The sequence below is a fragment of the Artemia franciscana genome, chromosome 5 (assembly GCF_032884065.1).
Source record: "Artemia franciscana chromosome 5, ASM3288406v1, whole genome shotgun sequence".
NCBI classification, from domain to species: domain Eukaryota; kingdom Metazoa; phylum Arthropoda; class Branchiopoda; order Anostraca; family Artemiidae; genus Artemia; species Artemia franciscana.
This window is the reverse complement of record NC_088867.1, coordinates 44,862,687-44,977,694: the sequence shown is the minus strand read 5'-3', so window position 1 is coordinate 44,977,694 and position 115,008 is coordinate 44,862,687. Positions and strand designations below refer to the sequence as shown.

Here is a 115,008-nt window from a genome sequence, read left to right as displayed (position 1 = left end):
GAAGAGGAGAAGAAAATATTGCATTTCGATGTATATGGTTTTACACATATTTATATGAATTGTTATACATATAAAAAGAATCAAAGAATTTGCGGAAGCTGCTCGTCGAGACATCACAGTTTTTACAAGACGAGCAACAGCTATACTACTTCAAACATTTTATTGGCATTTCATATCAATAAACAAAATAGCATCCGTTCAATCTGTCTCTCCATGCTTTGTTAGATTTTAAATTTGAGATAATTCGACCTTGATTAAGTTAATTAGTAGTTTCAGCATTTTTGAAGAAGTTCTATATTTCTTTTTCTCAGTTACAGATATAGCCGGAATTTGGAGCTTTTGTTATCGAAATAGTATTTTGTCTTATCTTGACGACCTTCGTAGTCCAAATAACTGCTCGTTAGTCAATTTTTTCCCTCTTGTACAATACCAAATAAAAAGAAATCCCAACGGGAAATTCTTCTCTTCAAAAATCCCTCTTCAGAAAATTCCCCCTTCCGTAAAATGTATGGATACTTCCCAATAACAAGTACTATATTTGAACAATAGGCAAATTCCATAATTTGAGCCCTTTCCTCAGGGACTTTGGGGGATCATGTCATCCCCAAAGACATGGTTATTGGACCTTTTGACTTTACTGAACAAAATGGCTATCTCAAAATACTGATAGGTCGCGAAAGGGGTGTTTGATCGGCTGAGTTTGGGGAAAACGGGGTGTTGTAAGGAAACTAGTTGCCCTCCAATTATTTTGGGGACTTAAAAACTGCACTAGAACTTTTAATTTCCTTCAAGAGAGCCCTATCCCAATATTCTAGAAACATTTGTTCGATAGGATCACCCATGGGGAGACAAAAAAAACTAATAAACATGCATCCGTGATCTTTCTTCTGGCAAAAAATACTACATTTCTCATTTTTGCAGACAGAAACTTGATACATCTACAATTCGGTTTTCTGATAAGCTGAATCTGATAAAGCGATTTTCAATAAGATTCTGCGACTTTTGAGGGAGATTTCCACTTTTTTCGAAAATGAAGAAAACATTCTCAGACTCGTAACTTTTTGTGAGTAACATTAAACTTAATGCATCTTATATACTTGGAATCAGCATAAAAAGCTAATTCCTTTGATATATCTAACGTTATCAAATTTACTTTTTTTTAGTTTTGGTTACTATTGAGACGAGTCGCTCCTTACTTACTGTTCGTTACCACGAAATAATTGGATAGGCATTACAAAACTAAGTGTGACGGCTTTTAAAGACCATTCAAATAATTAGTTAGCTACTGATAAGTTTTAATGTGTATTCTACCATGCTGGAAAAAATACACAATTGTGTAAAATGTTCTATTGTCCAATCAAACAGTTCGTGGTAACGAACTGTAGTAAGGAGTGACCCGGCTCAATAGTAACCGAAACTCTAAAAGACGAAATTTTGATACCGATAGTTACATCAAAAGAACCGTATTTTTATGCTGATTTTAAATATATAAGTTTCATCAAGATTGGTCTTACTTGTCAAAAGTTACGAGCCTGAGAATGTTTGCCTTTTTTAGAAAATAGGAGAAAAACATCCCCTAAAAGTCATAGAATCTTAACGAAAATCACACCATCAGATTCAGCACATCAGAGAACCCTACTGTAGAAGCTTTAATCCCCTATCTACAAATATGCGGAATTTTGTATTTTTTGCCAGAAGACAGATCACACATGCGTGTTTATTTGTTGTTTTTTTTCCCCAGGGGTGATCGGATCAGATGGGTTGTCCCCTCCTCATAGCCCCTCTCTTTTCGCTAAAGTTCGACTCTTTGTCACAACTCTACTTTTCAAAACAATAAGAAAACTTTAGCGTATAGAGCGAGGCGTTCAGGAGGGGACAACCCCTTTCATATACGGAATAATTTCTGTTCGTTTTAAGTTTTAATTAAGTATTTACTTTCATTAAAAAAAATTATTTTTAATTTAATTTCTGAATGTTTTTGAATTAATGCATGGTTTGATTTTGGCTTAGTGCACATAAATAATTAAACCAAAATTTGTATATTAATTTTTTTTTGCTAAATGACTTTCTAGTAGTTTTGATCGGATGATTTTGATGAAAAAGGGGTGGGGGAGGAGGCCTAGTTGCTCTCCAATTTTTGGTTACTTAAAAATCCAACTAGATTTTTTTTACGAATGTTTTTGTTAGTAATAAACATACGTGCCTTCTATATTACGAATTAACTTACGTAACGAACTCCTATATTTATTTATTTTTATTACGTATATGAGGGGGTTCGCTCTCTCGTCAATACCTCGCTCTTTACACTAAAGTTTGAATTTGTACCAAATCTTTAAGAATGGCCCCTGAATCACAAAGGCAGTAGAATAGATAGTTGAAATTACTAAAAATACTTTAGCATAAAGAGCAAGGTTTTGTGGAGGAGACGAACTCGCTTATATACGTAATATTTTCTGTTCGTTTTAAGTTTTAATGCTGCTCAATACTTCCAGTTGAAAAAAAAATTATTTATTTTCTCATTGTTTTTTTTTAATAATGCTAGAAATCCTGCGCCCCCTTCATGGAAATTCTCTTCCCTCATGATAAATTCATCCGTGGGAAGAACCTCCCATGTAACCCCCTCCCCACGACCTACCCACACCCAAACGCGAAAAAGCCCCCCTGAAAATATCTCTACACTTCATAATAACCATTACTATGTGTAAACAATGGTCAAAGTTTGTAATTTGCAGCCCCTCTCCCGGGGACTGTGGGAGATTAAGTCGTCCCCAAAGCCATAAGTTATTATGTTTTCGACTAAGCTGAACAGAACGGCTATTTCAAAATTTTGATTCGGTGACTTTAGGGGGAAATGTGCGTGGGAGGGGCCCTATGTGCCCTCCAAATTTTTTGGTCACTTAAAAAGGAAATTAGAACCTTTAATTCCGTTAGAATGAGCCTTCTCGCGACATTCCAGTACCACTGGGTCGATACGATCATCCCTGGAAAAAGCAAAAAAAAACAAAAAAAACAACAAATAAACACGCATCCGTGATCTGTCTTCTGGCAAAAAATGCGAAATTCCACATTTTTGTAGATAGGAGCTTGAAACTACTACAATAAGGTTCTCTAATACGCTGAATCTGATGGCGTAATTTTCGTTAAGATTGTATGAATTTTGAGGGTGTTTCCCCCTATTTTCTAAAACAAGGCAAATTTTCTCAGGCTCGTAACTTTTGATAAATATAACTGATCTTGATGAAACTTATATATATAAAATCAGCATCAAAATGCGATTCGTTTGTTACAACTATTGGTATCAAAATTCCATTTTTTAGAGTTTCGGTTACTATTGAGCCGAATCGCTCCTTACTCCAGTTTGTTACCACGAACTGTTTGATTAATATAATTTTAGCTAACACATTTTGAATACAGACATTTTGAATTCTTATTTCCGAAAATTTTGACATAGCAATGATAGATAAATGCAATAGCAGGTAAAAAGGCGGCGCTATATGGTTTCTATTTTTGACATACGCTTAAGGAACAACGTAATTTGCTAAAAAAAAATCCAATAACGTTTGCCGTTACAAAGATAAACCAATAGAAATAAAGCACATTTTTGACTCAGAAGTATAGGGCAATAGCCTATTATCTCTTTTACTATTCTGCAATTTTAAACGTTAAATAGACAGCATTGGTATTTTCTGTTCTGGAATCCAAGTTCTTTTATTTCTAGGTTATTTGATAATTTTCGTGATATCCGTCAGAATAAAGGTGGAATTCTTAAGGCGTCTGTGGAATACATTCGAAGACTCAGGCAGGATCAAGACAAATTGAGGCAATCTGAACTACGGCAGAAGCAGTTGGAAGCTCAAAATCAAAAACTTTTGCTTAGAATTCAAGTAAGTAAAATTAAAAATAAAATTTAATTTAATTTAATAAATTATTATTTATTAATTATTTATTAATTAATTAATTAAATATTAATTAAATTAAATTAAAATGGACCAGATTAGTCTCATCAAACTTCTCAAAAAAGATTTTTTTCAATTTTCGGAGGCCTATTATGTTTAATTGTAATCTGCTTAAAATCCACTTATGTCACTACTTATTAATGTCACTTAATTAATGTCACTTGGAAATTATGTCACTTAATGTTACCAAAAATGCACAAGCCACTGGTGATTATCTCCATGGAAGTTTGCAATATATTTTTTTGAACCAAATTGTCAAAATCTATCATATTTTACAATATTTGGATTTTCTTTTGTTTGGAGTCGAGTCATCGCCTAAGCAAAAAAATCCAAGTACAAATTTCCCCTTGATTTATATACATCTTCCCTCTTCAAAAAGAAAATTTTTAGCAATCTGAGACTTGAGAATAGAGAATTATGCTATGATTTATCACCTATTCGCTTTTTTTCCTGTCTTTGTTCCAGACTCTAATATTTGTCTTTTTGGATTCCGACGCTGTCTCGAAAGGCAGAGATAACGAGAAAATATTCAACTTGTCAAAAATATGCCAAACAGATTGCTGTGTTATATTGAAATTAAATAAAAAAGAAATTTCTAACTGCAAGTAAGGAACGACATTAAAACTTAAAACGAACAGAAATTATTCCGTATATGAAAGGAGTTGTCCCTTCCTCAACGCTTCGCTCTTTACGCTAAAGTTTGACTCTTTCTCACAACTCTACTTTTTAAAACAATAAAAAAAAATTATTTATTTATTTTCTCATTGTTCTTTGTTCCAGACTCTAATATTTATCTTTTTGGATTCCGACGCTGTCTCGAAAGGCAGAGATACCGAGAAAATATTCAAGTTGTCAAAAATATGCCAAACAGATTGCAGTCCTATATTGTAATTAAATAAAAAACAAGTTTTTCTAACTGCAAGTAAGGAACGACATTAAAACTTAAAACGAACAGAAATTATTCCGTATATGAAAGGGGTTTTCCCCTCCTCAACGCCTTGCTTTTTAAAACAATAAAAAAAATTACATTTATTTATTTTCTCATTGTTCTTTGTTCCAGACTCTAATATTTGTCTTTTTGAATTCCGAAGCTGTCTCGAAAGGCAGAGATAACGTGAAAATATTCAAGTTTATTATAAAATATTTCAACTTTAGCGTAAAGAGCGAGGCGTTGAGGAGGGGACAACCCCTTTCATGTACGGAACAATTTCTGTTCGTTTTAAGTTTTAATGTCGTTCCTTACTTGCAGTTAAAAAAACTTGTTTTTTATTTAATTTCTGAACGTTTTTGAATTAATGCATGTTTTGATTTTGGCTCACCTTACATGATAAATTAAAACGAAATTTGCATATTAATTTTTTTTGCTAAATGACTTTCTCATAGTTTTGATTGGACGATTTTGATAAAAAAAAATGGGGTGGGGGAGGAGGCCTAGTTACCCTCCAATTTTTAGTTACTTAAAAGTGCAACTAGTTTTTTTTACGAACATTTTTGTTTGTAATAAACATGCGGACCCTACGAATTAAACTATGTAACGAACTTCTATATTTGTGTGTTTTTATTACGTATATGAGGGTTTTCGCCTCCTCGTCAATACCTCGCTCTTTACACTATAGCTTTAATTTTGTCCCAAACCCTAAAGAATGACCCCTGAATCACAAAGGCCGTAAAATAAATAGTTGAAATTACTAAAAATGCTTTAGTGTAAAGAGCAATGTATTGTGGAGGAGACGAACCCCCTTATATACGTAATATTTTATGTTCGTTTTAAGTTTTAATGCTGCTCACTACTTCCAGTTGAAAAAAAAATTATTTATTTTCTTGTCATTTTTTTTAAACAATGCTAGAAAATCATGCGCCCCCTTCATGGAAATTCTCTTCCCTCGTGATAAATTCCTTCATGGAAAGATCCTCCCACGTAACCCCCTCTAAAAGAATATTAGGCTTCAGAGAGATTGGCTATAGTTATTCAGAAGGCAGTATGTATACTATTTCAAGGATAATACAAAACAAAGGAATCTAGATTTGTTTACCCACCTTTTCACCATAAAATTTCAGCTATTATTCAAAATATCAGTAATAGTTTTCCTGTAGAGCCTTTCACCAAGATTATTCCTAGTACAGTCAAGAGAAAGATTTTAAAATATTAAAACAAATTGAAATATGGTCTTAGGTTCCATTTTAATAATTTATTTCATTAATTTATTAAGCTAAATTCCTATTCTACCTAAAGCGTATTCGGATTAAAAATAGAGCACAAGGTAGTAAGTGATACAGGGATTTTATTTGTCCATCTAATAAGTGAAATTTTTTGCCGAGAAGGAAAAATACATATTTGAGAAAGATTTAGTCTTCAAGGTCGTTTTACCCTCCCCCTCCCCCTATCTTCCTTCTTTAAAACATGGATAGCTACAAAATAATGCTTTTGAAAGTCTGTACCACAATTGGATTACAATCAGGCTATTTGGGAAAACTCAGCTTTACTGTACTATCCAGTAATATAATTATAAAGTAATATAATATAATATAAATATAATATAATATAATATATTATAAAAATAATATAAATCCAGTAATAAAATTATTGTCAAAATGAAGTTCGGCCTTGTTTCTCTGACACTGTTTATATTTGTTTTTGATTCTTCAATTGTACTTAAGTGGTAGTATTAAAACTATAAGACACTTGGATGTTCACGTTATTCTAGGGTCATATTAGTAATGTCTATTTGAAGTCTTTGTTATTTCTTAAAACTCGATCGGCTTCTAATTTTTGAATCTGCTGCTACTTCTCTGTAATATGGTATATATTTATTTTGTTTAGCAACTAGAACGACAAGATGTACTGTAGGGTCTCCCTGTAACAGGGCGCTTGCCTGACGTGAAGTGGTGGCATAATTAAACATCCTCTAATGTAAACTGAGTTCTGCTTCTAATTTTGGAATCTACGGTAATTTCTCGGTAATCTACTATGTTTTTATTTCATTAAGCAGCTAGAACGACAATCTCTATTGTAAGGTCAACTTGAGACTGGGTGCTTGAATGACATTAATTAAACATACTCTAATGGAAACTGACATCTACTTCTAATTTTTTTATCTCCCGCAATTTCTCCGTAATCTAGTATATTTTTTATTTCATAAAGGGACTAGAACGGCAAGCTCGCCTGCATGGTCTGCCTGTGATAGGGATGACCAGCCACTACTCCAGTCCATGCCATCAGAAGATGTTAAAAATGAACAAGACGAGGACTTTATTACAAAAACGGTAAGATGATATATTACTTATTCTTTGTTTGCTTCTTGAAAAAAAAATGGAAAAGGGATGATAACTGCATTTTTGAGTGTTGAAGCCAAAATTCCAAAAGGGTCCTAGCTATAATTGAAACTACAAGCCCCACATACATGTGGGCTACCCAGTTGAATTTGAAAATTAAAAAGGCATGCCCGAGATAATTTCACACCTGGCCAAAGGTCTCAAGTACTATCTAACACAAAAAAAGAAGCTAAAAGTTTAAATTAAATGTTTCGTTGAAAAATATTAAACATTATGCAATGCACTCTTAACTTTAAGACTGTGGCTGGATGTCCCTTAAAACTAAGGATTAATATCGAGATTGGGTCTTTACTTTCTTCTAAGGACTGAAAATCCAATTCCACATATTTCCAGGCTTTTGAAGCATTAACTTCTCCGGGGTTGGTCTAGCCTACGAATAGGGAACAAGTAGAGATTACTGGAATGTGTATTTGGCAACACAACCGTACAGAATAAAACTGAAAAAATTATGCATTAGTTTAGAATATTTTTTTAGGTAATGTTAGATGTCACCTATGAAGCCTGTGTTTTAAAATGCAGTATTTGCATAATTTCTTGGCCCTTGCCTCTAGGGCTACAAGTAATAATCATATTACTCTTGGATATATATAGGATGCCCAGGGACTCAGAGCGCAGAAATAGAAGCTGGATGCCCTATGATCCTTTTTTCATTAAAAAAAAGCACCAGAACCTAGAATTTGTGATTGTATGAGCCCCCAACTTTCCACTGCCATACATTCTATATAATACAATGAAAAAGAAATAATGCATAAAGGACACATTGTTCTTTACTTAACGTACGGTAAAGTTTCTGTAAAGATGTTTCTAAAAGTTGGCAGGTGATAAACTCTGTCCTTAGGCCCTCCTTCCAGTCTCCTTCAGTCCATTCATGCGTGGCTGGTGATGGTAAACATATTAAGGGTAAACTCGATGTTTAAGCATTTACTTCATATTTTGCGAATATCATAGGCAGCGCAATAGTGTTGCCTAAGTAAAGAACGATATTGGCACAATGTAATATATTTTTTTTTGTTTTGACCAGGGCACCGTATTGAAGGAGTTGTCGTACAAACTTCAAAAAGGGCCTATTCGATTGGAAATTGAAAGGGCTAATGCACTTTTTAATTGCCACACGTAATTGCTGGGAAACTTATCCCCCTCCCACGCTAACCATTTCCCCAAACACATTCTATCAAAATTTTGAGATAGCCATTTTGTCCAGCATAGTTGAAAGATCCGGAAATCCGGACCCCCCCCCCCAACTCTCTCAGCGCAAGGGTTGTAAGCTATGCCCTAAGGGAATATAAGGTTTTTATAGAAGGTGCTGTTGTAGAAACTTCAAAAGGGCTCATTATACTGGAAATTGAGAGTTCTAGTGCCTTTTTTAATAGTCGAAAGTGATTTGAGGGTAATTAACCCCCTCCCACGCCCATTATTTCCCCAAAACACATCCAGTCAAAATTTTGCCATTTTTTAAAACGTATTTGAAAGGTTTAGAAATTATTTCTCTGAGTATGACCCCCCCCCCCACAGTCCTCATGGGCAAAGGTTGTAATCTATGCCCTGGGGACATATAAGGTTCTTCTAGAAAGTGTTGGCGTAGATATTTCAAAAGGGCTTATTTGATTGGAATTTGAGAGAGCTAGTGCCCTTATTAATAGTCGAAGGTGGTGAATGCCCCCTCCCTCCTCCCTCCTCACGTCCATTATATCCCCAAACACTTCTGATTAACATTTTGATATAGCCATTTTGTTTAACGTAGTTGAAAGGTCTGGAAATTATGTCTTTGAGGATCAATCCCTCAACAGCTCTCAGGAAAAGGGTTGTAAGTTATGCCCTCAGGACCTATAAGGTTTTTATAGAAAGTACTGTCATAGAAACTTCAAAAAGGACTCATTCGTCTGGAAATTGAAAAGGCTAGTGTCCTTTTCAATAGTCGGAAAGTGATTGGAGAGCAACATTTCCCCCTCCCACGCCAAAAATTTCCCCTAACACATCAAATCAAAACTTCGAGATTAAAATTATGTCTTTATGTCTTATGAGATCAAATATAATCAAAAATTATAACTTTGAGGATGACATCCCTCAGAGTCATCAAGGGCAAAGGTTGTAATTTGTGCCCGGGTGCATATAAGGCTTTTATAGAAAATGTTGTCGTAGAAATTACAAAAAGGGCTTATTTGATTATAAATTGAGAGTTCTAGTGCCCTTATTAATAGTCGAAGGTAATCAGAGGGCTAATGCCCCCCTCCCCACACTTATTATTTCCCCAAACACTTTCGATCAAAATTTTGTAATAGCCATTTTGTTTAACGTAGTTAAAAGGTCTAGAAATTATGTCTTTGAGGATGACATTCCCCCTCCCCACAGCCCTCAGGACAAGGACTGTAAATTATGCCCATAGTTATATAAACCTTATAAGGTTTTTATTGAAAACGTTGTCGTAGAAACTTCAAAAAGGGCTCGTTCGATTGGAAATTGAAAGCGCTAGTGGCCTTTTCAATAATCGAAATTAATTAAAAAACTTGAGTTTTTTTTAATTAATTCATGAAAAGACCACTTCATCTACTAATTATTCTCTGTTGCTAGCTGATTTCAGGTCTTATTATGGGCCAGCTTGTGTTAAGTCAAGCAAAACTCGTTAATATACAATTTTTTTCAACAAAGCGATTAAATATTAAGTCGTGTGAACAGAGGTTAAATTTCAAATGGGAAACGTATACATCAACTCTGGTTCCCTCTCTCTCTCTCTCTCTATTTCCATTTTTCTCTCTTTCTCTCTCTGTCTCTCTTTCAATTTCTCTCCGTAGCTTGAAATCATAAAAAAAAACTTATTGTGAAATTTTCGGCTATTCTGTTGCTATACTACTATACGTTTTGTTGCTTAATCTACAACGAATGTTTAACATCCTTCCAAAATATTACTCCAGGACTCGTTCCAAAAGCCAATTATTGCCGAAAAATGAACCCTTTATTTCCATAATTTTGCTTCAGAACTAATCCAGCAACAGATTTTCATCCACATTTAGTATGATAACTACAAAAGGGGAGTAACCGGACAAATAGCTGCTGAATACTCCAGATGGAACTTTGGTTGTTTGAATAGCATTCTTCTTTAACTTTGATAACCCTGCCATTTCTCTGAACTGTTTCTTTAAATAAAAAAATTCTAAGCAATTTTTCTTTTAATTCATGCAATTCTTCTAATTCTATTCAATTTTTGACAGTTTAGTTTGTTTTCAGCTTTTCGACCCTTCGTCTGGATTGGGGGATTTCATATCAACGTTTGGTGCCTTAGATGCGTTAATAGATGGTGACATAGCCACATCAGGTGATCCGATGCTGTGCTCCCACTCACCGTCCACTGTGCCTCACCCCCTAACAAGCCCTTCTTCCCACGCTAGTCATACTGAAGTACTAAGCCCCGATATTATGGATTTGAACTCGTGACGGACCTTAGTGTTTTAATGTATCTAGGTGAAGTTATTGTTTTACACGAGGCTTTCTAGTGTTTTTCTTTTTTTGGACTCAAGTCAAGCGGTTTAGTCAATTTTACATTTTAAATTGGATGTTTCGTTCTTTTGTGCTTATGCTAGATAAATTCACATCCATGTCACAGGAGTTTGAAGTCACAAATATTTTCGCATCAATTTTGCCAGTATTTGTAACTCATGTCGTCCACTTGCGAAAAATTCTGCAGCACATGTCGAAATGCAGTTGCAAATTTTGTTTTGGATTCAACCTGTTCCTTTCTACTTCTAAAAAGATTTTGTTGCCCCTTCTACCTCCCCGTAGTCATGTGATATTCCCTTTAACAAACATTTATGTCCCGTGCCCCTCTGGCAGGGCCCACGGACCTATATCTCCATTCCAACTCCATTAGATAAAGTAGCAAACACTGCCATTACCATCAAATCAATCGTGTCATTTCAGAATAAGCATTCTTAAATACTAATGACTGCTATGACAATTTACCATTATAAACTGTATATTTTGGCTGCCTGCCACCATTAGGATTTATTTTCTACCGAAAATTACAAGTTTCTATAGGCACATAAATCAGGTGAACCTGTAATTTACCCCCCCCCCCCCTTGACACAAATCAGTTAAAGTAGGATAATTTTTCATTTCGAAAAAGAAAATTACTCGATATTGGTGACTCGTAATATAGTCAGATAAGTCACGAATAAGAGTTTTCATAAACTAATTCACTGGTAAATTTCTGTTTAATTTTCAAAATTGTATATTTGGGTACCTTGCGGTTTTCAGAAAGAAATTGTGATAAATCTTAATGTATCTTTGTACTTTCATTGTGATACACATTACTAACTACTAATGCATTATTATTTAAATAGCGACGAAGACCACACTGCCTTTCCATAACAAACAAATACAACGTAGAAACAATAGGGAAAGTTTTTTCAAGACAATGGAAATTATTTATGTAGATATTTCGGCCCTATGTCCAAGGGCCGTCTTCAGCACAATACAATACTATATATATATATAAAAGAACTTACATCAAATTGTGAGAATTAAAACTGAATATAAAAACACTTATTAAAACAATTTTTTTTTTTAAAAATATAGCCCTAGCATCCTTACTTCAGCGAAGTTCAACCAGGACTGGCGAAAAGAATGAAATGAAGAAATATAAGCTCATTCAAACTAAAGAGAATAAAATGATTAGATGCAATTTCTTAAAGCTAATCTTGCTTGTTTAGCAGCCTGTCTCAAAGGCCTTTTCGTAGTTGGTTCAGTACTATTATAAATTGGTTTAGTAAAATATTTTGTTAGATCATTTTTAATTAAATTTGAGTATAAAGAATTTAATGAGTATTCCCCCAAGTCCCTGTTCAAAGAAATATTTTTATTTATTTTGAGATTAATTTCAATTGATTCTCGAACCACCTGTTTTATTCCCAAATCATTACTAATGAGTGAAGAGTTTTCAAAAAGTATCATGTGGGACGGATTATTAAATATATGCCAACCTAGAGCAGAATCAAAGGAATTGTTGGAACCATTTGAAATTAAGGCCTTGTCTATGTCATTTTTATGCTGTTGTAACCTTTTGTCTAGATTCTGATGGGTCCTGCCGACATAGTATTTTCCGCAATCACAGGGTATTTGATAGACCCCTCTTTGGCGAGTAACTGGGGTCTTATCTTTACCCGAATTTAAGAAATTGATGATTTTAAAATTATTAGTAAAAACTACGTACAGATTATTTTTTTGTGCAAATATTTTTTAATTTTGTTGTAATCTTTGGGATATACGGAAGATAGACAATATTTGAGGGCTTATCAATAGCCTCACATTGTGAAGTATCTTCTTCGATTTTACAAGAATGTCTTTTTATTCTACGGCTAATTATTTTATTTACAAAAGGAATGGGGTATCCATTACCAAAAAGAATATCTCTGATAAAATTTATTTCTGCATTTATATATGAATGGGAGCAAATATTTAGGGCACGATCAATGAGGGAAATTACAACTGCTCTTTTAACTTGTGGGGGGTGATTTGAATTAAAGTGAAGATATCTATTGTTTTGTGTTGGCTTTCGATATATAGTAAAATCCAGTTCATCAGCTTTACGAATAATTAATACATCTAAAAACGGTAGTTTATTTTCAATTTCAACTTCAAGGGTGAACTGCAAATTTCGGTCATAAGTGTTAAGATGATCTAAGAAGCCCCGAAGTTCAGCTTCCCCATAATTCCAAAGTGAAATTACGTCATCCATATAACGACCCCAATAGACATGTTTTAGAAAATAAGAATTCAATGCCCAATTCTCAAGATTCTCGACGTAAATATTTGCTAGTAGCCCGGATAAAGGTGCCCCCATGGGTAATCCATTTTTTTGCTGATAAAAAGAATCGCGAAATTGAAAATACATAGAAAACTTATTACAAATTTTAACAAGAGTCATTAAAACTTCACAATCAATTCCTGTCGCTGAAGTCTCGATCAAGTGGTAATTTTCTTCTATTTTGTTTTTTAATAATTCCTCTGAAATAGTTACATCTATATTTGTATACATGGAAACAATGTCGAAACTACTAACTATTGTGTTTTCTGAAATACTTGTGTTGCTAAGTTTTTTAATCAAATCTGCCGAGTTATGAATATAGGAATTTTGAGAATACAATAAAGGTTTGAAAGCTGCACAAAGCCATTTTCCAATATTGGCAGCGGGAGCTTTAGTACAAGCTACAATAGGTCTTAAGGGAATACCCTGTTTATGTATTTTTGGTAAACCGTAGAGTTTAGGACAGAAACTACCACGGGGAAAAAATTTATTGTATAGTTGTGGGGTGATTTTACCATTTTGTTTTAACTGCTTTAATTCATTTATAATATTATTAGTGAACTGATCAGTAGGATCATGAGTTATTGTTTGATATGTAATTGTGTCATTTAAATGCGAAAAAATTTTGTTGTCATAGTCTGTTGTATTCATGACAACAAGTGAATTGCTTTTGTCTGCTTTAGTTATTATAATAGAAGGATCTTTTCGGAGATTAGATAGTATTTTTATGTCATGCAAATTTTCCGGTGTGGAATTAGTAGGAGGCTTAAACTTTTTTTGGCTATTATAAAGGATATTTATTAGACCAGATCTAACTTCATCCGAGTTAGAGACAGAAGGATAGTGTTTATGCAAAGCGGACTCTAGAGAGGAAACTATATCTGCCACAGGAACCTGTTTCGGTAGAAAAGAAAATTTTGGACCTTTTTCTAGTGTTTCGATTTCCTGGGGTTCCAATGTTTTAGAAGAGAGGTTAACGATAGCAGGCCCAGGAGTGAATCTTGGAGAATAAATACGGTTTCTCATCGAAGATTCATTTCGTAAGCCCTCTAATTTTTTATAGAGGCGTTCCTTGGACAAGCGAAAATCGTGGCTAAACAAATTCCTTTCTAATCTAACAACTTGAGCAAAATCAACAGTGGACAAGTTTTCCAGCAAAAAAGTTTCCAACGATTTTCTCTCTGAAGAAATAATATGTCGTTTCTGTTTTTTGTCCTTAATAATATGGACTAGGGTTTTTAACTGTAGTGTATGGGCAAATTGCGCTTCTTTTCGGGTATTTAAATGTAATTTATATCTTAAAGACTTGGGAATAAGGTTTTCCTTTCTACAGGATTCTAAAAATTTTTGTTGATTGATAATATTAGCATGTTTTTTTTTCTTATACATGGCACCCAATATACAAAAAATCATACACACTGTTAAAAATTATGAAAAATTGGAACTTTTTTGTATATTTTTTTTTAGAAATTTTTTTTTTGAATATTTTTTTGGAATATTATTTTGAGCATACAATAGGCATGTTTTATACATATATATTTCACAACCAGACGAAAAAAAATGATAGAAATTTTACACATTGAAGTCACGTTTTTTGTATTTCTGTTATTGATTTATTTTTCAAGTTTTAATGTGAACAAACTACATGCAATTCTTTGGAATTCAAATCGCTTATTTTTTTCATATTGAATTTTGATTTTTTCTTCTTCTTCTTGTTTGTGTTGCAACCCAAGAAAAAGATAGACATCACACACATCGAAATTGCATGCTTTTGTTCATTTTTCTGTTTTAAGTTATAACCTGATAAACATATAGACGATTCTCGGACATACAAAATTGCACCGTCTGTTCGCTTTTCAACCTTGAGATTGTTTATTTTATTTTTTTATTTTTTTGTTATTCTTCACCATAAGTATCCATGAGCCATCATGATCGTAAGAGATGTTTCTCAGATTTTTTTTTCTTTTCCAATCTTAGACGGTTCGAGAATCCAATCAACACAATTTTCTAATAAAAACTGTTGGGGGTCCACGTGAAATATTGATTCGTATTCCTGATCAGGGATCTATTTTGGAGAAGCGCTGATCACCAGATATCTTGTCAAAACTTTATTGTTTTTTTTTATAGTTAATTTTTTAAAAGTGATCTTTTGAAAAGTGATTTAAAAGATGATTTTTTAAAACTGATTTTTTAAAAGTGATCAACTTTTAAAAGTTGATTTTAGGAAGTGGATTTTAAATTTAAAAAAGCCCAACCCGGGTACAGATGCACTGACTTTGCTTTTACCGAATTAGTTTTAGTAAGTTATATCAATAATGGGAAGTTTTTTTGGAACTGAAACTTTTGGAATTTTTTTTTTTTTTTACTTGGAAAAGAATCGGAACTCTTTCAAGATTCCTAATTTTCAATCCATTCTCAAAGCTTTTAAATCCGAAATTAATAATATGCTTTTCACTTTCTACTCTGAAGAGTTTTTTGTTTTTGTTTTAACTCAATTTTTGTTTTTCAAAACGTTCAAGGAAAATTTCAATTTCCAAATTTCACTCTTGCCATTGATATTACATGTGCTATATCAACATCTGCTGAAACGGGTTTGGAAAGTAGTTACATTAATATGAAAATTAATGAAAGCTCAGATACCAAATCGATTAAGTTTAAAAAAAGACGAAAAAAATAAATAAAAGCAGACTACTTGGGTTTAAATGTATTTCTAGTTAAAAGAAAATCTGTCCTTTTAGTTAAATTTTTTTATGTGTTCGAATATCAAGGATATATCTGCGCAATTAAATTATATATTATAGCGTATTGCAAACGAGGGGTTTCCCACTTCACGCCACCTGATGTACATCCCGGACTGCCACATTTGCCTCACAGTTCCGGCACGCTTGGCACAGTTCAGATTTAAAGGAAATTTCCTAACATTCTTGAATTGGGAAGGATTTTGTTGACAAAAAAAGAAATTAAAATTGTAGAATTCGTTCCACTACCCTTGGCACAGTTTCGCCACGCTTAGAATGTGCTACCTGGTGTGCATGATTTCTGAGAGTAGGTCACCCCTCGCTTACAAAGCCTTACTTTATTTTACTTCTATTAAATTATTGCGTCCAAAAGCTTTTGACTATTTGACTTTATCAATCCTTTTTATTTAGTTTTTCTTTGTATATAAAGATAAAACTCAGTCAAGTGTGCTGACGCTTGGATAATAAAACTTTCAAAAAGAAACTTAATCGATATGGTCTCTATACGGCTCAAATGTTGAAAAGACATTGAATGTTTTCAAATTGTGTTTGGTTATGCGTTTTTTTTTTTTAGTTGTAATTGTTAGATTATACGCTGTTAATGTATAAAAAAGTTTCTATTATTTTACTGTTTATAATCTAGTTCACATATAACGTCATGATATCATGCAAAATTCTCGTCCTTTTCAGGGTTTTGGAGTTATAAAAATAGCATAAATCAGGGTAACTTAGGTGAAAATTTAAAAGATTTTTTTGCTGTCGGTCGGTAGGAATTAATCTTATAAACCTTCAATCAACTAACAAAAAAGGAAAAAAGTGTCATCCTTGTATTCAGTTTCGAACTGTCACTGCGAAATATCTTTAAATGTGGGCATACTTTTAACATACACACAAATCACATGGACAAATTTTCGAACTTGTAGGCGTCAACTTCCTTAAAGCCAGTTCTTAATCACAGCACGTTGTACGTAGTGACGTTTAACACGGGTTTACCCGTGTTAAACATCAAAATAGCTTGAAAGTTCTGCTATCACTTGAAAATGAACCCTGGACTTGTATGTTGTGTGGTTCAGGCTCATTTATTTTTCAATCATAACATATTAAATATGCAAATATCATACTAAATACATAACATATAAAATACATAACATAAAATATAACATAATATATAAATACATAACATAAAATAAGATACTAAATATGCAAATATCTGGCAGAGATACAAGCTCGTTTTGCACAGATAAGAAATAAAGAATTGATTAAAGGAATTAATAAAATAAGGAATTAATAAAATAAGGAAATAAATGAATGAATAGTCAGTCAAGATGAAATACATGACATTAATTACTCACTACGCCACAGCACCCGACGACACAAAAAAGAAATCCACAACAAGAAGGAAATCAAGAGCCGAGGGAATCACCCAATGAATAAATAGATAAATAAAATAACTAATAACTATCAAAAAGGAATGATTTTAACTCATTTGGAAAAATTCCAAACGATACATCAAAATCGGAAGCAGACTCACATATTAAGAGACAAAAGAGACCCATCTGAAATCATCTGTGGCTGACGTATTTTATGTGTATTGTGAACTAATGTGAAGATGGCGCAGCAACTGGGAACAAATAAAAAGAAGAGAAATAACTAGGCACTGTGAGAAGATTTTGCTTAACCTGGAATAATAACAAGTTAAAAATAACTGCCAGTTTGACAAGAAGAACATTCAATAGACAATATAAACTCTTTGTAGAGGACTTTCTAAGAAAGACGTTGGGGAAGGAAGAAAACTTCTTTAAAATAAGAAGCGCCGTGACACAAAAGACATAATCAACTTCAAATATGGAAGGGCCCGTGGTGTACGCTTATATACCATAAATTTAATTTTTAAAGTAATCAAAGCTAGTCTATTTGTACGTAAACGATGCTACAAGTCTGTCGAACGCAAGAGTCAAATTATGTTTGACACGGTATTCATCAATTCCAGAAATAATTCAAGCTGTTTCATCTACAGAGAGAACGTTCATCCCTAGTTCCACAGTTCAATTACTAAAATTATTAACGTAAATTAAAAACAGTAGAGGACCTAGAGTTGAACCTTGGGGCACTCCAATTTATCTGACTGGTTCAAAGATTTCGCTGTAACATCAACCTCATTAAAACGATGAAGTCTAGCGAATAAACATACCACGTATTCCACAATTTGGAAACTTTTTATTTAAAATTATATGACTAAAAGTGTCGAACGCTTACCGTATTCGTTGATACGAATATAGAAGCTTGAACTTTCTCCTTATCCAAGGCATCATGTATAAACTGGATTACTTCTAAAATAGCATGCTCTGTAGAAAGGTCTTTCTGAAACCCAAGTTACTGAAAAACGGTTCTTCTCTAGAAAATTAATAATTCTTACGTACTAACAAACTTCAATAACCTTCCTAAAAGCAGACAGGTTACATATAGGCCTCTTCAGCAGATAGTTTGCCGGGTCCTTCACAGCCTCTTTTTTGTGTAGTGCAATAGCACAAATCATTTTTATGAAAATCACAGGCTGAGCAATTTTCAAATGACTTAAATGAATGATAGAAAAGATCTTTAAAAGATATACGTACTAATATACGTTTTTTTTTAAGTTTTAAGGTTATTCCTTACTTTCAGTTGGAAAAACACTTTTTTTCTATTTAATAGCAACCACAAGCCGAAGACATACAATATCTTTGGTTTATTATCACATAAAAATCATATTTATGAAGCTGCTTAAGGTAAACCTAAATGCTAAGATTGGCTGGAAAATAACACAAACAAATTATTGTTTATATCGGCCATTATTTAAAAAAAATCGAGCTTTAGCGTAAAGATGAAGGTATCGAGGAGATGGCAAACTCCCTCATATACATAATATGAGACGGTTTTCCCCCTCGTCAATACCTCGCTCTTTACGCCAAAATTCGATTTTTGTTCCAATTGTTTAAGAATGACCCCCGAATCACAATGGCCATTTAACTATAATAAATAGCTCTTTAGAAATTGCAAAAAATTATTTTAGTTTCAAAAACGAGGCATTGACGAGGTGAAGAATCCCCTCATATACGTAAAAACTTCTGTTCATTTTAAGTTTTAATATTACTCATTAATTTCAGTTGAAAAAACTTGTTTTTTTTATTTAATTTCTTATTGTTTTTTAAATAATGCTGGGAAACCCAGCACCCCCTTCATAGAAATTCTCTTCTCCCCATGAAATTTTCTCCGTGGAAAGATCCTCCCACATAACCCTCTCCCCCGAAGCCCCTATCAGAAAGAATCCCCCCTGAAAACGTATGTATACTTCCCAATAACCAATACTAGGCTACATGTAAACAATGGGCAAAGTTCATTAGTTCCAGCCCTTCCCCAAGGGACTGTGGAGGATTAAGTCTCCTCAAAGACATAGTTATTAGATAATTCGACTATGCTGAACAAAATGGCTATCTCAAAATTTGGAGCCGATGACTTTGGGGGTCTAGTTGCCCTCGAATTTTTTGGTCCCTTAAAAAGGCCACTAGAACTTTGGATTTCTGTTCGAGTGAGCCCTCTCGCAAAATTCTAGGACCACTGGGTCAACACGATCATCCCTTGGAAAACAACAACAAATTAATACGCAGCTGTGATCTTTCTTCTGGCAAAAAGTACAAAATTCCACATTTGTGCAGATAGGAGCTTGAAACCTCTACAGTAGGGTCCTCTGATACATCGAATCTGATGGTATGATTTTCATTAAGATTCTATGTCTTTTAGGGGGTGTTTCTTAAGGAATTGGGACAAAAAGACAAACTTTAGCGTAAAGAGCAAGGGTTAATGAGGGGACTCCTATATGGAATATTTTTTGTTCCGTTGAATGTTAATATTACTGCTTATTCTCAGCTGAAATAACTTGTTTTTGTGTTAATTTCTGGCTATATTTTAAATTATACTAGGAAAGACTCCCCCTCCCCTTGTAATATTACCTCTGAAAAATTCACCCGAAAACTTTAAAAATAATTCCATTAAATAAAGACAATATCAAACAGTCGGGGGCTACGAATTGTAAATAGGAGTTATGCGGATCAATAGTAACCCAAACTCTAAAAAACAGAGTTTTGATAACAATAGAACATCAAAAGAATTTAATTCGTATACTGATTCAAAATATATAAAGTTCATTAAGTTTAGTGTTACCCATCAAAAGTTACAAGCCAGAGAAAATTTGCCCAATTTTTGAAAAAGGGGAGAAACACCCCCCCCCCAAACGTCAAGTGATCTTAATAACAAATAACACCATCAGATTAAGCATATCCAAGAACCCTATTGTAGAGGTTTCAAGCTCCTATATACAACAAAAAAATGGAATTTCGCAGTTTTTGCCAGAAGTAAGATCACGGATGAGCGTTTATTTGATTTGAATGATTTGTTTTTTTTTAGTGGGGGTTGTGTTCATCAGGGGTGATTGTATTTAACCAGTGATCAGTGAAGTTTTCCGATCAAAAATTTAAGATGGCAATCTCCAATGACTCTGCCTTTGCCGATAACATTAGCCCCACAGCTGGCCACAGACCTGGGGGCTGAAAGTTACGTAATTTACCCATTCTTTGCATATGGTGTATGTTATTGGAAAGCATACAGACACATAACGGGGGAGGGGGGATTTTCTGCTGGGGGGATTCCCTATCGTGATAATTTTTCGTAGGGAGGGAAGTTTCCAGGGGTAAGCTTTCCAGGGGAAATTTTACACTGGGAAACTTCGTCAGGACTCCCACATGAAAATCTTTTTATTTATCTTACTTGTCTTACTTTTCCAACTAAATTTAACACGTCGAGATGTTCTCGAGGAAATTTTCAGCGGGGCTGGGATTATCTGGTGAATTGTTTCCTTGGGGGGGGGATTATCCCTAGAAGAAATTCTCCATGAGGGAATTTTCCGGGGGGGAGGGGGGAACTTTCCACTGGGGATGGGGGATTTAGGGGGAAATTTCAACAGAGGGTGGATTTTTGACATGATTTAAAAATAGGCCAGAAAACAAATTGTCTTTCAAATGAAGGTATACCAAGGAAAATTTTTGCAGATGAAATTGTTCATCACAGTTTTCCTAGGGGATTTTCAGCGAGGATGAATTTGTCGGGGGGAAATTTTCCGTGGGTGGGTATTTTACATGAGAGTAACTTTATTTTGAGAAATTTCCTGTAGAGGGAGGGTTTTTTCTATGGAGGGGATTTCTCGGGCATTAAATGAAAAAAGATTATAAATTTAATTAAAAAATAGGTTTTTTCAGCTAAAAGTAAGGAGTAACATTAAAACTTAAGACCAGCAAAAATTATTTTGTATATTAAGGGGTTTGCCTCCTCCTTAATACCTCGCTCTTTGCGGTCAAGTTTGATTTTTTTTTTTATTTTGTAAGAGCTACTCTTGACACGCTAGGGCCGTTTAATTACAATAAAAAGCTTTTTTAAAAGTTCTAAAGTACTTCAGCGTGAAGAGCTGGTATGGAGGAGAGGTTAACCCCCCTCATTTATGGAATAATTACTACTCGTTTGAAGTTTCAATGTTGTTCCTTACTTTCAGTTGAATTTTTTTCTGTTTAATGCGAACAAAGGGAAAATTTTGTAACTTGCAGCCCTTTCTCTACGGGGGGGGGGCTATTTTATCCCCAAATACGCAGTTATTGGACTTTTCAACTATGCTGAATTGAATGGCTATCTCAAGAATTCGATCAGATGTCTTCGGGAAAAAGGAGCGTGGGAAGGGGCTCCAATCTTTTTGGTCACTTGAAAAGGGCGCTAGAACTTTTGATTTTCGTCCAAGTCAACCCTCTCTCGATCTTTTAGGACCATTTGTTTGATACAATAACCCCTGGGAAAAATAAATAAATAAATTCCACATTTTTACAGATAGGAGCTTGGAACCTCTACAGTCGATTTCTATGATATGCTAAATCTGGCAGCGTAATTTTCGCTACGATCTTTTGATCCTTTGTAGGGTGTTTTCCCCTTTTTAGAGAATCAGGTAAAATTTCTAATGCTCCTAGCTTCTGAAGGGCAACCTTAAACTTAATAAGTTTTGTATATTTAGGAAGAGCACGAAAAGCCAATTCTTTGTATACATCTTTTGCTATCAAAATTCCGTCTTTTAGAGTTACTATTGGGTTGCTATTGCGCCGAGTCCCTACTTACTATTCGTTACCATGAACTAATTGGCTATGGTTCTTTTAGCTTATAATTAAATAGAAAATGAAAGTTTTACTAAAGTCTTAAAGTTCTTTAAAAATACTTCTTTTAAATACTATTTTAAATTGAATTTTAGTCAAAATCAAAAGGGCATCGTGGCGTACATCTTGGTAACTATTGATGGTTGACATTGCTGTCTGCAATGTCAACCACCTGGTCATTATTGCATTCATCAGTTCCAAAATGATGCAGTAACACTGATAGGAAATGCCTTGCACCAATATATGCACAGTCTGTGATGATCCGAATTGACATCGTGTGAAGCAAAGAACTACTGAACAAAATCACCACGGTCTTTTTTCTCTCATTTTTACGCGTAAGGAAGAAGGTGTTAGCTGTTGTAAATAGTTCATCAGAAGAACTTCATCAGAAAGTTTGCTGAGTTATAAGGCACTTGCACTGATTTCTGGGGCATACGTGGCACTCCAAACACAAATAAGTGATAACGAGTGGAGCAATTAAGTAAAAACACATCCGATTTCCTGGCTTTACGCAATATCCAGGAGTCAAAATCTCCCAAATAAAAAGCCAGAGCTTGAAGCAAAAAGATTCCAGCCATCTGCATTCGCCTCAAATAGTTTCTTCAAATTTAACAATCCGTAAATACAGGATCATGTATGCCTTGTGAACTTCTGTAATTTGAGATAAGAGACCATTTCAGGACCGAGACGAGCCAACGTTACATGAAAAAGACGCCACTGCTCAACGTTTTATCTGCCTTCGATTTCTCAGGTTCCGATTTTCTTGAATTTTCGAAAGTGGAAAGGGTTGTGTGTTATTATCAAAGTATTCTCGGGTTGCTGATTATGTCTTAGAATCCAAGCTTTTGCTTGCAAAGTTGCATCTTTCGAAAAGTGATATTTCAAAAATGCATCTTCTCTGTGCTATCGAAATTTTATCCGATCTCCCAATTGAACACTCTGCAGTCTAAACTAATGAACCTAATTGGCACTTTGCCTATTACCGCTGCCAGCAGTGAACGATTATTCTCGGTATTAGGGCGTGTGAAGGATTATCAGGGATGTAATACTCAATGATAAAATAACAGACTCAGTGATATCCTGATCATGACCGTCAAAAAAGTGGAGATGAAGAAACTGGATTTAGATAAATTAGTCAACGATTTCTTCAAAAAGCAAAGTCGTCGCTACCACTTATTTTATGTATATTCGCTCCATGTTTTTCTTGTATCTCCATTACAAAGGCGACCCCCTTCCCAACATTTGCGTAAATTTGAACACTGACCTCTTCTTACAACAAAGTTCCTTCCAGACTTGAAGTAGGAAACAGCTTCGGATAGCCCCGGCGCTCACTCTCAGCTATCCCCTCTGGCTTATCAACCATTGCTTATTGGGTCTAGGTAAGATTATGGGGCTTCGGAAATAGATATGAGAGAGTTTTCTCTCCTTTGCCTTTTCCCCCTATCCTCATCCAGATCTTCACCGCAGCAATAAACCTCTTATTAGCCTACCTCAACCTTAGTTATCCTGAGATAGCCAATCAGCTAGAACTATCTAAAAGTATTATAGATATGTGCCCATCTTCAGGGATTATACTACCATATGGGTTCACAACTGTACTTAGGCAGATTTGCAGTCCATACAGAATAAATGGCTATTATCCAAACAGTATATACAGTGTTACTCAGAGGGGCTTTTAGGGGGAATGGAGGGGGCACTTGCCCTGGGCACAGACATTGTAGGGGTGCAAAATTTCAAATAAATAATCTAACATTTATAATAATTTCGTAATTATTGAAATTTTATTTTATTGAAATAAAGTAGAGGCCGCAGTCAGCAGTAAGTATAAGCAAACTGAATCCAAAATTATCTTTTTTCGCACATCTTTTCCCATATAAAGTAAGGGAATTCAGGTTTATATAAATGAAGAATTTGGTTAATAAATAAATATTTTGTTAATGAAGGAATTTTTTTTTATTTGGCCTACAACTATCTTCAAATTAAATAGAGATTGATTGACCGCATTTTAAAATGCAAAAAAAATGCAAATAATAAACTCTTCCATTTTAGAGACATTGCAAAAAATATTAGCCTTTTTAAAACGCAGTTCTTGTGTGATAGTGTTCTTTTTGAAGCACAAAACTTCTACTATAGCACTATGTCATCACAATCACATGTAGCACTGTAGCGCGTGATACATTTAATGTAGTACTTTTTCTCATATATGACCAAATTGAAAGTATAGACGCATAAAATGCAATTGCAGGATTTGTATCACATTGAGATATATGTCTGGACACTTTTTTTCCCTTCGTTGTCAAACACCTTTGGTCCTCAGTTTCATCGATTATGAGCAAGCTTTCGAATCTGTTGATAGAACAGCGTTAGCAAAGGTCTTGTCGTTATATGGTATACCTTAGAAATACATTAAAGTGATTTGCGCTATGTACGAGAATAATACTGCTGCCGTTAAGGTAGGAAATGAGGTTAGCAACTGCTTTTGTATTAAATCAGGAATTAAGCAGGATTGTGTTCTATCCCCCTTTATATGAATCATTTTGACGGACTTCGTCTTAAGGATCACAGGAAAGGCAATTGGAGACCATGGAATCAAATGTGGAGGAAGAACGCTCCTGGACTTATGCTGATGATTTAAGCATATTAGATGAAAGTGTGAGCAAAATGAACGAATTTTTAGAGGATTTACGAGTTCAGGGTGCTAAAATAGGCTTGAAAATTAATGTTAAGAAGACTAAGTCACTAAGGCTAGGAATAAGTGAAGATGAACAGGTGACATTAGGTAACGAAAAGATTGATCAGGTTGGGAGCTTCAGTTACCTTGATAGTATTATTAGTAAAGATGGTGGGAGCAGTGAAGATGTTAAAAGTAGAATAGCTAAGGCCCAGGGTCTTTTTTCACAGTTAAAAAAGTTTTGAAGAATAGAAAGATAAGTCTACAAACCAAGATTAGAATATTGGAAGCTACAGTGATGACAGTGGTCAAATATGGCTCTGAAGCATGGGCACTCCGAAAACTAGATGAAAATTTATTAGATGTTTTCCAGAGAAATTGCCTACGAATTGTTTTGGGAACCCGGCTGACTGACCGTATTTCAAACAGTAGGCTCTACGAAAAGTGTGGTCCAATCCCACCTTTTGGGGCTATAATGAAAGAAAGGCTGAGATGGCTAGGCCACGTTCTACGGATGAAGGATGACAGATTACCGAAGATTGTCCTTTTTGGCCAATTGTCTGGGGCTACACGGAAAGCAGGTCGTCCTTGTCTGGGTTAGGAGGATGTCATAAATAAAGATTTAAAGGAAATGGGAACTTCCTGGAAGGGTGTAAAGAGGGAGGCTTTAAATAGATTAGGTTGGAGGAAAAGCGTGCGTAGCTGTGTTGGCCTCAGGCGGCTTGGTACTGCAGTGAGTTATTAGTAGTAGTAGTAGTTAGTATAATCAAAATGTATTTAGATCTGGGATATGCATGTGCTCGCACACAATTCCTATTCAGCGCTCCGATCAGCTCAGGATACATTTCTATTTCTTTACATTAAAAAAAATTAAAATTGACTTTAAAGTAATTTAAGTACTCTTAGAGAAAACATACGCGTTCACGTGAAAACGTGACACACACAAAAAAAAATTCGACTGTAGCACTGAAAATCGCTGTGTAACAGGCGAATTTTCGCAATTGTAGCACTAAAGGAAGTAAAAGCGGCGGCAACTCTGCTGCTGAAATTCAAAAATAACTGTTCCTATTCCGGGAAAATTCATCAATCTCAAACTAAATTGAGTTTTTTTTTGCATCTATCAGTCTGGACTTTCACTTTCCATGTATCCTTCAGATTACTCATAAGATAAAACTTTGTCTTATGTTTTAAGAACTAGCCTTGCGTAGCTGTGTTGGCCTTCAGGTGGCTTGGTGCTCTGGTAAGCTGTTAGTAGTTTGTAGTAATGTTTTTTTCATAGGCTATTTCTAAGATATTGATCAAACAGGATATTATAGCCTAATTCCAAACTAGCCTGTTGATCTTGGGATTCCAAATGTAGCATCAAAAATAGCCTAAGAAAAGTATTTAGTAGCCTAGTTTTACTCCCCATAAGTAAACATGGTATTAATGCTGTATTCAGTAAGATTCTAGGGTAAAATTATTGTTAATTGACTTCTTGCTATCTCGGAAAAGGTTTAGGCTAGGAAAACGAAACTTTCAGTGATAGGTCTACGGGCTAAAGTATGTCCTTGGAAGGTATTATAAAGTACCCACCTCCACTCCTACTCTCTCTAGAGGCCCAGAAATTTGCCAACATGACAGGTTTACACCTACTGAAATTTTGATAAAACAACATTTTACCTAAATTTTCAGTTACTAGTTGCTTTTTCTTTCCCTTTAGTTCTGAAAATGCAATTCCTGTTATTTGAGTAGAATTTTGAGCCATATCAATGGTTTTTTTTTAAATTTAGGAAATGTATTTGCATATCTTTAAAACCTTATAAATTAGGATTGAGCAAAGTTATGAAGCTGAAAACAATTTTGTTGTACTTCAATTAAGCAGAAGATCTATTTTGCAAGGTTTTACTTTTGTAACACACATATTTTTAAAGGTCATCAAAGTTAAGGGCCCTCTAGAGGGAGAAGGAGTGGAGGTAGTTGCTTCAAAATACCTTCCTGGGACATACTTTAGTCTGTAGATTCATCCCTGAAAGTTTCATTTTCCTAACCTAAACCCTTTCTGAGATAGCAAGAAGTCAATTAACTAGAATTTTACCAATTCTAGTTAAGTGACTTCTTGCTATCTTTGAAAGGGTTTAGGTTAGGAAAATGAAACTTTTGGGGATTGGTATATAGGCTAAAGTATTTCCTGGAAAGGTATTTTTAAAGTACCTACCTCCACTCCTTCTCCCTCTACAGGGCCCTGACCTTTGATGACCTTATAAAAATATGTGTGTTATAAAAGAGAAACCTTGCAAAATAGATCTTCTGCTTAAATAAAGTAGGCTACAACAAAATTGTTTTCAGCTTCATAACTTTGCTCAATCCTAATTTATAAGGTTTTAAAGATATACAAATACATTTCCTAAATTTTGAAAAAAACATTGATATGGCTCTGAATTTTACTTAAATAACAGGAATTACATTTTCAGAACTAAAGGCAGAGAAAAAGCAACTGGTAACTGAAAATAAAGGAAAAATTTTGTTTTGTCAAAATTTCAATAGGTATAGACCTGTCAAGTAGGCAAATTTCAGGACCCTCTAGAGGGAGAAGGAGTAGAGGTGGCTACTTTAAAATATCTTCCTGGGATATACTTTAGCCTGTAGACCCATCCCCAAAAGTTTCATTTTCCTTACCTAACCTTTTTCCAAGATAGCAAGAAGTCACTTAACTATAATTTTACCCTGCATTCCCATTTTTCAGAAGGAAAAAAAAATAAAATTCTGCAAACTAGGCTACTTCAAAGCATTTTTTAGATACTTTTTAATCCTATTCTTTAAGATGCACCAATAAACATTATGGTATTTGGGTATATATTTTACCACTAGGTAGGGGATTATAAATTTTATTGGTGCACCTCAAGGAATGATATTAATAAGTATTTTAGAATGTTTATATTACCTTTCAGAATATTATAGTTCCCTTATAGATAGTAGACTACTAAAAGTTTACCATCATTGCTTATTATGGTAATACCTTTTGGAGCTCTGGTAAATTGGTTATTATTATAATCTGTTTGTATCAATATTTTAAAATAATAAAATATTAAAGTGTACTGTAGGTAGAGGGTAAGGTTAAATAAATTTTTAGTATTAATGCACAATTAGGGTCATTGAGAAGGAAACATGTTAACAAAACAATTCTTACTTCATAATATGCAGAAAAATAATAGTTAACACATTTTCAGGGCACTTCCAGTATATTTTATCCCCAACCTCTCCCCCTAATATATAAATATATAGGTGAATAATATATTTGCCTTGTGTTTTTTTTCTTCTGTTTCTTGATTTTGTCAGTATTGATTCAATTTAGGGGTATTAAATTGAGTCAATAGTGATGCATAGAGAATATTTGGCTTCAGCTAATATTGCATATTATGGGGGGGGGGAGGGGTAAGGTATAGTAAAATTGCCCTCAAAACATGTAAGCTACAATTTTTCTGCATATTATGAAGTCAGAATTATTTTGTTAACATGCTTCCTTCTTAATGGCTTTATTTGTGCAATAGTACCTAAAATGCATTTAGAAATAATTAACAAGTAATTAATTAATTAATAAATAAGTAAGCATTTTAGAATGTTTTGAAGTAGTTTCTAGAAATTTATTGTGTTTCTTATGGGAAGTAGAACTGTTTAAGCATTTAAAAGCAGCTGTTTACACAACACCCAAGTAGCCAATTTTTTTTATGCATAACATGATGTTTTTATTTTTTAGACATTGCCAAATCTTAGATAATCATTTTGATTAAAATTTGTCTTTCATAAACATGGACAGTATGTTCCTATTTTTCAAAATGAGGTAGGTAGTTAAGATTAGCTGATGGCTAGGGTATAGATTTAGTTATTGGCCCCTCCAGAAGGAAACACTATGAAGTTCTGAAAGTTACTTAAAAAAATTATGAAGCATTTATCATTCCTAAAAGTATATGTGCAAATATATAGTGAAAATTATGTATACACTATAATTTCCCATTGGTTGTTGCTGTTAGCATTGCTTGTTTTCTGATAAATTAGTTTGAAGAAATGATGACCCAATAAAAAAATTCTTCAAGTATAGGTTTTGTAATTGGTCTGCATGTACCCATATTAGGGTGTGGGATTTTAATAAGGCAAAGTGATGTGCTCTTAGGAATGATATAAGTAAGTATTTTAGAATTCTCTAAAGAAGTTTTCAGAATTCTATAGAGTTTTCTTCTGGAGAGGCTAACCACTAAAATAATAACTAGGCTAGTTATGATTGGCTGGCTGTACCTAAACTTGGATCTTAGCCTGTTTACAGAGCAGTTAAAAAGGGGGGAGGGGGGTGACCAGGGTAGCTACCCTGAGCAATATGGTGGGGGGCTACCCACTTCAATCCATTTTTTCACTTTGATTTGGCTTTTTGTAATTTGAGTTGGGATGGGGAGCACTGTAATTAATTCTGCTTCACAACAGTTGCTTAGGATTGAATTAATCCATGATATAGTCTGTGTATGATTTAGATACTTAGTTCTAACTTTAAGATCCCTATCCAAGATTTGGCAGTTTTTTCAGCATTAGTATACAATCTCAACTTCTCAGAAGGAAACAACAAAATTCTGAGAATAACTTATAAAATTCCAGAATACTTGCTTCTATCATTCCTAAAAGAACTTTACTCCACTCTACTCTTCTAGCCCAAAATATATATTCTCCATACATTTTTCCATTTCTTTATTTTTTCAATGATGCTTCTTTGCTGTTAAATCTATTTGAAGAAAAGAGTGAAATATGAAAATAATGCATGCAAAATATATAATTTAGACCATACTTTTGCATATTTGTCGGCGGGGGGGGGAGGGTAAGTAAAGCAAAGTGCTTTTCAGAATGATATAAGGAAGTATTCTGGAATTTTTGAAGATGCTTTCAGGATTTTATTGTGTTACCTTCTGAGAAGGAAATACTTAAAGTGTTTCTATATGCTAGATATGTTCTTTTAAATAGGGTGACTCAGTAAATGCTAGTATTCTATGTACTTTTTCAATATTAAGCCATGCTTTAAATAAAATTCTAAATTCTTATAATGTACAATGTAATTTATTTTATTATGTAAAGTTGTACTTAATTTATATTGAAAATGTTCTGGAGCTAGTGGTAAATCTTTTTGTAAACTGTGTAACTCACTTGGATATTCTAAAATAGTTGGGTATATTAATAAATGTCAAGTCCTTTACAGGCAAATTTTGAAATATTGCTCAACTGTATAAGTTATTAGAATCTAAATACATTGAATAAGTTGAAGGTTTTGTTTTATCAAAGGTTTTCATATATTTATTATTAGCTTTATCATATCTTTTCATACATTGAGATACACCACCTTTCATTCCTCTTTCTATGAATGTATACATATCTTCATCAGAAAATAAGGGAATTTCAGCTTTAGGGTGTTTGAGAAAAGCTTCCCATGTTTGTCCTGGTGCTGAAAAGAAGTGCAGCAAAGCTAGTTTACAATTATTTGGCCTACATTTCTAATGATTTTCAAAGACATCTGGTAAAATTAAAACATCACTTTTTAGGTATAATAATAATTTATTTTTAACCCACTAAAATACAAGACAAGCAGAGTAATCTGTTTCCAATTTTGAGTCAAACTTCCTCAAAGAAGTAATAATGTCAGAAGCCTGGAAATGCTGTATTATAAGACCAGGGTAAATTAAGCAGAAACTTACAAAAGCAGAAATATAATATACACAATTCAGCCAGATTTTTTTATATTCAGGATAGGTGAAATACCAGACAGGGAAAGTATTGAATGGTCACAAGAGCTAGTATGTAGCAATGCAAGCACTTTTCGAGAATAATGACCATAATTAGCCACTATTTTACCATAACCCACTTGAAGTTTTTCTTTAACATCTTGTACAATATTGGCCCCAAAAGTTAATAGATTCAAACCAATATGAATGCCTAACCACAGCGATTCAGAGATACAACAGATGGGGAAGTTAGAATACAAAAGACAAATGGGCGTAGACTTTGCGTTAAAGACTAGGTGCTCACACCTATCAATATTCAATGACAGACCAGCACTTTGGACGTTTTGAAATAGATGACATGGAATTCAAGAGGCTAGATCTAGAATGAATTAAAAGAAGTATGTCTTCTGCATATGCAATGTAAGAAACATTTACCCAATCACAAAAAAGGGAGGGCATAATTTTGGATAGCACACTGTGGATACAAATACTGAAAAGATACAGTGAAAGAATACCACCTTGATGCACTCCTGAACAGATTGTAATATTCCCATAAAAAATAGATTGAAACTTTAACTGAACATGGAAATTACTATATCAAAACTGAAGAACCTAAACAACAGAAACGTTTACTTCAGAACTGACAAGGGAAAACATAGCATGAGCCTGAGAAACACTGTCAAAAGCTTTAGACAGATCCAGGGCACGAAAATAGGCCACAGAGCCACTGGCTTAAGCCTTTAAAAGGACAGAAGCTAAAACATGGTGGGCATGCTGGCAACCAATATGCCACCTTGATCCAAACTGACTGTGACTGTTATCCATAATTTCTGTTGTAAAAGGTAACAAAACTTAGCCAAAAACTTTGCTAACATTACAGCCCACTGTTATGGGTCTATAGGAATCACAGCTTAAAGGATTCTTTCCACGCTTTAGCACCAAGGCTACTGCACCGCTTAGAAAGGAGTCAGGCTCTAGAGAGGATGCCAAGTACCATTTGGAAAAGCAGCTCCAGGTGGAACACTCAATTTCATGACTGTTCAAAGGTGGGAGACAGCAACACCATCATTATCAACAGATTTTGATTTAAGTTGTTTTACAATTTTAAGCACTTGTTCACAGGAGACTGGGAATGCACAGCATAATTAACGACAATGAATATACTAGAATAGTGCTGAATTCAAGAAGCCACAGGAATTAAACCACTAGAAGCAGAGGGTTCCAGCTTAGGGGAATTGATCAGTTTTCTCCATTGGGAAGCAGTTTTGGGAAATTCAGAGCTATTATACCATACACTATGCAGATACCGCTTGAATTCTTCTTTGATCTTCTTTTTAATATCAAAAATATGGCCTACATTTAGGCGACCATAGGCGATTTAGATATGAAGCCAGGACTTCGCTCTATTTTTAATACCTTTTAATTCGGGGATATCTTTCCAAATGTAACTACTAGTTTTTAAACGAATTCGGACACAAGGGACGGCAGCAGTTTCTGCTTGTATCAAACAAGCAACAATTTGAAGGTAATTTGTGTTTAACAGGGAGCAACCATTTGGTAAGTAAACACTAGTGCACAGCAAGCTGAGCAGGATTTGAATATTTGAGAGGAGAGCAGCAAGGGTAGAAATGTATAATGGAAGTTCAATTTTCCTCCATTTACTTTTATAACACCACTTCTTATCAAGCTTGCTGTCAGTTACAGGCAACCGGAATTGTAAAAAAGAATTGGAGACGCTTAAGGATGTTGGGAGATGGTCATAATCACGCTCATTTTCATCCACATGTACATCCAAGGAAGACACTGTAGCAGAGCATAAACAAAGGGCAATGATGTGCAGAATTCCACTGTTATGAATGTACATGTGTCTTTTGGAACAATATGGAAACCAGCAGGTAAAGCCTCTAAAATAAGTTCAGTGTGGCTTGATTTATTGCATAAATCACAGTTGAAGTCACCCATTAGTACCCAATTGTATCCATGACTTTCAATATTTTTCATCAGACTGCTGATGGAGGAGCACACAGTTGCAAATTTCGTCAGAGAAGACAGTGAATCCAAGTTATGAGGAAGTTAAACACTCACCAATGCAAAATTACTAATTCTAATAGCCAAAAAAATATCAGCCATGTGGTACAGTACAGGAGTGAGGGGCAAGGATTGTTTAACTAGGCAAGCAAGTCGACCCGAGGGTCTTCCTTTGGTTTTATGAGCGTTTTTTGTATAAACAGTATGGTCGTCACATCTACAGAGCAAATTGATACTGACTTGTGGTAGAAGATGCTCTTGGAAAAACAAGACAAAGAAATCTTTTAATTTTTGGCTAGTTGAATGATCTTTGTCCTTTATGCCATTAATGTTGAATGAACGTATAGTTAAGTCGATATTGGCAGTCACTTCTTTGCCTTTTGGCTCTTTTTGAGAACATCCTGAATGACGTGACACTTCAGAGTGAAAGCAAAATGAGTATCCCCGCAGTTAGCAAACTTCGGGATGCCTTGGCAGGGAATGTCTTTTGTAGACACATGGGAACCAGGACATCTAGAACATTTTATAGCTTGGTCACATTTTGCTGCTAGGTGATGCAATGATTGACCCTTGTGGCAGCAACGAGGAGTCCATATATATTTGAAAACTTGGAATATTTCTTATCCCATTTTTAAGCCCAACCAGCGAGCATTAGAGAGCGCAATAGTGTCTTGGAAAGACACTTCACTGAGGTCGAGTTGCTAATCCTCTTTAAAACCATTGCAACTAATAAACAGCTCTGCTGCTCATGCTTTATCTACGCCTTTCACAATTCCAAAGAATTTGTATTCTTTAAGTCTAGTGTCACAGTTAGTTAGCACACTAGAAGTAGTGTCACAAAAATCTTTTGTTGCAGTATTGTCAGTACAAACAAAAAGTTTATTGCATGAGTCCTTTACACTATGAATAGCTTCAAGACCGCAGATTTTGGTAATTGCATCTTTATGCTTAATTGGATTGTCCAAATCTGATTTTCGTTTTTGTGATGTTTTGATTTGTTTTGATTTTCGAGTTACCATGAACTGTTTGAAAATGTGGAATTTCGTATTTTTTGCCAGAAGACAGATCACGGGTGCGTGTTTTTTGTTTTTTTTTTCTCAGGGGTCATTGTATCGACCAATTGGTCCTAGAATGTCGCAAGTGGGCTCGTTCAAACGGAATGCAAAGTTCTAGTGCCCTATTTAAGTGACTGAAAAATTGGAGGGCACCTAGGCCCCCTAACACGCTCATTTTTCCCCAAGGTCAACGGATCAAAATTTTGAGATAGCTATTTTGTTCAACATAGTCGAAAACCATAATAACTATGTCTTTGGGGGTGACTTACTCCTCCACAGTCCCCTGGGGATGGGCTGCATGTTAGAAACTTTGACCAGTGTTTACATACAATAATGGTTATTGGGAAGTGTACAGACGTTTTCAGGGTTTTTTTTTTTGGTTTGGGGGGGGGGGGTTTGAGGGGAGGAGGCTATGTGGGAGGATCTTTCCTTGGAGGAATATGTCATGGGGGAAGAGAAATTCAATGAAAAGGGTGCCGAATTTTCTAGCATTACTAAAAAAAACAATGAAAAAATAAACATGAAAAAGTTTTTTCAATTGAAAGTAAGGAGTAGCATTAAAACTTAAAACGAACAGAGATTATTACGCATATGAGGGGTTCTTCTCCTCCTAAATACCTCGCTCTTTATGCTAAAGTATTTTTAGTAATTTCAACTATTTATTCTACGGCCTTTCTGATTCAGGGGTCATTCTTAAAGAATTGGGACAATTTAAGTTTTAGTGTAAAAAGTGAGGTACTGACGAGGGGGCGAACCCCTCATATACATTTTAAAAATATAAGAACATAAAAGTTTGTTACGTAAGTTAATTCTTAAGTTACGTATATTTTTTACTAATAAAAACGTTCGTTAAAAATTAAAAGTTCTAGTTGCCTTTTTAAGTAACCAAAAATTGGAGGGCAAATAGGCCTCCTTCCCCACCCCTTATTTTCAAAATCGTCTAATCAAGAGAAAGCCATTTAGCCAAAAAAAGAATTAATATGCGAATTTCATTTTAATAATTTATGTGCGGAGAGCCAAAATCAAACATGCATTAACTCAAAAACGTTCAGAATAAAAAAAACTAGTATTTTAACTGAAATTAAGGAGCGACATTAAAACTTAAAACGAACAGAAATTACTCCGTGTATGAAAGGGGCTGTTCCCTTCTCAACACCCCACTCTTTACGCTAAAGTTTTTTACTGTTTAATAAAGTAGAATTGAGAGAAAGAGTCAAACTTTAACGTAAAGATTGGGGCGTTGAGAAGGGAACAGCCCCTTTCATACACGGAGTAATTTCTGTTTGTTTTAAGTTTTAATGTCGCTCCTTCCTTTCAGTTAAAAAAACTAGTTTTTTTATATTTAATTATTTACTAGCACGAGAGGAAATAGCAAAGGCCGAAAGTCTATTCTCATGCTAAACCGAAAATTAATATGGTCAATTAAAGAGTCGTCTAAAAAGACAGAAGTTAACAATTTCGATTTGTAGCTTTTTAAATCATCCAATATACACCCCACCTGTACCTAGATTTATTTTCATCAGCTTTTGGTAGTAGTGCCAATTTCCTCCTTTGTTATATATATAAATAGGTTTCAAATAATCAGCTGATTTAATTTAAAAATTTCCAAAGTAGAATACACTATATACAACTACGTATGGGTACGTTCCCTGAACTAAGATGTATAATCCAGAAGTTCTTCAATCTTCTCTGTGAAGCACTTTCTCGTCATATGATGGGTAGTAGTATGTCAATTCGCATAAAATAGCCAATGATGCGGGTTTTATAATGCTGGGCTCATTAAACAAATATGGGTAATGGAACTGTTTTATGTAAGTTTTATTTTTGATAAAATAAAAAAAAATCCCAAGGACAAATTGGACTGTAAGAATAGTAATAGATGTTAGTTATTACAATGATTGCACTGTTTAATAATTGCAAACTTGCTAATATTTTGGAACTATGAGCAGATGAATCTGACATTTGGTGTTTTACCTATATTCATTTCTGCACGAAGAGGGAGGGACGGAGGTTTCTACTCAACCTTGGTCTGAACGGTTTCTCAGTGAAAAGCTGGAAATAAAAATATTTTTTCATTTTTTTTTTGGCAAGCCGATCTATGTGTAGCTTGGATCATACCAGCACTTCAAAATGTAGCTACTCTAAAATCTAGCTTCTTTTATTATACAGTAAATGTTAATTTTCAATAGAAATACAGAATTTGAACTCATTCTGTTATTTTTTTTTTTCAAAATCAATGTGTCCTGACTTTTCAATTACAAATCTTTTAAGGTAGAAATAATTTCCAAAGGTAGTTTTTTACGTTAATTCAAAAAGTTATCGGAAGACTCAACGCCGTTTGGAGATCGCCTAATATTTCTAGGCACATAAATATGTGCCTATAAAGTTCGTCCGTGAGCGCTGTCCTGCTCTACACGGCTGAGACATGGTCCCTCAAATCCACCACCTTGAGCGCGATAGACGCTGCCAGACGAAATAACTCCGTCGAATCGAGGGACTCTGATGGAATGGTTTTACGAGTGATGAAAGGTTTCTTGCCCTTACTCACCAATTGGGCATCTCCCTCGAATGCCTCCGACAGAGTCTGCTTGAATCCAATATAACTTTGACCTCACATTCCATGGCTGGTCGCGCCCGACGGTTAGACCTTGGACCAGATAGAAGAACAGTTTACAGAAGTTCCTCAACATGACCGAAATTGCCGCTGGCAAAGCTGCTACGCTCTCTACGCCACATATCATGGGACAGGAGCGTTAAGTCAAGCAATTCATGTTCGGAAAAGCTGCAAGTTGTGCAATTCTATTCTTTTTCTTCATGAATATTTAAGAAGAACAGCAGAATCTGCCAACATGTCTTCTATCACATGGCGTTAGATTTATTAACTCATAAATTCCAGTACTTCATACTCTTCCAAGCAGTTATATAACAAAAACTCGATCTTCAGTCTCCCACTCTCAATCTTAAACCAATTTTTCTAATATTTTTATTTATGTCCTATTTAAGTTACCAATTTACAACGTCATCGTTTCTTTTCAAACATTCTTTGTCGACGCAGGTGATATTTGTTTCCAGTTCGATTATATTTTGGAATTCCTTAGCTCCAGAAGTCAGTAACTATTTGTAAACTGGCCTGTATCAGTCTGTGCTTGTTTACCTATGTGGAGATAGGAAAAAGTAAGAATTTGAACTTAGTTGAGAAAATGTGGGTACAGCGAGCTCTTTGTCCAAACCAGATATTCCTTTGTCAAAGCTCCATTTCTGTAATAATTTTTTAGTCCCTTTGCCTCTTTGAATCCATTCCTTGCACATCTGCATGATGCATAGGTACTCTTTTGAAAGGGTGGATTTGATTAATCAGTGAAAAATATGTAGATACATGTGCTTTTAAACCCTAGTTCCCACCAGTATTGGCACTCATGTAGGAATGACTGCGGCAAGGTAAGCGGATATTTTATCGTGTCGCATGAGCTATAAGAAAAACGCAATTAATAAGGAAATTGTATAGAAATTATAAGACAATGCTGTGAAATAATGTGATTTTGGAGAAAAGTTGGATAAACTTACAAGTCCCTTTGGATCTGGCCCCTCTACCTCTTAATAGATAGGTGGATGTATATGTACTGTGTGCATCTATTTGCACATTGCATTTCAAATGCTAAATCAACTATCTTCCATTATCCTGCAAACTTTTTTTTTAAATGAGGAACTTTTAGGAAGGCAAAAACGACTTTTGTGAAGTATTTTGATACTTATGTATTATACCGAATACAGTCGAGAAGTTTGCTGAATTTAAGATCTCAGAAAACCGGTTTCATAGCCACAAAGACAAATGACGCCTGACAGAATGCATTGGACTTGTATAATTTGGGTTATATATTTATACATTAGGGGGGAGGGTAAGGTCAGGTTGCTTCCCCCCTCCTAATGTGCAAATATATAGCCCAAATTATATTGTTATATTAACTAAAGTATTATATTTTCATCATGTTTTGGTACATTTCATTATGATTAATCTTACTTCACTTCTTGAGTGTGTTTGGTAAAATACACAAGTGCCAGTATTTTGTGGTACTACACAATGGATTGATGAAAAGTTTCAGATGGCTCAAGTTTCTTTGATTTGCCCAGAAATTGGCTCCTTTTTTGTTCCCTATTGACTCCACTGAACTCCACTTTTCAAATTGTCTTATTTGTATGCATCAAAGAATTTGATCAATAAAGCACTTCTAATGCATTTTCTTCTAGAAATTTCCTAAAAATAAGTATCGCTACCCCCCTCCTCCGTAAATTGTGGGTTTTGAACACTAAAAACAAACTTAAATCTCAAAGCGCCTCACTTCATTGTCAGATGTGATTAAAGGCTTTCTCTGCGTTCAAAAACAAATACAAAAGGTCCTGAAAACACATTCTACTATGCAATAGGCATCACAACTAGGCGGCAACTAGAATTGTGTCTTCATTATGAATTGTCACTGTTGACTATTTTATGTAGTCAATAAATTTGGCAATCATAATTCTCATCATGGCCGACGCTTTTTTGTTTTTTAGGTGTTGTCTAACTTAAGCAATCACAACTTAACCATAAGGAGGATTCCATATGTTTTTATAGGGGAGGGGGTGGTAGATGCTTATGTTAGACCGTTTTTTATTTCAACTTTGGTTTCTTATGTTTTTTATGTTATTTTTCATTTTAGCCCAAAGGTATGGCACTTAAGTTGTTTTGAGGTGTTTATACGGACCCTTAAGCACCCAGAACTGAACCATAAAGAGGATTCCATTTATTTTTCTAGGGGAAGGAGTGGTAGATACTTATGATAAACTGTTTTGGTCTCAATTATGGATGTTTTCTTATGTTTCTTATGTAATTTCAATTTCTTGTCTCATTGTACCCAAAAAATATGGCACTTAGTTGTTTTTGAGGTGTTTGTACCTTAAGCAACCAGAACTAAACCATAAAAATAGCGACGAAGACCACACTGCCTTTCCATAACAACAAATACAAAGTAGAGACAATAGGGAAAATCTTTTCAAGACAGTGGAGATTATTTCTGTGGATATTTCGGCCCTATGTCCAAGGGCCGTCTTCAGCACAATACAAGAATAAGAGAGAAAATATATATATAAATGAACTTACATCAAATTGTGAGCATTAAAACTAAATAATTAAAAAAAACACTTTTTAAATTTTTTTTGAAAATAGCCCTAGCATCCTTACTTCAACGAAGTTCAACCAGGACTGGCGAAAAGAATGAAATGAGAATATAAGCTCATTCAAACTAAAGAGAACAAAGTGATCAGATGCCATTTCTTAAAGCTAATCTTGCTTGTTTAGCAGCCTGTCTCAAAGGCCTTTTCGTAGTTGGTTCAGTATTATTATTAAATAAAAAAAACTAATTTTTTTAGCTGAAAGTAAGGAGCGACATTAAAACTTAAAACGAACAGAAATTACTCCGTATATGAAATGAGTTGTCCCCTCCGCAATCCCTCGCTCTTTACGCTAAAGCTTTAAATTGTTTTAAAAATTAGAATTGTGGCAGAGTCAAACTTTAGCGTAAAGAGCGAGGGATTGCGGAGGGGACAACTCATTTCATATACGGAGTAATTTCTGTTCGTTTTAAGTTTTAATGTCGCTCCTTACTTTCAGCTAAAAAAATTAGTTTTTTTTATTTAATTTCTGAACGTTTTTGAATTAATGCATGTTTGGTTTTGGCTCTCCGCACATAAACTATTAAAATGAAATTTGTATATTAATTCTTTTTTTGGCTAAATGCCTTTCTCTTAGTTTTGATCAGACGATTTTGAGAAATAAGGGGTGGAGAAGGAGGCCTAGTTGCCCTCCAATTTTTCGGTTACTTAAAAAGGCAACTAGAACTTTTAATTTTAACGAACGTTTTTATTAGTAAAAAATATACGTAACTTAAGAATTAACTTACGTAACAAACTTTCATAACCTTATATTTTTTTTATATTTTATATTTTTACATTTATATTTTTATATTTTATATTTTTTATATTTTACTCCGTATATGAAATGAGTTGTCCCCTCCCCTCTGTTCGTTTTAAGTTTCAATGGTACTCCTTATTTTCAATTGAAAGAATTTTTCCATGTTTATTTTTTCATTGAGTAATTTCTGTTCGTTTTATGTTTTAATGTCGCTCCTTACTTTCAGCTAAAAAAATTAGTTTTTTTTTATTTAATTTCTGAACGTTTTTGAACTAATGCATGTTTGGTTTTGGCTCTCCGCACATAAATTATTAAAATGAAATTTATATATTAATTCTTTTTTTGGCTAAATGGCTTTCTCTTAGTTTTGATCAGACGATTTTGAGAAATAAGGGGTGGAGAAGGAGGCCTAGTTGCCCTCAAATTTTTTTGTTACTTAAAAAGGCGACTAGAACTTTTAATTTTTAACGACCGTTTTTATTAGTAAAAAATATACGTAACTGAAGAATTAACTTACGTAACAAACTTTCATAACCTTATATTTTTATTATGTATACGAAGGGGTTTGTACCCTCGTTAATACCTCGCTCTTTACACTAAATCGTAAGTTTTGTCCCAATTCTTTAAGAATGACCCCTGAATCAGAAAGGCGTTAGAATAAATAGTTGAAATTACTAAAAATACTTTAGCATAAAGAGCAAGGTATTTATCTTCTCCTAAATACCTCGCTCTTTATGCTAAAGTATTCTTAGAACCCGTCATATGCGGAATAATCTCTTTTCGTTTTAAGTTTCAATACTACTTCTTCCTTTCATTTGAAAAAACGTTTTCATGTTTATTTTTCATTGTTTTCTTACAGTGATGCTAGAGAATCCTGCGCACTTTTCATTGAATTTTTATTCCCCCATGACAGATTCCTCCAAGGAAAGATCCTCCAACATAGCCCCCTCTCCTCAGCCCCACCCCCAAACAAAATAAAATCCCCCTGAAAACGTCTGTACACTTCCCAATAACCATTACTATATCTAAACACTGGTCAAAGTTTGTAACTTGCAGCCCCTCCCCCAGGGATTGTGGGGGAGTAAGTCATCCCCAAAGACATAGTTATTATGGTTTTCGACTATGCTGAACAAAATGGATATCTCAAAATTTTAATCCGTTGACTTTTGGAAAAAAATGAGCGTGGGAGGGGGCCTAGATGCCCTCCAATTTCTTTGGTCACTTAAAAAGGGCACTAGAACTTTTCATTTCCGTCAGAATGAGCCCTCTTGCGACATTCTAGGACCACTTGGTCGATGCGATGACCCCTGGGGAAAAGAAAAAAAAAACAAAAAAACAAATAAACACGCACCCGTGATTTGTCTTCTGGCAAAAAATACAAAATTCCACATTTTTGTAGATAGGAGCTTGAAACTGCTACAGTAGGGTTCTCTGATACGCTGAATCTGATGGTGTGATTTTCGTTAAGATCCTAAGACTTTTAGGGGGTGTTTCCCCCTATTTTCCTAAATAAGGCAAATTTTCTCAGGCTCGTAACTTTTGATGGGTAAGACTAAACTTGATGAAACTTATATATTTAAAATCAGCATTAATATGCGATTCTTTTGATGTAGCTATTGATATCAAAATTCAATTTTTTAGAGTTTTGGTTACTATTGAGCCGGGTCGCTCCTTACTACAGTTCGTTACCACGAACTGTTTGATAAATCGGTTTAGTAAAATATTTTGTTAGATCATTTTTAATTAAATTTGAGTATAAAGAATTTAGTGAGTATTCCCCTAAGTCCCTGTTCAAAGAAATATTATTATTTATTTTGAGATTAATTTCGATTGATTCTCGAACCACCTGTTTTATTCCCAAATCATTACTGATGAGTGAAGAATTTTCAAAAAGTATCATGTGGGACGGCTTATTAAATATATGCCAACCTAAAGCAGAATCAAAGGAGTTGTTGGAACTATTTGAAATTAAGGCCTTGTCTATGTCATTTTTATGCTGTTGTAACCGTTTGTCTAGATTCTGATGGGTCCTGCCGACATAGTAATTTCCACAATCACAAGGTATTTGATAGACCCCTCTTTGGCGAGTAACTGGGGTCTTATCTTTACCCGAATTTAAGAAATTGATGATTTTAAAATTATTAGTAAAAACTACGTACAGATTATTTTTTGTGCAAATATTTTTTAATTTTGTTGTGATCTTTGGAATATACGGAAGATAGACAATATTTGAGGGCTTATCAGTAGCCTCATATTGTGAAGTATCTTCTTCGATTTTACAAGAATATCTTTCTATTCTACGGTTAATTTTTTTATTGACAAAAGGAATGGGGTATCCATTACCAAAAAGAATATCTCTGATAAAGTTTATTTCTGCATTTATATATGAATCGGAGCAAATATTCAGGACACGATCAATGAGGGTAGTTACAACTGCTCTTTTAACTTGTGGGGGGTGATTTGAATTAAAGTGAAGATATCTATTGTTTTGTGTTGGCTTTCGATATATAGTAAAATCCAGTTTATCAGCATTACGAATAATTAATACATCTAAAAACGGTAGTTTATTTTCAATTTCAACTTCTAGGGTGAACTGCAAATTTCGGTCATAAGTGTTAAGATGATCTAAGAAGCCCCAAAGTTCAGCTTCCCCATAATTCCAAAGTGAAATTACGTCATCCATATAACGACCCCAATAGACGTGTTTAAAAAAATAATAATTCAATGCCCAATTCTCAAGATTCTCGACGTAAATATTTGCTAGTAGCCCGGATAAAGGTGCCTCCATGGGCAACCCATTTTTTTGCTGATAAAAAGAATCGCGAAATTGAAAATACATAGAAAACTTATTACAAATTTTAACAAGAGTCATTAAAACTTCACAATCAATTCCTGTCGCTGAAGTCTCGATCAAGTGGTAATTTTCTTCTACTTTATTTTTTAATAATTCCTCTGAAATAGTTACATCTATATTTGTATACATGGAAACAATGTCAAAACTACTAACTATTGTGTTTTCTGAAATACTTGTGTTGTTAAGTTTTTTAACCAAATCTGCCGAGTTACGAATATAGGAATTTTGAGAATACAATAAAGGTTTGAAAACTGTGCAAAGCCATTTTCCAATATTGGCAGCGGGGGCTTTAGTACAAGCTACGATAGGTCTTAAGGGAATACCCTGTTTATGTATTTTCGGTAACCGTAGAGTTTAGGACAGAAACTACCACGGGGAAAAAATTTGTTGTATAGTTGTGGGGTGATTTTACCATTTTGTTTTAGCTGCTTTAATTCATTTATAATATTATTCGCGAACTGATCAGTAGGATCATGAGTTATTGTTTTATATGTAATTGTGTCATTTAAATGCGAAAGAATTTTGTTGTCATAGTCTTTCGTATTCATGACAACAAGTGAATTGCTTTTTTCTGCTTTAGTTATTATATTAGAAGGATCTTTTCGGAGATTAGATAGTATTTTTATGTCATGCAAATTTTCCGGTGTGGAATTGGTAGGAGGCTTAAACTTTTTTTGGCTGGTATAGAGAATATTTATAAGACCAGATCTAACTTGATCCGGGTTAGAGACAGAAGGATAGTGTTTATGCAAAGCGGAGTCTAGAGAGGAAACTATATCTGCCACAGGAACCTGTTTCGGTAGAAAAGAAAATTTTGGACCTTTTTCTAGTGTTTCGATTTCCTGGGGTTCCAATGTTTTAGAAGAGAGGTTAACGATAGCAGGTCCAGGAGTGAATCTTGGAGAATAAATACGGTTTCTCGTCGAAGATTCATTTCGTAAGCCTTCCAATTTTTTATAGAGGCGTTCCTTGGACAAGCGAAAATCGTGGCTAAACAAATTCCTTTCTAATCGAACAACTTGAGCAAAATCAACGGTGGACAGGTTTTCCAGCAAAAAGGTTTCCAACGATTTTCTCTCTAAAGAAATAATATGTCGTTTCTGTTTTTTGTCCTTAATAATATGGACTAAGGTTTTTAACTGTAGTGCATGGGCAAATTGCGCTTCTTTCCAGGTATTTAAATGTAATTTATATCTTAAAGACTTGGGAATAAGGTTTTCATTTCTACAGGATTCTAAAAATTTTTGTTGATTGATAATATTAGCATGTTTTTTACTTAGACTAATAAAATAAAAGATATCATAGGTCAACTGCTCCCCATAAGCTGGACGAAAATAGCGACGAAGACCACACTGCCTTTCCATAACAACAAATACAAAGTTGAGACAATAGGGAAAATCTTTTCAAGACAGTGGAGATTAGTTCTGTGGATATTTCGGCCCTATGTCCAAGGGCCGTCTTCAGCACAATACAAGAATAAGAGAGAAAATATATATATATAAATGAACTTACATCAAATTGTGAGCATTAAAACTAAATAATTAAAAAAAACACTTTTTAAAACTTTTTTTAAAAAAAATAGCCCTAGCATTCAACCAGGACTGGCGAAAAGACTGAAATGAGAATATAAGCTCATTCAAACTAAGAGAACAAAATGATTAGATGCAATTTCTTGAAGCTAATCTTAATTAGCTTTAAAGCTTATCCGGGCTACTAGCAAATATTTACGTCGAGAATCTTGAGAATTGGGCATTGAATTCTTATTTTTTTAAACACGTCTATTGGGGTCGTTATATGGATGACGTAATTTCACTTTGGAATTATGGGGGAGCTGAACTTCGGGGCTTCTTAGATCATCTTAACACTTATGACCGAAATTTGCAGTTCACCCTAGAAGTTGAAATTGAAAATAAACTACTGTTTTTAGATGTGTTAATTATTCGTAATGCTGATAAACTGGATTTTACTATATATCGAAAGTCAACACAAAACAATAGATATCTTCACTTTAATTCAAATCACCCCCCACAAGTTAAAAGAGCAGTTGTAACTTCCCTCATTGATCGTGCCCTGAATATTTGCTCCGATTCATATATAAATGCAGAAATAAACTTTATCAGAGATATTCTTTTTGGTAATGGATACCCCATTCCTTTTGTCAATAAAATAATTAACCGTAGAATAAAAAGACATTCTTGTAAAATCGAAGAAGATACTTCACAATGTGAGGCTACTGATAAACCCTCAAATATTGTCTATCTTCCGTATATCCTAAATATCACAACAAAATTAAAGAACATTTGCACAAAAATAATCTGTACTTAGTTTTTACTAACAATTTTAAAATCATCAATTTCTTAAATTCGGGTAAAGATAAGACCCCAGTTACTCGCCAAAGAGGGGTCTATCAAATACCTTGTGATCATGAAAATTACTATGTCGGCAGGATTCATCAGAATCTAGACAAACGGTTACATAGGGCCGAAATATCCACAAAAATAATCTCCACTGTCTTGAAAAGATTTTCCCTATTGTCTCTACTTTGTGTTTGTAACTAAACCATAAGGAGGATTCCATATGCTTTTGTAGGGGAGGGGGCTAAATGCTTAAGACTAACTATTTTTTATGTCAAATATGGACGTTTTTTATATTTCTTATGCTAAATTATCCTTTCCTTTAAATTCTCCTGGATGTGATAATCTTCATTTTTTATTTCTTATGATGTGAATTTCCTCGTGTCTCTTGCTTATGCCTTTGTTTGATTCAAGACTGAATGCAAAATATTTTTTTTGCATGAGATTCAAACTTTTATTGTTAAATATAGAAAAATTAAGGAGCAAAATTCAAAGACTGAAGTAAAGAAAGTAGAAAAACACAAATTATCATGATTAAGTCTGCTGGGTTTAAAAGATCTTGAAAGGCTGTTCTTTGGCTGGGTAATCCCAGCAGTTTTTTGAATAAAAAACAAAAACATATACGTTTGCAAAACTATTGCCAAAAATTCTAAAATGTTTTCTAGAAATTTTGATGTGTATAGTAGGCACTTTTAATTCTAACCTGATGATTTAACATGCCATAAAGTTATCAGGGAATTTGTCTTGGCAAGACTTAGATAAAAATTGGCGGAGTTAAAAATCGCATTTCATTGAATGACATTTTGAATGTAGCTGCAGGAAACAAATTGGAACACAAAAGCAATTCACTTAGAAAGCTTGGACTAAAAGCAAAGCTTGGACTTTGAAAAGAAAAGCTTGGACTTTGGGGGGCAGGCGTCTCTCTTTTTCACCTGTAACTTTTGCCTTTCTGTTAGCACAGTTTGTTTCAGGTAACAGCTCTCAGTTCTTTTAACGAGGCAGTCTTTGTAGGAGTTATTATTTCACTTTAATATGTTTTAGAATAATGTTCCTAGACATTAGGGTTTGGATAAGATGAGGGATGAGGCTGGCTTTGCGAAGGACTTATACAAAGAGAGAGACAAATCTCAAGATGAAGGAAACAAATAGGATTACGGCCAGTAGAAGGAAAAGATAAACAAACGACGTGGATATTTCGTCTGTATAAAACATGTGTAAAAACTTTAGCAAATTTTATTGTTAAAACATTCAGTTAACTTTAACTTCAAACATTTGAAGTTAAAGTTAAGATTTCCTCAGTATACCAGGATTAATACTAGTAAAAGATAAAAGAAAGTCCATAGATCCTCACAAAGTCGATAGAATTGATGAAAATTATCGATAAAATCAGACACAAATCGATAAATTTGAAAATATACGACACTTGTAAATGATTTAAAATGGAGGTAGAATAGAGTCAATGAAAGTGAAGTTAAAAGTTAATATTAAAAACAGAAGATTAGCCGAAAATTTGATTTCCTAGAATGGAGGTGGAAGTAAGGACTTCTTGGCATTTCTCTTTGAAAAACCGCTCCTTATTGCGTTTGGACGGGGAATAGTTCCTTGATCTTAGAATTTCTTAATGCCATTCATTGACAGCAAAGACCTGTGTAACGTTCGTGGTGTTTATGTCTTGTCTATTTTAAAAGAAAAGCATAAGACCTTTTTGCTTTGTAAATGGTCTTAAGAACCATATTTTGAATTGTTTTGATTGTGTTTGTATTTCCCTAAACTAGGTAATAATACCTATGAGGGAAATCACATTCCAATAAATGACCAACAAAAGATATGTAAATGTGAAGAGCGTCATTTAATGGGCATCTGGACTTCGAAAGAAGCTTAAATCATTAAATCTTTTAATGGGCATCTGGACTTTGAAAGAAGCTTAAATACAGTAAGGGATAGGCTTTTTTTTTTTGAAAAGCCCCTGGAAGTCCCTTAAATCAAGTAACGTCAAAAATTGAATTTAGGCCATTAAATCTCCTTTTCCTTGCTTTGGTTAAAAGGTTGACCTCCCGAAAGCTCTTTGTCTATAACTTTGTTCAAAATTCAAATTATTAGAATTTATTTTTGGTGTCCAAGACAAGAGTTGTTGTTCTAGTTTACAGTGTTATTGCCTCGAAGTAGACAAGTTAATTTCAGTTTCCATAACTTTCCATAACTAATTCCAGTTTCCAAGTAGACAAGTTTCCATAACTGGAATTAAAAAAAAAGTTTCTTATGGCCTCTTCCTACTCCTTATGGGCCTTTCCGTTTGATCCTAGATGGATGGCCAAAAAACAATCTGGCATTCAATCATCCTTCACTAAAATAGAACATAACCATCTTAATCTTTCTTTTATTATAACCTTATAGCCTGAGAAAGTGAGATCGAACTACATTTTCAGTACAGTTTATTGTTAGCTTTACGGCTAGTTAAACGAGTACCTACAACTACCATTAGTCAATTTCTCTAAAAACAAACAAACTAAACAGCCAAGAGTCTATGGTTCCGGACCCTGCTTGACCACAGTCATTATTGGGGCTTCCGATTTTCTTAGTTTGGAGACTTATCTTTCTATTTTTTCAAACCTTTGTCAACATTAGGAAAAGACCCGGTGCCTTCGTTATTTCACTTGTCCCAGCTTCACTGCATCCACTATCTTTACTAATTACGCTACCCAGGTGAGCAAGTTATTTTGCGATTTTCGATTTCGATCGTTTTCGATTGACTTGGTCGATTTTTACACTGTCTAACATCATCTTTTCATCGTTATTTTAATCTTCTTAATTATTTGCTTTTTATTTTATTCCTAATTCTCTTTATTTATTCCTAGGTCTTCGATTCAGTCTTCTAGTTACTAATCCTCTAACATATTCTTGCATCCTGAATTGGCAAAACCACCAAAGTTCATTCACATCGTTGTCCTGACTCCACACCGTACCACTGCTAACTTTACCTCCTATCTTAACTACAGAAACATTGTTTTTGTGCATAGCATTTTTCACATTAATGCACTTATCTAGCATAAAACAAAAGAATACTACCTTTACTAAAGCTTTTCCAGTAGCTGAATCAAATCCCTACTCTTGATTTATAAAACTGAGGAAAAGGGTCTCATGGTTCAGACCTTGTTTAATTGTTAATTTAAGGATGGAAATCTGGTTGACCTATCCTCTCTTGTTCCTAAAGCCACACAGTTTTTTCCTTGATAATTTATCTACAACATTTTTTAGTCTAATAAGTATCATGATGCAAAGGGGTTTGTTTCGTACGTAAATTCAGCTAATACCTCTATATTCATTATAGTTTTGTAACCAACGTATTGTAACAACGCTCATTTACTGCATTATCAATATCTTTTTACTACTGTCTTACGTGCAAAAATTAATCTTCTTTCACTTCCAAATTGTCAAAAATTTCTCACTTTACTATATAATCTCCTGCATAACTTTTTCATGGAATTACACATTCTCAGATTGTAGTCGTTTCTTCTTGACATTTTGCATCATCATCGATTGAGGCACCGTTCCCATCTTTAGCTGCAACCGATATAGGCATCTTCAAGATTCTCGGTAATTTTCATCCATAGTGTCTATTTCACATTTCCTGATTTCACGCTTTATTGTCCTCTCTACTCTCCTCGCCATCTCTTTATTCTATTTAGATCTGAGACTTGGAAGCTTCTCGCACAAGCCCCATCGCTCTTTCACCAAGCTTAAAAAATTTTCGCTTATATTCCTTGCTGCTTTTGCAATGTTCCCCTAAGACATATTCTGCCACCGCGTAAATTAGTTCTAAAAATTAGTCCATCCATATTGTACATTATCATATTCCAAACTCTTCAGTTTCATATCCTACTCTTCTTGGAAAGTTCCTCTCAAAGTCTCATCGTTGAATCTATCAACGTCACAAATACCCAGGAGACAGCTACTTTATCTAGATTTCAGATTTAAATTAAGCTGAGGTGTCGCTAGATGGGAAGCTTTACCTTTAACATCAATAACGGCACTTACCCTAGTGTTCTCTACCAACACTGTCAATCTTGGATTTACAGTACGTATGGATTTACAGCCTTAGAATTACAGTTGATTTACAGTATAGTACATGATTATTCAGGTTAGCCATCTACCATCATCTTAGTGCCATGTTGACTTTCGGGCCATTTTTATGACCAAATAGGGTATTGGTTATAACTAGATTATTGTTCTATTGTCATTACAGTTTCCTTTCCGTAAATCAAATTTGACACCTTTGTACGACTCTCCATATCTGAAGTCCCCTAAAAACTTACTATATTTCTACCTGGGGTCTTGTCTGTGTTTTCTGTGACTGAATGCAAAGTCCATCTGAGAAACTCTTGTCTCTGTCAATCAGTTCTACAGATCCTTATACCTCAAACTTTTGGTTATATCGTCTGCAACTAAGATACGGCTCCTTTATAACTCTACCCCATTCAGATAAGCCCCATGCAGCCGAACCTCATGCAATTTGACCCTCATTTAATTTGACCCCCGGCAACTCAACCCAACCCAAGTTTAACTTAATCCCATTTAATTCAACCCCTATGCTACCCCACCTCCCATTCAACTCAATCCCATTTAACTAAGTCACATTCAGCCACATGCAACCCACTCATTGAGCTAAAACCCTGAAATTAACCAAATCATATGAACCAACGTTCAACTCAACACACGTTTAGCTTAACTCCCATGCAACTCAACTCCATGTATCTGATTCTCAGTAAATTCAGCTTAACATTCTAAGACCACTACAATTATCCCTGAAAAACTAAGATATGTCTGTGCTCCAGGACTTACTTCCTATGAATTTATTTACTCATTAGACTTTTATTAATTAACTTAAATTAAATATTACATTTATCGAAATCATTCCTACCATTGCTTCAATAGCTTCAAATGGCAATTTTGCTTCACTAGATGATCTTTTTTCGAAACGAATTTTTAAACCTTCGGTTACTTGAGCCGGGGCTCAATCTTTATATGATTACTTAGTTTCCATTTCGAAATTTGTTTGACTTAAACTAATAATAATATATTTTTACCCTCTTTATAAATATTTAAAATGCCCAGAGGAGTAAATAAAAAAAAGAAGAAAAACACCATTGTTAAGTTGTAATTCTGTTGAGTTGCTTTGTTATTCTATTCCGCTTGAAATAATCTTAGTCGCTTGTCTAGATTTTAAGTGAGAACTTCGTTTGTCACATTAGATTTTGTTGAGTGGCCGACCTTTTTTCCTTTGAATTTTTTAATGTTTTTGCCTCTTATTTTATTCCGCGTTGATATCTTTTTAGTTCCTTCATTTTGGGTTTTGTTTCATTTTGATATCCACGTAATTTTTTTTTGTCATTGTGTTTATTCTATTGTCTTTTCTTCTGTTCTAAACCGTTCCAGTTTTCGCTCCGAACATGGGAAATAGATTTCTTTTTTTGGGGGGGGGGAGGGGGGATTTCTCTGATATTGCAGCAGAAAGGAAGCAGTTGTCTTCTTGAACTAGCCGTTTTGTTCCTTCAATTATTTTCTTTGGCCTCATAAAATCCCATTTTCGCTTTTCTTCTCTTTTTTATATTTTTTTTTGTGATGGCAGGCCAATGTGGTTTACGTAATTATCTTCTCTGGGCTTTTGGAATCTTAACAAGAGTAGTATCACTGTAATATCAAAAACCCTTTCTTTTTTAGCAATATAAGTACTCTTAAACCTAAGGGTAAGGCCAAGAAAAAATTGTAATACCTAAATAACTGTCTCCGAACGATAAACGCGTTCAGTCTTGTTAAAAACTTCTAAACAAGCGTAATGAAAAAAATATGGTGCGCAAGCCTTCTTAGCCTAATCAAACTGCCCTTTTATTTTGGCAAGCATACAATGAGTATTTCGAAGTTCCTCCTTAATAGCTTGAGAGTTTTCGTATTCTTAATAAACTCACTAATTGGGAGTCTTAGATATTTTAGCATATCCTTACATGTGATTGAGGATGACCCGACTGAAAGGGGCTTACTTGCCCCATAATTTAGGAGAAATATCATAAATTTGGTATTTTGAAGCCTCTGAGGAAAGACCTATGTCGGAAAGATTAGATGGGAGATTATTTACAACAGTTTGAAGTGAATCAAAATCTTTAGCCAACAAAACAATATCACCAGCATAAGTTCTATGACTGATATCAATGAACTGTTCAATCAGGAAAGTGGAAATATATGTAGCGGATAGCACTGTTAAATAAAATTGGACTAATAACTGACCTTGTTTGATCCCTACTGGAATACGATTGGTAAGGTGAATCGTTCTGAGTCGTTTCCCGGATATATTTTATTCGTTATATTTTAGTATAATTAATTACTTGTTGTTGATTTAAGTAATTGTGATCCGTATGATTAGATTTAACTAATTATTGTTTTATTGGCAGTTTTCGACATCCTGTGAGATGGGGGCGTCTGAAAGCACTCCTACAAAAGTTCGGACTCCTCTGGCATCACCAGCAATGCGACCGAGAATATCAAAAGCCGAACGAATTTCGCCCAAAAAAGAAGCCAAAAACAAACTGTCTCCTAAATCTGAACGCAAACAAGATACAGGAAAACCCCATAAAAATGAGAAACAAGTGACTTTTAGTGATAGAGTAGAAAAGAAGAAAATTGGACATCTGAGGCAAGTTTCTCTGCCTGAAAAGCCGGGATCTCCTGTACTTAAAAGCAGTTTGAAGAGTTGTAAAAGCTATCCAACTTCTCCGACGGATGACCGAAACTTTCTTTTTCCTGAAGAGGACGCAGGCGAAAATTTCTGTGATCAGCGCCCTAACTCTAGTAAGAGGAACGGTGTTTATGTTTCAAGTATGGAATTAAAATTAGGCAGTGATTCATCTTTTGCACAAAGTGGACAAGTTTTATTTGTATCAGATAACACTTGTGTTTTTACACGCAATAGAAAAGCAATCGTACCCAGACCTACAAGTGAGCATTCTACCTCTTTAGAATTTACTGCCGTTAAACATATCCCTGTTTATGTATCAACTGTTGACTCTTTATGCAATAAGAAGCGGGAGAAGCAGACTAGTGAAGTTGAAACGCAGACTGATGATTTGTTGGAGGTGCGACAAAGACCCAAACGGAATGAATCACCACTTAGTCGCTCAAGAAGAAGTAGCGGATATGCGTCTGCTAATGGCTCACCAACGGTTTCACGTATTGAATTACCAGATAACGTTTTTGCTGAGTCAATTAATGGAACTACGGAGCTCAAGCCCAGAAGTAAGCTGCTCCATTCCTTTGTTGGTAAATGGGTTTAATCAAAGGCTCTACAGCGGGTGGGGGAACTTAGAAAAATCCCATAAACAGCTGTTAGGTGACTCCTGCTACCACTCCGCGTAAAAGTTATCTTCGGAAAAAGCACACTAAAATGTGTATATTTTTGAATATTCGTTCACCCAAATAAAAACTAGAAATGCTTGCTTGTACCTAAAATGAAGCTTGATATTTAAAAAAAAGGATTAATTAAGCGTTATTGCAGAAGAGAAGTTGTTTGTTCAATAAATAGGAAAGTTTATTGTATTGCTTGAACTTCGAAAATTAGAAACCTCTTTCTAGAACTAGGATTTTTAAATATTAAAAACGTTAAACCTAAATTGTGAGTTCAGGCAATGAGGATGCCTTAGATCTATAGTGGATGGGTCCCTTGAACAAATCTTAGAGAGACTACCAACCCTCCATCGCATCCCTCTCCCTGCTCAATACCCTCTGTATGCCAGTAGCCCGTGTTATATATATATATATATATATATATATATATATATATATATATATATATATGCGTGGGTGTGTTTTTAGGGAGGATCAATAGCCTCATAGGTCCTGCCCATACATATTTGAGGGTATGTCAAACATAAACATGTATTCTATTTACAATAGTGCTAAAGGATTAGAAGGGAGCGAGTTTTCTTGACATAGTTCAGGGAATTTTGTAGAAATAGATTTTATTGTATTCTTTTTTCCTTCGTTTTTTTATCATCACATCTGAGCGTTTATCGAACTAAAAGTGGAGCGTTTATCGAACTAAAATTCTAGTAGACTTATAGCACATTTTCTAAGAGCTTCTGTCCTGAAAAGCAATGGGTATAAAAAGTTTGTGAAAAAAACGCTAGGGAGTTCGAAACGTCGCCTGCGCTCAATATCTCTGGAGCAATATGACTACAATTCCACAATATTTTGTATGTGATTTTTTTTCGGGTATAGTTGCTAACTACCCACTAGGAAAATATAGTAGTTTGGTCTATATGAAAAAGAGAAAAGAAAAATTATTTTTATTTTTACAGCTTTTTTTCAATGAAGGTCAAAAATGGAATTTCGGCTTTTATCCAATTAATCCCAACATATGTTCAAAAAAGTTACATTTAAGTACTGCGTCATTTGCATGCTACGTTGAACTTGAATTAAATGAAAAAAAAACAAGTTTTTTGAAATGAAAGTAAGGAGCGACATTCAAACTTAAAACGAACAGAAATTACTCCGTATATGAAAGGGGCTTTTCCTCCTCGACGCCCCGCTCTTTACGCTAAAGTTTTATATTGTTTTTAAAAGTAGAGTTGCGAGAAAGAATCAAACTTTAGCGCAAGGAGCGGGGTGTCGAGGAGGAAAAGCCCCTTTCATATACGGAGTAATTTCTGTTCGTTTTAAGTTTTAATGTCGCTCCTTACTTTCATTTCAAAAAACTTGTTCTTTTTATTTAGTCTCTGAAAGTTTTTGAATTAATGCATGTCTGATTTTGGCTCTCCGTACATAAATTATTAAAAGGAAACTTGCATATTAATTCTTTTTTTGGCTAAATGGCTTTCTCTTAGTTTTGATCAGACGATTTTGAGAAATAAGGGATGGGGAAGGAGGCCTAGTTGCCCTTCAATTTTTTGGTTACTTAAAAAGGCAACTAGAACTTTTAATTTTTAACGAACGTTTTTATTAGTAAAAAATATACGTAACTTAAGAATTAACTTACGTAGCAAACTTATATATTCTTATATTTTTGATTATATATGTGAGGGGGTTTGTCCCCTCGTTAATACCTCGCTCTTCATACTAAATCCTAAGTTTTGTCCCAATTCTTTAATAATGACCCCTGGATCAGAAAGGCCGTAGAATAAATAGTTGAAATTACTAAAAATAATTTAGCATAAAGAGCGAAGTATTTATCTCCTCCTAAATACCTCGCTCTTTATGCTGAAGTATTTTTAGAACCCCTCATATGCGTAATAATCTCCGTTCGTTTTAAGTTTTAATGCTTCTCCTTCCTTTCAATTGAAAAAAAATTTCATGTTTATATTTTCATTTTTTTTAATAGTAATGCTAGAAAATCCTGCGCCCTTTTCATTGAATTTCTCTTCCCCCATGAAATATTCCTCCAAGGAAAGATCCTCCCATATAACCCCCTCCCCTGAACCCCACACCCAAACCAAGAAAATCCCCCTGAGAACGTCGGTACACTTTCCAATAACCGTTACTGTATGTAAACATTGATCAAAGTTTGTAACTTGCAGCCCCTCCCCCAGGGACTGTGGGGGGGGGGGGTAAGTCATCCCCAAAGACATAGTTATTATGGGTTTCGACTATGCGGAACAAAATGGCTATCTCAAAATCTTGATCCGTTGACTTTGGGGAAAAAATGAGCCTAGGTGCCCTCCAATTTTTTTTGTCACTTAAAAAGGGCACTAGAACTTTTCATTTCTGGGGAACCCCTGGGGAAAAAACACAAAAAAAAAAAACAAACAAAGAAACAAACAAATAAACACGCACCCGTGATTTGTCCTCCACATTTTTGTAGATTGGACCTTGAAATTTTTTTCTATAGGGTTCTCTGATACGCTGAATGCGATGGTGTGATTTTCGTTAAGATCCTATGACTTTTAGGGGGTGTTTTCCCCTATTTTCCAAAATAAAGCAAATTTTCTCAGGCTCGTAACTTTTGATGAAAAAGACTAAATTTGATGAAACTTATATATTTAAAATCAGCGTAAAAATCCGATTCTTTTTATATATCTCTTAGCATCGAAATTCCGTTTTTTAGAGTTTCGGTTGCTATTGAGCCGGGTCACTCCTTACTACAGTTCGTTACCACGAACTGTTTGAAAAATTAAACTTTTTTCTTCCCAATCTGATGTCTGATATTCAATTTCAAATAGCTTAGGGACACAAGACTTATTTTATGGGTAGCCTATATCCATTTGATTTTTCTCCCTATGTTTATTTTCCTGACAATGATTGGTGTCAATAGTCGCTTTATTTGTTTGTTTTTTTTACAATTATTCCTTTTCCCCAAATATTGATCCTTACTTTCCGTAGATCATATTCTCCCCTTGAAGAAGAAATAAAAAGATATCTTACGATACGTGCTAAAGAGCCTTAGTTGTTTAAAAGACTTCCAGAGCCAGCTTTAACTTTGATTGCTATCAAGCGAATAATCGACTTGAAAAGCCATACTTTGCTTATTGATTATTCAAAATTACTAATAATGCATATCTTAATTAAATATGGTAGATTCATTCGTCTAAAGCTCTATGGAAAATTATATAGATTTGTCATGTTGGGTTACGTTGCTAATAATAAAAATATATTTTGAAGATAAAATAATATTTATTTTAATTGTTAAATGATTAAATAATTATAAATGTTAAATATTTGTTAAATTGTTTGTTTTAAATGACTTGCTAAAGTGTCTTAGCTTTTCCAAGGACTTGTCTTTGATTATTATGATCAAGAGTTTTTGAGTCAAGTATTCCTCTTCACTTACTGATAGATTTGTGCTTAGATTATCAATCACAATTCAAATAAAGCTTGTTTGGTTTCATGGCATTACGTTATGAGTCATATGTGCTTGAATCTTTATTCGCGTGTGTGAAGCGAAACAATTTATTGCTGGCAGTTTCGCAGAACTTTATCCGAGGGAGGGGGATAATGTCAATTTTTTTGTATGATACTTTGAACAAGAAGTACCCAGAAAATTGTGAAAATTCAATATGTCGGGTGAGAGGGAGGGGAACCGGGCCCCAATTTCCCTTTCCTTTGTCCCTGGTGTATTGCGATAAGACAGTGAATAATTTGGAAAGTTTATAGCCCGTTTGAGTATTCTCTTTTTGATAATATTTAAAAAAGAAAAAATGTGAATTTAGCTATGTTAATTCAAAAACCTTACGTGACATTTTCTGTCAACGTGAGATTCTTGGTCTCCATTGTTCAACTCGGAATTATTCTATTGGTTGGCTCGGTTTCTCCTCCTGTATTATATTTGGCTTTCAAAACGTTCAGAAGTTGATGATTTTCTCAAAATGGCCATTTTATAGTCAAATAATAGATGAAAAAAAGTATCTTCTGATAAAAAATTTCTATATATTTATGCCTTTCAAGGCTTAATGAAGGGGTTTCGGGCTTTATCACAGAGCAGAATGCCACTTTAAGCGGCATTTTTGTATATTTTATGGGCTATTAAAATAACTGCTCCGATTCTTGGTTGACGGATCGGGTCCGCTGTCCCTGCCAGCTCCAATGCGAGCAGAATAAAAAGACAAATATTAATATAAAGTTTCTCAATTTGAATGGGAAAAAAGTTAAATCCAAGAAGAGAACTATTTCCATAATTGATATCGTGCTGCTACAATCAGGCTTTCAATGAGGTAGACCGTGTATACAAAAAATATAATGCGAAATACTAATGATGAACGCTTAAAAATGAACAAAAACCATTTATAATTATTTAGTATCTTATTAATGACAATAAAATTATTTAGTATCATACTGATGAAAAATAAAAAACAACATAAATTAGTTTTGCGGTTTGATCAGTTACATTGAACATCATTTTGATCACACAATTTGATCATTACTGAATAGATGTAACCTTTACTGTTAGGGAAATTGCTTTTTTTATATAGTTATGACTATTTTCTCGATGAAAGTCATTTATTCATTCATACATGGACGCTGTACTTATCTTGAAAAAATGGGCTAAATAATAATAAAAAAAAATTATCCTGTTTTTTTTTATTTTTGAATGAATATGAGCAACTCCAGATGAGAGCATATTGAAAATGAATTAACACAAAGTAAAAGTAATTATAGCTAATATTAATGGAAACAAATTTATTTAAAATACAACGCAACACATTTATGATTCACACATCAAACAGTTCGTGGCAACGAACTGTAGTAAGGAGCGACCCGGCTCAATAGTAACCAAAACTCTAAAAATTGGAATTTTGGATCAAAATTGGAATTTTGATACCAATAGCTACATCAAAAGAATCGCATTTTAATGCTGATTTTAAATATATAAGTTTCATCAAGTTTAGTCTTACCCATCAAAAGTTAGGAGCCTGAGAAAATTTGCGTTATTTTAGAAAATAGGGGGAAGCACCCTCTACAAGTCACAGAATCTTAACAAAAATTACATAATCAGATTCAGCGTATCAGAGAACCCTACTGTAGAAGTTTCAAGCTCCTATCTACAAAAATGTGAAATTTTGTATTTTTTGCCAGAAGGCAGATCACAGATGCGTGTTTATTTGTTTGTTTGTTTTTTTTTCCCAGGGGTGATCGTATAGACCCAGTTGTCCTAGAATGTTGCGAGAGGGCTCATTCTAACGGAAATGAAAAGTTCTAGTGCCCTTTTTAAGTGACCAAAAAAATTGGAGGGCACCTAAGCCCCCTCCCACACTAATTATTTTCCCGAAGTCAACGGATCAAATTTCTGAGATAGCCATTTTATTCAGCGTAGTCGAAAAACCTTATAACTATGTCTTTGGGGACGACTTACTCCCCCACAGTCCCCGTGGGAGGGGCTACAAGTTACAAACTTTGACCAGTGCTTACACATAGTAATGGCTATTGGGAAGTGTACAGGCGTTTTCAGGAGGAGTCTTTGGTTGGGGGAGGGGTTGAGAAGAGGGGGATATGCTGGGGGAACTTTCCATCGAGGAATTTGTCATGGGGGAAGAAAATTTCCATGAAGGGAGCGCAGGATTTACTAGCATTATTAAAAAAAAAACATTGAAAAAATAAATATGAAAAAGTTTTTTCAGCTGGAAGTAAGGAGCAGCATTAAAACTTAAAACGAACAGAAATTATTACCCATATGAGGGGCTCACCTCCTCCTAATACCTCGCTCTTTACGCTAAAGCATTTTTAGTAATGTCAAGTATTTATTCTACGGCTTTTGTGATTCAGGGGTCATTCTTAATGAATTGGGACAAAATTTAAGATTTAGTGTAAAGAGAGAGGTACTGACGAGGGGGCGAACCCTCTCATGTATGTAATAAAAACATGAGAATAAAAAGTTCTTTACGTAAGCTAATTTATAAGTTACGTATATCTTTAACTAATAAAAAGATTCGTAAAAAATTAAAAGTTCTAGTTGCCTTTTTAATTAACCAAAAGATTGGAGGGCAACTAGACCTCCTCCCCCGCTCTTTTTTTCTCAAAATTTTGAGAAAGCCATTTAGCCAAAAAAAAACAAATATGCAAATTTGGTTTTAATTATTCCTCTGCGAAGAGCCAAAATCAAAACATGTATTGATTCAAAAACGTTCAGAAATTAAATAATAAAAAACATGTTTTTTCAACTGAAAGTAAGGAGTGACATTAAAACTTAAAACGAACAGAAATTACTTCGTATATGAAAGGGACTGCTTCCTCATCAACGCCCCGCTCTTTACGCTAAAGTTTTTTACTGTTTTAAAAAGAAGAGAGTTGAGAAAGAGTCAAACTTTAGCGTAAAGAGCGGGGCGTTGATGAGGAAGCAGCCCCTTTCATATACGAAGTAATATCTGTTCGTTTTAAGTTTTAATGTCGCTCCTTACTTTCAGTTGAAAAAACTTGTTTTTTTTATTATTTAATTATTTAACTAACCTACAATTCAATTTCTACATTCAGATATAGTTCCTTACATAGAGGGACCAGCTTACACTTTCAAGACTATATATTAAAAATGGCAACTGTTTACCATTATTCTCATTAGAAATTTAGCCTCTTTTCAAAAAAAAAAGAAGAGGATCCTCTAGAGCTATTGCTGGCGCATAGGGCGCCACGTCGACGCATCACTTGCTACGTCTTTTTTACAGGAACAAGTAGAAGGTCCCGTGACCTCTTTTTACGCGTTGTGCATTTTTGAAGTCTTCATCTCTCAAAAAAAGTCCCTGGTACTGATTGACTTATAAACTACGGAACAGTAGAGTCCGGGTATAAGGAACCGGGTTTGAAGCGTGTTTTTATCAGGTTATACAAAAATCATTTTCTGGTTCAGCGTGTCCAACCCAGCAAAACTTCAAAGCATTTTCATATACGGGTTCTAAGCATGTTGAACACTTCTTCAAGTTCAAGTTCTTTATTATTCTTTAACCATACATATTCAAACTATTCACATAACATCCCCGACTGGCTCGAAAGCCGGGTGTCATTCATAATTAGAGCGTAGTTGGGGGGGGGGAGGGAGGTAATTCTGAAAAATTAGAAAAAATGAGGTATTTTTAACTTACGAACGGATGATCGGATCTCAATGAAATTTGATATTTAGAACGATATCGTGTCTTAGAGCTCAAATTTCAAATCTTTCTCCCACGGCTGATCAGATCTTACTGAAATATGATATTTGGAAGGATATCATGTCTCAAAGCTGTTATTTTATATCCCGACCGGATCTGGTGACACTGGGGGGGATTTGGGAGGGGGAAACCTAAAACTTGGAAAACACTTAGAGTGGAGGGATCGGGATGAAACTTGGTGGGAAAAATAAACACAAGTCCTAGATACATGATTGACATAACCGGAACGGATCCGCTCTCTTTGGGGTAGTTGGGGGAAAGTAATTCGGAAAAATTAGAAAAAATGAGATATTTTTAACTTACGAACGGGTGATCGGATCTCAATGAAATTCGATATTTAGAAGGATATCGTGTCTCTAAGCTCTTATTTTAATTCCCAACCGGATCTGGTGACATTGTGGGAGTTTGGGGTGGGGGAACCTAAAATCATGGAAAACGCTTAGATTGGAGGGATCGGGATGAAACTTGGTGGGAAAAATAAGCAGAAGTCTTAGATACGTGATTTACATAATTGGAACGGATCCGCTCTATTGGGGAGGTGTTAATTCTGAAAAATAAGAAAAAATGACGTATTTTTTACTTACGAAGGAGTGATTGGATCTTCATGAAACTTCATATTTAGAAGGACCTCGTAACTCAGATCTCTTATTTTAAATCTCAACCGGATCAAGCGTAATTGGTGGGAGGGCAGTTGGGGGGACTGGAAATCTTAGAAAATACTTAAAGCGGTGAGATAAGGATAAAACTGGATGGGAAGAATAGAAACCTAAGATATGTGACTGACACAACCGCACCGGATCTGCTCTCTTTGGTGGAGTTGGGGGGGGGGGGTAATTTTGAAAATTTAAGTATTTGTAACTTACGAAAGGGTGACCAGATCTTATAAAATCCAGAAATTTGATATTTAGAAGGATCTTGTGCTTTAAAGCTCTAATTTTAAATTCCGACCAAGTCCTGTGACTTTGGGGGGAGTTGGAGGGGGAAACCGGAATTCTTGGAAAACGTGGAAATTGGGGTATTTTTATCTTACGAATAGGTGATCGGATCTTAATGAAATTTGATATTTAGAAGGAATTCATGTCTCAGAGCTCTTATTTCAAATCCCGACCAGATCTTTTGACATTGGGGGGAGTTGGAGGGGGAAATCTTGGAAAAACACTTGGAGTGGAGGAATCGTGATGAAGCTTGGTGGAGAGAATAAGCAAATGTCCTTGATACGTGATTGACAGAATCGTACTGGATTCGCTCTCTTTGGGGGAGGGGCTTAGTCATTTGGCGAGTTTGGTGCTTCTGGACGTGCTAGGACGATGAAAATTGGTAGGCGTGTCAGGGAGATACACAATTTGACTTGATAAAGTCGTTTTCCCAGATTCGACCATCTGGGGGGCTAAAGAGAGAGGAAAAATTAGAAAAAATTAGATATTTATAACTTACGAGTGGGTGATCGGATCTTAATGAATTTTGATATTTAGAAGAACATCGTGACTCAGAGCTCTTATTTTAAATCCTGACCGGCATTAAGCCTCTTATTTTCCTTTTTAAATCAATCTATTGATTCATAGAATGTTGTTAGAGCTCATACCATATGATCTCTTGGCTCTTAGCTCTTCTTGCCTCGTCACAAGTGCCATATGAGCTCTTGTTCAAACGAGGGTTGTCCAAAACTATGATCTGCAGATCCTGTGTTCAGCTCTGTGTTGTCTGTGGGGTGGCTTGTATACAGGGTTTAGAACTCCCATCAGAGTTTGCGTCACAGCATCGTATTACTACTATTGCCTTTGAAGAAAATACAATAAAATAAGTGAAGAAAATAAGTTTTGATTATGACCTTTTGCAATAATGATATATTGACAATGAAATATTTTTAAAATATAACCTGACCCAACAATTATGTGTTTGAATATAGTTTGAAAATTGGTCACTAAAATTGATGCAGTTAACCCATATTAGTTTGGTCTCAAAGCTTCTAATTCTAAAGGATGGTAAACGATATTTATTCTTTATACATTCTAAACAAATATATATAGTACCGGGAGACCTTCGGCTTCGCCGCCGGTCCCCGATCCGGCTACGCGACAAGTTTGTGTATATTGGTTCTCATCGTTGCTTGTCTTATAACCGAGGTTGTTGTCCCAGTGAAGCAGCACGTTGATTTACGTCATTCTCCACTTCTCGCATTTTCATGTTAACTTTGCATATTTGTTTGTTTCTCGCAATATTTTTTCCAAGAGATCAATTAGGTTACGGGAGATCCCGTAATTTAAAGGATGTGTAAGGCGTTCTTCAACAGCTTTATCAGGGTCTAAAAAGTACATTTGGCCGTATGAAGATTATTCAAAATCACCTATAGGGGTCTTTGATGGATGTGCTGCTAAATTGGCCTTGTGATGAATTTGTCGAGCTACTTTGAAGCTGAAAACATTATGACTATTGATAGTTCGTTCTTCGCTTATGTTGAGTGAAGCTAAAACAAAACATGAGTTCACATTTCGGATTCTTTTGTCGAATTCTTTAGAGAGCAAGTGACGCCCTAAGAAAAGACAAACCAATTTATTGGGAAATTGTGGAGATGGCAATCATTTCGACCAAGCAAGCAGCAATCTCCAAACGAATCACATTTGTTAGCTATTCTTTGTTCGGGAAAATGAAGGGCTCCACAGTGAACACATTCAACGTTGATGTGTGCCAATGACTTGTTATTAATACTTGCGTAATTTATGGCATCTTTGTGGTTTGTACTGGGTTTTGCGCCACAGTTTGTTGGCGTAATAGATTACGAAGGCATTGTTCTACTAACCAAATACTTTTTTCTTCTTCACTTTCATTTTTGACCGCCTGATTCTCGATGTTGCTTGTCTTGTAACTCTACAATTTTTTGTTCTTCGCTTTCATTTTTGACACATTCTGATACCTGCTTTTGCATGTCTTCCAACCGTGCAATTCTTTGTTCTTCACTTTCATTTTTGGCGCTTTTGGACTCTGGCTGTCGCTTGTCTTCTCATCGCCTAATTCTTTGTTTGTCACTGTCATTTTTAGCACATTCTGATCTAACCGCATGCTTCATTGTTCTAAAATTACGTTTTTGATTCGTTCAGATCCTCGTTGTCGCATGGCTTGTAACCGTATATTTCTTTTTTTTGCTTTTGGCGGCAGGCTTGTATCTATTTGATTCTTTAATTGTGTATTAGCATAATCATCACGTTATCCTTTAGTTTTAAGTTGGGGTCCCACTTTCGTTTTTTATTCTTTGTGATTGTTGTTGTCGCATATCTTCTAACCGCATATTCCTTTGTTTTTCACTTTTGTTTTTGACTCGTTGTGAGTCTCGCTGTCGCGCATCTTTTAACTGCATATTTCTTTGCTCTTCACTTCCATTTTTGATTCGTTCTGATTCTCGTTGTCGCATTTCTTGTGGCTGCTTATTTCTTCTAACCGCATATTCCTTTGTTTTTCACTTTTGTTTTTGACTCGTTGTGAGTCTCGCTGTCGCATATCTTTTAACTGAATATTTTTTTGTTCTTCACTTTCATTTTGATTCCTTCTGATCGGCGTTGTCACATGTCTTGTAACCATATATTTCTTTGTTTTTCGCTTTCGCGGCAGGCTTGTATCTATTTGATTTTCTTATCGCGCGTTAGCATAACCATCGCGTTATTCTTTAGTTTTATGTCATGAGGGTCAGTTTCGTTTTTTATTCGTTGTGATTGTCGTTTGTCACATATCTTCTAATTGCATGTTCCTTTTTTTTCACTTCCGTTTTGACTCGTTATGATTCTCGCTGTCGCATGTCTTTTAATAGCATATTTCTATGTTCTTCACTTTCATTTTTGATTTGTTCTGATCCTCGTCGCATGTCTTAAAGCCGCATATTTCCTTGTTCTTCAGTGTCATTTTTGGATTGTTGTAATTCTCATTGCCTCGTATCATCTAATCGCATATTTGTTTTTTCTTGCTGTCGTATATCTTCTAGCACATATTTCTTTGCTCTTCATCTTGATTCGGTTCGTTCTAATTCTCTTTGACGCATTTCTTGTAACCACACATTTCTTTGTCCTTCACTTTTGTTTTTGACTTTTTGTATTCTCACTGTCGCTTATTTTCTAACCGCATATTTCTTTGCTCTTCACATTCATTTTGATTCATTTTGATCCTCTTTGACTCATGTCTTGCAATCGTATATTTCTTTGATCTTCATTGTCGTTTTTGATTCGTTTTCCGGGCCCGGACATCTAGAGGCCGGGACCCGGCACTCGGCACAAGACATGCTTGTATATATTGATTCTCGTCGTCGCTTGTCTTATAGCTGCAAATAATGTAAACTTCTTCTTTATGTCAGGAAGTCAGGTTAGGCTTGATAAAACCTCCCTGGGAAAAATGTTTAAAAGGCATATTATTCTGACAAAATGATGTTTTAAGTAAATAGAAAGTTGTTCATTTAAGAAGATTATATGTGTTCGTTTTTCTTTTGTTTTAAGTCATGAAATGTCAAATAAGCACTAACAATTGAATTAAGAAACTCTTGCTTGAATTTAATTCCTCCTTCCTAATACATCAAAGAATTATCCATTTTATTGGCCATGGAATCATCCCCCTTGTATCCCTGGACATGAACGAAACTCCCCAAATTTCGACAGATCGCGTGTGCTATTCTTTTCAAGGATTGGAACTATTCATCCAGATATAACTGGAATTACAACTTCTAGAGGAACGATCAGGCGGCCAGAAACGGGTTTTGCGAGGTATCTATGTGTACTCCTGGACGAAAACCTCTCCTTTCTAAACCACATCCAGGCTGTGGAGCTGAAACTCTCTCACAACCTTGGCATCATCAGGAAACTGAAGCACGTATTTCCTCAAAAAACCCTTCGTCTACTTTACAACGGACTTCTGAAACCTCACCTGCAGTATTGTGCCATAATTTGGCAGTCAACCTTCAAATTACACCTGAAGAGACTTGACTCAATCCACAAGCGTGCATTGAAAATTATTGGAAATGTAGACGACTATCTGTCCCTTGGTTCCCTTTACCGTCTGTCGTGCTCAGTTTTTGTTTTTAAATTTTTATCCGGTTTACTTTCATCTCCCTTCCACAATCTGTTTCGGTTGATATCTGAACAACATAATCGAAACACGCGCTCTGCCTTTGACCTTCAAGTGAGACGAACCCCAACAGTACGTTCAGATTTTTCCTCGGATGTAGCATGTGCTAAAGTGTGGAACATGTTTCCAAAAGAGCTGAGATGTAGGAGCTCCCTCGGGTCTTTCAAAAATAATTTAAATAAATATTTAGTTAAAGGTCAATAAGTGAAAGATAAAAAAAGAAAGATAAATTAAATTAGATGAAGTTTAGATTTTTTAGTATATTCAGGTGAGGTGGTTGTACGTCCGGGGAGGGAGGGAGGGAGGAACCCTATGGTTAAGATTAAAAAATCATATAATGAGGAGGCGTGTGGTTGTGTCGAAGAGTGAAGTGGGAGCCGTACTACGTGTTAGTGAAGAATCTTTTATGTTTATGGGTCTCAACGTGAGTTTTGTCACAGAGCAATGTACTTTAAGTTTAGTTATTTCCCTTTTTTTTAATTAAACCCGATTGAACCTTGAACCTTGGAGCCTTTCGAGGAGGAATAAGTGTATTGTAATTCCATTTTGAATTGTATTTTGTATTGTATTGTATTGAATAAACTTCTTCTTCTTCTTATTGGATTTGTTTTCTTCTGGAAGTCATTGTGATTCTCAATTTTGCCATTCCAATCTGTTTGAACTATCTCTCTTTGCACCATTCCAACAAGTTCCCATTTCCCTTAAATTGTGTCTCTTGTAGGTATTATTCCGACTGGACCTCCAAAACCAAAAGAAGAAGGCTGTTATAAACCTACGTCATTTTTTCACATTGATACGGACCCAGCAGATAAACAAGAAATAGTCTATGACAAAAATTGCGAAACAGATGGACTGGTAAGTCTAATTAATATCTAATAATTAAGTACACACTTGTACAACGAAGGGCACGAAGATAAATCGGGCATACGCGCAATTGGAAAATGGTGGGAAAAATATAATTTTCAGTAGTATCCCTATATGCACTCCGACAACAACCCACCTGCTTCGATCCCAGGTACCGGCACTTTTTTTAAATCGTCCGTATTCCTTCAATTCGTCCGAGAAAAAAATTACCCATCATTCCGAGCAGACATATATCTCATCGTTCTAATGACACGGATGGTGTTATCTCAACTTCTGGGGAAAGCATATTCATGGAAACATTATTATCTGAGTTTTTGTTTGCCAAGTTTTTAATTTAATAACTGAAGTGAGCTTTAGGTGATATGATGTAGGTGATCATAACATAAACGAAGTTTTGTTATGGATTCTATTATATAATTGAAAGATATCTTTTTGTATTCTAATGGGATCGAGTTGATTACTGATTATTGATCATTGATTATGACTGCAATCGGCTAGGTATCATTTTTCTAATGTGATGGTCCTGAGCACATCTGTTTTTCACTTCCGAGGCTTGCGCATGAGTTTGGATCCCCGCATTCCCATCCAGGACCCAATGTCCCCCACCAGGGTCCAGAATGCCTTTCCAGGGTCCAATATCACCCTCCAGGGCTCTTAATATCCCCCAAATTTTTTCCCCTAACCATTTTTTTTTACTTTTTTTAACTGAATTTTTTTCAAGTATTTTTTCCATGTCTTAAAATCACATGTACATTCTTTGATTCGTATAAAATTGTTTTAACAGCTAGAAAAACCAAGTGCTTTGTATTGGCATTACATGCGTACTTGTCCCGTTTTTTTAAGGATTCAGCCTCATTCTTACATGCATTCAAAATAGTTTTGTAAATTCATTGATTCGAATAAAATTGTTTTAACAGCAAAAAAAGTGGCTTATATGGGTATTTCATGCACAATCACCCCGTTTCTTAAGGAATCGGTCCTTTTCTCACATACTGTCAAAAATGGTTCGTACATTCTTGTATTCGTATTAAAGGCTTTTAACAGCTAGAAAAATAATAGTGGTTTTTTTGGGCATTTTATGCAAAGTCGTTCCGTTTTTTAAGGATTCAGCCATTTTTTTGCATTCTGTCAAAAATGGTTCGTACATTCCTTGATTTATATAAAACTTTTTTGATAGCTAGAAAAACAAAGTGGTTTGTGCGGGCATTTCATGAACAGTCACCCTGTTTTTTAAGTATTCGGTCTTTTTCTTGCATGCATTCAAAAATGGTTCGTACATTCTTTGATTCGTATAAGTTTGTTTTAACTGCTAGAAAAACAAAGTGGTTGGTTTGGATATTTCATGCTCAGTCGTCCCGCTTTTTTAAGGACTCGATATTTTTCCTAAATGCATTCAAAAATGGTTTGTAAGTTCTTTGATGAGTATAAAATTGTTTTAACAGCTAGAAAAACAAAATTTGTTGTGGGTATTTCATGGACAATTACCCCGTTTTTTAAGGATTCGGCCATTTGTATGCATGTTGTCAAAAATGGTTTTTACATTCTTTGATTCGTATAAAATTGTTTTAACAGATACAAAAACAAAGTAGTTTGTGTTGGCATTTCATGCACAATCGTCCCGTTTTTAAGGATTCGGCTTTTTCTCACATGCATTCAAAGTAGATTGTTTGTACATTCTTTGATTCGTATCAAAAAATTAACACCTAGAAAAACAAAGTGGTTTGTGTGGATATTTCATGCACAATCAACCCATTTTTTAAGAACTCGGTATTTTTCATACAATCTGTTCAAAAAAGGGTTTGTGCATTCATTGATTCGTATAAAAAAAAATTTCGAAACTAGTAAAACAAAGTGGCTTCTGTGGCATTTCATACAAAGTTGTCTCGTTTTTTAAGGATTCAGCCTTTTTCTTACATTCTGTCAAAAATGGTTCACACATTCTTTGATCTGTATAAAATTGTTTTATCAGCTAGAAAAACAAATTGTTTGGTTTCGCATATCATGCACAGTCGCCCCTTTTTTTAAGGATTCAGCCTTTTTTCTAGCACGTATTTTAAAAAGGGGTTTTTACATTGTTTGATTTGTATAAAATTGTTTTAACAGCTAGAAAAACAAAGCGGTTTTTATGTTCATTTCATGCACGCTCGCCCCATTTTTTAAGGATTCAGCCTGTTTCTTACATTCGTTCAAAAATGGTTTGTACAATCCTTGATTCATATAAAATTGTTTTGACAGCTAGAACAACAAAAGTGGTGTGTGGGCATTACTTGCACAATCGTCCCGTTTTTCAAGAATTCGGATTTTCTGTCTTAAATACATTCAGAAATGGTTTATACATTCTTTGATTCATATAAAATTGTTTTAACAGCTAGAAAACAAATGGTTTGTGTGGGCTTATCATGCACAACCGCCCGGTTTTTTAAGGATTCAGCAAAATTTTTTTTAACAGCTAGAAAAACAAAGTGGTTTGTGTGGCATTTCTTACAATATTGGCCCGTTTTTAAAGGATTCAGCCTTTTTTTTTACATTGTGTCAAAAATTGTTTATACATTCGTTGACTTGTATAAAATTACTTTAACAGCAAGAAAAAATTAGTTGTGTGAGTTATTCGTGCACAGTTACCCCGTTTTTTAAGGATCCGGCCTTTTTCTTACATGTATTCAAAAATAGTTTGTGCATTCTTGGATTCGTATAAAATTGAATTAGCAGGTAAAAAAAGACAGTGGTGTGTGTGGAACATTTCATGCAAAATCATGCTGTCATCACCATTTTATGTGCTGTCAAAATGGTTCGTACATTCTTTGATTTGTGTGAAATTGTTGTAACAGCTAGAAAAACAAAGTGGTTTGTATAAACATTTCTTGAAAAGTCGTCCCCGTTTTCTAAGGGTTCTACGTTTTTTCTTAAATGCATTAAAAAAAAATGGTTTGTTCATTTCTTGAATTGTATAAAATTATTTTAACAGCTAGAAAACAATGGTTTGTGTGGGCACTCCATCCAAAATCGCCCCGTTTTTTTTTAATAATTCAGCCCTTTTCTTAGATGTATTCAATATTCATTGTAATCGTGTGTATATTCTTTGATTCGTATAAAATTGTTTTAGCAGCCAGAAAAACAAAGCAGTTTGTATGGGTATTTCATGCACAATTGCCCCGTTTTTAAGGAGTCAGCCTTTCTCTTACATGCGCTCAAAAATGGTTTGTAAATTCTTTGATTTGCAAAAACTTGTTTGAATAGCTAGAAAAACAAAGTGGTTTGTGCGGACATTTCATGCAATTTCGTCTTGTTTTTAAGGATTCAGCCTTTTTTATACATGCTGTTAAAAATGGTTTGTACATTCTTTGATTCGTGTAAAATTGTTTTAAATTGCTAGGAAAACAAAATGAGTAACTCAATAAGTGTGCGCGCACGCTTACTAAGCCCTAACTAACCTAACTAAAAATCAGTTAACATTATGTAATCTTCGTGAAAAAAAAATCACTTGTGGCGCCTTCAATTCAATTCTGTACAAAGCAAAGAATTTACAAACCATTTCTGAATGCATGTAAGAAAAGGGCTGACTCCTTACAAAACGGAACGACTTTGCATGAAATGCCCACACAAACTACTTTGTTGTTCTAGCTGTTAAAAGAACTTAAAATAAATAAAAGAATTTACGAACCGTTTTTGAATGCATGTAACAAAAATACTGACTCTATAAAAATGGGGGCAATTTTGCATGAAATATCCATATTAACCACTTTGTTTTTCTAGCTTTTAAAACAATTTTATACGGACCAAAGAATGTACAAACCATTTTTTGAATGCATCTAAGAAACAAGCTGAATTCTTAAAAACAATAGCTAAGAGCTCCTATGGCACTCTTGACGGGCAATTGGATCCTGTCCTGTTATGTCAATCACGCATTTAAAGCTTGAGCTTATTCTCGAACTCGCCAAATCTCTGGAAATCCCTCCAACTCTTCCAAAAGAGATCAGATCTGGTCCGGTTATGTCAATCACGTATCTAGAACTTTTGCTTATTCTTCCTATCAAGTTTCATCCGATCTCTCCACTTTAATCGTTTTCCAAGATTTTCGTTTCTCCCCTCCACCGCCCAATGTCCCCGGATCTGATCCGAATTGAAAATTGAGCATCTGAGACGTGAGATAAAAATACCTCAATTTGTGAGATAAAAATACCTCAATTTTCACAATTTCCCCTCCCTCCAGCCCCCCAGATGTCAATTCGGCGAAACGACTGTTATCAAGTGAATTTGTGTAGGTCCCTGACACGTCTACCAATTTTCATCATCCTAGCATGTCCAGAAAGACCGAATTCGCCAAAGCACTCGAAATACACCGATACCCCCAAAGGACTTGTGCTTATTCTTCCCACCAAGTTTCGTCCCGATCTCTCCACTCTAAGCATTTTCCAAGATTTTTTGGTTTCCCCTCCAACTCTCCCCAATTTCAGCGGATCCGGTCGAGATTTAATATAAGAGCTCTGAGACACGAGTTCCTTCTAAATATCAAGTTTCATTAAGATCTGATCTCCTCTTCGCAAGTTAAGAATACCTCATTTTGTCTAATTTTTCCGAATTAACCCTCCTTCCACCTCCCTCCCCTCCTCCAGATGGTTGAATCGGGGAAGCATCTATTTCTAATTTAATCTGTTCTGGTCCCTGATACGACTGCCAAATTTCAGTGATCACTACATTGATCACGTGTCAAAACTAGCAAAACCGGGACCGACAGACTGAGCGACAGACAGACAGACCTACGGACAGAAATTGCGATCGCTATATGTCACTTGGTAAATACCAAGTGCCATAAAAACGGGGCGAATTTGCACGAAATGTCTACAAAAGCCACTTTGTTTTTCTAGCTGTTAATACAATTTTATACAAGTCAAAGAATGTACGAACCAATTTTTAATGCATTTAAAAATAAAAGTCGAATCCTTATAAATTGGGGCGACTTTTCATGAAGTGTCCACGCAAACCACTTTGTTTTTCAATCAAGGAATGAACGAACTATTTTTGTATGCATGTAAGAAAAAGGCCGAATCCTTAAAAAAAAACAGGGCGACTGTGCCTGAAATGGCCATACAAACCACTTGGATTTTCTAGCTGTTAAAACAATTTTATATGAGTCAAAGAATATACAACTCATTTTTGACAGCATGTAAGGAAAAGGCCGATTCCTTGAAAAATGGGACGGCTTTGCTTGAAGAAACCACACAAACCACTATTGTTTTTCTAGCTGTTAAAAGAATCTTATACGTATCAAAGAATGTACGAACTGTTTTTTACAACATGTAAGAAGAAGGCCGATTCCTTAAAATACGTTTTTTTGCATGAAATATTCATATAAACCACTTTATTTTTTTAGCTGTTAAAACAATTTCTTCGATTCAATGAATTTACAAAACCATTTTGAATGCATGTAAGAATGAAGCAGAGTCCTTAAGAAAACTGGACGTGTTTGTATCAAATGCCAACACTAAGCACATTATTTTTCTAGCTATTAAAACAATTTTATACCAATCAAAGAATATACATGTGATGCAAAGACGTGGGAAAAAATAGTTGAAAAAATTCAGTTAACAAAACTATTGGAGGGGGACTCGGGTCCCTGGCCTGGGACGTTGGGTCCTCGATGGTTGTGTGAGAACCCAAACTCGTGCGCAAGCCTTGGTAATGGGAAACAGATGTGTTCAGGACCATTGCATTACAAAAATTATACCTGGCCGGTTGTAGTCATAATCAATTATCAATAATCGGCTCGATACAACTAGAGTACAGAAAGATCTCTTCCAATTATATAATAGAATCCATAACAAAACTTCGTTTATTAGACATCATGTCACATCAAGCTCACTTCAATTATGGAATAAAATACTTGGCAAACTAAACTCATAATAATGTTTCCATGAATATTCTCGAACTATTTTTGTATGCATCTAAGAAAAAGGCCGAATCCTTAAAAAAAAGAGGTGACTATGCCTCAAATGCCCATAAAAACCACTTTGTTTTTCTAGCTGTTAAAACAATTTTATATGAATCAAAGATTATAAAACCCATTTTTAACCGCATGTAAGAAAAAGGCCGATTCCTTATCAAACGGGACGGCTTTACTTGAAATACCCAAACAAACCACTATTGTTTTTCTAGCTGTTAAAAGAATCTTATACGAATCAAAGAATGTACGAACTGTTTTTTACAGCATATAAGAAGAAGGCCGATTCCTTCAAAAGCGGGTTTTTTGTGCATGAAATATTCATATAAACCACTTTATTTTTTTTAGCTGTTAAAACAATTTCTTCGATTCAATGAATTTATAAAACCATTTTTGAATGCATGTAAGAATGAGGCAGAATCCTTAAGATAATTGGACGTGTTTGTATCAAATGCCAACACTAAGCACTTTGTTTTTGTAGCTGTTAAAACAGTTTTATACCAATCAAAGAATATACATGTGATGCAAAGACGTGGGAATAAATACTTAATAAATACTCGGTTCCCTGACCTGCGGCGTTGGGTCCTGGATGGTTATGTGGGAACCCAAACTCATGTGCAAGCCTCGGTAATGGGAAACAGATGTGTTCAGGACCATTACATTACAAAAATGATGCCTTGCCGGTTGAAGTCACATTCAATTATCAATAATAGGCTCGATACAATTAGAGTACAGAAAGATCTCTTCCAATTATATAATAGAATCCATAACAAAACTTCGTTTATTAGACATCATGTCACATCAAGCTCACTTCAATTATGGAATAAAATACTTGGCAAACTAAACTCATAATAATGTTTCCATGAATATTCTCGAACTATTTTTGTATGCATCTAAGAAAAAGGCCGAATCCTTAAAAAAAAGAGGTGACTATGCCTCAAATGCCCATAAAAACCACTTTGTTTTTCTAGCTGTTAAAACAATTTTATATGAATCAAAGATTATAAAACCCATTTTTAACCGCATGTAAGAAAAAGGCTGATTCCTTATCAAACGGGACGGCTTTACTTGAAATACCCAAACAAACCACTATTGTTTTTCTAGCTGTTAAAAGAATCTTATACGAATCAAAGAATGTACGAACTGTTTTTTACAGCATATAAGAAGAAGGCCGATTCCTTCAAAAGCGGGTTTTTTGTGCATGAAATATTCATATAAACCACTTTATTTTTTTTAGCTGTTAAAACAATTTCTTCGATTCAATGAATTTATAAAACCCTTTTTGAATGCATGTAAGAATGAGGCAGAATCCTTAAGATAATTGGACGTGTTTGTATCAAATGCCAACACTAAGCACTTTGTTTTTGTAGCTGTTAAAACAGTTTTATACCAATCAAAGAATATACATGTGATGCAAAGACGTGGGAATAAATACTTAATAAATACTCGGTTCCCTGACCTGCGGCGTTGGGTCCTGGATGGTTATGTGGGAACCCAAACTCATGTGCAAGCCTCGGTAATGGGAAACAGATGTGTTCAGGACCATTACATTACAAAAATAATGCCTTGCCGGTTGAAGTCACATTCAATTATCAATAATAGGCTCGATACAATTAGAGTACAGAAAGATCTCTTCCAATTATATAATAGAATCCATAACAAAACTTCGTTTATTAGACATCATGTCACTTCGAGCTCACTTCAATTATTGAATAAAATACTTGGCAAACTAAACTCAGATAATAATGTTTCCACGAATTTCCTTATCTCCGGAAGTTGAGATAACACCAAATGTTTTGCATGAATCATGTGATATATGTTTGCTCAGAACGATGGGATATGTCTCTGCTCGTAATGACGGAATATGTGTCTGCTCGGACCAATTGAAGGCGTATGGAGGATTTTAAAAAGGAAATGCAGGTACCTGGGATCGAAGGGGGTGTGCTGTTGTCGGAGTGCATATGGAGATACTACTAATTTTTATTTTCTTATCTACTGAAGCTCTTTTCTCTGTTGTTTTATCCTCAAATTCGTTCTAATTTGGCATTGAATAATGAAGCCCCAAAAGTTTTGACTAGAAAATATAATATAAAAGAGAAGAGAGTGGTCACTGTTACGAACCTAAATCGAACGACTCAACTTATAAGTTTCTTGGGTGACTAAACCTTGGCTTGATTTTAATTTCAATTTTTTGTTTTTTTTTCTTTGAAGTTTATAGGCTCATATATGATCCCTAAAACTATTATTTGCTCCCAAAACGACAAATAAAATTGGGAATTTCTGTATTAAATAATTTCTAGAACCCTTTTTAAAAATATGCCGAAAAAAGTCTGTTTTGTAATGTGTGAACAAATTAAAAAAAAAAGGCAATCTTGATTGGGATACCGACATATCTGGTTTCCCAAATTTTCTCAGCTGTTTACTTTCAGTAGTTCGTCAATATGGCAACTTCTCCACACTTGTAATGAATTCTTCCGCAAAGAAATTCCAGGAAATGATTCCAAAGAAAAGAATTCTTGGCAGTGCTCCGTGGAATTTATCTCGGTATTAAATTGTCAAAGTCCGGGTACCTTCTTTCAAGTCGAATTTAAAGATGACATAATTAAACGACATTGATCGAGCTCGTGAAAAATTAACTAGAATCGTCTGGTCATTTTTTTAGAGTGTGACAAATTTCATAGGAATATTTGTTGCTGACATGTAGTTATCATAACTCTTTATCTCGGTTTTAGTATTGTATAAGACAGCTTAGGTATAAGACAGAAGCCTCACAATTGGCCGAATAAAACTTTCATTTCTAGTTGTCCAAAGTATAGATAAAGTAACTTAGGGGTGGTATAGGACCTTGTTCTGATTTTTTTTCTTTTTTCCTAAAATTAATTCATTCAGAAATATTAACTATTTTGTTCACCGCCTCGAAAAAATGAGTTTAGTCTTGTTCGAGCGTGTGTACTTTGTTCAGGAGGGGTGGGGGAGAATTATATGGAAAACGTTATAAATTGTGAAAAGCCATTGATTTTCGCAGAGAATTTGAAAAAGGAAAGAACTACCTCCTTGATTGATAACGCAACAAAGAAACAGCTGAATAAAAAAGTACTTTTGTATGAATGTCGAAGAAAAACATGTAAAAACTATGCAATATTCAGGCATATGCGAAGGGGGCTTTTCGCACATGCCCCCTCCATCGCTGCCAGGAAATCGTAGAATTTTTATGATTTCCCTATAATCCCTTATTTTTCATAAGATGTGCTTATTTTGGCACTGTTCTTGAATTTTTATTTTTTTGATTGCAGTATTAAGGTTGGGACGAATTAAGCTTCGATACACCTTATAGTTTAAATCTCTTTTTTCTTGTCCTCTTGGATTCTTGGAGCTTTTGGATGTGATAAGAAAAATATCCAACATTTCGTTAAAAAAAAAAAACTTCGATTCAGCATTTTCATTTTGAAAATATTGAAAATGATGTCAACTATTATTGAGAATTTTCTTTTTAATTTTGGAATTACAGTTATTTTGATATATTGATTATATTGGATATGATCATATTAATTGCTATCAATAATATTTTACAATTATATTAAAAGAACTGTATTAATTTTAGAATATAAGAATAGTTTAAGAATTTTTCTACGTTTTTACTCTTCTAACTTTAACTTAGAAAATTCCTTGATTTGGAATTTTCAGTCTAGAGTGCCAGCCAATGTAGATTTACTAAAAATTAACGACAAATTTATAAGTTTCGTTTGGCCTATTGAGCTTCTCAAGTAGTGTTTTATTAATTTCAGTTTGAGAGAACAATCTTCCTTCCCTAGTGACTGTACAGACAGGAGTGTTAATAAAATTTCTAAATTTACAACATAATTCAAATCCATAGCAATTAACTCGTTTTAAAGTCTATTTCCATTTATATTTGACTTGTTCTCAATCGATAGTAGTTTATTAAGGGTAGAAATAGAAAGAATAAAAAAATACGAAACATTAGAAATTCTAACAAAATAGAAATAAAGAAACATATTGTATAGAAAAACAAATGCAAAGAAATGCAAATAGCAGAACAGGAATATGTACAAATTAAAAGTATATACAAAATAAAACAATTCCAAACTTTCTATGATGAGAAAATCCCATGAGGGTAACTCAAAGTTTACAAATCTGTACATATAGTTATGATTTTATAGAATATGATTTTTTTTATTTATATGGGAAATTTATTTTATTTATTATTTATGTTTTTTTATTCTATATGGGAATAGTTATGATTTTTTTAAAATGCATTTATTCTTTTTAAGTTTCCTTTTTTTCTTATGGAATTTTGTGTCTTTTCATGTGAGAGGGAATTCATCCCCTTATACCCCTTCCCCCTCTTTTAATGAGGGCAAGGACATGGACTCCCATGGGGGGCAGCCCCCCCCCCCCTCCCTGGCTAATTGATGATGACTTATGTTTTTGTTATGAATTTCTATTATACTGCATTAGAATTGCCGATTAGATCAGATAAGCCCCCACTGAAATTCACCTCATGGGTGCCCATGGGCAAGGATTCAAATTGCTCAAAAATCTTAAATATTATGGTTATTGCAATAATGTGCTCTGAAGTAAAGGCTTGAAATAAGAATTCTTGTAAGCTTGATTAATGGTTTTTTTTCCCTTTTCTTGTGTTTGTTAAGTCTTATTTCTCATCTAATATGAATATAAAAGAATTATATATTCATAGATTTCTTAATTCATATAAATTTTTGTAACTCTCAGCCAAACACTAATCTGAAATTATCTATCAGTATAGAGCGGGAACTAGGCAGTATATCTGAAGCAAATATTTTTCCTTGTACAATCAGAGTCAGCTGGTTCCCAATGCTCACAAGAGAGTCTACTTTTTTTATGCCTGGCCTTCGGTAGGCTCTTAGGCAAGTCGTGGTAGGAACAAAGTCAGTCTGTGACATTTCTTGTTACTACATTTGAATTTAAAGCATGTGAAGCATGGATCAAGATTCATTAAGTCGTCTGTTTTAAAGGACTGCTTTAAAAAGAGATATCAAACTTATCTGAAGCAAGGTGACATTTCTTCAATGGTTCTAAAAAATCGACCTTGCGAAATAGGAGCAAAAGGTGATATCAGAAATACTTCTCGAAATACCTTTCGTAGGCTCCGAAAATCTATCAGTCTATATCGTGTTACAACGTATTATTTTGTATTTTACTTTGCCACGACAGAGTAAACCTTGAGTGTGTAGGGAGTGCATTTTGGTAATAACTAATAACTTAACCAACGTCAATTAGTAAAGAGCAAAATTTGAGTCGGCAGGTGGTTAAATTGGAATCAGAATTTTTTACGATTCTAAATTCTTGAAAACACCGATTTTCTAATTACCGATTCTGTTTCCCATCACCGCTTGAAAGTTCTTCCAGGCTAGGATTTACGCATAGACCCACTAGGCCAGGGCCTAGGGGCGCAAAAAAAACATTGAGTGATTTTTTTTTTTTTTACAAAACTGGACTGATGTGATTATCGTCGAAGTGCTGGGTGGTGCACTTTGCTGCTGCGCTGCCTATTCACAGAAAAGTGATTTTAAAACAACACTGAAATTCCATAACAGCTTCTAAACTGTAATATATCTCCCAAGAATGGCACCTTAGAGCTCGGTATCACCTCCCTCTTGCACCACTTTTGGCTCACCACTCATCAGTTGCCTTATGTTCCTGGCTTCCACTATCCCCGAATTTTCGGGGATTTCCTGTAAATCTCTGTGTCCCCCAAAAAAATTGCTTGGGCCTAGGGGCACCAAAGATTTAAATCTGGCTCTCAATTCATCATTTAATCGATTCATCGTCATAATTATGCTACGAAGCTAACTTCTAACTTGTGTTATTTAATGTATATCTAGGAAAACTCTTTAGCCTTCACATGGGACTTTTTATTGGCGATCAAATGAATCAATACTATTTTCTCTTGAAGGACAAAAAATGTCTTGGAGTAGGCTATATTTCAAGCTTTTAAAGGATAGGTAATGGTCTTTATCTGCTAGGTTTAATGGTAGAAAATATCAAGGCATAAGTGTCGTAAAAATTCTGTAGAAACCCAAAAATAACCATTGATTCAGCCATTATTGAGCGTGACGCGTGTGAAGAACTAAAAATCTATGTGACTAAGAAATAAAAATAGAAGACACGGTCTAGGGTTATTGTAGGCTATCAACGGTTAAAGTTTATAGGATAATTAGGGTTATCCTTAATTAATTAGGGTTATGGTAGAAAATATCAAGGCATAAGTGTCGTAAAAATCCAGTAGAAATCCGAATATAGCTATTGATCCAACCATTATTGAGCGTGGAGCGTGTGAAGAACTAAAAACCTGTGTGACTAAGAAAAAAAAATAGAAGACACGGTCTAGGGTTATTGTAGGCTATCAACGGTTAAAGGTTATAGGATAATTAGGGTTATCCTGGCTTTGGGTCATTCCAAAAATACAAGAAATTCCAGAATATGTTCTATATATTCGGCTAATTTAGTGCTATTGATACAATGAATATACGATATTCAATCAGAAGGGCAACTCTTGTTCAGGCGCGTAACTCAGTTTATGAGGTTAAATGAGTTGTAGCCAAGCTTTCAATCCTAGATCTATGAGCCCTGAGGAAAACAACCGCTTTTTGAACAGACTCTCTTTGATATTTCATAGAGAGTATTAGAGCCAGGTGAATGGAACTTTCAGAACTTTTATATGAATGAAGCCCTCAAATATCAAATTCTGAAAGAAAATATACATATGAAGTCCTATGGACAAATAAAACTAAACTAACCTAAAACAACAAACCACTAGATTAGAATAGACCTTTTCTAAGCAACGGTGAGAAGTGCCGTATATACGTTGAAAGGTATTTTCTGTTAATTTTTTACTCTTTGTTTATTTTCGTGTACCGAGGACGGTCGAACGGAGGTTTCCGTCGAGAAACCTGCTTATATGTTCTTCCTATTTTTTCGCTGGCTGGAAATATCCTCGTTTTCTTCTTCTTCACAATTTGCTTCACTTCGTCATGCATAGTCAGCGTGGTAATATTTATTAAAATTTTTAGCTTCTTTCAATTAGCTCCACGGATTGTTTTTAGTATTTCAAAAGAAGTTTGTCTAGAAGGCAATTATTTAGTCTATGTCTAGGTTGAGTAGTTCTAGACTTTCAGAAATAACGTAAACTGCTCGCCACTGGGAGGTCTTGGTGAAAGTGTATCAAGCCTGGTGGGGAGTTCTGCACGCGGTGGAATTGCGCGGCACACACGGTGCTTCAAGATTTACACGATGTGGTGGAAAGTGACGACCTCTCGGTGCATGCACCAGTTGTCATTTACTTCACCATGTATATCTGCATTATTTTTTCTTGTATGATGAATTTAGCGACGAATATATTGAGCCAAGTTTGCACTATTTTGATTTTTAAAAAATGACTTAGAAATATTGTATGCCTTGAGCATGCTCTTGGAACAGTCCTAGTCATTGATTTAATTAAATCAGGAACACATTCTCTCGAAAATTTTGTTGTGGCCGAAAAAGAGGAAAACTTGTAAAGGTTTAAGCGGTGGTGCCAATATGGAAGGTGCCATTTGTACCACCATGATGCCCTTTCCCATATTTCGAAAAGTATGTTTTTTTATACTGTTACGGAAAAATGGTTTTGAGGGCATTTTCATTGGAAAAAAGTAAAAAAAATTGCCACCCATAGGTTTCGAAAAGGAACATTTTGCCCCCCTCTCCCCCTCCCCTGTATTTCCTTTAGATTGTTCCAATGGTCTCTAGGACGCAATTATAGAATAAGTCTTCAAAGCTTTCTATGTTTTTCTAACGAGGGAAGCATAAACTGTTAATATGGTATATTTTACGTTGTAGATGGCATTGTAGTCCCATAGACAAATAGGTCTTGTGTAGCTCTATACTATTTTTTCCAAACCGCATTTCGCTCCAATGACATGCATGGAAGTGCGATTAAAAATTTAAAGATTCAAACACATTAAATATAACAGAAACGTAATTAAATATGCTGATGAACATGCAATATCAGCTATTTCACAAAATGAACAAAACTCCAAAAACAGGTCATACACAAAAAAAATTGTGACGAGGCATAAAACTGTAGTCTTGATTAGGACTGGAAAGGGGGAAGGTAAGTTATTGCCTTAAGGGTTGCGTTGTCTGTGTAAGTTTTTTTTTCTGTGGTATTTTTCTGCAGTTGTATGATTTTAAGGATTCCGCATAAGATGGAAATTTCCGATAAATCGGTAACTGGGATTCGGTTTCAACCACCTGCCGTATTAAATTTTGGAATTCGGTTCGTATTCTTTTAGATTGGAAAACGCAAAAATAGTAACATGACAAAATTTCTTATTTTGGTGCAAATTAGTACTGTATGCTTAAATAACATTGCTTGTTTCATTATCCTTAACTATATAATCCTTATAATCCTTTTAATCCTGATAATATAATCCTTATAATAATATATACAAAATGCCTTCATTGAGCATTCATTACTAAAATAAGATAATGAAAAAAGATGGCATTTTTGATTTAAAATTTCGAACAGAATTGATGCTAATCATGTAGAAGGTTTTCCGCATAAGGATTCTAAGGATTGTAAGGTTTTAAGGATTCCGCATAAAATGAAAATTTCCGATAAATCGGTAACTGGGACTCGGTTTCAACCACCTGCCGTATTAAATTTTGGTATTCGCTTTGTGTTCTTTTAGATTAAAAAATGCAAAAATAGGAACATGACAAAATTTCTTATTTTGGTGCAAATTAGTACTGTATGCTTAAATAAAATTGCTTGTTTCACTATCCTTAACTATATAATCCTTATAATATAATCCTTAACTGGCTAAATAGTGGGCGGAGTAAGTAGAGGCTCTCAAGGGATGATAAGGCATAGAGGTGCGTACCCAAGAGGGGCTGAAGCTCCGCTTCCACCCCCAAAGCTCTTCCGCGTTGTAAAGATGTGCCATAATACTACAGAACACTTGCGATTTTGTTGAATTTGTTTATTTTGATTTTTTTCAATATAAATGTTAAAACATGGCAATTGTTAATTTAGAGTGCGTATTTGAGTAATTGTTGCAACTTCATCATCCTTTTTATTGATTTACATTTTTGCTCGACATATTCGTGTAGAATTTTGCTAGCTAGTCAGTCATAATCAATTAATAATAAAAGGCTCGATACAATTAGAGTACAGAAAGATCTCTTCCAATTATATAATAGGATCCATAACAAAACTTCGTTTATTAGACATCATGTCACTTCAACTATGGAATAAAATACTTGGCAAACTAAACTCGAATAATAATGTTTCCATGAATTTCCTTATCTCCGGAAGTTGAGATAACACCATATGTTTCGCAGGAATCATGTGATATATGTTTGCTCAGAATGATGGGATATGTCTCTGCTCGAAATGACGTAATATGTGTCTGCTCGGACCAATTGAAGGCGTATGGAGGATTTTAAAAAGAAAATGCAGGTACCTGGGATCGAAGGGGGTGTGCTGTTGTCGGAGTGCATATAGAGATACTACTATTTTCTATTTTCTTATCTACTGAAGCTCTTTTCTCTGTTGTTGTATCCTCAAATTCGTTCTAATTTGGCATTGAATAATGAAGCCCCAAAAGTTTTGACTAGAAAATATAATATAAAAGAGAAGAGAGTAGTCACTGTTAAGAACCTAAATCGAAAGACTCAACTTATAATTTTCTTGGGTGACTAAAGCTTGATTTTAATTTCATTTTTTTTTGTTTCTTTCTTTGAAGTTTACAGGCTCATGTATGATCCCTAAAACTATTATTTTCTCCCAAAACGACAAATAAAATTGGGAATTTGGGTATTAAATAATTTTTAGAACCCATTTTAAAAATATACTGAAAAAAGTCTGTTTTGTAATGTATAAGCAAATTTAAGAAAAGGCAATCTTGATTGGGATACCGACATATCTGGTTTCACAAATTTTCTCTGCTGTTTACTTTCAGTAGTTCGTCAATATGGCAACTTCTTCCCTTCTTCCTCCTCTTTTTTTCCCTTTATGAAGATCTGGGCTCTTAGCCCCCCCCCCTCTCAGTCCTCACCTCCTATTGTGATTGTTTTGTAATATAACTGTTGAAACCTGCCAGTTCGGTAATTTAGAGTGCGCATTTGAGTAATTGTTATGACTTTATTTTTTATTTTATTGATTTATATTTTTGCTTGACATATTCCTGTACAAGTTTGTGATCCTCCTTTTTTCTTTCCCTTATAAGAATTCGGCGTCTCTCCCCCCCCCCTCACGATTTGATTGCTTGGTATGCCCAAGAAGACGTATAAAGCTATTGATTGTGTATTTGGAATGGTTTGAAACATCTGAACTAGTTCCAAAGGAAAATAAAAGGTGTTTATACCAAATAATAATCCATCTTTGCTCATTACTCTTCAATTCGTTCTCTTTTTTGTATTTGTTTTTCAAAGCAAATTAATCTCTATATTTCCATAGGAATGAATTGAGTTTTGCCTTTTAAAGGATTGTCATAAAGGATTACTGTAAATAAGAAAGAATAAGAAGGAGCAAATACGGCCGGTAAGAAATTGTCGCCATCTACATGGTATGCCCTCAGTCTACTCAGTACGATTTTCTTTCAAATGGAAGAAATGAGTGATATTGAAATTTCAAACTAATACATTTTTTTTGTATTTGGCCGATTGCTACCTCCTCAGTCACTTGCCCTTTACGGTAATGTTTTACTTGTGCTTTACTGAAAGCATTTTTGAGGGCAACTAACATAACTATTTGGTAATTACAAAGGTTTTACTTGTCAATGCCTTTTCGAAACATATGAAATGAAAATTGTTAAAAGTAAATGTACATCAGTTAGCCTCTCCATACTTCTTTGTTCATTCTCCTTGCTTCTGAAGTAGCCTATCTGGGAAGTAATTCAAACGACTGGATATTTATGGGGGGAGGGGGGAGTCCCTCAAACTCAGAATAATTTCTGTTCGATTCAAGTTTCTATTTTGCTTTTTATTTTCAAGTGAAAGAACATGTCCATTTAATGAACTTCTGTTTATTCAACTTCTGTTTATTCTGTTTCTTATCAGATCCCGAGCTATCTGAGTTAGAAGGGAGTGGGGGGGTGCCTGCACAATGCAGACGATTGGTCTGCATGCGAAAGAGTTATTTTGTTTATTTTTATTCTCCCCTCATATACGCAATAATTTCTGTTCTTTTTAAGCTTAAATGTTGCTTCTTACTGTCATTTGAAAAAGTTTGTGTTTTATTTAATCTTAGACAAGACTGGCTATTTGCTATAATCTAGAGTGAAAAAGATAGATTGGGCCGTCCAGTGTGTTTCTCCACAAAGGAACTGAGCAATGAGGATAGGATGCTCATGAACCTCCTCTATGAACTCTGGAACCTCCTGAAATGGAGGCTCCATGAACCCTTTTCATCCTAAATTAAAATTGTGTGATTGGGAAAGAGGATATAGACATTGGAGGACTTGAACCTGCCTTTTATCTTGTAAATAAGAGGGTCATTTGGTTAGACAGAATATTTTGATCGAAATAATTTAAAACTAATATTACATGAAATAATTATGGAAGGGATAAATTTGTCGAGAGGGGAAATGGAGCAAGTTTTTTTTTTAATCCTGCGTGCGCGTCAGGCTGTGGTCAAAATCTCGCTGCCGCACTCATTTTTCTTGGGAACTGGTAACCCATAAGGTAAGAAAATAGACACATTTTCTCAGACTTGTAACACTTAATGAGTAACTTCGAATTTTAATTGTACGTATTTGGAATCACCATATAAGGCCTAATCTCTTAATTTAGGATGCATGATCAAAATTTTGAATTTTGGGTATTCTTAGCACGAGTCATTCTTCACTTAAAGTCCGTTACCACAAACTGTTTAGTATAGCCAAGGAACCGACAGGGTTTCGGGCTGTCTTGGCTTCAGGTGGCTTTGTACTGTGATTACTTGCTATTATTGCTATTAGTAGCAGTTATGTGTTCTTTGTTTATTCCTAATTTTTGGCCAGTACCTTCAACAGAATTGAGTTGGTTTTCGGGAAAAAGAGTCTGCTACCCCTTTCAGATTACAGAAGAGATTGTATCCTTTTAGATATTCTACAACCGTCCCAAAAGTAGAATCAATCCTGCAATGCAGTTTTGAAAAAAAGCTTTGCTTAGCAGTCTGAAGGGATTACAGGAGAAGGGGAACAAAAATAAATCGGTTAGTGCTCTGTATTTGCAGATGCTCCCAACAAAGAATTCATTATTAAAGACCTACGAAGGGATCAAGATAAAAACTTGCCTTAAAGTAGACGTTCTGAATAATTTAGGTTATCTTTTTCTGCAGTGGAAAAAGGAAGCTATTTTGGAAAAATTATTTAGGCTAAAGGGAAAATGATTTTCTGTAGTTCGAAAAAAAAGAGAGGGACAGTGTTTTGACATTATTAAAGCAGAAAAGGGACAAATATAGTATTGCCCAGAAGCGGGACAATCTGTCTTGGTATATGCTGGGTTTTTATTTTCTTCTTCTTTTTAAAACCAGTTAGGGTCACAGTATTCGTTTGTAGATTCTTTGAATTTACTGATCAGTCCAAAATCGGTCAAATCGTAGCGCTTTGAGCCGTGACTCTGCGGCCACAATATTTTGTTTGCTGAAAGGTAAAATTTGAAGTTTAAATTATGATTTTTTTGGAAGGTAAGTGTATTTAGTATGAATCTTGGAAGAATTTTTTCTTACCCACCCTTGAATCTGTAGACATGAGGAACCGTCTTTTTTTAATTGATAAAGCAAAGTAGAATGAACTATGTGTATAGCGATTTTCCATTGTTTTTGCAAGTACTGTTGGAAATTAATTGGAAAGATTACCCATGATGCTGAACAGAGCCATAAACAGTTGAAATGAAATACGACTTTCTAAAAAAAAAGTAAATAAACCTTAAATCCGAAGAACCAACATAATGATATCTTTTTGATTATTATTTGGCGTGTTTTCTTCAAGGCAAAATCTTATGTTTAATTTGCTACGATTTAAAACTTCATTATTTTTTTTGCCCAATGCAAGCTTTCCCATTCCCTGAAAAAAGTAAATCTAAGAAAATTGATTAGAAAACAAAATAAAGGTTTCCAGCCAAAACCAAGCGATGACGGAACATTTTGTTGTTACTTAGAAATTTCTCAGAATAAAGTTTAAAGTAAAAACAACTTATATAAACCAAGATAAATATGAAGTGTTTCAATTCCCAACTACTTATCCAGTCTCTAATATGAAAAAATGACAAAATAATTCTGTATATTTTTGGAGGTTCATCCACTCTCCTCCACCTGGCGTAAATCATGGGAACAACTCTTATACTGCCAGGAATAGTACACTGTGCCAGTTTGCGCCAGATTAGATGCATTTCAAAATATACACGGTACCCTCCCGCCGTGTATGGTGTGTGCAACCTGGTGGACACGGTTTTGAAGGTGGATGGCCCTTCGGACCTTCTAGAAAGTATCGTTCTTTGTTTTCTTATGTGCAGTATGATTGGAATTCGAAGGTCTTACTCGTTTGAGGTCAACACCCCTCACCCTTCAGAAAAAGGTTAAGGTGACCACCATTCTTAGAAATTAACCGCAGGATAAATCATCCATAATCATTTAGACTACATTTGATTTTTTTTTGTATTCATTTATTTAGATTTTCTTTATTTCGGAGTTAAAAGCATATGTAAGAAGTATTTTGTCCTATAAAAAATAACTTAAACAGAAAAGAAACAAGAAATCACCAAATTAAGAAAAAATTCACTACGGAGGGAATAAGATAACTAAGCTATAAAGATAACTATGGGGGCAAAGTCTATGAGAGCGTCCAATAAAACATTCCAACAGTTCCTGGAATCAAATGGCCTTCTAGACGAATGCCAATATGGATTCCGGAGGAAATGCTCAACATTAGACTGCCTAGCGGCATCCAAAATAGGGCAAACAATGCGGGCTGTGCCTCTGCACATGACTGGCTCCAGCCTCTAAATGGAAGGTTTGATGTAGCTTCGCTGGCTAATTTCTACAAGTACATAAATTTGCCTTCCTAAACGAGCTCTCTCCTATTGTTCCCCCCTTTGTCCAACCGACAAGGCGGACGCAAAGGCGCATAGCTCTGCCCTATTATCTGAAAGAGGACACTCCAAGAACCGAGTACTTGAGGAAGAACTTCATCCGGTGTTGGACTTCTATCTGGAACCATCTTCCAGGGGAAGTTATTCCTGCTAATCCCTCTGTTGACTCCTTCAAAAGAAGGTTCAGCAGACATTTAAAACCTCGATGTATTCAAAAAGAGGTAATTGAATAGCGGCACATCAAATACCTTTAGGTACCTGGCGCCGTGAATGTAGGGATAAAATTTTTTTACTAACATTGAGGCTGCGGTTGTGTCTTAACTCTCAGTAACTCTGCCCAAATTCGTTTAGTCAACTTTGAATTTATTTTGTGCTTCACTAGGCTATCTTATGAAGACTAGAATAGCCCAGAAAATCCACTAGAGAAATCACTAGCCCGAAGAAAATCTAGCGATTAATTACCATGGATTGCAACCCTGTGCCTATGTCAGAGCTCCTGGTAAGTCTTCACCTGTGACAGGTGTGACTGCAATGTTGCCCGAGCATAAAACAAGCGTTATTTGGAAACATTTCCAATATTTTATTTAACTAAAAATTTGAATTTTCTATAAAAAATTACCGTATCGAATCAAATTGGCTTCGTCAGAGGGATACTGCTAACCTCTAAAGACTTTGGAGGTGTTGCACCAGCTATAATAATATGGCAGCACAACTTGTGTTTTTAGATTCAATTCATACTTCAATACAAAGTTTCCGATACTTTACTTATACATGAACTAACGTTATCAGTATATTTTTGTGGTTTCTTTGTGGTTTATAAAGTGTTCTGCTTGCTTGGAGCTATCGTTTGCTAGTATTTTCTAAGTTTTATTGCGATATGGTTTTCTTTAGACGTAAGGTAGGGTGTTGTTTTCCCTGTTCGGAAAGTTTATTGGAAAAGTTGTACAGAGTCCTCTATAATTGTAATTTTGTATATGCTTAATGCTTAATCTATGTTTAATACATGCCTCTCAACATATTATTGCTAAAAGCTCATCTAGGAACATGTGAGAGCACGATAGCACACTTGGCCGCTATAGATTCTATAGGTTCATTTTTTGCTACTTCTATAATCTAGATTCTAGATTATGAAGTCTCAACAGTATTTCACCAACAGCTCATCTAGAAGTTTTTGGAAATATAGCAAGGCAATTGCCTAACTATCAATAAAAGATTATTTCAACTTTACAGAATGAAAACAGCACGCCATGGCCGGCATATAATTTAGACAACAATTATTCCACTAGACAGAATATTCGTCCAGTATAAAAAAGAATTACATAATAGACAAAATACGTTGATCTTTGTTGACGTTGATTCTATTGACGTCTGTCAACAGAATAATAAAGGAATTAACTAATCAAAGTGAAAACTATTAAACCCTGTAATGGCACAGTGGTCTCAGATTGGCAATACGGGGCCTGGGGTTTGATCCCTGCAGTAGGAGGGCTAGGAATTGCATGGAGACTATGCATTAGCGTCTCCAGATAACCAAAACAAGAAGGAGAAGCAGAAAATTAACATTAACTTTATGCATGGCAAAGTTTCGAAGCTCTACCAAAACTAGTTCTCGGTTATGATGGCTATTAATAGTAGACTATTATTATAGACAAAAATTTATACAACGTCATATTAAATTTATACAACGGCCTCAACGTCATAAAGCTCACAGACTCAACTCACCGATTGTACCAGTTTTCATCCCAGGGTAAAAAAAAAAATTGGAGATGATTTCACTAAAATTTGTTAGTGTCAGCGACGTTTGGCTGAAAAACTACTAACAGGAATAAATTTAATTTAAGAAAAAATAGAATCAAAGAAAAAAACGGAACGAAGAATGTGTGGGGAAAACAAAATTGGAAACATATTGAGGTGGATTGTTATTTTTTTTCTGATTTGGAGGAAAAATGTTTTTTTTTTTTTTTCTTTCCTTGAGGCAAGTCAATGAATTTTAATTGGAGAGTCTTTTAGGGGTGAATATTTTTGATACGAGAATTCATTACTTCTTATTTTGTGAAATGCAATCATAACCTTATTCTCATGCCTTCTGATGCTTTTAATTTCTGGTTTTTTTTTATTGTTATTTTTTTAGCATTAAGGAGTATGAGACTTTATTCTATTTAGCAATTATTTTAAGAGCTATTTCTTGGATGCATTCAATACTATCCAAAACTAAATGAATTTTAGGTTTTTTGTTTGGAGGATATTTCATTTGATTTGATTTAAATTAAGATGTATTTGTTTGTTGGTTGGTGAGTGTGACCCCATAGTACAGCTCATCAAATGGTTTTTTGCAATTGTCTCAGAAGTATGGAAATGTAAGATGCAACTTTCGGGGGTGATAGGGACGACATGGCTGCCACCATCAGTTCCACAGGTTTTCTTTCTTTGTGTCTGGTTTCGAACCAGAAAATGGTATTTTTCGTTTTTGCTTTGTTTTTCTCGTTACCTAGAAAGCTTCTAGACTTTTGCTAATGATCCAAATTGTTTAAATTAAGAAAACAAGTCTCATTTTACATTGCAGTCTAAGGGTCGGAAGGCATCATTTCGGGGATTTCTGCGAATTCAGTTAAATATCAGTAGAAAAATCAATGTCTTGGCTGGGACAACACCTCCATCATTATATGATCTTCTACAAGCGGACGATGCTACCTCATTGGCTGGAAAAGAAATGACGTCATTTTCACTGCCCAGAGGTGCTTTCAAATCTGTTCATGTCACAAGGTATGAGGTTTGGTAGTAAACCGTAAACTAGAAATAAAAAGGTTTGGACTGAAAGCATTTGTGGTAATTTTCTACCTTCAAATCCTGGTTGCGGTGGTAGCTAGCAGCCCAGTAAGAGATGATCACATCCAATACTAAGAAATGTAATAACCCATAACACCTTAAAATAGTGTCAGATCAAAACAAGAAGTAAACTATTAGAACCACCTCGTCCGTAACCCCTATTGAGAAAGGGGGGCATTTTTGACCATTGGTGTCCGAAAAGGCTAAGGGGATTAAGAGGAAGCATTCAGGGAATGTTGAGGGGAGTGTTAAACTAAGCAAAACGCACTATGTGCATGCAGATGGCAATAGGGCGTTTCTCAGGATCGACTTAGGGTATTAAGTTGGAGCTTTCTGGAATGATTAGAAGGATGATAACATATTAAATACATTCTCATACATCCAATTTTATAGGGGGAGGGGCTTTTTACTGAAGGATCTCCAAGTCGTGAACTTATACGTTTTTTCTCAATTTTCTCGGGAAAGGGGTGGTTATAGACGAAGCTTAAAGGTTATTTCCCACTTATGCCTGAGTACTTATTACGAGATAGATCATAAATAAAAGTTAAGCAATAAAGAATGAACGTCTTACATCTTGGAATAGTAATGGAACATGGAATTGGTAACCAGTTAAGATAGGTAAAGCCAATTAACTCCGACTAATCAATCGTGACTAAACATCCATAATCAGATCAAATGAATATTAAAAAGTGGTTTACGATATGCGAAAATCTTACTTTGCAATATGCAAAAAGTTTCTATTCAGATTTTTCATGTTTCCTTCCATTTTCATGAACGTTTTAAAATCATTTTAAATAATGTATTTATCTAACTATTCTCATCATTTCGTTATGACGTGAGGTTGTAGATATCAAGCTGAAAATGGATAGCCTGCTATCGAACAGGTGTGATGATTCAAGCAGTGAAAGAATCGGTAAGAGATTCATTAACAAAAAATTAAGGCCATATCTGGTCCCATTAAGGGGCGGGGGGTGTACGTTTTGTGAAAGTGACCGTTTGTTAATTGGGGAATCGATTGTCATTGATCTCTGATCAATTGTTGTTATTTTATTTCCTTCAAAATACCCCCAAAGACAGTAATGCCAACACATTTTGACCTTAGCATTAGCGGCGTCAATTCTCGAAAATGAAGGGGAGGAGTGAAGGTAGCTCAGTGGTAGAGTGTTCGCTTTGCGGATCAAAGGCCTGAGGTTTGATCCCCCGCAGCTCCAACCATTGAACCATTATTTTTTTATTGTGAATAAAAAGGGCCCAGTTTTTGTACAAGAGGAATTTAAGCTGTATATATATATCGACTTACTAGTATTCGATATCTCTAAGAGAGCCAATAAGGAGCATAAAACCTTACTGTATTTGCTGCACCGACTCAATGCTATTCATTGTCTCTAAGAGGGATAAGAAGGAGCCTTAACCTTTCTATATCTGCTGCACCGACTCAGTACCATACTATTTTTTTGGAGCACGATTCACTACCATTCGGTATCTCTAAAAGAGCCAACAAGGAGTCTAAACCCTTTCTATATTTGCTCCACCAACTCATTACCACTCGATATTTTCGCTGCACCGACTCAATGTCATTCGATGTTTCTACTGCACAACTAAATTCCATTCCGTATCTCCAAGAGAGGCAAAAAGGAGCATAAAACCTGTCTATATTTGTTGCGCCGACTCAGTACCATTCGATATCTCTAAGAGGACCAGAAAGGGGTCTAAATCCCTTCCTTATTTGCTGCAACAGCTCAATAAAAAAATTTCAGTTTTTTCTACACCGACTCAATACCATTCGATAATTTTATTGAGCCGACTCACTACCATCCAATACCTAAAAGAAATCTAGACCCTTTAAATGTTTGTTTCACTGACTCAACATTATTTGCTATTTTTCAGGGAGCCTAAACTAAAGGGATAATCAATCTCCCCCTTGCAAGCACCTGTTTAAGAACAACAGTCAAAAATCTGCAATATTGCAGTTTTTCCATCGACCCATAAGATTTATGCTATGTAACAGAATCACTTGACACTTCAGCATAAGAAGGTCTTACGTAGAGACTGGGAATTTTTTTCGATTCTCATTTTGTTTTTTGACTACATACATTAAGAAATTGAATATTGAAGAAAAAACAGAAACTTCTTTTTTAAGGGTGAAGACATCAATACTAGAAATGCAGGTTCCAGCTCTAAAGGTACTTTTACTTTCATTTAAAGCTAATTATAAAACAGACTGAATATATTAATTGTTATAATTCTGATCTTTACTATAATAAAGGGATTATGTTCAATAACCTTTAAGTTAAATAGGAAAAGTAATTTTTAGTTAAATATAGTTGACTTTCTTAAATTGTAATGTAAATCAAATTACCCTCATCCTTTTTTGCTGAGCCTTCTTCAACTCTAGCAGCCGTTGACACTTTCATGTATCAAGTAATCAACTATTACTATATTTTAATTGTAATTAAATTAATTAAAATGTAATTATAATTTGAAATATTATATTTTGATAATAGGTATTTTGTGTATCGTATAATACATATTTCAATACCCCTTACCTTATGTATAAAACCGAATAAAGAAGCAAATAAGCAGAAGTAAAGAAGAGCAAAAACAAAAAGTAAACATCGAAAACAATAATAATCTTTAAAACTACCTTGGTTTTTACATGGAGTAGCTATTGTATAAATAATTTTTTTTTCTTTTTCTTTTTATTCATTTTTGCTTTTATATTCCTTATTTTTTTGAAGTGTTATAGTTGGAATTATTTCCGTTTTTCAACGCTAAGGACGCCTTATTGTGACATAGATGAAGCGTTGAGGTGCTACTACTAAGTAATTTGGTTAGGAGGGAGAAAATTTACTATTTTTTATTTTTAGTGAGACAACAACTGGCCATTTAATTACTTTACTCTTGAAAAAATTTCATGTGGTTGATGATCCAAGAAAATTTGCGTTATACGAAAAATACGCAGAAGATGGAGATACAGTTAAAGGTAGAATCGATTAATCTTCTTTTTTAATTAGCATTATTATTTTCCCTTTTTTATTAATATTGTCCTTTTTTCCACAGCCTTTCTTTTCTCTCTCTCTCTCTCTCTCTCTCTCTCTCTCTCTCTCTCTCTCTCTCTCTCTCTCTCTCTCTCTCTCTCTCTCTCTCTCTCTCTCTCTCTTTTTTTTTTTTCTTTTTCTCCTTTTCCATGGTTGCAGTGATAGCTGAAACCTAGTAAAGAGCGAGAGACGGTCCCTAGTAACGAAAAAAATTCTAGTGAGAAAAAAATAATTTATTTTTAGCGATACGATACTTTATTAATAAACACAATTATAACTCTTTACTTTATACATCTACTGCACTGATGGAAAAACATATGTTTTTGTTGGCGTGCAGTAGTAAAAATCAATCGTTTTCTAAACATACCAAAAAAATAACATAATAAATAGCTAACAAAAAAGAAAAAAAAAATACCACAAAAAAAAAGATCAATTTCTTTCATAATATCACTTCAAAAAAACTCCCAACAACCCTACTCCCTCAGTACCACCCATCCACTTACTCCTCCTTATCACCCCCAGCTAACCAGACTTCACTACCACCTCCTATCTCCTCACAGATAAATACAAATTCAACCATTCTTTATTAAATAATCTTTTAACTTTCTCTTAAACTCTCGAAGATGCTCAGCCGTCCTGATGCTCATTGGTAGAAAATTCCAGACTTCAGTTCCAAGAAACTATAACTGAGATCCTGATCTTGTGCTACTCTTAAGCTCAATCACCAATTTATCACTATTACTTATATCCTATTCATGAATATCACTGTTAGCACGGTAATTGTCACAAACAACTCTTGGGACTAAATTATGCACGCACTGGAAGACGAAAACTGCTGCTTGATAATCCTGCAGTTGGCCCACATTAAACAAATTTAAAGACTTAAAACAACCACTTGTGTCGTTCACATCCTTGACATACTTGCCTATGATCCTCACGGCATCGTTCTGAAGAATCTGGACTCTTTCGAAATTACTATAAAAATTGCTGCTCCAAATCATACAGCCATATGAAATGCATGGGTAAACAATTGAGTGATAAATAATTAGGTGAATCCACTTTGGCAAGAAATGCTTCAAGCTACAAAGCCTTCCAACTCTTTGGGCAATTTTTGAAGAAATAACATCACTGTGAAATAACTAGTATCTGTAGCATCAACTGGCATGCCTACTCTGCAGAAAGTCATTGACTTTGACTTTTTCACGTTGACACACAGCAAAAAGGTTCATAAAAACCTCCAAGCTTTTCAACGCATCATTTGCTTTCAGCAAATTGTGCTTTGTGCTTTGTGCTTTGTGCTTTTGTGCTAGAATTTTGTGCTGAAAGCTTTGTGCTTTCAGCACAACCTTTTTGATCGATTTAGCATACACTGTTAAAGCTGTACCATCAGCAAATGATGTTACATGGACATCTTGAAGATAAAAACGCATCGCATTAACGTACACAAGATAAAGTAAGGGACCTAAAACAGAGCCTTGCGGAACTCCTCATTTTAGTCGATAAGAAGATGAAGTCACATCATTAAGTACTACACGCAGGGATATTCCAAGGAGATAACTTTCAAACCACTGTAAGGAAGTGTCGCGAATTCCCAGACACTTGAGTCGGTCCAGCAAAATTTTGAAATCTATCTACAGTATCAAATACTTCCCTTACATCAGTGAAAATTGACATTGGTAAGTACCTTTTATCCAACGCACCACTAACACATTCCACCAGATGCTGCAAGACATGAGTTGTGGAGTGTCCCTTTCGGAACCCAAATTGGGTTTCACTTAATAATTCGTTAACCTGGAGAAAATCATACAGGCGTTTATGGACAACCTTTTATATCTTTGAGAAAAGAGGCAAAATCTTAGCGGTTTTAGAATTTTCAGAAACGTCTGTATGCTTACAGTATACTTTGCCCTGATTATTTAAGAATTAACGACGCTTCTTGACTACTAAGTACAGGAAAGATTTTCTTCTCCATTTAATTCCGTGTTCTCCCATCGCCTTTCTTGTGCTGCTTAAGATAAAGTCCATCAAAATGATCCATATAAAAGAGGACAGAACACAACCCTGCTTAACTCCCTATTTAATACGAATCCAGCTGCTAACCTCATTTCCTACCTTAACCGCAGCAGTGCTATTCCCGTGCATAGCGCGAATCATTTTAATGTATTTCCCTAGCATACAATACAAAGACAAGACCTTCGCTAAAGCTCTTCTATCAACAGAATCGAACGCTTGCTCATAATCTATAAAATTGAGGACTAAAGGTGTTTGATAACTCAGGCACTTCTCAACTATTAACTTGAGAGTGAAAATGTGGTCGACACATCCTCTACCGCACTGTTCTTCTCTTAAAACTTTTTTTCATTTTCTTCTATATCTTTTCCTGCAACTCTATTCCGGTTTAGCACATTCTCAAATGTTTTGCCCAAGATTAGTCAAACTAGGAACATTAACTCTTACTGTATATATTGACGAAAACCGGGACGAAAGAATTACCATATCGGTTTGTTCTTGCTTTAACGGGAACTAACTTAGCATGCTTTCTCCTTCTTGGGTAGAGGTTGATCAGGTAGAATGTCACGTTGCTGAGATTTAGAAAGCAAGAACTTTCCAAAACTCATTATCAGAGCTTCGTACCGGTTTTGAAGTGACGGCAGTCCTAGCAGTTCCAGAGCCTTATCTTAGGGGATGTCAAGGGGGCCCAAGATGATTGATACCGCTCGCTTCTGAACCGATTCAAGCTCCTGACAAAGATACACTGTTCTAAGTGCTGAGGGCATCCAAACAGGGCACGCGTATTCCAGAATGGGGCGGACGTACGTTAGGTATGCATACTTAATACTCTCTGTGTTCGCACTGAACTTACGCATATCGTTTAAAGTCTTTAGAATAGCATTTGCACTTTTAATCACGTTTTCGATATGCGCGGCAAAGCTAAAGTCATTGGAGATGACAGCAAATCTTTACTGTCATTTGTGTATCTCTGACTCTCATGTTTTGCCATGTATTTAAATATGGAAAAACAAGGAGTCGAAACGGGATTTCCAAAAATACGGATAGATTCGGAGATACGAAAATAGAGCAAAGGATCGTAACCAAGACAAAACTATTTCTTATTTAATGAACATGGCTGATCCTTTCATTTGAAAAAAAAAATTCTATCCGACCTAAGCATCAATTGAAGAAATTCTTATTTGAAAATCTTTTCCCCATTTAAGGAAAACTTTAAAAGAATTATTTTTTGCATTTAGAATAATGTCTTTTTCCTTAACCTCTCAGTGGACCATCAGGTTTAGAAACTCAGAAGGTGTTATTTCTCACACGGTAAATTTTGAAAGTCCGAAGGAAATTTACTAGAAGTTTTCTGGAGAAATTTCCTGGAAAAGCCGTTTCAAATACTCATTCCATACCCCATCATTTCCATATATTAATTAATAAGCTTTACTAAAACTGTGCCTCGATATCTTTCTGTAAGGATATAATAATATAAAGCATGAGATGGTTCAGTCTGGTTGCGTTGATGAAGGCTATCGAACTGCCTAAAAATTTGCTTTTTGACGATTAAGCTAAACCAGAAGGTAAAATGAGGTGTCCTAGAATAGACTGGGAAGGTGTCAGAAAAGAAGATTTGTAAAATACCAAGGACACGAAAATGAAAAAGTTTTTTGTCCTCTGGCTCCATCTAAGCTATATTCATACCAAAAAACTGGGGCTTTCTACGATTTTGCATTGATTATTATACAATTTCTAGATCTTTTCATTGCTTAACTTCTGTCGTTTGTGGCCACACTTAATCGTAAAAGGATTCAAGCGAAAACTTTTCTTGTTAAAAACCCAACCAAGCAGTTGTAACAAAAAAAAAATATCATCATCATCATTAATTAAATATCATTGTAACAAAAAAAATTATCTGCATGTATCATCGAGAAATACAGCAGTCAGTATCGTTAATTTTAATTTTTAATTACAATTAAAAATTTAGTTAATAACAATCAGTTAAGTTCAATAGCGCTGTTGAACGATATGGGTTAGTGGAATATGTAAACATCAAGTAATAAAGGTGGTATTGTTCGAGTCAGAAGGAAATAAGAATTTTCTAAGGATTTCCAATTAAGCTATAAGTAATAGCATATTGAGGTCTTTTACATCAAAATTTATGTTCCCGGGTATTCCTGATTTTCAAAATGTATATGGTTGTTTAACTTTTCGACTAACCAGTTTAAAGAATCAGATTTTAATTTTAGTGTTCTTGGTACTTTAAGTAGCTATAACTCTAGTAACGGAGGAGCTTGTGCAGCTGTGACGGCTTCCGGTGGATAAATGCTGCGATGGGTTATCAGTTCTATTATTCAATAGCCAACAATTATATATAAAGATTATACAGTTTCTATGGAGATTGTGCAGTCCCTACACAACTAAATCAAGTTTACAATTGTTTATTCTCTCGCAAAAAATGTTAATGGGGTGTTTCTGATTGTTATTTGAGTGTATTAAACTGCATTAGATTGCGCAGTCCCTGCATATAAAATTTTGGAAACACAGTACCCCCCCCCCTGGACACAGTCTTGGTTTCAGTTTATTTTTCAAAGTTCCCTTAAATTTGTTTTAAGAATAGCATTTTTCTGTTAGCACTAATTTAGATAATAGTTGTCATTCCTGAATCACCTAAAAATGGAAATTTTTTTTCTCACTTGCCAGTTTTGTTGAAAGTACGATCTTTAATTTTTTGTTACTATAGGCCCTTTGCTAGATTGCAGCTACCGATGAAACTATTATCAAGTCATCTGGACTTTCTGGTCTTAATCCTTTCTAGTGAGCCTTTATTCCATTTGTGCTTATGCAATTTAATTACTTGTGACACCGATCCCTTTCTTCCAGCTCACTTGAGAAGAGTAGATTTCGATGAGAAGCCATTGGAAATTGTGTTGAAATGGCCAGCTGCTGAGCGATTGGGAGTTTTCGCTTCAGATAAAACGGGGCTCATTAACCAAAAGCCTCAGTTTATAAGAAGTTTTGTTCTTCAAGAGAATGACAGTGGTGATATTATGGTAAGATATACTGCAATGCTACATTAATAAGTTCACACAGTTTTGACTGTTTAATAACAATAACATTTATTTGTTACCCATACGCTTCAAAAAGGTAAATATTAAGGAAAAAGCGGAAAATAATTAACCTAAAAAAAATTAACAAGTAAAATCAACAAAAAGCGAATAAAACAGAGGGGTCAAACCATCTTCACGCGACAAACGCCGGCACGACGTTTCTCAGAGCCTATTTTAAAGGTCAGTCAAATTCTCAGCAGTATTTGACTGGTAGTTTTTTTATAATTTAAACTTTGATAGCAAAGAGGGAAATAAAGGAAGATTACGAAGAAAATGTAGGAAGACTAGTGAAAATGATGTCAATATAAAATGCTGAGGGGTGAGGAACATATGCCAACCCTCCCCTAGATTATTTCCCCTCCTTATATTTAGGAAATATCTAAAGTTTCCCCCCTCCCCTAAATTTTTAAATTTTGCCTCCCCTCCCTAAATTTTTGTGAATTGACGGCACTAAGTAAAAGAAGCAGAAAGATTGAATTTAGTAATGTTTTTTTCGTAAACACAGGGTAATGACAATACTATTTTTCATAGAGGGTTTCTTTATGACCGATCTTAAAGGGTAAATCCCATCCTGTTGTTTGCATGGGCGACATACTTAATTTGTAGGATAATAGATAACTTTCAGTTTAAAGATAATCACAGTATTATTTATCTTGACCTACTTAAGTAGGTAATCTTGGTATAACTTTTTAATTAGGTATTTAAAAAAAGTTGACCTATCTTGTTAAAAAGGGGGATGCTGTCAATAATTGGCAATGGAGACCATTTCAAAGAAATACTCTGTTTCTTTATATTAATATAAATAAATTTATTTTATTTAATAATTTTTATTTTTTCTTTTAATTTATTTGGTCTTGCTTAACTTATTTTATTAATTTGTTGCAGTGGTAACTTTGACGTTGATATTTTTTTGACATTTTTTGTTGCCGTTGTAATGTTGCAAAATAAAAAAAAACAACAAGTATTTAAACGGAAGCATGTTACAAAGTATCCATGTGTGATTACAGGTCTGGCACTTTTGGCAATGGCTTCATCTCACGAAAATTTAGAGGGGGGAAGGGGGAAACTCAATGAAAACACCATAAAATAGGAATATTCGATGGAAGTAACCCTGAAAAATAATCTAGGTGGGAATACAGGGGGGCCATGTCCCCGTTCCCTTCCAGTTGACGCTAGTTGTTCCCCTCTCGTTTCAACCGTTGAACTTTGCCACCCGAATAACATGAATATACCTCTAGACATAAAAGAAATATTGACGAAGAAAAACGTTGGTACAAATATCACTTTGGGTATTGAAACAATTTGTTTCTGCAAATTTTATTATCTAATTAAGAAAACGTTAATGAATTAAGTAATGAACCTTATCTTCGTTAGGACCGAATTGAAAACTCGATTTTCATCAAAGAGATGTCGAGTTGTTGCTAGAACGGTCAGCGAATTTCAGTCTTAAGAAAAGTAATATGGCTGTCCGATTTGTAGCCCCCCTCCGCTATATTTGTGAATTAAACAACAAGTTTTTTTGTAATTAAGGATTTGCAATTATTACTTAAATAACTATTTAATTAATGTTTAGTATATATTAGGTTAATTAATATTCAATACACATTTAATATTTAATACACATTATTTTATTATTTTATTTTTTTGTGAATTAAGTTTCAGAGGATGGTTTCACTCACCAACTCTTCTACTTCTTTTTTGGCATTTATTTTATAATTGTGCAATCCCTCATAAACAATGCTTTTGAGGTGTTTCTCTCTTTTTTTCTTTTTTGTACTAAACTGCGTTAGACTGCATCTCTGTACAATTAGATCCAATTTACTATTACTTACCCCCTCCAAAGTAATGTATTTGAGGTGTTTTTTACACTTTTTTGGGTGTAATAAAGTTCATTAGGTTATGTAGTCACTGTACCATTTATATTCGTGCACTCCCTCGCACTCAATGCTTTTTAAGTGTTTTTGATACTTTTTAGGTGTACTAAACTGTATTAGGTTGTCAGTCCCTGAACAATTCGACGAAATTTTTAATCGTGTACTCCCTAGTAAGCTATGCTTTTGGGGTGTTTTGATTGTTCTTGGGTGAACTATACTCCATTTTGTTAGTTCACTACTACTGTGGGAGATTCATTCAACAAAACTTGATGTAACAATATTTATCTACCTTATAAATATAATAGTCTCAACCGTGGAAAATCAACAAATCCTAGCACAAAGAAAAATGTTAAAAATATTTACGGAAATTAAAATACCTTCCTATAGACGTCAAAGGCAAGCCCCCTTTGTAATCAAGGGCGTATCCAAGATTTTTGCTCAAGGGGATCAGACCCGGTACCGGAGTAAATAATTATACATTTAATTTAATGGTACTGGGACTATATAACCTAATGAACTTTATTACACCCAAAAAAAGTTGAAAATGTTCATGGAAAGGAACCCAAAAAAGTTAAAAGTGTATCCAAGATTTTTACTCAAGGGGTTCAAACCTGGTACGCCCCCCCTTCCTTGAGACGGCTTTGCTTGTAAGCACTTATTAGTAAGAAATTTGCTGTTTACAATAAAGTTTAGCTAATGGGCTGAAGTATCAGTTCAGAATAATCTAAGTAATTAAAAGTTCATTAAACAGTAAATAGGATTAAATTTCAAAAGCGTATTATGCTTGAAATGACTGTTCAAATTCACTGACATGAAGTTTAGAAAATCCGCTAGTTAATGAATGAAGGTTATTATAATATAAGTCATGAATCGCCATGTTAAGTAAGTTTGAATATTATACAGCGTTAAGCCCAAGCTAGAGATCCTCTAATTAAAACGGAATGAATTGTAATAAGGGTTAAAATTTATAATTAAGACAGAGAAAACGTACACAAAATATAATACTTGTATGATCCAAGTAAATGCATAAAATTATAATAAATTCCCGATGTTTCAGATTCACGTCTCTAAGCCTTTATCAGCTAACGAAAGAAAGCCTTTATCCAGCAAATTATATACAAAGATGAAAAATCACTATACAGCATAAGATAAAAAGTGGAAGGAACTCACATCTGATAAACTAATATCGTTTTAGAATTCAGGCTGTCATTGGTATATATTTTTCCGTTGATTTGATTAAAATTTTCACCCTTAATTGTATATTTAATTACATTTTAATTGTCAGTGGCAAAGCAGTTTGGCCTAAGAAATTATTTAAGATTCTCATAAGGAAAATTTTCTAAGATGTTAGTGCCAAGGACGCTTTTATGTTTCTATATTTCATCGGGAGATAAATATCACTCATGACTTCTTTCAGTCTACAATAAGGGTTCTGAAAAGTTAAGCAAAGGCGTTTTTTTTGTATTTCTATCTAATAAAAATAAAATTTTAAAATTTATGTAAAAAAATTTTGTAAGTATTTTATATATTTTGCATTTATGTTTGTATCATTATGTTTGTGTTATGCTCGTATATACCGCATTATCTAATAGGGTATTCAGTCGGGTCATTTCAGGATTATTGGGGTGAGGCAAAATGTATTTTTTTTTCTTCAAAATAAAAAAGGGGGGTAATTCCGTGGTTTTTTTTTTTGTTTTTCCGATGGAAATAACAAAAAAAAAGTATTTTTGGAAATGTTGATGAGGGAGGAATTTGCATCCTGTCTCCTCCTCCCTCCCCATGTGACGCCCCCGAGGGTACTGAAAAACTTAATAAGGGCAACATTTTTCACGTTTTCTATATACTCCAATTATTTACTCTTGATGAATATTATCCACAAGGAACAGTCACTCCCATATTTAATTTAATTTATCAATTATTTAATTATATATTTAGTAGTTTGATTTTATTTACCAGTTGTTACCAGTTTCTAAACTACTCAACACGAATTGAAGACCTTTTCTAAAGCATTGGGTATTCGTCATAACCAAAGAATTAAATTAGAATTAACAAGAGTATTGAGGGTACAATGACATAACTAAAGTCGCAATGTCTCTTAAATAACTCCGACTCGTCGCTATTAAGTTTAGAGATTATAAATGACGATCTTGCATTTCCAAGATAATTGCTAAACACCATTTTCTGAATTGTTCTCAAAGGGAGGATAGACAGGTAAAGCCCCCCCCCCCCCGTGTCCATATCAAACTAATGGGCATACCGAGTATCATTTTTTTTTCTTCATAGGTGTGATTTACGCTTAGCGTTATTTTCTACTGCTTCTGATGTGAGCAAATCCCTTGTTTTCTCCAGCTTTCTATGTTCTTTAGTTGTCTGTAAAATACTCCTAGCAATCAAATAAATTTCCATGGCTGAAAAAAGTTTTCCCATTGTTTGATAATCTGATTTGGCAACCTTCCAACTGTCATCTTCCATTATCTTTATTGGCATGTCCTGAAAACTCCTGCTTTGATTGTGGCCTAGTTTTGTAATCCCTTTTTTTACTTGGCGTCTTGCCAGAATTAGTCTGTGCTTCCCTTAATGTCTGAGCTGTCAATAACATGCTGCATGGAAGTAAGATGTTTGTCCACTTTTGTTCATTTTCGTTGATCTGCAAGTTATTTTTGGTTTGGAATTATTTTAGCTATTCAACAATATAACTGTTTTTTTTTTTTTTTTTTCTTATCAATTAAACGGTAAGTACATACAATCCTTGATCTTAGCGTCCTTATAATTAATCTTCCTTCTTGTTTTCGCATCATGCCACAGGGCATCACTTCTTATCAGATTGTATTCGCAATCCTAATTGTCCTTCCTAGACATGGTGACGTCAATTCACGAAAATGTAGGGGGGGGGGCAAATTGTATTTTCTTAAATCGATGGGAGACATTCTTGTGTTGTTATTGTTTTTTTTTACTTATTTCAATTAAAATAATAATCCAGGGCTTTCAACAAAAATACCAAAAATATCATTTTTCATAATTTATCCTCATATGCCTCCCTCCTTTCATACATGAAGCCTCTGGAAATGGCAATAAAATCTGAAAAAAGGGAAAGAAAAATTGGCTGATTGGGAAATAAAACCTAACAAGTAATATCTAAAAACTTTTCTGTTATAGCACGCTATAAATGGCGCTTTGTTTTCTGAACATATCAATGTTTAAGCTAGGTTGTAAGTGCAGGTGAATCTTGCTTTGGTATCTTGTTTTGCTTTGCCCTCTGAAAAAAAACAAATTGGCAAATCTTCGGTTTGTTTTCTGTTTTGCGTCAGAGTTGAGAAATTCGTTTCTGTAACCTGCAAAATCGTGTGTAAATGACAAAGAACTATATGTTTCAGCTTATTCCACTACTTTCGAAAGACTTCAGTGCATTAGATCAAATTCGATACATATATATAAAGTGATCTATTTTAGGAATTATTTTTCAGTCAGAAACGACAGCCAGATTTCTGATAGTGACTTCACATGCCCCCTTTCCTTTCATGAAATAGAGAGAAAAATCTATTCTTGCCGTGCCTTGGCCCTTTCCCTTGTGATAAAGACCATCAAAGTGATTCATATAAACGGGGGAAGGACTCAATCTGGATATACTCCTGATTGCATATAAAAACCTACAACTAACCTCACGTCATGCCCGCACGCACCTGTTTTTTAGGTATGGTGGGGTGGGACAAGAATAAAAATCCAAATTTTACTCATAATTTCAATAAGAAGTGTCCACAAATTCGGGAAAATTTAGGATTTCGGGGGGGGGGACGCCAGTGGAATCCCAAAGAAAGTCGGCTACTCGAAATCTGGTTGTCAAAGCGAAATTCAATTCCTCTTGTAAATATTCAACTTTTTTTCCTTTTTTTGAATTTCATCTTAAATTGAAAATATGTTGGAAATTGGTTGAAACTTGTTAAAGAAAGGAAAATTTTCCTCATTTTAAAGCAAGTTTATACATCCTGAAGAAAAAGCCTAATAATCATGATCGATGAATTAAACTGTCATTGATATTGGCATGATATTGCTTATCGCAAAATTGCGTGTTTCACGGGGAGCACGTCTATAATTCATTTGTAGAAATGTACTATTGTAAAGACAGGTAAACAAATCAGTTTTTTATTTCACTAAAATTCCCTAAATAAATTTTAGTGAATTTTGCTTTCGATAGCATATACTAACCAAAATTCCCTTAGGGACGCCGTGTGGTCATTTTACAAAATTTAGTTTCTTGTAACGGAACTTATTTTGATTTACTTTCGCTTCTTTTCTTTCATTTTTTATTCCACTTTGTTTTCATTTTTAGTGGGAAGCCTTTACCATTCCTGAGCTGGAAACATTTCTACGAATTCTGGAAAGAGAGGAGACAGAGTACAGAAATCAAATCCTGCGAAAGTACAAAAATGTCCGAGATCAAATGCTGCTTCTAGATGAAAACAGAAATAACAATTGTAGCATCCTGCCACCTAAGAAACTTGTTAGCTCGAGCTCATCCGAATCAGAAGAAGAAGATTATTTGACAATGAAACGAAACAAAACACTGCCTCTGATGCAGAAATATGATAAAGATCGTTTTGCTGATGCTAATGACTGTGATAGTGATTCAGATGCAACCTTGAAGCCTAGTTCTAGTAAAAGTATTTTTTAAAATGGGAAATTGTCCAAATTTCTGGTGTGGCTGTTTCTTCTTCTTTTTTATCTTGGTGTTTTCGCATTCGTTGCGTCAGTTTTTCCTTTTTTGGATTTTATGTTAGAATGGCTAGTAAAAATTATTTTTCAGGATATTGGATTTTTATTGCTTTTTTTTTTCCTAGAGAGAGAGAGATATCAAAAAACTAAAATTTTCAACGTATTGTGAAAATTTATTATAGAATGAAGGTGTCAAACGACAAATTTTTTTGTGCTTATTCAGTAAAATAAACGCTTTACCGTTTTTATAAACGTAAACGCAATAAAATAATGATAATATAACCGTTAAAATAACTCAAAATTAACTACACGTAAACGAGTGGTAAATGTTCCAATGTCAGCATTTTATTTATTGAAAGAAACGTCAGAATAATCTGTTAAACCGCTTCAGTATCTGTGACAAGTTTACTGTCAGACATTTTGATCTAAACTATTTCCTTTTATCAGTTGTTCTATTTGTCCATTATCGGTGGCTTTTGGCCCCGCCTCTCTTACTATTTTGCTCCACCCTAAACACCATGTTTAATGGCAATTTGCCGTTATCATCAAGGAAGACAAGTAACAGCAACTTTTATTGTTTTCATGAGGGAAAAAAACAAGCTTTAACAACCATATTAGCGCTATCTGATGAAACTCACATTAAACAGTTCGTGGTAACGAACTGTAGCAAGGAGCGACCCGGCTCAATAGTAACCAAAATATGTAAACAGTTTAGTAAAGCCGTGAAGGTTGAGTGTAGCCGTTCATCAAGGGCTTAGTCAGAGGTGTCTCCTCTTGTATGGGTGCTACAGCTCATTCTAAAGGCACTATTCTGGTATCAACAGGGTGTTATGAGCTCCCGTAGCAAGCGGTATCCGTTTTCAATAAAATGACTTAAACTTGTCTAGTGAAGAGGAATTAGTGACCAGGGTGAAAACAATTCCTTAGAAAGAAGAAATACGTCTGGCTTTTGACAGGAGGTCTGGTCCGAGATTGATGTTTACGGCCAATAAGTTCGGGTGAGAATATATTCCCAGAAAACGTACTTAGACAATGTTTTTTATAGCGATCTTGATAAGTGGATGTGCTGGGATTGATCATGCGGGTAGCAGACTACGACTTTCCTCAGAAGATAGCATATGCACCTCATTTATAATTGAAATATTGATATATATTCTATTATTAATCATCGTATTGACATATATTACAATATTATGTCCATTACTGACATCTCTTACTATTTAAAATTGACATATTATTAAATATGTTCTATTGTTTAAATTAAAACTTGCTTTGAAAAGTTTATTCAAAAAAGTCGTTACGCGCATTGTAGTTGTGTCCTTGTGTCCCACCTGTGAATAGGGATATATATATATATATATATATATATATATATATATATATATATATATATATATATATATATATATATATATATATATATATATATATATATATATATATATATATATATATAAATAAGTTGTCTGTGTGTGGGTCTGTCGGGTGACGTCATGTTTGTGTGTTGACTGACGTCATGTTTTCGACTGACGAAATTACAGACCGGGACATCGGGACACAAATGACGACCGGGACACCGGCACATCTATATATATAAAAATAAGTTGTTTGTCTGTCTGTCGACTGACGTCATGTTTGTGTGTCGACTGACGTCATGTTTATCGACTGATGTCATTATAAGGATTGAGCTGTATGTCGTCATGAAGTTGTTTGTCGTCTGACGTCATGTTTGTCGACTGACGAAACTACAGACCGGGACACAAATGACGTGTTATGTCTGTTATAACGTAATAGAGGCAACAATCTTGACAGGGCCTTTTGAGGGTGAGGCTTTTCTTATTCCACGCATTCTCATGATTCCAATGGATCTGCTTTTCAACCTAAAAGATTGCAATTCCCAATTTGATTAGCATATTTAGTTTTCAGTCCAGAACCACTAAAGCTATTATGTAAATATCAAAAATATTTATGTTGTCTGGGCAATAATTTTTAGTTTTTATTTCAAAATAGAAAATTACCTGACAATTTTAGAATTATATCTATCTATATATATAAAAATAAGTTGTCTGTCTGTGGATCAGGTGACGTCATGTTTCTGTGTCGACTGGCATCATGAAGTTAGTTGTCGTCATTTTTGCTACGACGGTGACGTCATTAAAGATATTTAAGACATATATGTTCACGTATAAATCTATTAATGTTTAAGTTTAAAATGACTGATGAACTTACAATGGCAAAAGCCGATGAAGATGCTCAAAGAGTCTATGCCAAAAAACTTGCTGCTGATAGAGAAAGTCAGAAACGAAAGCGTCCCGAGGAATCAAAAGAACAGCAAGGAAACAGGCTTGAGGCTAAAGAACGCAAAACCGCGCAGTTAGATGAAGATCCACCTGGACAGCGAGAGTCAAAACATATCAAAACTAAAAATGATAGCGATGATGATTGGGTTTGGGATCTTGACTTGGATAAGGTCATCAATGCCTACCAGATTTTAGTTAAAAAAACAAAGGTTCGGCGATATGTATTTCATAGTGAAGCTGAAAAATAAAGAAGAAAAAGAAAACTGAAAAAAGAAAAAATGTAAAAAACTAAAAAATACTAAAAAGAAAAAACACTCAAAGAGAAATTACAGACCGGGACACAAATGACGACCGGGACAGAGGGAATATAAATAACGACCGGGACACTCAAGGAGAAATTACAGACTGGGATACCGGGACACAAATGACGAACGGGACACAGGCAATATAAATGACGACCAGGACACAGGTATTTAAGAATATCGTTCAAAGACAAATTTTTAATTGTAAGAAGACCGTTGAAAGAGAAATTTCTAATTGTAAAATGACTGAAGAACCTACAATGGCAACACCCGAGGAAGCTGCTCAAAACGAATGTATTCACGCCGAAGTAGCTGAGTTGGTAAAGCGTTATGTTTCAGGTTCTAGGTCCGAGAGGCTCCAGGTTTGAACCTTGGCTTTAGCATTAATACAAAAGAAGAAAAAAACTAAAAAAGGTAAAAACTACAAAAAAACTAAAAAGAAAATATATATATATATATATATATATTTATATATATCATCTTTTCCACAAAAATAATAATTTAGTGCTTCTGCTTAAAAACAGCAATCGAATTGATGCCTCCTGATACGCAACTATCAACAAAGTGGCAATCGTTGTGGTCGGTGATCAGTTCTTACCTCGAGATAATATTCTTTATAGGCGAAACAATCAGTTGACAAGAATTGCTTAAACTCATCGATGCTACGATGCCCTACAATATCCTGACGAATATAAATGACGCCCGGGACACTCAAATAGAAATCACAAACTGGGACACCGGGACACAAATGACGACGGGGACACAGGGAATATAAATGACGACCCGGGCACAGGGACACAACTACAACGGGGACGCCGGGGGGCACAGGGGGATATATAAATGACGACGGCAACAAATGAAATGGTCGATTAGCAATCACCATCAACAAAGCTCAAGGGCAATCAATAGAATCATGAGGTATAGATCTGAATACGGATTGTTTTCCCATGGACCATTATGCGTTGCATGTTCAAGAGTCGGTAAACCTGACAATCTATTTATATGCACAGACGATGGGACAGCAAAGAATGTTATATATTCGCAAGTTTTACGTAGTTAAAAACATATATATATATATATATATATATATATATATATATATATATATATATATATATATATATATATATATATATATATATATATATATATATATATATATATATTTATATATATATATATATATATATACTAGCTGATGGGGTGGCGCTTCGCGCCACCCCAACACCTAGTTGGTGGGGCGCTTCGCGCCCCCCCAAGCCCCCCCGTGCGCGTAAGTCGTTACGCGCCATATTAGTTACGCGCCATTGTAGTTGTGTCCCTGTGTCCCACCTGTGAATATAGATAGATTTATATATGTGTTTCAAACTACGTAAAAATTGCGAATATACAACATTCTTGGCTTTCCCATTGTCTGTGCATATACAAAGCCGTATGTACTAATAATGACGTCATCTGCAAACGCTCTTTTTACAAACAAACAGACATGCATACACACAACTCGTTTTCATATAGATGGATAGATAGATAGATACAATATAAATTAACTGCGTAAAACTTGCGAATATACAACGTTCTTCGCTGTCCAATTGTTGAGCTTTGTTAATGGTGATTGCAAATGCTAATCGAATTGGGAATTGCAATCTTTTAAATTGAAAAGGCAGATCCGTTGGAATCATGGGAATGCGAGGAATAAGAACAGCCTCACCCTCAAAAGGCCCTGTCAAGTTTGTGGCCTCTATTAGGTTTTCCATTGTTTTTTTTTACGGCAAGTCGCGTGCCATTGCAAAGCTTTGGTGGGTTGATATTTCTTAAAAGTATTATTTGTACGTCTATTTTTAGTTGTAGCACGTGTGGTGGAAACCCTGAAGGATCTATGGAATTTAAAAATTCAGATGGATAATTAACCGCTTCATTTGGTTCAAAACTGTGTCGACTGACTTGTAAAGGACTGCCTGGTCTCGAATCTTGGTCAAAACAATATTGTTGATTTCGTGGACGTCTATATTTTTGGGTGCGAGAATCGCTCTTTCACTTAGCCATTTATCTATATATATAAAAATAAGTTGTCTGTGTGTGGATCTGTGGATGGATCAGGTGACGTCATGTTTCGGCTGACGTCATGAAATTAGTTGCCATCATTTTTGCTTTGAAGGTGACGTCATTCAAGTTATATAAGACATATGTTCGCGTAGAAATCTATTAATGTTTAAGTTTACAATGACTGATGAAGATGCTCAAAGAGTCTATGCCAAAAAACTTGCTGCTGATAGAGAAAGTCAGAAAAGAAAGCGTGCCGAGGAACTACCAGAGCAACGCGAAAGCAGACTTGCTGCTAAAAGAGAAAGTGAAAAAAGAAGGCGTGCCGAGGAATCAAAAGACCAGCAGGGAAACAGGCTTGAGGCTGATAGAGAAAGAAAGAACAGAAAGCATGCCGAGGAACTACCAGAGCAACGCAGAAGCAGACTTGCTGCTAAAAGAGAAAGTGAAAAAAGAACGCGTGCCGAGGAATCAAAAGACCAGCAGGGAAACAGGCTTGAGGCTGATAGAGAAAGAAAGAACAGAAAGCATGCCGAGGAACTACCAGAGCAACGCAGAAGCAGACTTGCTGCTAAAAGAGAATGTGAAAAAAGAAGGCGTGCCGAGGAATTACAAGAACAGCAAGAAATCAGGCTTGCTGCTGATAGAGAAAGTAAGAAAAGAAAGCGTGCCGAGGAATCACAAGAACAGCAAGAAATCAGGCTTGCTGCTGATAGAGAAAGTAAGAAAAGAAAGCGTGCCGAGGAATTACAAGAACAGCAAGAAATCAGGCTTGCTGCTGATAGAGAAAGTAAGAAAAGAAAGCGTGCCGAGGAATCAGAGCAATCTGATTGCAAACCGATTGCAAAACGATGACTCTGGTCAAACATTTTCAGATCAATTGCTGGCAATGGGAAACGGAAAGCTCCCAGTAGACTCAATTTCAGGACGTATACAACTACCTGCTGATTTCTGTAATTTAGTGACGTCCAAAAATGAATTGATTGAAAAAGTATTTCCGAATATTCTAAAAAATTATAAAAATAATAAATGGCTAAGTGAAAGAGCGATTCTCGCACCCAAAAATATAGACGTCCACGAAATCAACAATATTGTTTTGACCAAGATTCAAGACCAGGCAGTCCTTTACAAGTCAGTCGACACAGTTTTGGAACCAAATGAAGCGGTTAATTATCCATCTGAATTTTTAAATTCCATAGATCTTTCAGGGTTTCCACCACACGTGCTACAACTAAAAATAGGCGTACCAATAATACTTTTAAGAAATATAAACCCACCAAAGCTTTGCAATGGCACTCGACTTGCCGTAAAAAAAACAATGGAAAACCTAATAGAGGCCACAATCCTGACAGGGCCTTTTGAGGGTGAGGCTGTTCTTATTCCTCGCATTCCCATGATTCCAACAGATCTGCCTTTTCAATTTAAAAGATTGCAATTCCCAATTCGATTAGCATTTGCAATCACCATTAACAAAGCTCAAGGTCAATCATTAGAAAAATGTGGTATTGATCTTAATACTGATTGTTTTTCCCATGGACAATTGTACGTTGCATGTTCGAGGGTCGGTAAACCTGACAATCTATTTATATGCAGCGAGAATTGGACAGCGAAGAATGTTGTATATTCGCAAGTTTTACGCAGTTAATTTGTATTTCGGAACCAAATGAAGGGGTTAATTATCCATCTGAATTTTTAAATTCCATAGATCCTTCAGGGTGTCCACCACACCTGCTACAACTAAAAATAGGCGTACCAATAATACTTTTAAGAAATATCAACCCACCAAAGCTTTGTAATGGCACGCGACTTGCCGTAAAAAAAAAACAATGGAAAACCTAATAGATGCCACAATCTTGACAGGGCCTTATGAGGGTGAGGCTGTTCTTATTCCTCGCATTCCCATGATTCCAACGGATCTGCTTTTTCAATTTAAAAGATTGCAATTCCCAATTCGATTAGCATTTGCAACCACCATCAACAAAGCTCAAGGGCAATCACTAGAAAAATGCGGTATAGATCTTAATACAGATTGCTTTACCAATGTACAATTGTATGTTGCATCTTTGAGGGTCGGTAAACCTGACAATCTATTTATACGCACAGACAATGGGACAGCGAAGACTGTTGTATATTCACAAGTTTTACGTAGTTAATTTGTATTGTATCTATCTATCTATCTATCTATATAAAAACGAGTTGTGTGTATGCATGTTTGTTTGTTTGTAAAAAGAGCGTTTGCATATGACGTCATTATTCACAGGTGGGACACAGGGACACAACTACAATGGCGCGTAACTAATATGGCGCGTAACGACTTACGCGCGCGGGGGGGCTTGGGGGGCGCGAAGCGCCCCACCAACTAGGTGTTGGGGTGGCGCGAAGCGCCACCCCAACAGCTAGTTATTTTTATAATTTTTTAGAATATTCGGAAATACTTTTTCAATCAATTCATTTTTGGACGTCACTAAATTACAGAAATCAGCAGGTAGTTGTATACGTCCTGAAATTGAGTCTACTGGGAGCTTTCCGTTTCCAATTGCCAGCAATTGATCTGAAAATGTTTGACCAGAGTCATCGTTTTGCAATCAGACACGCATATTTGTAGTTAATTTTAATATTTTTACGTGTGCCCATAAATTAGAATTTTTCAGGCAAGCATTCATTTCGTCTGCAGGAGTTAAACTACGTAAAAATTGCAGATATACAACATTCTTGGCTTTCCCATTGTCTGTGCATATACAAAGCCGTATGTACTAATAATGACGTTATATGCAAACGCTCTTTTTACAAACAAACAAACATGCATACACACAACTTGTTCTTATATAGATAGATAGATAGATAGATACAATACAATTTAACTGCGTAAAACTCGCGAATATACAACATTCTTCGCTGTCCAATTGTCGCTGCATATAAATAGATTGTCAGGTTTACGGACCCTCGAACATGCAACGTACAATTGTCCATGGGAAAAACAATCAGTATTAAGATCTATACCACATTTTTCTAATGATTGACCTTGAGCTCTGTTAATGGTGATTGCAAATGCTAATCGAATTGGGAATTGCAATCTTTTAAATTGAAAAGGCAGATCCGTTGGAATCATGGGAATGCGAGGAATAAGAACAGCCTCACCCTCAAAAGGCCCTGTCAAGATTGTGGCCTCTATTAGGTTTTCCATTGTTTTTTTTTTTTACGGCAAGTCGCGTGCCATTGCAAAGCTTTGGTGGGTTGATATTTCTTAAAAGTATTATTGGTACGCCTATTTTTAGTTGTAGCACGTGTGGTGGAAACCGTGAAAGATCTATGGAATTTAAAAATTCAGATGGATAATTAACCGCTTCATTTGGTTCCAAAACTGTGTCGACTGACTTGTAAAGGACTGCCTGGTCTCGAATCTTGGTAAAAACAATATTGTTGATTTCGTGGACGTCTATACTTTTGACACCAGGATACAAATGACGACCGGGACACAGGGAATATAAATGACGACCAGGACACAGGGACACACCTACAACGGGGACGCCGGGGGGCACAAGGAGATATATAAATGACGATGGGGACACAGGGAATGTTCGATGAGCAATCATCATCAACAAAGCTCAAGGACAATTATTAGAATCATGAGATATAACTAAAAAAACTAAAAAAAAAGGTAAAAAACTAAAAAAAAACACCAATTCAAAAACGAATGTATATACAGACCGGGACACCGGGATACAAATGACGACCGGGACACAAGGAATATAAATGACGCCCGGGACACTCGAAGAGAAATCACAGACTGAGAAACCGGGACACAAATGACGACCGGGACACAGGGAATATAAATGACGACCGGGACACAGGGACACAACTACAACAGGGACGCCGGGGGCACAGGGGGATATATAAATGACGAAGGCGACACAGGGAATGGTCGAATAGCAATCACCATCAACAAAGCTCAAGGGCAATCATTAGAATCATGAAGTATGGATCTGAATACGGATTGTTTTACCTTGGACCATTATATATTGCATGTTCAAGAGTCGGTAAACCTGACAATCTATTTATATGCACAGACAATGGGACAGCAAAGAATGTTGTATATTCGCAAGTTTTACGTAGTTAAAAACATATATATATATATATATATATATATATATATATATATATATATATATATATATATATATATATATATATATATATATATATATATATATATATATATATATATATATATATATATATATATATATATATATATATATATATATATATATATATATATATATATGAAAGTAAGAAAAGAAAGCGTGCCGAGGAATTACAAGAACAGCAAGAAATCAGGCTTGCTGCTGATAGAGAAAGTAAGAGAAGAAAGCGTGCCGAGGAATCAGAGCAATCTGATTGCAAACCGATTGCAAAACGATGACTCTGGTCAAACATTTTCAGATCAATTGCTGGCAATGGGAAAAGGAAAGCTCCCAGTAGACTCAATTTCAGGACGTATACAACTACCTGCTGATTTCTGTAATTTAGTGACGTCCAAAAATGAATTGATTGAAAAAGTATTTCCGAATATTCTAAAAAATTATAAAAATAATAAATGGCTAAGTGAAAGAGCGATTCTCGCACCCAAAAATATAGACGTCCACGAAATCAACAATATTGTTTTGACCAAGATTCAAGACCAGGCAGTCCTTTACAAGTCAGTCGACACAGTTTTGGAACCAAATGAAGCGGTTAATTATCCATCTGAATTTTTAAATTCCATAGATCTTTCAGGGTTTCCACCACACGTGCTACAACTAAAAATAGGCGTACCAATAATACTTTTAAGAAATATAAACCCACCAAAGCTTTGCAATGGCACTCGACTTGCCGTAAAAAAAACAATGGAAAACCTAATAGAGGCCACAATCCTGACAGGGCCTTTTGAGGGTGAGGCTGTTCTTATTCCTCGCATTCCCATGATTCCAACAGATCTGCCTTTTCAATTTAAAAGATTGCAATTCCCAATTCGATTAGCATTTGCAATCACCATTAACAAAGCTCAAGGTCAATCATTAGAAAAATGTGGTATTGATCTTAATACTGATTGTTTTTCCCATGGACAATTGTACGTTGCATGTTCGAGGGTCGGTAAACCTGACAATCTATTTATATGCAGCGAGAATTGGACAGCGAAGAATGTTGTATATTCGCAAGTTTTACGCAGTTAATTTGTATTTCGGAACCAAATGAAGGGGTTAATTATCCATCTGAATTTTTAAATTCCATAGATCCTTAAGGGTGTCCACAACACCTGCTACAACTAAAAATAGGCGTACCAATAATACTTTTAAGAAATATCAACCCACCAAAGCTTTGTAATGGCACGCGACTTGCCGTAAAAAAAACACAATGGAAAACCTAATAGATGCCACAATCTTGACAGGGCCTTATGAGGGTGAGGCTGTTCTTATTCCTCGCATTCCCATGATTCCAACGGATCTGCTTTTTCAATTTAAAAGATTGCAATTCCCAATTCGATTAACATTTGCAACCACCATCAACAAAGCTCAAGGGCAATCACTAGAAAAATGCGGTATAGATCTTAATACAGATTGCTTTACCAATGTACAATTGTATGTTGCATCTTTGAGGGTCGGTAAACCTGACAATCTATTTATACGCACAGACAATGGGACAGCGAAGACTGTTGTATATTCACAAGTTTTACGTAGTTAATTTGTATTGTATCTATCTATCTATCTATCTATATAAAAACGAGTTGTGTGTATGCATGTTTGTTTGTTTGTAAAAAGAGCGTTTGCATATGACGTCATTATTCACAGGTGGGACACAGGGACACAACTACAATGGCGCGTAACTAATATGGCGCGTAACGACTTACGCGCGCGGGGGGGCTTGGGGGGCGCGAAGCGCCCCACCAACTAGGTGTTGGGGTGGCGCGAAGCGCCACCCCAACAGCTAGTTATTTTTATAATTTTTTAGAATATTCGGAAATACTTTTTCAATCAATTCATTTTTGGACGTCACTAAATTACAGAAATCAGCAGGTAGTTGTATACGTCCTGAAATTGAGTCTACTGGGAGCTTTCCGTTTCCAATTGCCAGCAATTGATCTGAAAATGTTTGACCAGAGTCATCGTTTTGCAATCAGACACGCATATTTGTAGTTAATTTTAATATTTTTACGTGTGCCCATAAATTAGAATTTTTCAGGCAAGCATTCATTTCGTCTGCAGGAGTTAAACTACGTAAAAATTGCAGATATACAACATTCTTGGCTTTCCCATTGTCTGTGCATATACAAAGCCGTATGTACTAATAATGACGTTATATGCAAACGCTCTTTTTACAAACAAACAAACATGCATACACACAACTTGTTCTTATATAGATAGATAGATAGATAGATACAATACAAATTAACTGCGTAAAACTCGCGAATATACAACATTCTTCGCTGTCCAATTGTCGCTGCATATAAATAGATTGTCAGGTTTACGGACCCTCGAACATGCAACGTACAATTGTCCATGGGAAAAACAATCAGTATTAAGATCTATACCACATTTTTCTAATGATTGACCTTGAGCTCTGTTAATGGTGATTGCAAATGCTAATCGAATTGGGAATTGCAATCTTTTAAATTGAAAAGGCAGATCCGTTGGAATCATGGGAATGCGAGGAATAAGAACAGCCTCACCCTCAAAAGGCCCTGTCAAGATTGTGGCCTCTATTAGGTTTTCCATTGTTTGTTTTTTTTACGGCAAGTCGCGTGCCATTGCAAAGCTTTGGTGGGTTGATATTTCTTAAAAGTATTATTGGTACGCCTATTTTTAGTTGTAGCACGTGTGGTGGAAACCGTGAAAGATCTAGGGAATTTAAAAATTCAGATGGATAATTAACCGCTTCATTTGGTTCCAAAACTGTGTCGACTGACTTGTAAAGGACTGCCTGGTCTCGAATCTTGGTAAAAACAATATTGTTGATTTCGTGGACGTCTATACTTTTGACACCAGGATACAAATGACGACCGGGACACAGGGAATATAAATGACGACCAGGACACAGGGACACACCTACAACGGGGACGCCGGGGGGCACAAGGAGATATATAAATGACGATGGGGACACAGGGAATGTTCGATGAGCAATCACCATCAACAAAGCTCAAGGGCAATTATTAGAATCATGAGATATAACTAAAAAAACTAAAAAAAGGTAAAAAACTAAAAAAAAACACCAATTCAAAAACGAATGTATATACAGACCGGGACACCGGGATACAAATGACGACCGGGACACAAGGAATATAAATGACGCCCGGGACACTCGAAGAGAAATCACAGACTGAGACACCGGGACACAAATGACGAACGGGACACAGGGAATATAAATGATGACCGGGACACAGGGACACAACTACAACGGGGACGCCGGGGGCACAGGGGGGTATATAAATGACGACGGCGACACAGGGAATGGTCGATTAGCAATCACC

At 35.0% G+C, this 115,008-nt stretch overlaps 1 protein-coding gene and 1 long non-coding RNA gene across 5 annotated transcripts; both read left to right on the top strand.

Annotated features, from left to right (window-relative positions):
* Window positions 1–3,724: 3,724 nt before the first annotated feature.
* On the top strand, window positions 3,725–12,096 carry LOC136027476 (uncharacterized). Its single transcript, XR_010617607.1, has 3 exons — window positions 3,725–3,884; window positions 7,099–7,220; window positions 10,512–12,096. It is a non-coding gene; the product is annotated as an uncharacterized LOC136027476 (long non-coding RNA).
* Window positions 12,097–25,767: 13,671 nt separating this feature from the next.
* LOC136027477 (uncharacterized) lies at window positions 25,768–102,955 on the top strand. Of its 4 annotated transcripts, none has more exons than XM_065704776.1 (7): window positions 25,768–25,956; window positions 51,130–51,970; window positions 65,120–65,253; window positions 87,876–88,075; window positions 91,006–91,121; window positions 96,052–96,221; window positions 102,480–102,955. In XM_065704776.1, the coding sequence occupies exons 2-7, from the start codon at window positions 51,148–51,150 to the stop codon at window positions 102,819–102,821; spliced, it is 1,785 nt and encodes a 594-aa protein (XP_065560848.1). In that variant the 5' UTR covers window positions 25,768–25,956; window positions 51,130–51,147; the 3' UTR covers window positions 102,822–102,955. The 4 variants fall into 4 exon arrangements, with proteins under 4 accessions (XP_065560848.1, XP_065560846.1, XP_065560850.1 ...); XM_065704774.1 differs by having other exon boundaries at window positions 25,773–25,956; window positions 51,130–51,994; XM_065704778.1 differs by lacking the exon at window positions 25,768–25,956 and adding an exon at window positions 36,644–36,708.
* The last annotated feature ends 12,053 nt before the right edge of the window (window positions 102,956–115,008 follow it).

Excerpts from the sequence above, each read along its gene's own strand:
- LOC136027477 (XM_065704774.1), top strand. The coding sequence starts at position 51,148 with ATGGGGGCGTCTGAAAGCACTCCTACAAAAGTTCGGACTCCTCTGGCA. Across the intron at positions 51,995-65,119 it reads GCTGCTCCATTCCTTTGTTG|GTATTATTCCGACTGGACCT; the intron begins GTAAATGGGTTT and ends TGTCTCTTGTAG. Across the intron at positions 88,076-91,005 it reads AAATCTGTTCATGTCACAAG|TGAGACAACAACTGGCCATT; the intron begins GTATGAGGTTTG and ends TTTTATTTTTAG.